This window comes from Enoplosus armatus, chromosome 1 (genome assembly GCF_043641665.1).
Source record: "Enoplosus armatus isolate fEnoArm2 chromosome 1, fEnoArm2.hap1, whole genome shotgun sequence".
Lineage (NCBI taxonomy): Eukaryota > Metazoa > Chordata > Actinopteri > Centrarchiformes > Enoplosidae > Enoplosus > Enoplosus armatus.
In genome coordinates, this window is record NC_092180.1 from 45,174 (window position 1) to 169,231 (window position 124,058).

Here is a 124,058-nt window from a genome sequence, read left to right on the forward strand (position 1 = left end):
TGTCTATTTGAGAGGGACGAAGGTTAGCATAGGAGTCCTCAGTTGTATTGAGACATGGCATTGAATTTAATGCCGATGGAATCACTTCCTTAAATTTAGCTACAGCACTATCAGATAGATATCTGGTGTAGACTTTTTTGCCTAATGGCGTGTAGTCCAGTAATAGGAATTCAAAAGTTATTAAATAATGGTCCGATAACAAAGGATTCTGTGGAAAGACAGTTAGATGTTCAATTTCAAGTCCATATGTCAGAACCAGGTCGAGGGTGTGATTAAAACAGTGAGTGGGTTTCTGTACCCTCTGACAGAAGCCAATCGAATCCAATAAAGAGGTAAATGCAGTACCAAGGCTATCCTTATCAACATCCACATGAATATTAAAATCCCCTACGATAATGACTTTGTCTGTTTTAAGGACTAAACCTGATAAAAACTCTGAGAATTCAGATAAGAATTCAGAGTATGGACCTGGAGCCCGATAGACTATAACGAATAAGACTGGCTTCAGTGTTTTCCAGGTTGGGAGTGAGAGACTCATAACGAGGCTTTCAAATGAGTTATAATCTAGTTTAGGTCTAGAGTTCATCAACAGGCTTGAGTCAAAGATGGCTGCAACTCCACCTCCTCGGCCGGTGCCTCGAGGGATGTGAGTATTAGTATGACTGGGCGGAGTGGATTCATTTAGGCTGACATACTCTTCATGACACAGCCAGGTTTCTGTCAGACACAGTAGATCAATATGATTCTCTGATATTAGCTCGTTTACTAATACAGCTTTAGATGACAGAGATCTGATATTTAACAGTCCGCACTTAATTTTCCTATTGTTTTGGCCTATAGCAGTAGTGGTCTTAATTTTTATTAAGTTTTTATTAATGACTCCTCTCCTGTTTAACTTTGGTTGAATTAATTTAAGTGGTCGGGGGGCAGACACAGTCATTATGGGGTGTTGGGTGGGTAACTGCTCTAATGGAAGCGCAGAGAAGCGTGTAGGACTGCGACTCTGCCTCCTGGTCTGGACTCTGGGTTGTCACGGTTTTGATTTCTAGATATGAGAGCCGCTCCATCCAAAGTGGGATGAATGCCGTCTCTCCTCATCAGACCAGGTCTCCTCCAGAAAGTCCGCCAATTATCTACGAAGCCCACATCGTTTGCTGGACACCACCTCGACAGCCAGCGGTTGAATGATGACATGCGGCTAAACATGTCATCACTGGTCAAATTGGGAAAGGGCCCAGAGAAAACTACGGAGTCCGACATAGTTTTTGCAAACGAACACACCGACTCCACGTTAATTTTAGTGACCTCCGATTGGCGTAACCGGGAGTCATTACCGCCGACGTGAATAACAATCTTACTGTATTTACGCTTATCCTTAGCCAGCAGTTTTAAATTTGATTCAATGTCGCCCGCTCTGGCCCCAGGAATGCATTTCACTATGGTTGCTGGTGTTGCTAACCTCACGTTTCTGACTATGGAGCTGCCAATTACCAGAATCTGCTTCTCAGCGGGTGTGTCACTGAGTGGGGAGAATCTGTTAGAAACATGAAGTGGTTGGTGGTGAGCCGTGGGCTTCTGCCGAGGGCTATGCCTCCTTCGGACAGTCACCCAGCCTCCCTGGCTTCCCGGCTGCTCGGGAGCTGCCGGGGGACGGCTAGCAGGAGCTACACTGAGTCGGTCCGCACCGGCTACTGGGGGTTGGCTGACTACAGCCGTCTCCATGGTGCGGAACCGGGCCTCTAACTCGCTGAGCCTCGCCTCCAGCACGCTAAATAAACTACATTTATTACATTTACCATTATCGCTAAAGGAGGCGGTGGAATAGCTAAACATCTGACACACCGAGCAGGACAGAGCAGGAGAGCGAGAAGGAGAGCGAGAAGGAGAGAGAGAAGCCATCGCTAGCTGCTAAACTAATGTAACAGACAGAATAGTGTGTAAACAACTGTGAGATTAGCGAAAAAGTCGCTAAAGAAGGAGAGAACTATCAGCGTTAAGCAAAACTAATGTACGTTTAAGTGGTTAGCGGCTAGTTAGCCGCTGTAATGAAATATATACCAAACAAATATAACTTGTTTGAGCTTAGAGCGGCCAAACACACACGCTACCAATGACACAGAAGCCGGAAGTGAAGCAATACGCTTACCGCAGTGATGTCGCAGCAACATGGGGGTAGTGGGTGGCTTGCAGTCATAGAAGCAAGGGATGAACCCACAACTGATATCCTGAGCTTTTCCAGCCAAGAATAAAACTGCAGAAAAAAAAAACACCACTGGAGTAGACAATCCTGCTGCCTTTACTTCACCCCTTTTCCTTTCCAGCAGCACACTTCCTTTCTTGCAGCCCAGTTTCTTTTCACCACCCCACTTGTTTTCCTGCAGCCCTGTTTCTTTTCACTACCCCACTTCTTTTCCTGCAGCCTGGTTCCTTTCCGGCAGCTCACTTCCTTTCCCACAACCTGGTTTAAAATTTCCCATCAGGACAAAGAGTGATATCTGATACCTGCAACATCCTCTGGTCTCCTTATTTTAAAAGAAGATGAACCTGCATCCCTTATTACTAATGACCAAATGATTGTTTTCAGAACATTCTGTTCTACATGAGAAAAGACTGTGAATCAAAACATATGTTGGTATTCAGTGTGTATTAGTGAAACACCTTCATTGTGCAGCATGAATCCAACACACACTCCTCTGGTTCAGATTGACCGCTGACTGATATAAATCATGGTTTTCAGAAATGTTTGGGAATGTTTGGAAAAGTACAGTGTTGGAAAGTGGGTCAGGAATTCCAGGCTTTGCTGCTTTACCAGAAACATGACCGCTGCAAATTAACTGAATTTCAACAGCGGAGGTGGAAACATTTCTGCCTGATTGACAGACGTATTTCAGCAGGAGGATGATTCTCAGCTGCAGTGAAGGCAGAAAACCAGTGGGGGAGGAAGTATTCATCTTTTACTGAAGTAAAGGTAGCACTACCACAATGTAAAAATACTCCATAATAAGTAAATGTCCTGCATTGAAAGTGTTGCTTAAATAAAAGTATATAAGTATTATTATCAAAATGTACATATAGTATCAAAAGTAAAATTACTCAATTTGAATGGCTCCTGTAAGTGTTAAACAATCATATATTATATTATTACAATGTTATTACTGACACCAAAACACTGTAAATACTATACTATACTATACACACATATAAACGTGTTGTGGTCAGTTTTACTGGTTTGGATGCTACAGAATACAATAATAGTTTAGGCCCAATGAGTAATCATTCGTCCTTCACAAAATTAATGAATTTATTTTTGAGATGTTCCTGTTTCCTTTTTTTCTTGTGAATTACTACATAATTCTACCTCTTTGGGTCTGTAAAATATTTTTTAAACTGTCTCGGGTTGATTTGGTCATAACCCATAGACATGTCCACCCATTAATGATGGGTCATAAATAGACCTTGGTTTGTTTATTATTAAGCCCCCCCACCAGTAAATGTTTCCCTTCATCACTGAGGTAAAGGGTCACAGAACAGGTTAATTCGAACACCAGAGAGTTAGAGAGGGCAAGTCACCAATCCATCCAAGAGATCAACCGTCTCTACAAGGTTCAACATCAAATCAGAAGCTCTGCAGTTTTATTCTTGGCTGGAAAAGCTCAGGATATCAGTTGTGGGTTCATCCCTTGCTTCTATGACTGCAAGCCACCCACTACCCCCATGTTGCTGCTCAACACCCGCAGCTACAATTATAATTATGATTATGTCCGCCCACCCAAAGCTTGGTTCTGCTTCTGAATTGAATTGAATTGAATAACAATCACTTTGACCAAACACTCAATACAGAGCGAGTCATAGATAAAAACGAAAGAAACGAAAAATGCCAACAGCTGGAGATGTTTATGGAGTTCCCAGGCAGCTGTAGGTTCATGTGAATGTGGTCATCCAGTTCAAGCTGATCTTAAAACAGAAACAGTGTCATATTTAGTCTGAGTCTGCTGCAGGGCGGCTAATCTAAACTGAGCTAACAGACGCCGGGGGGAGGAGAACATACCTGGGGGCAGAGTTAACCCTCACTCTGCTTTTTCCACTCAGCTCTGTAACCTCCCCACCCTCCCTGTTCTCTCTCCTTGTTTATTTTACTTCCTTTTCTTTTCTTTCCACACAGAGAAACATCTGCTGCTGCTACTGAGGTTCAGGTAGAGAAAATCCTGACAAACTGAATTACTGAACTGCAGAAACAGACTGAACAGAGCAACAGAGTGTCCAAACCAAGCAGAAGATCATCATCATCACCATCAGTCACTCAATCGGAGCAGCAGAGGGGATCAACATCAAACCACCAAACATCACAAACTGCACCACCAAACAAAACCTCACTAACCTCATCACCAAACCACCAAACCTCACTAACCTCATCACCAAACCACCAAACCTGCCTGTTTGTGATTTACTGGAAAAAGTAGAAACTCCTGAAGTGAGTCACAATAGAAACCTTTAAAACAATAAAATAAAATAAAAACAGCACAGACAGACTCTGTGCTTCAGACAGGGTTACCTAAACCCTACACACAGTCAGCGTTGGTGGGAAGAATGATAATGATGAATGATAAACAGCTGGCGACAATGAGAGTTTACAGGGTTAACAATATCTCTGATATCATGATTACACTAACATAACTCCTTATAACTTCAGATCTTTACAAAATGCATCAATGTAAATTCAGTAAACTGTTACATTATACCTGTCAACATTATGCTTCTTGTTTTCATCACCCAAAGCATGATGGGAACTGTTGTTCCAAAACTCAACATTCACATGTTTAAATCCCAAATAAAAGTAGGACTGACACAATCCATGGGCATTGTTATTCATTTCCTTTTTCATGTTGCACTATCAGTGAATAGTTTTGTATTACGAGACTCTCATCAACATGGTTCTTGTGTTCAGTGTTCATGTAATACTGACACAGCTGAATAGTAGTTTGACAAACTAATCTTAATTCAATGTCCACTTACAAGCTTTTTCAACATCTTAATAAGTTTGTGTTTGATTAAGATAATCAATAATTTAAGCAAACTTCAGGTAGGAAGTTAAATGTTTAACTGTTGGATTCAGTAGGTCACAGTTTCTGACTGTGTCGAAATCAGATATTATCCTCTGCTCGGCCTCAGGCAGCTGGAAGTCATTACACACTCCTCCCTCTACTGCCCCCTCCTCCCTCCCTCCCCCACACACAGCCTGACTGTGTTTTTACCACATTATATATCCATTCAGGACAGCCAGCAGACTCTGAGCCAACTGTGTCGACTTTAACAACCATGTTTACTGGTTAGTAGGAATAACTGAAACACACCCAGCAGAACACTGTGTAAGAACACTGAGAGAACAGTGTGATCACATTGAGAGAACATTGTGAGAACACTGTCAGAACACTGAGAGAACACAGTGAGAACACAGTGAGAACAATAAGAGAACACGGTCAGAGCACTGAGAGAACAGTGTGAGTGCACGGAGAGAACACTGAGAGAACACTGAGAGAGTACTGTAAGAACACTGACAGAACAGTGTGAGCACATTGAGAGAGCACTGAGAGAACATTGAGAGAACATTGTGAGAACACAGAGAGCACTATGAGAACACTGATAGAACACTGGGAGAACATTGAGAGAACACAGTCAGAGCACTGAGAGAACAGTGTGAGCACACTGAGAACATTGTGAGAATACTGTGAGGACACTGAGAGAGCACTGACCAGTCCAACACATAACCCCATCGTAAATGTTGATTTGTCAAATAATCAAGAAAACATATGAACAAATAAGTAAATGAAAGTTACACTGAGAGAACAGCATGAGTATATTGAAAGAACACGATCAGAGCACTGACAGAACAGTGTGGGCACACTGAAAGAACATTGTGAGAACACTGATAGAACCGTGTGACTGCCATTTCAAAACTGCATTTATAAAAAGAAAGATAGTATCAGATCGCAGGTAAATAATTTCACTGTTTAATGAAAATGAAACAATGAAAGACAAAAATCACTTAGTTAGTACTATAACAAAGTTATCACAATACTATTTATTTGTTTGATGAATAAGACACATAAGATGACTAAAATGCACAAGCTCAAACATCCACACAGCAGCACATGTCAAGAGGTGATACCAGGAGTCCTGGAAGAGGCCCCTGATTCACCTGTTCATCCAGAAACCTCTGACAGCTGCTGAGGGCCTGGAGTTTCCTGGAGTTTCCTGGAAGAAGCTGTTTGAGGTCAGTGGGGTCACCTGAGGACACAAAGGAAACCACACACATATACACACTTTCCACTGTGTGTGTGTGTGTGTGTGTGTGTGTGTGTGTGTGTGTGTTTCTGTGGTTGGCGAAAAATACAATACTTTCCTCTGAGCCTCAAACTGAAAATTCCATATTTTACAGAGTTTCACCACAGCAGGTCAGGAGGGATATCCAGGAAATCCAAGACTCCTGGACAGACTTCCAGGGGTCCTGAAGGAAGTTCCAGGGGTTATTGAGAAGAATTTTTTGTGTTTCATCTGAAACACAGATGAAACACAGATAAAAGAGACTGTACAAGTTAAATGTTACTGTAGACAATCTGATCTCTGATCAGTTTTAGTCACAGTTATTTGTCAGAGTCAAGTTTTCTGAGTGAAGCAGCAGTTCTTCATTTTGTTTTATTCTGACAAAACAAAAACTATCAAACGTAAGATCTGCTGCTCCAATGCCTCTAAAAATCTACACTCAAGACTTTTTCAGGCCTGGAGTTTAATAAAATCCGTCTTAACATACTAGAACAACAATAACAACAATAACTAAATAACTAAATAACCCCGTCCCCAAAAAACCAGGGCCCACAGGATTAAATGACTACAGACCCGTCGCCCTGACCTCTGTGGTCATGAAATCATTTGAACGCCTGGTCCTGTCCCACCTCAAATCCATCACCGACTCTCTGCTGGACCCCCTGCAGTTCGCCTACAGAGCCAACAGGTCTGTAGACGACGCCGTCAACCTGTCTCTACACTTCATCCTCCAGCACCTGGACTCCGCAGGATCCTATGCCAGGATCCTGTTTGTGGACTTCAGCTCTGCCTTCAACACGATCGTCCCGGCTCTTCTTCAGGAAAAGCTCTCCCAGCTGAACGTGCCTGACCCCACCTGCAGGTGGATCACAGATTTCCTGTCCGACAGGAAGCAGCACGTGAAGCTGGGGAAACACGTCTCAGATTCGTGGACGATCAGCACCGGCTCCCCTAAAGGCTGTGTTCTTTCTCCTCTACTCTTCTCCCTCTACACCAACAGCTGCACCTCCAGTCACCAGTCTGTCAAGCTCCTGAAGTTCGCGGACGACACCACCCTCATCGGACTCATCTCTGGAGAGGATGAGTCTGCCTACAGGTGGGAGATTGACCACCTGGTGACCTGGTGCAACAGCAACAACCTGGAGCTTAACGCTTCAAAGACAGTGGAGATGGTTGTTGACTTTAGGAAGAGCGCAGCCCCACCCGCCCCCATCACCCTGTGTGACTCTCCAGTGGACACTGTGGAGTCCTTCCGTTTCCTGGGCTCCATCATCAGCCAGGACCTCCGGTGGGAGCTGAACATCAGCTCCCTCATCAAGAAAGCCCAACAGAGGATGTACTTCCTGAGGCAGCTGAGGAAGTTTAACCTGCCACAAACAATGCTGGTTCACTTCTACACTGCCATCATAGAGTCCATCCTCACCTCCTCCATCACCGTCCGGTACACTGCTGCCTCCACCAAGGACAGACGCAGACTGCAGCGTATCATCCGCTCTGCAGAGAGGGTGATCGGCTGCAACCTTCCATCTCTTCAGGACCTGTACTCCTCCAGGACCCTGAGGAGAGCAGGGAAGATCGCTGCCGACCCCTCCCACCCCGGACACCATCTGTTCGACCCCCTCCCCTTGGTCCATCAGGACCAAAACCTCCTGCCACAAAAACAGTTTCTTCCCCTCTGCAGTCAACCTGACAAACTCTCACTGACCCCCCCCCCCCCAGAACACAAACACAAGCTATACGTTATATTAACGTACATCACCCCTGTCCCCACTGCGTTACATTAACGCACCCACCCCCTACTGGACACTTTATCTGGACACTTTACTTTATTCTGGTCACTGCGCTGTTGTTATTTATCTTATCTTATTTTTACTTTTATTCTTATTCTTATTTTAGCTTTTATATTCTACTTATTTGTTATCAAAACAATAGCACCTTCAGACCACAGCAAATTCCTTGTAATGTATGTTACTTGGCAATAAACAGTTTCTGATTCTGATTCTGATTCTGAACTATAATTATAATAATAATAGAAATATCAGCTGTAATAATAACTGAGATGGGATTAATAATAGCAATAACAGGTTTAATAGTAACAGAAGTATGAGTAATAATAACTGTAGTGATGAGAGTCAAGCGGGCTCATGGCAGCAGCAGCCAGGCGTACCAGGACCACGATCCACAGGATCATGCGAGACGAGAAAGTACAAAGAAACTCCAGGAAGATATAAAGGTAGTAACATGCATTGGAGGGACATGAATGTGTAAAGATGGAGAGGGAGAGGAGGATAGCTCAGTGCATCATGGGAAGTCCCCCAGCAGTCTAGGCCTATAGCAGCATAACTAGGGGCTGGTCCAGGCAGGCCTGAGCCAGCCCTAACTATAAGCGTTATCAAAAAGCAAAGTTTTAAGCCTACTCTTAAAAGTAGAGAGTGTGTCTGCCTCCCGGACCCAAACTGTGAGCCGATTCCACAGGAGAGGAGCTTGATAGCTGAAGGCTCTGGCTCCTGTTCTGCTTTTGGAGACTCCAGGAACCACAAGCAACCCTGCATTCTGGGAGCGCGGTTCTCTAGTGGGGTAATAGGGTACTATGAGCTCTTTAAGATATGATGGTGCCTGACCAGTAAGAGCTTTGTAGGTCAGGAGAAGGATTTTAAACTCTATTCTGGATTTTACAGGGAGCCAGTGCAGAGAAGCTAATACAGGAGAAATATGATCTCTTTTCCTGGTTCCTGTCAGTACACGTGCCGCAGCATTCTGGATCAGCTGGAGAGTCTTCAGGGACTTATTGGGACAGCCTGATGAATAAGGAATTGCAATAATCCAGCCTAGACGTGACAAATGCATGGACTAATTTTTCTGCATCTGTTTGAGACAGGATCTTCCTGATGTTTCAATGTTACGGAGGTGAAAGAAGGCAGTCCTTTTTTTAGAACACAGCGAGAACACTGACACATTAAAAGAACATTGTGAGGACACTGTGAGAACAGTGTGAGATCATGTGAGAACAGTGTGAGATTATATGAGAACATCTTGAGAACACTGAGAGAACACTTGGATAACACTGAGAGAACACTGGGAGAACACAGAGACAGTGTGAGCACATTGAGAGATCATAGAGGGAACACTGACAATACTGATAGAACAGTGAGAGCACATTGAGAGAACATTGTGAGAACAGTGTGAGCACATTGAGAGAACATTGAGAGAACACAGTCAGAGCACTGAGAGAACACTGAAAACAGTGAAAGATTGTCCTTTAGCTCTGATGTCTTAGAAACATCCTCTGGTTCTTCTGACACCAGAGCAGCAGAACCTCTTCAAACCTTCATCTCTGTCCAATCAGAGGACTGAAAACACTGCCAGGACACACACATACACACATACACACACAGAGCCTATATTTCCTGTGTAGTGTGTTCAAGAAAACTGGCAATTAAGAAGAAAATGATAAACACAGTCAATGCAGGTATGAGATAAAAGCAGATGTTGTCTTTGATCTCGATCAGACTATAATGAAACAATGCTGCTATCCAATGACAAGCACATTCAGATGTTTATTGGTCACATGTTCAGACGGTCGTGCAGTGAAGTGCTCTGTACGAGGCTGATGAACATGGCCTCTCTGGCCTCTCATGAAGCTGTAGAAACAGAAAGGAGTGAAAATGATTTCCAGGTTGGTTTCTGATGCTGAACGTGATTTTTACCTCCTGATTTAATGAGCTCAACCTCCAGCAGAGAACAAACACTGTGACGCACTGCTGCTGTTCAAACTGTCTCCTGTTAAACTCAAGTTTATACAGCAATAAAACCTATAACACTCAGACAGCTGCACACAAACAGCAGGCACAACATTAAAAACAAAGCTGCAGTCAGCCGATCTGCAGGGATAAAATATCTGTTACATGTCTGTTATACCGGTTTAAGACCAGTTTAGAGTAGGGCTGTACCTGTCAGTCGAATCGGATTTGGCTGTTCAATACAAATATTCAACTATTTGTTCCTTTTTTTCCATTTAGACCATCAAAAAACGCTCCCTTGAACTGCCAGAGTTGGTTGGGAAGTTCAGGGTGACAGGGACACCACTATAATCTGAAATGTGAAGCTGTTAGAGTCTAAATGACTGAAGGAAACTGTGTGTCAGACTGAAACCTGAAGAGTAGAAGAAGAAAATGCAAAGAGAGGTCAAACTGCTGCAGATGTTTGAGTTAAATAAAGGTTAAAATAAACAGGAAGCTCTCTGTCACTAACTAACGCTGAACATTTGATTACAGTGAATGCAGCTCTGCTGTAAACACACTGAGGCCTCAGCAGGTCAGTGAACGCCTCGTCTGCTGTTGTGTTTAAAGAAAAGTCACCCCCTCTTACTTTATTTAAGAAATATGTTCAAATGCAAAAGAACCTGATTCTCTGTTGTGTTGGTTCATCAGTGTATTTAACAGGAACATTAATGCAGGTTGTTTTTCATCTCAGATGTCAGAACAGAATACAAAAATAAAATGACATGTTATTGAGATAATTTATAAGCATGCAGATCAATGATAAAAAGAGAATATTAATGTTAGTAAAAAAAGAAAAGTAGGTTCATAGTGGTAATATCATACAGGACATAAGTATACTACATTGTGAGGTAATATTTAAAACATGCAAAACAGAGGAATATTAATGTTAATAAAAATATGGATTGAATAAAACAACATCGTTCTGCTAACTGAAACATGCAAAGTTTATATTTTTATTATTATTATTATCATTATTTTTGTCTGTTTCTCCAGGTAATTGATCAAAGAGTGTCTTAAATGTATTTCACAGTAAAATGAAATAGTTGAATTATATATAATGATATCAGAGATACATCAGAGATGGTGGCTTCAGGATGGAACAAATGTATATGTTTATATTTGTTGAATATACTTTAGTCCTAAAACATTTATGTTTAAGAACATTGTGAGAACACTGATAGAACACTGGGAGAACATTGAGAGAACACAGTCAGAGCACTGAGAGAACACTAGGAGCACACTGAGAGAGCACTGACCAGTCCAACACATAACCCCATCGTAAATGTTGATTTGTCAAATAATCAAGAAAACATATGAACAAATAAGTAAATGAAAGTTACACTGAGAGAACAGCGTGAGTATATTGAAAGAACACGATCAGAGCACTGACAGAACAGTGTGGGCACACTGAAAGAACATTGTCAGAACACTGATAGAACAGTGTGAGCACATTCAGAGAACTTTCAAATTCCCCTGTAAATCCTATGACTGCCATTTCAAAACTGCATTTATAAAAAGAAAGTACAGTATCAGATCGCAGGTAAATTATTTCACTGTTTAATGAAAATAAAACAATGAAAGACAGAAATCACTTTTTTAGTACTATAACAAAGTTATCACAATACTATTTATTTGTTTGACGAATAAGACAAATAAAATGCACAAGCTTCAAACATCCACACAGCAGCAGATGGCAAGAGGTGATACCAGGAGTCCTTGAAGAGGCCCCTGACAGCTGCTGAGGGCCTGGAGTTTCCTGGAGTTTCCTGGAGTTTCCTGGAAGAAGCTGTTTGAGGTCAGTGGGGTCACCTGAGGACACAAAGGAAACCACACACACATACACACTTTCCATTATGTGTGTGTGTTTCTGTGGTTTGTGAAAAATACAATACTTTCCTCTGAGCCTCAAACTGAAAATTCCATATTTTACAGAGTTTCGCCACAGCAGGTCAGGAGGGATATCCAGGAAATCCAAGACTCCTGGACAGACTTTCAGGGGTCCTGAAGGAAGTTCCAGGGGTCCTGGAGTTGTTTCCAGGGGTTATTGAGAAGAATTTTTACTACATCCCAAACGTCTTTGAGGTTGTTTCAGAGGTCATTGAGTGTTGCAAGTTTTAAGGATGTATCAGGACTGTTTTCGTGGGGGGGGGGGGGGGTCCAGGATCTTTGAGGAGGAGGTTCGTAAAATGAGGAACTACTTAATTTCTTAGTAAAATATGACAAAGCTTCATCACAGATTCTAAAAGGTGTCTTCTCTTATAACCATCAGATACAGACACGAGATAATCAAAGATTATATGTTCAGTGAAATCTGTTGAAGATGAATGACAGATGAAACACAGATAAAAGAGACTGTACAAGTTAAATGTTACTGTCGACAATCTGATCTCTGATCAGTTTTAGTCACAGTTATTTGTCAGTCAAGTTTTCTGAGTGAAACAGCAGTTCTTCATTTTGTTTTATTCTGACAAAACAAAAACTATCAAACGTAAGATCTGCTGCTCCGCTGCCTTCAAGACTTTTTCAGGCCTGGAGTTTAATAAAATCCTTCTTAACAAACTACAGTCTTTAGTAGATTAGATTCCACACAGACCTTACAAGGAGAACTGAGCCTGTTGTGGCTGATGATTATGAGTCAAGTCCTCTTACCATCAGTAATGGGGTGCCACAGGGGTCTATTCTTGGCCCATTACTATTTATAGTATATGTACATGTACACACACACACACACACACACACACACATAATATGAGTGGAGAAGTAGAAAGAGAGAAAACATAGCTAAATCTGCTGTTAAACAGGTTTTATTTTCAGTAGTTAATGTTGGTTTCCTGTCCATGACGTCTTTACAGTCCCCTTATGTAATCCTCTGTTTTTGTTCATTTAGTGTTGATTTGAGCTCCATTCATATCTCATCGCTACACTACAGTACAACATGTTCATCAGATTCAGGTGTTCATCTGTTTTATAAGGTGTTCTTAGACATGTGATAATTATTTCCTCCTTCTGTGTTCCTCCTGTACCAACAGGTTTTTATATTATATAGAGATGTCTTCCTCTATCATTAATGTCCCAGTATTCTCTTTGATAAGAGTGAACTTTATTTATCCTCCTAACTTACCTAATCCTTTTAACCTGTAACACAGATAAACTGACACTAAATGTTTTTAGAAATATTCATACAGACCTCAGTGAGACAAACACATCATATTAATGAAACAAACCTTCATCCTTCTATCTGCATTTCTTTATTGTATCAGTAACAAGGTTTCCACTGACTTGGGTTGGGGTTAGTCTAACCCTAATTCTAAGCAAACTTTTGAAATTTCACAAAATAAATGCAAATTAGGCCCGTTTCCATCAACTGGTTTGGAGCGAAAAAACTCGGCTAGGTGCAAAGCATAGTTTGGTCAGAGGTTGGCAGTGTTGGGTTACGCACGGCTGTAATCAGAAGTAAACAGAAGAAGATGTCAAGGCTGCGGACTGGAAACAACACAAGTCGCCTGGGCCAAATGGAGAGCGGTCCCCTGGAGTTTGTCTCTACTGGGCAGGTTTGAATTGTTCGTTCACATCAGCTGGCGTCAGCCATGTTTCATGCTGTCCGGAGACGAAGACCAATTAATGTACAACAACAACTGATTAGTCATTTGAGTGAAATGTTGGCTACATCAGAACTTATTCGGCAAAGGTGTTTCCACATCCCATTTAGTGCATCAACTCTTTTCCAACAAAAACAAAAAACACCTCAAGCGAGCGGAAACATTTTGTGCTATTGATCAAGTTTTATTGAATTTTGCAGTTTCCATACAGCTTTTCTAATGTGATATTTCAAAAAACGCATACAAATACGTTCATGGAAACATAACCTGATGTTACTGTAAATAACTCAAAACAATCCAACACACCTCATGACTTTACAGAATCTATAAACTCCCTCTATAACTATTTTGACTTGTTTTTAAAAACAACTAGTTTGAGGAACTTGAGGGAGTTGAGAGTTTAATTGAGTAAAATGAATTAAATATGTGGGGTGGTCACTTTAATCACCTAAACTATAGTTTATGTAGGTACACAGATGACATGGACCTGGGTGACCAGCAACCTCAGAGTACGTCCACATTAAACCGGTTCAGTCTCTCATTATGTTGTTCAGGTGTTTTACTGTGTTGCTCAGCATCTGCAGGACCAAGTAGAGGACTGTGAGGTCACATGATGAAGCAGGTGTGGGCGTTCATATGAACAGTGAAACAACAGTAGAGACTGAACATCAACACAAAACACACGTCTGTTAGTTTGACTCTCAGCTGAACCTTCAACCATCCTGTCTCATATCTCAGGTAATTCCTGCTGTTCACTTCCTTCAATTCATTTCCTACAGTTCATTTCCACTTAGGAAGTTCAGGGTTTAAATCTTCAGGTCAAAGACACAGAGCGGTTTTGTTTTGTCAGAGGTGTCACTCTCCACTTCACAGATTATTTATTTTAATGTTCTTTACCTCCATTTGTTTTTCTGTTAATGTTCTTCACCTCCATCTGTTTTTTTTTTATTTCCTTCACCTCCATTTGATTTTCTTTTCTTCACTTCCATGTTTTTCTTTTAATGGTCTTCACTTCCATCTGTTTTTCTTTTATTTCCTTCATCTCCATCTGATTTTCTTTTCTTCACCTCCATGTTTTTCTTTTAATGTTCTTCACCTCCATCTGTTTTCTGTTAATGTTCTTCACCTCCATCTGTTTCTCTTTTATTTTCTTCACCTCCATCTGTTATTCTCTTATTTTCTTTACCTCCATCTGTTTTTCTTTTAATGTTCTTCACCTCCATCTGTTGTTCTCTTATTTTCTTTACCTCCATCTGTTTATATTTTGTCAGGTTAGAGATAATGACCCGGGACCAGGTCTTCATACGTGGATAACTAAGTTATCCAGATCAGAATGCTGATGATTTGACATAGGTCAAGATTTTTTTGGTTTTTCAAAACGGTTTTAAAATTAATCTGGTTGTTGTTGTCACAGCAACAAATCCTTAATCTAAAGTAGAGTGTAGATTTATATAAATTAGTCTGTTGCCCCAGTGCATGCTGGGAGGTTCCCAAAACCCCTAACTCATGTACCTGCAGTCACATGATGAGCACTCAGCCAATCACATAAATGCTGATTATTGTTTCAAATATGATTGAAGAACTTTTTTGTTCAGACTTTGTGCTGTAGTTGTTTTAACCGCTCAGACGTGCTGGTGAATCAGGATTTCAGAATAGAGTCTTGTATTGGTATTGAGGATTTTGTGGATCAACATTGACTTAAATGTAATAGTTGAAAGCATTTTCTTTTTATTTAAACTTCCTGCGATTAAAATCCTGATCTTATTTCATATTTTCTTCTTTTCTTTTATGGTATTTATTGACCAAGTTACTTCCTCCTGTATCACACGTTCATACTTCTCATTTTCTTTACTTGTATGTATTTCTTTACTTTTGTTTCCTTTCATTTATTTTTGCTCACTTTGCTTTGTTTGTCCTTTGTTATCCATCCTCTCCTTTTCATTTCTTCTCTGTTCTGTTGTTTTCTGCTGTCTGTTTAATAAATGTTCTGTATAAACTGATTTGTTCTTAATCTGTTTATATTTAACCTGTTTGATAAAAGCATCTTGTTCTCTGTTAAAACTGACCTTCACTCATCAAGAAAATGTGTCACAGAAACAGATAAAGCTGAAAACATGTTGATGACCTGCAGAGATGTGATGAGTCTTCACTTCCTTTCCCAGCTGTGCAGGAACAGCAAGTCATCCAACTGTTGTCAAGGAAACCATAAATCAGAGTGTGTTTCCGTGGAGACAGGATGAGCGGCAAGCAGTGAATTTATTAATCAGAGTTTAATCTGAGAGAGGAAGCTGAACCTTCATCATCATCAGAAACTGGATGGCATTTTAACCCTGGTGAAAAGACCGGACCTGGTCTGTAAGAGACATGGACATTCAGCAGGACAAAGACAAAAGAGAAAGACAAAAGCATTATCTTTGATGTCCATCCAGAACAAACCTCCATAAATCCACTTTGAAATCAGAGGAAAAGACTCTCCTGAAGTTCTCTGAGAATCATGTTTGTAAGTTTTCTTTATTTTTGCTGTGATCCAGTGATAGTTGTCTGTACATCTATGAGTACACTGCAAACAGGAGCTGCAGGTTCCTGTGGATCGAGGTCGCAGTACGCCTGGCTGCGGTTTGCAGGCTTCCATGGATTGTTGATGTGGACCGTCTGCCGTCCTGGGCCTGGACGGCAGACGGTCGCACTGCTACAACTATTATTATTAGTCATATTTCTTTTATAATTATAGTTGTTATTGTTATTACTGGCAGGGTACACCCTTCCTTTTTTTCCTGTCCTTGTATTTGGTTTTCTTATCTTTATTTTTGGGTGTCATTACCCCCATCCGGGAGGGAGCCAGTCCACTCAGCAGAGTCACAGTGGCGTCTCAGTAGAGTCACAGCAGAATCTCAGTAGAGTCAGGGTAGAGTCACAATAAAGTCACAGTAGAGTCTCAGTAGAATCACAGGAGTCATAGTGGAGTCTCAGTAGAGACACAGTACAATCACAGTAGAGTCTCAATAGAGTCTCAGTAGAATTACAGTGGAGTATCGGTAGAATTACAGTAGAATTACAGTGGAGTATCCGTAGAATTACAGTAGAGTATCCGTAGAATTACAGTAGAGTCGAAGTAGAATCACAGTAGGGTCTCAGTAGAATCACTGAGGCCGTGTTCGTCAGGTTGACTGCAGAGGGGAAGAAACTGTTTTTGTGGCGGGAGGCTTTGGTCCTGATGGACCACAGCCTCCTGCCAGAGGGGAGGGGGTCAAACAGATAGTGTCCGGGGTGGGAGGGGTCGGCAGCGATCTTCCCTGCTCTCCTCAGGGTCCTGGAGGAGTACAGGTCCTGAAGAGATGGGAGGTTGCAGCCGATCACCCTCTCTGCAGAGCGGATGATACGCTGCAGTCTACACCTGTCCTTGGTGGAGGCAGCAGCGTACCAGACAGTGATGGAGGAGGTGAGGATGGACTCTATGATGGCAGTGTAGAAGTGAACCAGCATTTTTTGTGGCAGGTTAAACTTCCTCAGCTGCCTCAGGAAGTACATCCTCTGTTGGACTTTCTTGATGAGGGAGCTGATGTTCAGCTCCCACCGGAGGTCCAGGCTGATGATGGAGCCCAGGAAACAGAAGGACTCCACAGTGTCCACTGGAGAGTCACACAGGTTGATGGGGGCGGGTGAGGCTGCGCTCTTTCTAAAGTCTACAACCATCTCCACTGTCTTTGAAGCGTTAAGCTCCAGGTTGTTGCTGTTGCACCAGGTCACCAGATGGTCAATCTCCCACCTGTAGGCAGACTCATCCTCACCAGAGATGAGTCCGATGAGGGTGGTGTCGTCCGCGAACTTCAGGAGCTTGACGGACTGGTGACTGGAGGTGCAGCTGTTGGTGTATAGGGAGAAGAGTAGAGGAGAAAGAACGCAGCCTTGAGGGGAGCCGGTGCTGATCGTCTGTGAGTCTGAGACGTGTTCTCCTAGCTTCACGTGCTGCTTCCTGTCGGACAGGAAATTTGTGATCCACCTGCAGGTGGGGTCAGGCACGTTAAGCTGGGAGAGCTTGTCCTGAAGAAGAGCCGGGACGATCGTATTGAAGGCAGAGCTGAAGTCCACGAACAGGATCCTGGCGTAGGATCCCGCAGAGTCCAGGTGCTGGAGGATGAAGTGTAGGGCCAAGTTGACGGCGTCGTCTACAGACCTGTTGGCTCTGTAGGCGAACTGCAGGGGGTCCAGCAGAGGGTCAGTGATGGATTTGAGGTGGGACAAAACCAGGCGTTCAAATGATTTCATGACCACAGAGGTCAGGGTGACGGGTCTGTAGTCATTTAATCCTGTGGGCCCTGGTTTCTTGGGGACGGGGATGACGGTGGAGGCCTTGAAGCAGGCTGGCACGTGGCATATCTCCAGTGAGGTGTTGAAGATGTCTGTGAACACCGGAGACAGCAGATTGGCACAGCGCTTCAGGCAGGATGGAGCGATGGAGTCTGGTCCAGCAGCTTTCTGGGGGTTTTGTCTCTTGAAGAGCCTGTTCACATGTCTTTCAAGGACAGACAGAGGTGTCGATGCTGGAGGGGGGGGGGGGGGGGGGCAGCTGTGGTGGTAGGAGGTGTGAGAGTTCAGCCCCAGGTGTGATGAGGGGGTTGGGGCTGTTGGGCTGGAGCTGGTGGGTGATGGTGTGAGTCTCGGTAGAATCTCAGTAGAATCACAGTAGACTTTCAGTAGAATCACAGTAGAGTATCAGTAGAATTACAGTAGAGTCACAGCAGAGTCACATTAGAATCTCAGTAGAGTCACAGTAGAATCACAGTAGGGTCTCAGTAGTCACAATAGAATCTCAGTAGAGTCACAGTGGAGTCACAGACTGCTTGACTCTCTCTTCAGTTCATCCTGTATGATGAAACCTGAGCTCAGCTGTGTCTCTGTGTTTGATCAATCTGTTCCAGATGTTTCCACCGACAGCAGCAGATCTGAGGTCAGACTACTTTAGGAGAATTACCCATGATGCACTGGGAACTCCTCCTCCTCCATTCGTCTCCAATTTCAGTCAGAGCTGCTTCAGAGTGTCGATATACACTGACTGAGGGTCAGCTCACTCTGCAGAGAGACAACATGGTTATAAACATCCAATCAGCACACTTCAGCCTAAAAACTGACCAATCAGGAGACAGCTCAGTTTGTTTCTGTTTTAAAATTATAAACAAGTCAGCAAAAGCTTCCAACATCTGAAAATCCTCTTAATCCTGTTTTTTTTATTATTACGACGACTTGCAGAGCAACGGACTCAGTGTGTATGTGTCTTCTCCTTCTTCTTTCTTGTGTGGAACCTTACTGTGATGTGAACTTTGTTGTATATCTACCAGCTGAGTCTTAAAAGTATTCTCTGAAATCTGATGTTCAGTACAGATTCAGGTTCAGTGTGTAGTTTCAGGTTTCAGTGTGTCTCTGCTACCTCCTGCTGGTCTGAACGAGAGAGTCAGCTTTGAAGGGGGGCCGTCGCTGCATCCGATTGTGATTGGTTTAAAGAAATACAAACGAGAACGACGATGGATTGAGCCAGACCTTTCTCAGAAGTGTGAGGATAGGATAGGATCATCAGACATCATCTGGGCCCTGTTCTTCATTTGTTGTGATTATCCAGATTATAATGTTGATGAGTCAGTGATCATGATCAGTCTTAATTGTTTGGTTTTTAGGAGCGGTCTTAAAATCAGTCTGGAACTGTTGTCACTGCAGCAAGTCCTTAAACCCAAACCACAAACATTTTCAGATACAAATGGCTCCTTTCTTAGATTTAAAATGAAGTTTTTGAAATTAGTTTTGATATAAATAAGACTTTAGGTCAGAACATGCAGCTTATTGAAGGATCATTATAATCTTAAAGTTACATTTTAAAGTTACCCTCACTTATACATGATAACAAAATAAAATAAAAATAATTGGATCAGATCAGACTTAAAGGTGCTTCTCATGGCTTACCCATTCATACCTGTCTGATCGCTTTAAATGTTATATTCCGTCCTGTGCTCTCCTGTCTGCCTTCTCCGATCGTGCCCCCTACTCTGGAATAACCTCCCTGTTGGCATCAGACAGTCTGACTCTTGTCTCAATGAATCTACTAAGCGTGTACTTTTATTGTAAACTCTCTGAAAACCACTGCATCTCTTTGACCCTTTGTTTGTTTGTGTCCCACAGCTGTGTGCCTCCCCCCTCTCTCTTCTGTATTGAAGTTAGCAATATGCTCATCAGTTTTTTATTTAGTATTGATTAAGTATTTTCAGAGTAAAAGTATCTGGGCAGTCTGAGAGAAGTTGGAGGTCTGAGTCTCCTAATTTGAACAGTTAATTAACATCCAATTAGCTCATCAATACATCAAAACAATCAATAACAAAGGTGAATACAACTGGTGATGTCTCACTCTGACCACCAAGTACACTCTTAAAGAAAGTCCACCAGACATTATTAAATCTTTATGGAAATTTATTCAGGTTACAGGTCGTTTTTTCCCTTCAAACTTAAAGTTCAACTTTAGCCCCACAAAAAACAAAGATTATAAAAATAAATGTGAAAATATTTCTTCATGTCATTCTGCAGTCAAACTGTAAACACTTGATTTGTTCTTCACGAGAAACACTTTTCATTCTTCAGTTTGTAAACAGAGAAAGATCAGCAGGTTATTTTTCTTTGACAGGATGAATCATGAATTTATGGAATAAACAGTAAGATTGTCTAAAGTCAAAGTCTGAATTCTGAGTTTCATCTCAGACATTTACATTTTTTTTCTTATAGATTTTATTTGCTTCTGAGTTGCTAAAATATTAATTCACTTTTTGGATTTTCTTTCCGATCCAATTTTCTTTTGGATCTTTATGTGTTTATTTCTCTGAAGTTGAATGACAGCAAACATTCATCACCATCAACACACTGATTATTGTAAATATTTGCTTAGTGCAACATGTTTTTATGGCTTCATATTCAAACATGTGACAGTGCAACCTGCAGACAAACGGGGGCGAAAATACCCCAAACCCTCAAACTGAAGACTCGAGTCAAAACAAAAATAAAAATAAAAGAAAACTATCTAATAACTGAACATATCACCACATTTATATTAATGTATCAATATCTAGACAGATATAATGAAATTATTAGATCAGAAATTATTCAATCGGTTTTGGTTATTGTTTAAAAATATTTAGTTTTTAGTTCAAATCCTCCATCTGTCAGATTCAACATTTATTTTTCATTCTTTATCTTTTGATGTTTGTTTCAGAATATGTACTGCTGACAGATGTGGAAGTTTAAACAACAATCACATGACTCAAGCAGCCAATTGTTGAAGGGTTTTTACACAGAATGCCTCACAGCATCATGACATTCAAAATAAGAGCCTCCAGTGGAAATCAAACCCACAACCCTGCTCAGTCAGCTCTTTGGACGGGTTCACCTGAGCAGGTGTTTGTGTCGACAGGAAGAACATGAATCTGTCAGTTGTAAATATTAAAAATAATATTGAACCATGTACCTAAATTAATCAAATAATAAAACATGATTTTCCTTCTAAAAATAAAATGAAATAAAATAAAGTCTAAACTTTGTGTAAATAAAACCTGTTAACTCAGAGCTCAGTGTTTCAGGTGAGCTGTGAGGTTTGAGGTAAATCATGTGACATGTCAGTGTTGACAGCTCTTAAAGGAGCAGTCCTACATTTAAGATGCAGTTTAAGATATTTAATATAAATCAGCAGTGGACAGGAAGTGGAGGTGTTGACAGGAAGTGACCTCACTGTTTGTTGTTCAGTTTGAGGAAACGCTGTGACTTCTGTCTCGCCATGCGGTGCTGCTGCTGTGCCACCTGAGCATCTGATATGGCCACCTGCAGCTTCTGTAGGTAACCATGGTAACCAGGTGAGAGAACAGGCACACACCTCTCTATTATTATCAAACAATCAAATAACAATGGCTGTCTACATACATAAAGTTCACTTATAACGGAGGCCAACATAAATAAAGATCAGGTTTAACGGAGGTCTATATGAATAAAGTTCAGTTGTAATAGAAGTCTATGGTTTAGTGACCACTGAGACAAACAGAAGGCAAGACTGAGTGGAGACGCCACATCACATCTATTAATACATGTGTTAATACGTTTACCTGAGCAGTGTTTGAGTCTCTGAGCTGAACGCTCCTCACTGACTCCTGACTGTCTCTCTTTGGGAGCTTCAACTTCTGCTGCTCCTGAAACACACTCAGACAGACAGACATACAGTCAGTCAGACAGTCAGTCAAACACTCAATCAGTAAGTCAGACAGTCAGACAGACAGTCAGTCAGTCAGTCAGTCAGACAGACAAACATACAATCAGTCAGTCAGTAAGTCAGTCAAACAGTCAGTCAATCAGACAGACAGACAAACATACAATCAGTCAGTCAGTCAAACAGTCAGTCAATCAGACAGACAGACAAACATACAATCAGTCAGTCAGTAAGTCAGTAAAACAGTCAGTCAATCAGACAGACAGTCAGTCAGACACTCACTTATGTTCCTAAAAGGCCTAAACAGTGATAGCTAAGGTGTGAGGTGAGAGATCTTGTTACATCCCATGGTTAATTTGCATTGTTTACCTCGTTTTACCAGCGCAAGGCCCAAAGTGTCATGGAAAGGCTAAACGGAGAGGCTCAATGACTAAGCAAATCAAATAGCTAATTGATGGATTAATATTTTTTCTTGTAAATTATTTTTTATAACTCGCATTAAAACAAATAATTATCATTATAATTACTTTGTCTATTTATTTATTGATTTGTAAACAAATGTATTAATGCCTATTTTTATTGTACAATTAGTTTTCGTGACTCTTGTGGTCCTCCATAAATAACCACTCACCCCTCTGCACACATCAGACTGCTCCATTATGATTATATAATATATATCGAGGTCCACGAGCTTTAGCTTCCATGATGTCCTCCTCTGTCTGCCCACCAAAAGTCCCAATATCGAACATCAACCTGTTCCTCATTAAAGTAAAATTAACTAAACTACATTAGAATCAACACAACTTACACACGTGTGTCTGAAATTAATGTGCGTTGGTTTTTGTGTCTTTTCTGTACCTTGCAGAAGATCATCAGCTCGGATCCCGTCACAGCCGGAGGCCGGTAGAAGTTTTCAAACAAACACTCCCACTCTCTGTTGAAATGACCAACGAAGTTGATCTCCTTCACACACAAAACCCTCCTACACAGCAACAAAAACACATACAAACAATTAATGACATTGTTAACAACAGCAGATATAAACAATACTATAAAACAACACATACAAACAAAAACAATACTGTACAAACAATACAGTAAACAACAATGCATACAAATAATAAATAATACTGAAAAACAACAACAACAACAAGAGGGGGTTTCTGAGGGTTTGTACCTGTTGGTGACGATGATGTTGGTCTTTCGGTGTCCAGGATACTGACAGTGATCTCTGAACACTTCACCTTCCAGCTGTTTGATCTCTGAGCGCTGGAAACACAAACACAGGTCTTTATTTTTCCCCACATGACAATTATGCATATAATGACTGGAGGTTTTAGCAGAGTGGCACAGGTGGTGAACCCTGCATGACAATACATTTTGCATCTACAGGCAAAAGTCTTCACTGCAGTTTAAAAGAGCCTTGAAACCACTTCTTCTAACCAACTAATATTTTCCATATGGACCAACAATGATAGGGGTTAGGGTTCAATCAATATTTTCCTTTGTCATATGAGTCTAATGGCCTGTTATAAATATTGCTTGTTTTTCTTTTTTGTCATTACTTGTGTATATTGTTTCCTTTATCCGCCTGTCTTTTGAAAACTCTAAGCCATATCACGAGTGTATGTTCTTCTGTGAAATCTGTGAATGATAGAGTTTGTGCATACGAATGTATTACGAATTCATGTTTTGATGTGTGTGTGTGTGTGTGCGCGCGCGTGTGTGACTTGCGCTGCTGATGGGTGTACTATGTCTAAAATCATTGGTAGATACATAAATTGTGTATTCTTCATCACTGTAATTATTTTCAGTAATATGCTCTCTCTCCTTCACATTCCTTTGCAAATTATATACTGTATCTTTTTTTTAATTTTTGATGTGTAAATTAAGAAACTAATTGAAAATACACAAGAAATACACCCGGTTTTATTGACTGTACTATAATTAATACAAACAAACAGCAAACATACCATCATGTCGTCCATGTCATCTCTCTCTCTCTCTGTTCTTTATCCCTCACATTCACTTCTTCTTTCTCTCTCCTCTTTCATCTCTTCCTCCTCACCAGTCTGCTGCAATTTTTACTAAAAAGCTAGAGATATCTGCACTGTGTCCTTCATTGTCATTTCATATCATGAGGCCTATCCAGCTGCTCTGACCAGCAGCAGTCAGTATGTCTCCATGTTTTATATATATTTTGTAGGAGCATGTAGTCAACACAGTAAGCTACAATCAAATCAATTAATCAATAAACATAAACAACAGTGAATGATATTTGAGGGAATCCACATTAAAAGCAAGACATGAGCGCTGTGTAACAGCTACTGAAGCATCTGGTCTGGCTCAGACTCAGACTGTCTGTCTGTCAGACTGCCTGTCTGTCTTCACCAGACTGACCGCTATCAGAAATCTACTGGACAGTTTTCATGAAGGCTCCACTGGAAGAAATCAACATTGCTTTAGTTTATTGATTCATTGATTTTATTTCCTGCCTACAGTGAAACCAGAGAGCGACACTTGATCAGTCATTACAGATATCGATAACAAGTCCAGAACATATAAACAGCAGGAGATTTTGTTAAAAAAATGGAAAAATAAACAGAAGCCCTTGGAGATTATGATTCATTAAGATGACTCTGAGAGTAAAAACAACACAGGGGGGTCTCAGAATGACCACGTCTGTCTGGTGATGAACTGAAGTTTCTTCATAAACATTGAAGGACTGAATCTATCAGCTCTGCTATAACAAGCAACTTCATCCAATTATGGATTTTATCTCTATTAAAGTGACATTATTCTACAATTACACTGTTCGGTCAGTTTAGTGATGGGTGGGTGATCAAGCAATACAGAGGGGGTGGCAACTGCCCCCATTCTCCCCTTTAGGTCAGCCTCGTATGCTTCTTATTTTTGAAAATAAAAAAAAGTTTGCAGACCTAAGAAAGGAAAGGGTAAATAAGTGTAGTTTTATTAAACTTCGGGTTTGAACTCAACACAAGCGCAACTGAGTGAGAGGTCAGAGGTCATGCTGAGACACTGATGCATAATATCAGTTCAGAGTGAATTACACAAAGAATATGTCATCACAAAGACAGAAATATTCAAAAAAGAGCTGAGTGCTGAATGTAAAAATGTTTGAGGTATGAGAGAAAGATATTAGTTTTGGCATGCATAGAAACCTGAATTATCTCAGCACAATAGTTATAGATAATGTATACTGTATATAACAATATTCATAGATTTAAGTATAATTAACAATATTTATAGATAAATGTAGAAATTACAATATTTACAAGATGAGAAAATGAATCATTAAAAATTAAACTTGGAACAATGGATATTGTTTGTAGTCTTTAAAAGCACTTGAATGATAAAGTTGATCCACCCAAACCCTATTTATTCCTCATCAGGCTGCATGTGACACAAACACAAACACAAGAAGAAGAAGAAGAAGAAGAAGGAAGAGGTTAGAAGCAGAAATAAGAGGAATCCACAAAGATACTCCATAGAGACTGACCTTACAAGTCCCACATTATGCTCATTTCAGCTCTATATCTTTATTTTGGGACTCCACTAGAGTCAGGCCAGAGCACCCTCCCTCAGAGCACCTAGGGAGTGTTGGTGTTAACACCACTAGCACGCTTTGGACCGCCAGGAGGAGGAGGTTTACAGCCCCGGGTTCCGAGCACAGTTTACTAGCTAAAGGCAGTTACATTTAGCAGCAGTTAGAGATTACTTTAGCAACAAGTAAAGCCATCTGTCCATCAAGAAACTGATCAACTTTCCTTCACCACAGAAACATTTCTGCGTGACAAACTGAACAACCTCCAAACACCCGAAGAGTCGTCCTGATCAGAGAGGCAGAATAAGACAGAGTGGGTGGAAGAGCATCCCTGTACTTGGTGGGGGTGCTGTGCCTGGAGCAGATGACCTGCTGGGGGCGTGGCTGAGGGCGGTGACTATCTGTGGCATCACAAACTTACGGAAGTCCTGACGGCTCGTTTAAAGGCACCATTTGTGACTAATGTACCCTAACCCAACTGTCCTCTGAATACTGGACTCTAACTACTAGACCCTGACAATCTTTTCTGTCTGACAATGCTGCCAGTGCGTGTTGCACTTGAAAATCTATTCATAGATAGACTGTTTAAAATCTTTTCAAACAGTCTGAGTTCAAGATGTAGGCCATCGACATGCTGTGGCTGACAGCATGGAGGTGTGTTGATGACTGCAGAAACTTTAATGTTTAGAAACACTTATTTTGTGGACTTGAATATTATGTTTTAACAGCAGAATACAATGCTGCTCCAATCCTGAGTTGTATGTTTTTAAAAGTGAATGTTGTTCATTCTTTAGAGATATCTCCCTTCTCAGTGTGTACATGTGTGTGTGTTCATGTGTTTGTGGAAGACTGGAAAGTTTTAAAAGGTTCAGTGGGGACTGTAGTAGAGGATCAGCAGTCTGTGATCTGAGTCAGGACCGCTGAGGAAATACGTTTTTATTTTTACCCCAAAGATGAACACATGACCTGGTACTATTGATGTTTTTGACCTCTGGAGTGTCTCCTTTTTTGGGAAACATGGACACTGCAGTTTTATTTTCGACACCTGACTGAAGCTGAGTGTGAGAGATATCACCTGTTTCCTCTCAAGAAGTGACACCATGTTGTTGTAGAAACAGAGTCAAAGGGATCAAACCTGGAAGAGGTCAAAACCCTGCGACTCCGTCAGGTCATACGGTCGGATGATCCCATCCTCCCTGATCAGACGCACCGGCCGCAGTTTGGTCACTTCCTCTGTCGACTCCGCCACTCTGACATCACAACACACACACACAAAGTTTACAGCCCACCTCCACCTGAGTGACAGCAAATCGCTCTGATTCATCAGAAGCTGTTGTGTATCCAGCCATCATATCAAAGTCCAAATCTATTTATTTCGTATTAATGAATCATTAAAGTGAAACAGACTTATTCTGCCTCTCTGTTGAAGCTTGTTAACTTCACATGATGTGATTTAAGTTGAACTGAAACATGAAGAAGCTGTTCAGAAAGATGTGTATCTTTCTTAAAACTGTGTTTCTGGAACAAACATGGAGATCAAACCTGAAGCAGATTTATGTTCAGTGCTCTGTCAGGTATATCTCACCTTTCATGACCTCTACAGTGACAGCGTGAAACAGTAACATTCAACAGGTTATCATGAACTGACTGATGTGTCACATGACAGATGGATCCTCCATACAGAAGAGGAGGAGGAGGAGGAGGAGGATGAAGATCACTGAGGCAGCTGGGAAATGTTTTAGGGACAGAAGCAGGTTGTTGAGGCAACGACATATTTATCAAAATGTAAATGTTTAAATGTGTTTTCTGTTTGATTCAGCTCATTAAGTTTTGATTACGTCATAAGATTATTAAACTCTATCATTATTAATTATTATCAAACATTTATTAAACAGACTTCTGAATATTCAAGTTTTAACGAAAATATTATTTATATATTATAAATGTTATAAACATATTTTCATGTACTTCCAAGTATTTACTAATAATTATATGTATTATCATACATTTATGCATATGTATAAGTACTTAAACGTATTTACTAGTAATTGCAAAAATTTTGTACAACTTACATGTACCTACAAGTATTTACTAATATTTAGATTTGCATGTACTTGCTAGTTTTTACACATCTTTACAAATATTTACATACATTTTCAAGTAGTTATTAGTATTTCCAAACATTTACTGCTATTTAGAAGGACTTCCCCATATAGTAGTCTTGACTGGTATTTACACAAATAAAGTCGTATTGACTACTATTTGCATGTACTACTAGTATAATCTAGAATTTACATTTGCATGTACTTTGTACCAGAATTTACTGGTAATTGCACATATTTTCAGATATTTACATCTATTTACATATACATATATATTTCCAAGTATTTACGAGTACCTAGATGTATTTATTAAATATACTTGTATACTTGTATTTAGCAGCATTTACACGTAGTACTATATATTTTGAAGTATTTGCAAACAATTAAAAGTAGGAGTTTTCTCTCTGATGCAGCTTTAAGCAAATCTCAAACAAACAAACACTGTAGCTGTTTCCGAATCATTGTGTTGCTGAAAGTTGCCAAACTCAGCTGGCAGAACCATGTGATCATTCAGTCAGCCAATCCCTGAGGAGAGACCAGGTGATGGAGCTGCAAAGAGCAGGTTGTTACAGGTAACACAACTCCCAAATCTAAACAGACTGGTGACAACAGTTGTCGGTTGTCATAGTGTCACAGTCAGAAGTTGTCCTTTTTTGATTGGTTGCCAGTCTCAAGAGGGTGGGCCTTACCTAATATGAGTCAGTCTGAGGGCAGACTGGAGAAGAGAGAGTAGAAGAAGAAGAGAGGCGAGTGGCTGCTGTCTCGTTCACTATGAAGGGGTTCTTTGTTTTAAAAACGTGAAAACCTGAACTAGTAGCTGGTTGTTGGTTGCGGAAAACGTCACTCAGGAAGTAAAGTGGATGTTTGAATCCTGAATCATGTTTGGGATTTATTGATGATGTCAGACTTTGAGTCATCCGATCATCTCCCCTATACCTGCAGGACAGGTGACTCTCCTCAGGGGCGTGGCCTCTCGTCTCACAATGCTGCAGCAAGCTGAGACGGCAGGGCTTACGTAGGGGCGGGGCTACTAGCAGTGTTAGAGTGATGGACGATGAGCATGAATCAGTTCAGAGCACAATGGACGTTTTTAAATTTGTGACACGATGCAGCGACTTACCGTCCGTCTGCAGCAGAACAACAACAACATGCAAAAATACACAATGCTGCACGTTGAAGCTCATCTCCTTCATCTCATGTCGTTTTTAAGGTTTTATTGCATATTCAAACGGATACTGAGGAGAAATGTGTTCCTAAACCTCTGTGCTACACTAACAGGAGACTGACACAAGTTTAATTTAACTAACAGACTTTACATGAGCTGCACTGAAGGAGCTCAGCTTTAACGTGTTTAATGTGAAATACTCACACACCAAAATGACAAGAAAAAGAAAGAACAAAACTCAGAGGAAAGAACAACACGAGACAGAAAACAAAAGCAGAAAATGTAAAAATTAGTGAGCAGACAAGAAGAAGAACAGAGGAGACAGCAAACACATTATGAAGCACACAGACAACACAGGAAGTTCTTCATTGAGCAAAACACTGGAAACTACGAGTAAAGAAACTCACACAGAAGCTATCTCAGAAAATAAAAACATGTTGTGAAGGTTTACATGAGGAAAAATGAAGCACAGTGTACCTCTGGATGCCCTGGAAGGTGCTGCTGGCCATGTCCACGATGCCGCCTGTCGGCCGAGCGACTACACCCACCAAGCCTTTCCCGATGCCCTTAAAGAAACCTGCTGCTCCCTCCCTCTTCGCCCCTGCAGACACACATGCAGATGAGACCACATTAACAGGTACAGGAGACACTCGGACTTCTACTGCAGGTCTGAACCAATAAAAACACAAAGATCAGCTCATATTAACACCTGAGCTTTGGTTTCAGTGCTAAATATATGCTATTTAGTATAGAAGTTATACACGTTATTCATGTCCTGTGTTTTTATGCATTAATGAGTTCACTTCAACATAAATTGGTTAGTGCACTCTTAATAATAATGGAAGTATAACAACACATGCTTATTGTTCATACATTAATCCTACATAACGTTTAGTTTCCTGTATAGAAGCCTGACACTGATCGATAATAATAATAATAATAATAATGCCACAAACAGGTCTAAGCTTTAAGGTTTTAACTTTGACTGATGTTCAATTCGAGCATCTTATTAGGAGAATATTACAAACAAAGTCTGCTGTACCTTCATTTAAAGCTCCAATTGGACTGACACCAGCCTACACCTCCAATCTCCTCAGTCGATATTCTACATCCAGACTCCTGAGATCCAAATCCAGAGACTGACCAGTTTACCTTCTCTTTCAGGTCTTCACCATCTATCATTGGTTTTGTACATTTTTGTGACTTTATTACAGAATGCAGAGCGATGCAACAACAAGGGTCCATGGATTTTGGATTCAAACGTGAATGTTATGGTTCATGGTCCAGTCTTAGCCCCTCAACCACGAGGGCACCCATCTATCATCGCTACTGCACCTGAATCCCATTAATTATTAATGATACTTTAATTGAGTCTGTTTAAATGTGCATACATTGACTTGACATGACGATAACTACAAGTTTAAATCAGTGAAGGAGGTGGTGGACACTTACCCTCCACAGGTTTGGTGACGATGCCTGTGACTCCACCCATGACCCCCTGCGGAGACACACACTTAGTTATTGACCTTCATCAACTGACCTCACATCAGCTGATAAATTGTTGTCAGATTAACATGAACACACTGATATCAGTACGAGTCTCTCTGTACCTTCAGCAGTCCTTTTCCTCCTTTAGCCAGACTCTCTCCAAAGTCTTTGGGTGGTCGGTTCATCTCCTCTCGTCGTTTCTGTTGATACTCTTTATCCATGGTGATGGCTGCCAGACCTTTACCCACTGACCCTGTGATCCTGGAAACCATACCTGCAGCGCCACCTGCAGGACACCAGGAGGAGGAAACAGTCAGTCATTCATCCTGTCTGCCATCCGTCATGTGATCAGACCTCCACAGATTTACCATCACACTCACACAAAAAGGATATCAGATATCCTCTTTTTTTATTCCACACATTCTTCTTACTCGTCAAAACCTGGTGCCTACATTACCCAACAATGCTAATCTTTCTCTGACAGTTGTGTTATGCTAGTACTGGAGCTCTAGTTTGCAGCAGAGATGAGGAGCAGCCTACTGAAGTCTGTAAGCTCACTTCTTTCTATCTACTTATCAGACTTCACACAGCTCCCTCTGAGACACTGAAGACTTTATACTACTTTAAAACTCCCCAACACCTGGAAACACACGCTCAGGTGTAAAATCACTGGAGTTCAACTTTAAAGTTCCCACAAGTCAAAGAAAACTCTTCTGTCTTCAGAAATGTTTTGATGTGATTAAATCACCACTCGATTGAGTGAACAGATGAAGATTCAGTTTGGTGTTCTTACCGACAGTGTGACCCAGCAGGCTGCGGACTCCAATCACAAAACCTTCAGCGAACTCCTCCGGACCCTGAACAGCCCCCTGATGAACACACACAGCAGTCTGCTTTATCAAAGCAGGGCTAACATGATTTCAGATTACAGGTCTTCACAGGTCCACTCGATTCCCAGAAACTGTAACCTGAACTCGAGTCAGTCCATGACACCCTGCCAACATGTGCCCTGAAGCACATTTAGATGATGTATGTGTATGTGGTTGTATATATGTTGTGTATGATGCAAATAAAGTGTTCATTATAGAGAGTGTGTGTGTGAGAGTGTGTGAGTTTGAGCGTGTGTGTGTGTGAGTGAAAGTGTGTGTGTGTGTGTGTGTGTGTGAGAGAGTGTGTGTGTGTGTGTGAGTGTGTGTGGTGTGTTACCTGGAAAGGTTCGTAGAAGAAGGCCTCCACTCCCTCAGACAGACCTCGGATCAGTCCAAACGGGTTTCCAAGGACGTCCAGACCCAGAACCAGAACATACATCTGCTTCAGGAACTGCAGCCAGAAACAACATCATGTTCTTACATCAGGGGTTGTCAAACTTTCTGAGCCTTTAAACTGAAGCTACTCGTGAGTCACAGGTTGAGTGATGTTCCGTTGTTTCATTAGAAGAGCTTTTAGAAGCATGAAGAGGAAAACTATCCAGGATTTAATACTAAAGAAACAAAGAGTGGAGAAAGTCGTCAGTTTGTGAAGCACAATGTGCTTATTTTCTTATTTCAGATCTTATCAATCATCTCCGGTGGAGCATAAACATCTTGAGGAAGCTCAAGGTCCAATAACAAGAACAAGAAGAAATACAAAATAGTGTGAATATGTAGAAGAGAAATAGGGACGAGAGCCTAATATGGGACATCCACCAATTCTTCTGGAAAAAACGGCTTTGTTTCTCCTCTGAATCACAAACACATTCATGTCAGAGAATAACTGTGTTTTGGGAAATGGTGTGTAAAATGCTACAACAAATACTCCCTTTGAGTGGTACAGTACATTATCTCTGTAACTTCTCTGAAGAAAGTGAATGTGAAGCAACAGATGTTTGGTTAAAATATTCCAAATAAAAGATGTGTTATGAGAAACAGCACCTGCAACACAGGAAGCAACAACGGCTAATAATTGTTGAAGAAATGTAAAGACTGACAGATGTCTTGAGACTATAAGAAGCACAAAAAGGAAAGAATGGACATGACTCAAAATGGCAACATCAGAACGGCGCTGAAAATAAATCCAAACACCACATCCTCGTGTTTTTTTACACACTAAGATAGAGGCTGGTCTTCACAAACAGAGACTGTAGTTTCACCTGTTCAGAGTAGTGTCGGACCACTGCCCACATCAGCTTCTCTCTGCGGTAAAACTGGTACTTCACCTCGAAGAAGGCCAGTCTGACAGAGAGGAAGAAACAAATACAGGAAACAAAAAACAGAGATTCAACTCCACATCACACCAGAAAAGGGAATAAGCGCAATTTTTATTTTGACGGGGTCAAGTAACAAATGCTTCCTCTTCCTGTGTCTGCAGAGTTTAAACTTAATTAATTCACAGTAGGGCTGTGAGATATGGCTTATGAATAATATCTCAATATTTGTATGCTATGCTGTGATATACGATATACAGTATATCTCGATATACACATTTTCTCTAAAAGAACAAACCGTTAAGTCTCAAATAGTACAAACATATGATGATCTTGTAGAATATGATCCATTGCTATAGATTTAACTACACAACATTATATAAAGTAGATAAAGCTAATCCAAATGAGCTCGACCTGAAACATCTACAGCAGTCAAATACAACATACACAATAATGCAGCAGTAATATTAATCCAGAAACTTCAGCATCAGCTATAACATCATATATACACACACATATATATGTATATATATATATATATATATATATATATATATCTTAATAAGATAAAAGTATGTATTACAATGCAGATCGTTTACTTGTGGTGGAGTACTTTTAGAGTGGGTATTAGTATTTGGACCTGATCCTTCCTCCCCCCTCTGGTTAGCAAACCCATAGCCCTTGTGTTACTGGCCGAGCCTTCCCCTTTAAGGAAGGTGGCCTTGTGGGTAACCTGTGTGTGTGAGATGGAGTCTAGAAAGTGAGTCTTTCATGGTGTGTGAGGGTTTAGTTACATTACTTTAGTCAGCCATCTGAGCATAGCATTTTTACAGCCCAGAATGCATCTCTCTACAACAAAGACAACACTGTCTCAACAGGAAGTGTCTCACTTGAAGATGAGATCATCAACGTCGGTCAGCGTGGCTCCGATGCTTTTCAGCAGCAGGTTGAGAGACTGAACGGCCGCAGTCTCCTGAGCAGAGTCCTCACCACTGGAGCCCAGAGACAGACTGAGATGGAGCTGGAATAAATTTAAAAGAAAACAGAACAGCGTTCAGAACATGAATCATCAGCCTGGGTTCAGATTTCTTCCCATAGATATTTAACTATTCAGGCCTAATTTTTGGCTAAATAAATGAAATTGACTTGACTTAATTTTGTTGAAATGAACTGAGAAACACAAACAAATGTTTGCAGTTGTCACCCTTCAGTTCAGATTTGAACTCTTGAAACCGGTTCAACTGAGCAGTTGTAAGATTTACAAAAGAAGAAGTTAAAACACTGTACGTCTCTTCACCTTGATAGGTGAGATGTGGAAATGTTCGAAGAAGCTGAGTCCTGACGTGTCGGTGAGCGACGCCTCCATCAACTCCGCCTGCAGCAGCTGCAGATCTCTCTCTATCAGTCGCGACTGAAACACAAACACCAGCTCAAACATGTCTCATATCAACCCTCTGTGTGCCGTTTATGTGTCAGGGAGTTGAAACATCAACCTGCTGCAATGGTCTACCTTCTGTCTGTCAGCCTGGGGGTCAGCAGCAGGTGTGAACAGAGCCAAGATGGCTCCCAGGAAACCCTGATCAATCTTCACCGCCATCTCCTGAACCAGAGCCATGAAGTACCTGAAGTACACACAAACATTGACAATATATTTGAATCCATCATTCACATCACAGTTACAATATTCAAATACACAGATGTTATAAGCGTACTTTATAACTCATGTAAAGAAAACAGCTCCTGTTCCACAGACAGACCAAAACCAGCTGTCAATCAGAACAAGCTTCATCTTGGAAGAACCAGAAAGCTATCTCATATTAAAACAAAAGTATAAATGCAACCAAGAAGCATCCAGAAACTGACTGAAATGAGGGAGGAGTTTTGAGACGCATGCTGTCAGCTGAGCACCAGCTGGTGGTGAGTTGGATCAGATGGTGGGGAGGCTGCTGGACAGACCTGGTAAACTCAAACATGTAGTGAGGCCGAACTGGGAACATCTGACTCCATAAAGTCTTCCTGCATCCCGGGGAAAGCTGGAGACATGGAGTCTGTGTGGGTCAGGTTCAGGCGGCATGGTGGCGCAGTGGTTAGCACTGTAGCACTGGAGGTAGATCTGGTTAGAGCAAAGTGTCCTTGAGCAAGACACTGAACACTAAGTTGCTCCCGATGGAGACCAGCCTGCCTTGCATGGCAGCTCGGTCGCCATTGGTGAGTGAAAGGGTGAATTTGACTTAGCTGTAAAGTGCTTTGGGAACCATGAAGGTTGAAATATAAGTGAGATCATTTACCATTCAAAGTCTCTGGTCAGAAGATCGTCCCATTGGAAACTGATTTGGGCATGGAGGTCGTCCAGCTAATCATCCAACGCTTGTATGTTGGCTAGCAGGATGCTGGCAGAGAACATCGCAGCCGGGGTCATAGCTGGTGTTTATTCCCTCCACTTTTTCCTTGATGCTCACTCCGATGTTTACATTTGAAAACCTTGACTGGCCAGTGACATCACACACTCTCTCTAGACTCATTGGACAAACGACTGAAATCTGATTGTCAGTTATCAACTGCCTCGTGTGAGTCTGTTTGGATGCGTCAGTTTGTGAAGGTGGTGTGTTCAAGCTGAGGGAGGCTGGATGTCTGTATTCAGTCTGTGAGTGTGAGGGAGTCTGGATGTCTGTATTCAGTCTGGATGTCTGTATTCATCCAACGCTTGTACATTGGCTAGCAGGATGCTGGCAGAGAAGATCGCAGCCGGGATCGTAGCTGGTGTTTAATCCCTCCACTTTTTCCTTGATGCTCACTCCGATGTTTACATTTGAAAACATTGACTGGCCGGTTAGCAGAATCGGCAGGAGGAGAGTTTGCAAAGTGGTGAGTTGACCATTTTCCAGATGAGTGTCTCATTGTCATATGTTATCATTGTCCAAATTATTCACAAAAGTACACACACACACACACACACACACACACACAAAAAGTACAACTAATATTTGTAAAAGTGCAGCAGAGATAGCAGAGAGGTGATTAGAGACGTCCACGCCTTCTAGAACGGATCCTGGAGGGATCTTGGGAGTTCGTCTGTCCAGTCTTCATATGTTTTGAAGACTTATTAGAGTATGGGTTACCAGGGCCGTTACTACGAGTCATTCAGTGACCTTGTATAACCAGAGTGAGAGCTGTGTCTGTATTCTCAGCAAGAAACATCTGTGAAGCTGAAGTCGATCTGTCGAGAGTGTTGGTATGGTGACCTCACGATTGTGTCGCTGCTCTTTGCAGATGATGTGGTTCGTTTTTTAGCTCCTCCTGGGGGATTCTGAAGTGTGCCCGGAAAACTTTCAAAGGAGGGTGCTGATATCTCTAACCCTAACCCTATCTCTGAAGTTGTTACTGGCTGAGACATTCCTTGCAACTTACTGTACCCTAAACCGGTTCAAACTCACTATTAAATGGTTTACATGCACTTTAAACTGGTTCACTCTCATGTTAAACTGGTTTACTCTCATGTTAAACTGCTTGTTACTCACTTGAACTGCATTACGCTGCTGTGCTTGTTGAACCTGGTGATGACAGACATGTCGATGAATGGCTTCGGCTCTGTGGAGGTAAAGTTAAAGAGACTCAGCTCATCATGACAACAAACAGCAATCAAACTGAATCACAAAAACATATATGATAATTATTGTTAAACATTTTCTGTTTAATTTCCTTCTTTATTTCTGCCTCTAACAACAGTAAAGCCTGACGGTGCTACTCGGTCCTTTAGTGCAATCTGTCAGCTACAGTGTGAATGATCCACATTAAATACTTTTATATCTTTTGTTTTGCTCGGTTCATGTGTTGCCGTGCGCTAATTTCAATGTGTTTAGCTACTGCTGATATTTATCACTTCCTGCACGTTCTTCGCAATGAATTCATTTTGTTTTCAGTGAAGCACTGGTAGGCCTTTACTGTCAACATAAAGTGTTGACGATGTCATTTTTGGTCAGCTAAGATTGACTCAGTATTCTTCAGTATTATTCTTTTTCTGCTGATTTTCTATGTAAGTTGCATGGATGAAGTAACATGAAGTACATTTTATGACATGTTAGCGCCTCAGAAAATGACGACAAACGGTCAATTTTATCAATGATGAACTTTAGCTACTGGAGTTAAAAACACTGCAGAGGAGCTCTTTAAGGTTAGTGTAGCATGTCAGCTTTGGTTTGTGAGGAAGAAAAGAGAAAAGATGGAGCCTCTCCATGTGAACGGGTTCAATTAAAGAAGCAGGTAATTAAGATGATCCACCTGAGTCCAGAGCGATGGATTTCGGAGGTGGAACAGGATGGAAGACGATGGGAAAGATCGCACCTGGCAGCTGGTTATCCACCTGCACACAGAAACCAAGTCAGTCATACAGGTGAACAAGTGTTTCTGAGCATGTGTGTGTTTAGGTGTGTGTGTTTACCTGCAGCCAGTGCAGCTGGGCCCTCAGGCTGCGCTGATGCAGCGACTGTTTGAACTCCACCTGGATCCCAGATAGGAAGTTCCTCCTCACCTGGCAGGCAAATGGCTGACGCATCATCATGGTGGCTCCACTGAGGTTTACCTAGCGACCAGTGACATCACACACTCTCACTAGGCTCATTGGACAAACGACTGAAATCTGATCGTCAGTTATCAACTGCCTCGTGTGAGTCTGTTTAGATGCATTTTTGTCAGTTTGTGAAGGTTCAAGCTGAGGGAGGCTGGATGTCTGTATTCAGTCTGGATGTCTGTATTCAGTCTGGGTGTCTGTGTTCAGTCTATGAGTGTGGGGGAGTCTGGGTGTCTGTGTTCAGTCTGGGTGTCTGTGTTCAGTCTAGATCAGAGGTCTTCAACAGGGGGTCGAATTTTTGGGAAAATTTTGGTTGATTATACAATTTTTCACAAATTTAAATGTCTTTAAATACACATTAACATGAATCCAACATAGTGTAGCGAACGGATAAATGGAGGCAGAAGATGTTATCTTTCAGTCAGCAATGCACACATTCAGCGACACACAGGAGCTCTCTCTCAAGCTAGACCTGTCCCTCCAAGCCTCCTGTACACAAAGAGGAGGACCCGATCCTATTGCTGCTGTGCCAATCACGAGGCTGCATGTTACACGCTGGCTCTGTCAGGTTCCCCGTGATTAGCCGAGAGCCTATTCAGTCCCCAGCTGACTAAGATCCCAGACACAAGGACGCACGCTGCCATAATATTGAAAAGAAGATACATTTGTAAAAAAAAAAAAATAGAACAAATAACAAATAAAAAAAACGACGACATTTAGTTCACCCACGAATCCTTTTGCAATCATTTTTGCAAGATATTCCTGGTCTAAAACACTGCAGCTCTTATCCACAACAGCCAGTACTGAGGCCAGTATATTAATATGCCAAGTGTATGGACATTGTTATGAGCGAAAATGGATCGTTTTGTAACTCGACCAAAAAACTCCACAAGCACAAGAGAGATACCCTCCACCTCAGAAACCACCGGTGAAAATGCAAGTAACGAGGCGGCACCTGCTGCTGATGTAGCAGCTGATAAGGGTAAGCACAAACAAGAGTGCAACTGATAAGGAAGCTGAGGTTGGCAGAAGCATTTGCATTACAATTGGATGAATCAACAGATGTGTCAAAGGACGCCCAGCTTCTGGCGTTTGTGCGCTTTGTCGATCAAAAGGAAATGCAGGAGGAATTTTTGTTTTGTAAGCGGCTTCCTGAACGCACAACTAGTTCTGAAATCTTCAAAGTGATTGATGTTTTTTTCAGAGAAAATTACATTCCATGGGCAAAATGTATTGTGCTGTGCACCTACGGTGCAAGAGCCATGGCTGGTTTAAAAAGTGGACTAATCGCGCTTGTAAGGGATGTGGCTCCGCAAGTGATTTGGACGCACTGCATGCTACACAGGGAGTCACTTGTTGCCAAAGACATGAGCGCTGAATTGTCAGATGTCATGGACTCGGTCGTGAAAGTTGTCAATATAGTCAAGAAGAGTGCTTTGCAAACGCGTCTCTTCTCTAATCTCTGTGCTGCTGAGGATGAAGAGCACACTGCGCTACTGTACCATTCTGAGATTCGATGGCTTTCACGTGGAACAGTGTTGTCACGCATGTTGGAATTACGCATGTCTATTCGGTAGCACACAGAGCTGGCTGCACTTTTCAGTGACAATGTCTGGGTCACCAAACTTGCATATCTTGCTGACATTTTCGCTGAGCTGAACAAACTTAACAGTTCTATGCAAGGTCGCAATACACATGCCATTCAGCTGTATGACAGAATGGAAGGCTTTCTCAAAAAAATCAGAAGATGGAGGGATCGCGTCGGGGAGGGAATATTTTCCATGTTTCCATCAGTGGATGAGCTGGGAGATTCTGCTGTGCTCTCGCCTCCCGTAACACGCGCAATTCTTGCGCACTTGGAGGCGCTCGAGGGACAATTTAGGAACTACTTTTCTGAGGCTGATTCCTGGCGCAGGGACAAGACATGGATACAGTTTCCATTCAGAGACAACGCAGCAGACGGCACATGTCTGACAGTGACAGAGGAGGATCAGCTCATCGAACTATCCACTGACAGTACGTTCAGAAACATATATGAAACTAAACCACTCACCCAGTTCTGGATCACTTGCCAGAAAGACTTTCCACAATTGGCAGCAAAAGCAATGATGAGCCTTTTGCCCTTTGCAACAACATATCTTTGCAAAAGTGGATTTTCCTCACTCACCTACCTGAAAAACAAATACAGTTCAAGACTGCAGCCTGAGGCTGATATGACCCTCTGCCTGACAACCTCCATCTATCCAAGGTTAGATAAGTTGTGTGCTACTCATCAGGGTCAGACATCTCACTGTGGGAGTATGTGTGCCATCTACAGATGGCTTGAGGATTCACTGTCCCTTCTACATGTATGTTTAAAATAAAAACATGAATATATGAACCTGTGTATTATTTGAATAGCTTAGTATTGAATGCACAATAACAGGGTAGCTATGTTTATACATGGCACTAGGCCCAGTTTAATATAAAACACAATTTTATACAATATATATAGTAGGGGGTCCCTGCTCCATCTCTCCATCAGTTTGGGGGTCCTTGGCCTGAAAAACGTCGAAGACCCCTGGTCTGGATGTCTGTATTCAGTCTGGGTGTCTGTATTCAATCTGGGTGTCTGTATTCAATCTGGGTGTCTGTATTCAGTCTGTGAGTGTGGGGGATACGTCTGGATATGTGTTGACCTCTGACCTCCAGGTTGGTCTCCAGTTTGACCCAGTCTCGCTCGGTCTTTCCGCTCAGCTGACTCTGGTAAGTTTTCTCCAGCAGGTTGATGTTCTTCTGACTGAACGGCTTCCAACGATTCTTTGGCTTCATCTCCCAAACCACACCTGAACTGTAATACAGAAACACACCTGAGATACAAACACAAACCACACATGCGTAATCCACCTCATTGTCCTTTACCTGTGTTTACCAGAAATGTGTTAGTGCATACCTGGTAATGTGTTGGTGTTTCCTTGTGATGTGTTGGTGTTTACTTGGTGATATGTTGGTGTTTACTTGGTGATGTGTTGGTGTTTACCTGGTGACGTGTTGGTGTTTACCTGGTGACGTGTTGGTGTTTACCTGGTGATGTGTTAGTGTTTACTTGGTGACGTGTTGGTGTTTCCTGGTGACGTGTTGGTGTTTACTTGGTGATGTGTTACCTGGTGATGTGTTGGTGTTTACTTACTGATGTGTTACCTGGTGATGTGTTGCTGTTTACCTGGTGATGTGTTGGTGTTTACTTGGTGATGTGTTACCTGGTGATGTGTTGGTGTTTACCTGCTGATGTGTTACCTGGTGATGTGTTGGTGTTTACCTGCTGATGTGTTGGTGTTTACTTGGTGATGTGTTACCTGGTGATGTGTTGGTGTGTACCTGGTGATGCCAATGTAAGCAATCTCCTGCCGGCTAGTGTTGTTGATCAGTGACAGTCCGAGGACTTGCAGTGACACCTTCACTTCCTGTTGGAACTGCTCCAGCTCCTCGGCCTGCCGAGCCTTTGTTACCACAGCGACATCCTCTGTGAACAGCAGCACCCGCTGACGTCCATCCAGGAAGGAAACCCAGTGGACCTGGGACAGGCTGTCGTAGGAGAACTGACCCATCTCGTCCTGAACCAAAGACCGGGCACAGACTGACTGTCAGGGAAGGACTGTGTGATTCTGGACTTGTTTTACTATCTTTATGAGGACCCAGAAAAGGGGAAGGCAGAAAAACAAGATGCAAATACAACAGCTGACATAACAAAAACTTCTTCATTCAAGGTCCACTCAGTGGATGAAGTTTATTCATTGTCACAGCAGGTTCAGACAGCAGGCGGAAGCACTTCCTGCTTCCTTTCAGTGCCCTTGTTAACCAATTAAGCTGTTCAGACAGGTTGTAGAGCTCCGCAGCCGGCTCATGATCTGCAGTGATAGTTTTGGTGACTGATGTATTTTCTCGGTGCACCACGAGCGAATCTGGTTAGATAACACAATGATAATCTATAAACGACATAAATGATGTATGATATAAATGATTTGATTCTGATCAAATATGCATCCCATGCTGGCCAACCCTTGGTGTGAAGAGCCAGGCTACTGCTCAGGCAAGAATAAAAAAATGACATGTCCGCCTCCTGTCTGAACCTGATGTCATGCAGGAGGGTTAAAAGTAACAAAAAAGGTGAGTTAAGAATTTTTTGTTAAACAGCTGTCTCCCAGATCAAGAACTACCTTTCATGCTGCCTTAATTGATTTCTTTGGCCCCTTGGGGGCTGCAGGACAACCTGAACAAACATCTTTGTCCGTGGGTTAGAAAGGCTCAGTTTATCTGACAGTTTATCGGACCAATAGAAGAGCAGCACCACACACAATCCCATCCCCTAGAACATTTGTCCATTTAACACAATGACTGCTCACAAAAACAGAGTAATGCAAAGTAAAACTATGAATCGCAAATAAAAAATAACAAACACAAACCAAAAGACTGTCCCACTGAAGCCTAACCCTAAACCTAACCCATTTTAGATAAAAATCAAATTTCTTTGCATTTCTCATTAAAGCTCTGTCACATTTTTGGAGTGACCAGTATTGGGTTGCAGTTTTTGTTGGATGGTATGTGATTCCACTTTTCTTTGCGTTTTTATTAACGGACTAAATGAACCCCATACTGTCAGACCTTCAGCAGGTCCAGCTCTCCAGAATGTTCCATGCAGCTCCAGCTGAGCGTTCGGACGCTGGCCGGGTCGTCCCACGCAAACCGCTGAGCCTCACCAGGTTTCAGCTGGTGAACCATCTCAGAGCCGCTGAGCCAGAAAAAGAGAGAGGGTAGTTACATTTCCATTAAATTGTCCATACAGTAAATAATGGGGCCCCTGGATGTGAAAACTCAAGGGATGTGAAACGTGTATGTGTGTGTTGACCTCTGCCTGTAGCTGATGGTGACCCAGGGTGTGTGGTTGAGCAGCAGGGCCGGAGCTGCTCCTTCATAGTAATCACTGAAGCTGATGACGGTGGAAAGGTCGGAGATGTTTACGTCCACAATGATCCCACCGCCCTGAAAAAACACACACACACACACACACACACACACACACACACACACACACACACATAAAACTCCTTGAAATGCATTAAACTCTCAGGGTCAAATCAGCTTATATCACTGGTCCAACACACTGACCATGTCGAGGCTCAGCAGGGTGCCGTTGTCCTGGCGGTTAAAGAAGAAGAACTTGGAGGTGGATTCAGATCCGACCACACGGACACATAACTTCCCCGAACTGCTCTCTGGCCACAGAGGGAGGCACTGCAACACAACAGCAACAGAATACCAACTATATAACAGCACTCTTGGGACTACTTGCTGCTCTTGCCACTGAGGGGCTGCAACTTTGTAAGATTTAGTGATGACAGAAATAAACCAGAATGTTCCTGGAAAGCACAAAAATTGGCATAAACACAGGCTGGACCACGGTCCAAAATGGTCTCTTTCAAACAAAGCAGCAATCTGAATGTCTCTTTATCATTTACTTCACAAAACAGGATGCTCCACTCGGTAGTCTGAGGTGTGAATATACATAAACAGAACTGCTCCTGAAGTCAGGGTTCAGTCAGTCTCTCATCAACAAAGAGTTGATCGTAGAGTAGAGTTCTCTATCAGTATCAGATCAGAAATACTTTATTGATCCCCAGGGGTAAATTGTACAAAAATAGTAAATACTACAATACCCAAAGAATCAGCAGCTGTTACTATGGAGACGTTGTGACATCAGGATTGTATATTTAGATCTAAACTCTGCACAGAGATCAACTTCTGACTTCAGCCAGCTATCAGCCAGACAGCAACACCGTCTGAAACTGTCTGATTGTCGGTTCTCACAGCAATGCTCTCTGGGAATTGTAGTTGTCTGATACTGGCAGTCTATGTGACAAAATGAAGAGGAGTCATATTGACCTCGGTGGAGGAGATGTAGTGCCACTTGGTGGAGGTCTGGCTGATGACTTCTCCCACCTCCAGCTCATACGACGACTTGTTAACCAGAGTGTAGAAAGGACTCATGGAGACGATCCTGGTCAGGTTAAAACTGCTCATCTGGATACTAACGCCCACCTGGACACAAAAACACAAAGTATGAAGGAAAAAGTGTGAAGAGCAAAGAAGCATTTATTTTTATGAATCAATCTGGTGATTATTTTCTAAATTTGGTCTATAAAATCCATCACAATTTGACTTATTTACAGTAAATGTCTTGTTAAGACCAACAGTCCAAAAGATCTTCAGTCTCATAGAAGACTAAAACCAGCAAATATTCATATTTGTGAAGCTAAAAAAAAAGGTGTCACGGTTAGATCGTTTTGTTTTTTAAATCCAGGGATGTTAAATTGTCTCATCCAACCCTGAAGTCCAAATTTAACAACACAAAGTGACCAAAAACTTTGTTTTGAACAATGAGGAAGGTTTTTAGTTACCAGGAAGTCCATGTTGTTGGCGGGACAGCGAACGCAGCCGTAACTTCCTACAGCGTCTAGAGAGAATCCGTCAGACCAGGAGCTGGTGGAGACACACAGCTGGAGCTGCAACAACAAACACAGTGAAGTAGTGCTGTCAATAACAGACTCTCTGCTAGTGCTACAAAATTACATAGATAAATATAACATCATATGTTTTTAAAGGTTAGAGTTCATGTACAAACACAAAGATTCTGATGAAAACACAGCTCTCTCTTTCTCATTCACTCTCTATCTCTCTCGACCACCGCTCTCTCTCTCATTCACTCTCTATCTCTCTCGACCGCCGCTCTGTTTTTTCATTCACTCTATCTCTCTCGACCACCACCGCTCTCTCTCTCATTCACTTTCTATCTCTCTCGACCACCGCTCTCTCTTTCTCATTCACTCTCTAAATCTCTCGACCACCACTCAGTCTTTTTTCATTCACTCTCTCGACCACCACCGCTCTCTCTCTCTCTCATTCACTCTCTATCTCTCTAGACCACCGTTCTCTCTTTCTCATTCACTCTCTAACTCTCTCGACCACCGCTCTCTCTTTCTCATTCACTCTCTATCTCTCTCGACCACGCTCTCTCTATCTCTCGACCACCACCGCTCTCTCTCTCTCATTCACTCTCTCTCGACCACCGCTCTCTCTCATCCACTCTCTATCTCTCTCGACCACCGCTCTCTCTTTCTCATTCACTCTCTCTCGACCACCGCTCTCTCTCATTCACTCTCTATCTCTCTCGACCACCGCTCTCTCTCTCTCATTCACTCTCTATCTCTCTGGACCACCACACTCTCCCTCTCTCTCATTCACTCTCTATCTCTCTCGACCACCACCGCTCTCTCTCTCATTCACTCTCTATCTCTCTCGACCACCGCTCTCTCTTTCTCATTCACTCTCTCTCGACCACCGCTCTCTCTCATTCACTCTATCTCCCTCGACCACCGCTCTCTCTCTCTCTCTCATTCACCCTCTAGCTCTCTCAACCACCACTCTCTCTCTCTCTAGCTGTTGGTTGTTGATATGAGTGTTAACAGACAGATATATGTTGGGATCCTGGCAGCAGTCTGAAGATGTCCAGGTATTTTCTCACTTTGCTCTTGCTGAAGAGGTTCTTCTTCCTGAAAGAGAACAGGATGATGTCTCGGTAGTCGGCCGGGTGTTTGACGCTGACGTCCTCGGCTTTGTACTGCAGCACTCGAGATGTCTTGTTGATGATCCAGTATGGGCTGAAGAGCGACAGCAGCAGGCGGCTCGTCGTCCTCGTCACGTGAACGCTCACATCCAACGTCATGTTGGTGTCTGAGTCGCAGGTGAGACACACGGCCAAGAATTCGGGCATTTCCTGTTCGATACGAACGTGTCCATGCCAGTCGCGGCCCTGATACCTCATCAGCACCAACGACACGATCTCACCTGCGATGCGAGCGTTCAGGAGGTCCGACGTGCTGCCTTCCTGAAGCTCACAAGAGTCTGCTGAGCTCTGAAGAGAAAAGATGGATTCAAATAACATTAAATCTAACCAGTCCAACTCTAATTCACATGACCCTGATAAATCCATAATCTTGCTTCTATGAAAAGACCTTTTATTATTTCTGATTGTTTCAGTGGAAACGGTCGTACCTCCATCAAGTAGCGGACGGTGTAGGGCAGCAGGTTGCGTAGAGTGGCCACAGGGTGGAGGTGGATGACGTAGGCGGGGTCCCAGTCCTCCTCTCCGTGGCTGGCAATGTGTCGCAGGTCGTCAGGGACGGCCAGCGCACTGACCATCAGCGGCAGCAGGCTGCTGTCGGTTGCCGGACACTGCAGCATTGAACGCACCTCCAAGCTGCGATGCACCTGCTCCTTCCACGCCACGCAGGTGGAGGACGGACCATATTGATCGTCCAGATGTCCCGCCGGACGCACAAACAGCTGACATCTGGAGGGGAGGGGGATAAAACTACACTGTCAACATCTCCTGAACACCTGGGGCAGCACCTGGAGCTGTCCACTTGCACACCTGGTTCCAGAGGAACTACAAAGACCTATACTGACAGCACTGCAGTCTGACAGTCTGTAGAAACTCTCTCTCTAGCTCTCTCTATCACCACTGCTCTCTCTCTCTCATTCACTCTCTTTGTCTTACTCTTTTTCTTACAGCAGCAAGCAAAGCGAACATTTAACATTAATTAACAACAAGAAATGTCCAGCCCTCATCCAAATATTCATTCAGTTTAAGTTGAAGCAGCCATGGTGTCTGTGTTTGACCAATCAGCAACTGTCAGCCCTAAAAAATCCCACCCCCTACAGTCCCTGAACCTTCAGAAAGTACTATTCCCAGACTAAGGACTCTTTTCTGCTCTGGAACCATCGTACAGTGCTCAGTCACCCAGTTACAAAAATACAAACTCTGCCTTCCAGGACCTGAAGGGAGACACAAAACACAAGCAGAAGCCCAGAACAAGACTCAAACCAGCTGGCCGTGGCTGACCCAGAGGGTCCTCACAGTTCACAATGTAACCTCTGACTGGGAATTCTTCAACTGGACATAACTTTGGCATTTCATCAGACTTTCCAGTCGGTCCCCAAATAGTTTTTGGGTTTGGGCAGATGTATTTGGTTCAACAAGGCCATTAGATAGGAAACATTTCTGACACATGCTGTCAGAAATGTTTCAGTTGCCTTGTGCTCTGAGCAAGGCAGTGTGATGCTACCTGTACGTTTCTAAGGCGATGTGAAACTCTCTCTCAGGTTCGGCCTGTCCGACGCTCTGCAGGCTTCTGGATGTTGGACAGTACTTCAGGATAGTGAATGGCACTGAGAAGTGATTCTTTATCTGAGAACACAAACAGTTCAAAATTAAGCTTTCCTGCTGTTGGTTCTTCAACAACGTGTTCCGACTGTCAGAGAACTGTGCGGTGAGGTTTTTGAGCATTTGTGATTCAGACCTGCAGTGGTGAGCGGACAGTGATGACCTTGTTGCCCTCAGCAGCGTCGATCTGCAGGAGCACAGAAACAGCCTCCTGCAGCATCGGACCGCGGATGTTGTAGAGACGGCGACCAGGTTTGTCTATAGCAACGTTGGAGATCTCGCTGTATCCTGAAGGAACTGTGGGTTCAGTTACACGTCAGTCATCTTTAATGTATATTCACACACTATCAGGTTCTCCTGTTGGACAGTTCACAAATATTAACTGTCACCATCCAAAAGTCCTGGTAGACTGTGTTTCTGATGTTTAGAACACCTTCAACAAATTTGCATTAATCTGTCAGTGCTATCACTTTGGCTAATGTGTCTATTATTGAATAATATTGGAACAGTCACTCTCCTGTGAATCTATTGCTGCAAAGATATTATCTAAGTGTGTCACCAAACTCAAGTTCCTGTTTCACAGAACAAGGCTTCCCAAGTTTTCTGTTAAGAAACTTCTCGTGTCGTCACTGATCAGTGTCATGTTCTGCTTGGTAAAAATGGTTTGACAGCTAAACTTAAGAACAAACTGCAGGTGATGCAAAATAATATTATTCGGTATTTATTAAATGCATCCCCTCAAAGTCATGTTGGTAGTGAAGAATTCAAAGGGTAGGACTGCTGCCAGTGTACAGCTCAGAGTAGAACTACAGAAGCTGCATCATGTGTATAATATTATCAATGATCCTAAATACTTGTGTTCTTAGATAACAATGGTCCTATTCAGCATAACTATAATACCAGGGCCAGTGTGCATTCATGAAAAGGGCCTCAAGTAAGTAATGTAGCCAGAAGTTTTTCCCGCTACATATTGAGATTTTAAATATAAGAGGAGCTTCTAGGAGTCAAGTTAGGACTTTTTCATGGAAGAGGGTCACAGATATTATGATATTTGCAATGATATTGTTACTTTAGCTGTTTTTTGTTTGAAGATGGGAGTTTATATTTCATTTCTTAGATGGTGGCGATGTGCTTTTGGATTTAAGGATTGTGTTGTTTAATTTTTATGTGGAATGTCTTGTGTTTCTTTGTTTCTTCTTTGTCTTCTAACATCTCTGGACCATGCTGGAAATAAGTGTTCTCACTTTAACATGTTATCCTTTCTGAGAATCCATAAATAAAATCAATCAATCAATCCTAGTGGTCCAAGCTAGTTGGCATGAAGCCGGCTGCATAACAACACAATATATGCTCATGGTGTCTACACAAACACAGGTGTGTAGAATTTGAAAGCTTTATTTTTTGCTCCACTGCCTGAAAACTCTTTCTTTTACATGTTGTCAGCAAACGGTAATGTTGGTGTGAATGTTGTACGATAGATTGAGATTGAAGTGAAAGTGAAAGTGAAGCATTCTGACCGATGGTGAGGTTGAACAGGCAGCTCTCTTGCCGCTGCAGAGCCGACAGTTTGCCTCGTGATGATGGTTTGAACATGGAGTACTCCAGATCCATGGTCTGATCAACCGACAGCTCATGTAGTTTTCCCTGTGCTGGTGAACCCACTGGCCTCAGGTTGGTGCTGTGCTGCACGATGAGATGAATCCCAAGAGAGTTTCTGATGGTGAAGGGGGCCTTCTCCTTCAGAGAGTAGTCAAAAGTGGAGGCTGTGCCCTCTGAGAATGCCTGATCAAAATATAGCACTCACAAATTAGTAATGTATATCTATAATGGGCTGTTTTGCTGCTATTCATTCATTGAGTGTTCATTATTGTTTATGAATTACACATAAAAATACTTCAGGGACAGGCTGGTTGTGATACAGGCCTTTTCTTTTCTTTTTTTTACAGACTTATCGACCTGTAACCTGAGGTGTATCCACTGGTGTGGATTCTGCTTTTGTTTCAACTGTTCTACCTGTCCTGGTGTCTCCGTGCAGTGAGGTTATAGAAAATGTCACGATGTGTTGTACCATGGCAAGGTTATAGAGGATATTAGATGTTACAATGTGTTGTACCTTGGCAAGGTCATAGAAGATGTTAGATGTCAAGATGTACCTTGGCGAGGTTATAGAAGATGTTAGATGTTAAGATGTTTTGTACCTTGGTGAGGCTATAGAGGATATTAGTTCTTACAATGTGTTGTACCTTGACGAAGTTATAGAAGACGTTAGATGTTATGATGTGTTGTACCTTGGCGAGGTTATAGAAGATGTTAGATGTTACGACATGTTGTACCTTGGCAAGGTTATAGAAGATGTTAGATGTTACAATGTGTTGTACCTTGGCGAGGTTATAGAAGTTTCCATGCATTGTATCTTGGTGGGGTTATAGAAGATGTTGCGATGTGTTGTACCTTGGCAAGGTCATAGAAGATGTTAGACCTAGTACCTTGGCGAGGTTGTGCAAGACGTTGAGGCTGCACTGGGAGATGGTGATGTTCATGGTGTCTTTGGAGCAGATGTTGATGGCTGTGCGAGGTTCAGGAAGAATGACAAAGTCGTCTCCGTGAACAGGACTCTTGTCCTGGACCGGGTTGTTCTTCATCTGCAGGAACAAAGATACAAGAAAGAAAGAGTGTGTTTTCCCCCATGATTCTTAACTAATTTAACATAATCATCCATCTTTAATTCAATTTCATTTACATAGCACCAAATCACAACAGACGTTATCTCAGAGCACTTTTCTTACAGAGCAGAGGTCCAGACTGTACTCTTTATAATATTATTTAAACCTGGGTGGCACACTGGTGCACTGTCACCTCACCTCAGGTCCAGGGCTGGCTTGTTCTTTCTGTGTGGAGTTTACTAAAGACACCTGTACTTGACAGGGTGTCCTCTAGGTGCTCAGTTTCCTCCCACAGTCCAAAGACATGCAGGTGAACTGAAGACTCTAAACTGCACAGTATAAGCAAGCATAGATAATGAATGGATACATAATAAACCTGCACAATGTACACTCTACATCCAAGTTGTCCTATGATGTTACTGCACTTAGGTGCTAGTCAGGGCCTTAATACATAGGTGTTAAGTAACATAAATAACATAAGTCGGCAGTTTATAATTGTAGTTGAATCATCAGATCTGCGGCCAAATGCTTTAAACAAAGGGCAGAGCTGTCAGCTGATCACCACCTGGTGATGAGTTGGTTCAGGTGGTGGGAGAGATTCCTTGAGAGACCTGGTGAACTCAAACACATACAGTGCATCCGGAAAGTATTCACAGCGCTTCACTTTTTCCACATTTTGTTATGTTGCAGCCTTATACCAAAATGGATTAAATTCATTTTTTGCCTCAAAATTCTACACACAACACCCCATAATGACAACGTGAAAAAAGTTTGAGATTTTTGCAAATTTATTAAAAATAAAAAACCTGAGAAATCACATGTACATAAGTATTCACAGCCTTTGCTCAATACTTTGTTGATGCACCTTTGGCAGCAATTACAGCCTCAAGTCTTTTTGAATATGATGCCACAAGCTTGGCACACCTATCTTTGGGCAGTTTCACCCATTCCTCTTTGCAGCACCTCTCAAGCTCCATCAGGTTGGATGGGAAGCGTCGGTGCACAGCCATTTTCAGATCTCTCCAGAGATGTTCAATCGGATTCAAGTCTGGGCTCTGGCTGGGCCACTCAAGGACATTCACAGAGTTGTCCTGAAGCCACTCCTTTGATATCTTGGCTGTGTGCTTAGGGTCGTTGTCCTGCTGAAAGATAAACCGTCGCCCCAGTCTGAGGTCAAGAGCGCTCTGGAGCAGGTTTTCATCCAGGATGTCTCTGTACTTTGCTGCATTCATCTTTCCCTCTATCCTGACTAGTCTCCCAGTTCCTGCCGCTGAAAAACATCCCCACAGCATGATGCTGCCACCACCATGCTTCACTGTAGGGATGGTATTGGCCTGGTGATGAGCGGTGCCTGGTTTCCTCCAAACGTGACGCCTGGCATTCACACCAAAGAGTTCAATCTTTGTCTCATCAGACCAGAGAATTTTGTTTCTCATGGTCTGAGAGTCCTTCAGGTGCCTTTTGGCAAACTCCAGGCGGGCTGCTATGTGCCTTTTACTAAGGAGTGGCTTCCGTCTGGCCACTCTACCATACAGGCCTGATTGGTGGATTGCTGCAGAGATGGTTGTCCTTCTGGAAGGTTCTCCTCTCTCCACAGAGGAACTCTGGAGCTCTGACAGAGTGACCATCGGGTTCTTGGTCACCTCCCTGACTAAGGCCCTTCTCCCCCGATTACTCAGTTTAGATGGCCGGCCAGCTCTAGGAAGAGTCCTGGTGGTTCCGAACTTCTTCCACTTACGGATGATGGAGGCCACTGTGCTCATTGGGACCTTCAAAGCAGCAGAAATTTTTCTGTAACCTTCCCCAGATTTGTGCCTCGAGACAATCCTGTCTCGGAGGTCTACAGACAATTCCTTTGACTTCATGCTTGGTTTGTGCTCTGACATGCACTGTCAACTGTGGGACCTTATATAGACAGGTGTGTGCCTTTCCAAATCATGTCCAATCAACTGAATTTACCACAGGTGGACTCCAATTAAGCTGCAGAAACATCTCAAGGATGATCAGTGGAAACAGGATGCACCTGAGCTCAATTTTGAGCTTCATGGCAAAGGCTGTGAATACTTATGTACATGTGATTTCTTAGTTTTTTATTTTTAATAAATTTGCAAAAATTTCAAAAAAACTTTTTTCACATTGTCATTATGGGGTGTTGTGTGTAGAATTTTGAGGAAAAAAATTAATTTAATCCATTTTGGAATAAGGGTGTAACATAACAAAATGTGGAAAAAGTGAAGCGCCGTGAATACTTTCCGGATGCACTGTATTTAGGGTAGAAGAAATTTCCCCTGCATCTCAGGGGAGGTTGAGGTCATGGAACCCAAGGAGGCCATGTTCAAAGTTTACAGTGAGAAGGCGGCTGCTCTGATTGATGTGGAGTACAGTGGGTACTCCATTATGGCACAGCCGTGGAGTTAATGGTTTGACTCACAGTGGTGGAGATGCAGAATGCATCCTGATAAGTCAGTCGGCATGTCAGAGCCGACCTCTGCCAGAACCAAACAGTTTGTGTTTGACTGAGGTGAATTTACTGTAAATACTCTCTTTGATTATTTTTGGTAACTCATCAAAAGGGGAGGGATATTTTGGATGAACTGAAGACAGTTACTTGGGGAGAACAGAACTGTGTGAAACCTCAAACTGTTCATGGTTAAATACTATGCACTTAATTTATGAATTATTCTGCTGAACAGTCTGAAATTGTCAGATGTGATTCTGATGAGTTGCACTCCATGCCAAACCGCTGTGTGTCAGGAACAACGTCCAGTTTTAGGACAGTGGGAGGTTTATTACAATACACAAAAGACAGCAGTTTGAACAGTTCAAACAGGTTTAACATAACAGACACAAAACATCTGCAGGTAGCAGTAGTGGCAGAAACAGCGACTAACAGCTAACAGATTTACCTCTAGCTCCAGGTTCCATCTGCGTCTGCCGCTGTCAACTCGTTCGATCAGAGGCTCCCACACTGCATGGGTCTCATTAAAGTAGTTCACCTGCAGACACACAACAGGTGTCAACATTATACATCAAACATGATAAAATATCTTTATGTTGTACATGTTTGTTTGTTTTTTCCAGTCACCACAGCAGCTGCAGTAACGGCCATCACTCATCTGGGTTTTTCTTGCATAGAGGAATTTTTGGCGCCCCCCCCCCCCCAAAGAGGCTTTAACCAGCGCCAAAGGAAAATCACAATTTAACCTCAGTTTTACCGTCCAGAGTCAGTCTGTCCCGGACTCTCCCGGTGTTTTTAATAGTGGTATTTAATCTCAGTTTTACCGTCAGACTCAGACAGGGTGTCCAGTAGGGCTATACCTGACTTTGGCTGCTCAATACAAAGATTCAACTATTGGTTCCTTTTTTTTCATATAGACTATCTGGCAATCAGAAAATCCATTGGCATGAGTTTCAGTGATTACTTCCAACCACATTAACATAGACAAATGCAACAGAGTCATGGGAACATATTGAGCATTTAAAAATTAATAAAAGACAGCTGCATATGACACAAGATTTGAATTGTGGCCTATTTGAATTGCCAACATATAATGTCGGGCTACCATATGGATTTGTTGGAACAATGAGACAGGCAGCACACACGTATGTGTGTTTAAATCAGGCTAAACTCACGTTTTACCTGTGAAATTGATGTTTTAATGCATTTCTTTGTCATCGGTGATGTAAAAACATAAGATTTCCCTACAGTCAGAGAAAGTAAAAGTGTGCGCCCTGCTCATAGTTCACTTATAAAACTGCAGCGCACCATGGAGCATCTCTCCTGCAGGATGTGACCTCTGCAATTGACTGCCTTCCATCTCCCAACTGTTTTCACTGATTCTGACTACATCTACAACTAAAAGTTGTGGACATATCCAGTGCTAAGTTAGCCAAATGTTAAGTCATGTTTTCAAACAGAAAAGATCACATACAGTAAACAGTAAAGGGAAAAGCATATGGATTTAACAGGTAATCCATCAGGGAATTGATTTTAATGTTCAAGACAACTTTTCTACATTTTATTCAGGTTCAGGTGTAAAGGAAAGGTTCGGGTGTGAAGGAAAAGTTTGGGTGTAAAGAACAGGTTCTGGTTCATGTGTCAAGGACAAATTCAGATGTGACGGAAAGATTCAGGCGTGAAGGACAGGTTCGGGTTTGGGTATAAAGGATCAGGTCTCACCTCCAGTGTCATGTCGGCTCTCAGCTGCAGCAGAGACGACCAGTTCTTGGCCGATCCATTGAAGGAAGACTCAGCCAGCAGCAGAGGGACGGTCCGATGACCCAAACCGGACTCCAGAGTCACCTGGACCACCTGTAGGGCAACAACACCTCGTCAACAGGAAACAGATTTACCATGTCAAGAGGTATGGTAAAAAAAGACGTGACTGGGTGGGACTGCCTCTATATGTTAAAAAATTTCAGACCTTTCTTTTTTGCTGTCACATAATTTCTTGCAATTGAACAAAGATAAGACCGAGGTTTTAATTACACTGGGGAACAATTTGAAAAAAATGTTCTGTTGAGTTAGATTTTTATGCTGATTAAAACTAAAATTGGCATGCTGATTCCAAAATTGCAGTCAGTTTTTTTCTAGCACGTCAAGTTTTTTCTCCACAGCTTACCCTCCAGATAAGCAAAATTCCACTGCTTAGCTGTAGTAAGACTTGCCAGCTGATTACGATTGGACTCATCTACAGCTACGTGGCAACTTGTTTGTGCAGTCACAATTGAGACAGTGCGGTGAGAGGTGTGTGCAGCTCCCAATAGGTCAGTACTATCACACACATATCTGTTAAGTACAGTATTTTTCATATTTTTAAGAAAACGGGGATCCTATAGTTCAAAAACGTGACGTGATAGAGAAAAACTGAGATCAGTTTTGGATTCCGCACCCAAAAATTAGTTAAAAACAGCTGTCAGACCTAACTCAACAAAAATTGTGTTCCCCAGTGTTATCAGAGCAAAGGTCCAGAGATACTGTGCACTAACTTAAAATCCCTGGCACAAAACCTCAAGCTCCTAGCAAAGGTTTGAATCAGTAATCTCACTAAAATGGCCGTTTATCACCTTAGAAACATGTATAAAGTGCAACGGTTTCTCTCCCAGGCTCTATAAAGCTATAAATACAGATCATTGTACTGAAGTACTGAAGGAGAGCACACGACTGACCTGTTCTAAAGTCCCTTCATTGGTTGCCTATCAGTTTTAGAATAGATTTTAAGATCCTTTTATCAGTGTTCAAATCACTCAATGGATAGCGCCTGATTACTCATCAGACATGCTTTCAATGTATGCTCCTTCTAGATCACTCAGGGAAGCGGCATTTAGTGGTCCTCGTCTCTCGGAACAGCCTGCCAGAGGAGCTGGGAGCATCACAATCTGTAAACACCTTTAAAAGAAATCTTAAGACATACCCTTTTAGCTTAGCATTCCTTTAATCCATTTTATTCTACCCTCTTCTACTGTGCAACACTGGTCTCTCTGTTCTACCATGTTTCTTATTTTCTATATTAATATTTCTGTATATTACGTTTACTTTCATAGTGTTGTATTGTTGTATTTCACTGTATTGTTAAGCACCTTGTATTGCAATTTTGGAGGAAACCCTAACCCTAACCCAATAAAGATAAAGATAAAGTTTGATTTGATTTGATGATAACGTTTCAGAATCAAATCTTTAAAGAAGCTGAAATTTTATACCTTGACCTCTGCGGCAAAGCTCTCGCCCTTGTTGCGTCCATCCTGCTCTCTGAAGCTCTCGGTGACCTCGGTGGCTTGTTCCACTCCCAGGAACCAGTAGTTACAGCCATAGATGTTCATGACTGACCAGAGGTCACTGACGCCCGGCTTCGACACCTGACTCTGTTCGTCACGCTGCTTCGCCGTCATGGCGGCTGTTATCGTCATCACTGTGTTGAGGATAAACGGAGAGATCTGCAGGACAAAGGCACACTGATGATGAGTTCACTGACACTACATTGTTTCAGTTACTTATTATAATGACACAGTGACATCACTTTGAGTCCAGAGGGATGACAACACAAACAATCACACAGTTTGACCAAAAGATCCACTACTGGTCTGAAGGGGAAAACATTTAAAAATCTGATTATATTCATTGACAAATAAAAAAAACTGTGATTACTGAATATACCTTGACAATTACTTCCTCCACCATTACAGAGCCGCTCAGTGGTTGGTTGGGGTGGGTTTTGGTTTCCAAGGCAACTGAGCAGGGTCTCAACACCTATTGGACAGAGTCAGAATCAGAATCAGAATTACTTTATTGATCCCCGGGGGAAATTATACCTGACTGATGAGTCAGAGAGAAGGAGGAAAAGTGTTTCAGCTGAGGAAGAGACCTTACAGATCTTCACAGAAGATATTTCTGCTATGTCACTTGAGTATGATTTGGTAAGATTTTTATTGTACAGATGTGGTTCCAATACAGATGACAATAAATCTGAAGTAGAACTGTCCTAATAGTGAGTGAACAACCTTTTGGAGAACCTGCAGTCTGAACATGAGTCAGTTTTCAGTTCAAAGAGGAACTTCATATGGGAAACATACACTGCGTGCACAATTATTAGGCAAGTGAGTATCTTGACCTTATCGTCATTTTCATGCATATTTTCCAACTCCAAGCTATATAAACTTGAATGCTAATTGGATTTAAGCATTATCAGGTGATGTGTATTTGTGTAATGAGGGAGGGTGTGGCCTAAAGTGATCAACACCCTATATCAAGGTATGCATAATTATTAGGCAGCTTCTTTACCTCAGACAAAATGGGCCAAAAAAGAGATTTAACAGACTCTGAAAAGTCAAAAATTGTAAAATGCCTTTCAGAGGGATGCAGCACTCTTGAAGTAGCTAAGCTATTGAGGCGTGATCACCGAACAATCAAACGTTTTGTTGCAAATAGTCAACAGGGTCGCAAGAAACGTGTGGAGAAAAAAAGACTTGAGAAGAATTAAACGTGAAGCTACCAGGAACCCATTAACCTCCAGTGCTGCCATATTCCACAAATGCAACCTACCCGGAGTGTCCAGAAGTAAATGGTAAATGGTAAATGATCTCACTTATATAGCGCCTTTCAACCTTCACAGTTCCCAAAGCGCTTTACAGCTAAGTCTCATTCACCCATTCACTCACACATTCACACACCAATGGTGACCGAGCTGCCATGCAAGGTGCTGGTCTCCATCGGGAGCAACTTAGGGTTCAGTGTCTTGCTCAAGGACACTTCGACATGACGGGGGCAGCCGGGGACCGCTCTAACCAGCTTTACCTCCCGTGCGACAGTGCTAACCACTGCGCCACCATGCCGCCCATGCCCAAGCACAAGGTGTTCGGTGCTCAGAGACATGGCCCAGGTAAGGAAGACTGAAACACGACCACCACTGAACAAGACTCATAAGTTGAAACGTCAAGACTGGGCCAAGAGATATCTGAAGACAGATTTTTCAAAGGTTTTATGGACGGATGAAATGAGAGTGACTCTTGACGGACCAGATGGATGGGCCCGTGGCTGGATCACTAATGGGCACAGAGCTCCACTTCGAGTCAGACGCCAGCAAGGTGGAGGTGGGGTACTGGTATGGGTTGCTATTATTAAGGATGAGCTAGTTGGACCTTTTCGGGTTGAAGATGGACTTAAAATCAACTCCCAAACCTACTGCCAGTTTTTAGAAGATACTTTCTTCAAGCAGTGGTACAGGAAAAAGTCTACATCATTCAAGAAGGCCATGATTTTTATGCAGGACAATGCTCCATCACATGCATCCAAGTACTCCACTGCGTGGCTAGCCAGCAAAGGCCTTAAAGATGACAGAATAATGACATGGCCCCCTTCCTCACCTGACCTAAACCCTACTGAGAACTTGTGGGCCCTTCTTAAACGTGAGATTTACAGTGAGGGAAGACAATACACCTCTTTGAACAGCATTTGGGAGGCTGTGGTTGCTGCTGCACAAAAAGTTGATCATCAACAGATCAAGAAACTAACAGACTCCATGGATGGAAGGCTCATGACAGTTATTGAAAAGAAGGGTGGCCATATTGGTCACTGAATATTTGTTGAAATGTCAGAAGTGTTTATTTGTAAATTTCGAGTTGTTCATTTGTTATTCTTACTCTAATAAATGAAAATAAACAAGTGAGATGGGAAATTTTTAGTTTTTCATTTAGTTGCATAATAATTCTGCACACTAATAGTTGCCTAATAATTGTGCACGCACTGTATTTTGTTAAGCATCAAATGTGGATTAATCTGCCGCTGAAAATAGTCCCCAACAAATGCAAGACTTCCTCCTGCTTGTTTGATAAAAACTACAGTGTCCAATGTTATGGAAATGTTTGTGTTAAAATGTTCATGTGCTTGTCAGAGGAAAATGCACTGAAATATAATCTAAGTGATTGTTGTGACACATAAGTATTACCATGTAAGGGTAAAAGAAAAGAGCGTGTGTGTGTGTGTGTGTGTGTGTGTGTGTGTGTGTGTGTGTGTGTAGCATGACACTGTATGACAACCTCATGACAGGATGTAAAGGCCAAGTATCATCCACATGGACATGAGCTAGACAAAGACAAGTACTGTGTTTAAAGTATCGCATGGTATAGAACATGGTGGTGGATCTTGTGACTTGTTTGTGACCCAGAATAATGTGACAATTTCTTAGTCAGTCTCTCCCATATACGTATGTGACTCTTGCCTGCAAGCAATAAAGAATTCTTCTAGAGACTAAGACAGATATTGTGTTCTAGTATTTCATTACCATCTTACCAACACTAGCCTCAGGTTTTCTGATTTCCACGACACCAGCAGTTATTGACAGGAAATGACTGAGCTTTTTTTAAAAGTCAAACTATATAAATCTTCTGTGAGCCCACGTCATGTGACCTTACAGTGGTGATGGCCTTGTCTTCCTTGTTTCGGATGAAGGGGCAGGCGAGGACTTTCAGCTCCCTCAGGTTGGCTCTCATGTTCTGGGTACCGTCCTCCTCGGCCTGCAAGGTGAAGTCACACTGAAATGAGGCCACGAGGGCGGGGGCATCAGCCTTCATCAGGCTGGCCACAAACACCACTTCCGGGTCCACCACCACCGCCCGAAGACGAGTCCTAACCATCAAGGCTGCAGAGAGAAGACAAATAGGTGATGTCTTTAAGTTGAATATTCAGATTTTTCTTTATTGTTGTAATTAATAAAATTAATCTATTCTGGTATTTCTTAACTGCATTTGAGACATTCAATTATGATCTCCTTGTTGAAAGGTTGGAAATGTGGGTCTAAATCATGTTTACCAAACATATCAAGACATCTGTGTTTCTGTTGGGGAGTTGTTTTCAGAAACACTAAATATTTCATGGTTCAGTTCTGTTCTTTTCTGTCTGTACATGCTGCCTTTCGGTTCTAGTATCCATAAACATGGTATTTGTTGTTACGCCGATGACACACAACCCTATTTCTCTGCTTCACCTGATTATCTGAGCCCTGTCAACACTCTTTTAATTACCTTTCACAAATCAGTGATTTGACAGCTCAAACCTTTCTACAGTTGAATAAGGACAAAACTGAGATTTTGGTTAATGAGGAACAGGCCAAAAGAGAAAACCTCACATCTCAGTGCATTCCCTTGATAGTAATTTTTCTTTTGAAGCACACATTCCAGTCACTAAATGGGCCTATTACCATTTCACAAACACTGCCAAGGTCACATCACTTGTTTACCCATGTCTTGATAACTGTAATGCATTCATTTTCTTGATTGTAAGCTGAACCTTTCATAATATTTCACCACGTAAAAAAAAAAAGTAAAAAAGGAGGCAACATTTACATTAACTACTACTGTTAAATAAGCTTGACAATGAACTGAAATACTTAAAGCAAGTGAACCAAATGAAAAACTGAATCAGCACATGATATCATCTGTGTGGGATTTTTGTGTATGTAAGCGAATTTGACTTTTGAACAAAACAATAGAAACACACGCAACCAATTAGCAGACTTAATTTTCATTCATTTAACTTTAGTTTTATATTTATGTGAAAATCTGCACAGAAACTACAGTCTTCTTTTTTCGGAGTGATAAAGAATACATCTATTATTTGAGTTAATCTTACTTAGTTCATATATGAAATATGTATTTATTAAAATCAGTGTTATTTGTTTTATCAGTTTGTTAAAATAAATTCTAATTCAAGGAGTCATTTTTTTCACCTCTGTGGTTTCTGAACTTTTTGACCTATGACCCATTAAAGCTAAACTACATCTTCGTGCACCTACCAGCTGTGACCAGCTGAACCACAGAGTGATTTATGTTTTTAGTGGTAAGATTCACAGGAATTTCAAAAGCAAACAAATTCTCATTTTGTTTAGCAGAAATATGCTTTTTATACTTTGTCATTCTGTCCTGTCATCTTACAAGCCCTCATATTTATCTTAAGATCCTGTGCCGATCCCATGCCACAGTATTAATTGGTAATTATTTACTGTTCATTTTATTAATTGTTAAATCTCTTATTTGTTGTATGTTTTTTTGCCTTGTTTTTAATGTTGCTATTATTTAGATATAGGTATACCACCCCCGTCTTAGTATTCAGATCTCTCTATTCAGATTCTTGGACTTACTGGTCTTGGCGTTGGCTCGTGGCTCAGTGGTCGGTCTCAGTGGCAGTCTGTCGCTTGGTGCAGACGCAGTGGTCTGAGTCGAACCCTGTGGCAGAGCCTGCAGGAAGAAATCTGCAACGGCCATCAGAAACTCCACACTGGCACACAGGTAGAGTTTCTGCAGAACAGCCACCACCTCCCGTTCTTCAGCGCTCTGTCGATATGTCACATCGATCATCGCCTCCAAGCTCTCCTCGTCTCTGCGACCAACCATCCTGCAGCCACGAGGAAACATAACAACACAACAGGGAGATTTAAGGTGAGTTAACACGGGTTCACTGATTGATAACAGTCACATGTCATTACTACAAACCACATTTTTATATTATAGAAAACTTCCTGCTGATACAACAAAACTGGTAGTTTTTGTTCTAAATATGTCCAAAATATAATCCATATAAGGATGTAATTATAAAGAGATTTATTGGAAAAGACAAAATACAATTTTTACATGTTTTATAGTTAAGTGAGGTTTAAAACAAGCTGCTCCGTAATAAAAGTGCAGCGGTGCCATTTCCTGAAAAACTTCTGTTGGGAATTATATTATATATATTATTTTAATTAGTATACAGAAACACATGATGCTGAAGTTGAAGAACCACAAGGGGGCAACAGAGGTCTTGAGTCAATAAACATGCAACCAAACTCTGGCTGTATTCAAACCGCCTATTATACTACAGTATATACTGATTTGGCCAAAGTGTAGCACGTAGTATGCAGTATGCAAACAAAAGCTAAATATGCAGTTTGTCAAAAACACCCGGATGTCGTACTGAGTCGGAAAAACTCTCCAGTCTGCACTGGACCAGTCTACCTCACATACTGTGTCCCACAATGCAAAGCACTGGCGGAGGTTTGCCATTAACGCTATGTAAACTTATTTCACCTCAGCAGTCACCAAAACCTGTTTTTGAACAAATAAACAACCCAGTTACTGAATCTACACTCAGATCAGATCCACAAGGCCTCATTTAAAGGTTTGTTCTGACTTTCATCAGAATACCTGCAGGATTAACACTGTGCCTGGCCGGCATACTGCATAATACATCCATGACAGTTACTGCATACTACTATGAACAGCAGTATGTAGTACATACAGTATGTTGTACATACTGCATTTGCAGGAAGTCAAATTCCCAACAACAGCCTCATCAAAGTGTTCTTCTTCTTCCCTTTAAAAACTGAGATGGTTGTAACTGTCAGTGTTTAAATGTTGCTGTTCATCAAACAGTCAGAGAGAGAAACTAGACGTCATGTGACTCTTACCGTGAGGTCACCCTCTCCATGCCCGTCCTCAGGTCATCCAGCGTGCAGGCGGTGAGGACGGTGGTCACCTCCATGTTGCCGTTGGCCAGGATCTTCCCTGAAGTTTTCAGCAGGTGGAGGGCAAACTCGCCGAGTCTGAGGTTCTCCTGGCGGTGGAGGTCTGATGGCTGCAGGGAACAAGAACAACAGTGTGCTGATCCTGAACCAACGGACCCAGCTGACCCTAAACCAGCTGAGCCTGAGTCAACAGAGCCTGAATCAGCAATAATTAATAATCCAGGACCAACTGAACCTGAACCAGCTGATCCTGAACCAGCTGCACCTGTCAGCCCCATAGACCTTGATTCATTCCTGCATGTATTTTTCTACAACATGAGTGAAGTAAAGTTTAGTACTTTTAGGTTAAACTAATCCAGAAAAGTATTGATATTTACACAGTGTCAAACTAGATTTTAGGATCACGATTATTAGATACAAGATTAGAAAAGTATGCAGCTCTGGTATCTTTACCCATGTATAGAAATGTTAAGAGATTTCTTTAGGCGGAACATCTGAAGGAAACAAACACAGAACTTTCCAGAACACTAAGAGAATCTAATCCAGAAGTCTACTTAAAACCCATCAGCAGTTGTGTGCTAACTGACCTGTTTTGGGTTGTTGCTGTACAGAACCAGACCAAGAGACTCAATGTTGAAGTTAAACTTCATGGTCTCTAAAGCTTCATCCTCCTCTTCATCACTGCTTACAGTCGGCTTCCTAACATTACCTGAACTCATAAAATACAGATGACATCAACAAAACGCAACACAACATGAAACAATCAAAAATATAAAAGTAATCTCATCAGCAGAGAAACAGAAGGTAACCAACATCAGTGTGCATATTTCTACATACATGTATGAATATTTGTGAAAATAAATCTGTTCTGTTTCTGTGTGTCAGACCTGTCGGGGGGCCTCCAGCTGTTCGGAGCTGCAGACTGGCCTCGTGCCTCGGGCCGGTGGGCTCCAGACTGCCTGCCTCTCCCAGATTTTCCATCAGGATCTTCAGCAGCACCGTCAGGTCATCCTGACTCAGCTCCACCTACAGGCCGAGCACAGACACAGCACTTATAACAGGCACTATACCTTTCTTCACTAGACCGTAATCACTCACTTTAAATGCCAGTATAGCTGATCTCATCCTAGCTGCTGTCATTAAGCTGTATTTTTGTTGTAGTGATCATAAAATAATGATAATGAAAATATCTGCATCTAAACAGCTTGGAGTTCACTGCTGGTTCAGGTATTATTCATGAGCCGGGATCAAATGTCAGACTACTTTAGATATCTCATAACTGAAACAGAAAAATATGTAAATGAGAACAACTACATCAACACAGTACGGGGGGGGCAGTGGCTGTCTCCCTCCTTCTCTCTCTAATTACAAACTAACTAGCTCTACTGTATATGTGTTCAAAGGGTGACCCTGAGGCTGTAACAAATGAAATGCATAAAAACTTAAAGATGGCAGAGCGGGGAAAGAGCTGGTGGACGGACACACACACCGCTGAGGTGTGAGCAGGCAGATGAAGAATGGAGATACAGGGTTTTGTCAGGAAAACAGGTTGCATTAAATTAAGGAGCTGATGAACAGTGATCATCAGACACGCCACTCCACCTGAAACATCTCCTGTACATGCAGAGTAGGTAACAGATTTTAGATTTTGTTTTCTATAATAATTTAGTTTCTTAATATCTGCGATCATCTTATCATCATCGATAGTCGATCTGAACGCCAATCAGTACAACCCTGATGCTGATGGGAATGTCTACAGACAAATTCAATTCAGTTTTCACTGCACAGAGGAGACTAGTGCAGCTACACTTCAACACTACAGGAGAGGACTGTCATCAGAACGAACTGTACCTTTGGTGGTGCACATGTCAACTGGTTGCAAAAACAAGAACAAAGTAGTTAGAAAGTCTGCAGAAATCACAGGGTTCAGCTAAGGTGATCTCAGTGCAGTTAGCTACAAGTTAAATATGTGGCGTATGCTGTGTGAAAGTTCACCCTGAAGGTTAATGTTTTATTTTACTCTTTATGATGTGCATGGAGGTGATCTTTGTTTCAGACGAGGTGGTCTACCTTTGCTATAAAACACAGTGGGAAACCCTGAAATGGAGGTTTGTCTGTACGACTGCAGGACTCATTTTGTTTTATCAAATAATCAACTCATCACTCTGTGGTGTCTCCAATGACTGTAAAAGATATTATAGTCAGATGTTTTTATGATCTTTTAATGTTGAAAGAGTTCCAGTCACTACTCATATGTCTGGTATCAAATATAACATTCATATTTATCTACATATCTTCCTCCACCTTCTCTAACCTTCATGGGCTTCAGATCTCCATCGATCTCCACGGCGACCATCTTCTTGTACCAGGAAGCTGACAGGTTCCTCTTGATGTTCAGGTGCAGGTTTACTGGTTCCAGCAGCTCAGTGCAGGGTCGACCTGACGCCGGGTCCATGCAGGTCCTGATAGACAACAGAGAAACAGAGTTTAAATCAAGTCAAGTCTTTATATATATATATATATATATATATATATATATATATATATATATACACACACACTACTCACAAAAAGTTAGGGATATTCGACTTTCTGGTGAAATTTATGGAAAATGTAAAAGGTTCATGCTACAGTGATATTATATCATGAAAGCAGGGCATTTAATCAGAAATATTTTATTTCCCATTCAAGAGTAGAAAGTTGAAAGTAGAAAGTTGCATAATTTAGAGCTAAAAGTATGTACAAAATATAAAAATAAGAAATAGAAAATAAAAATATACACATTTACAGTATTTAAGTGAAAAATAAAGTAAAAAATAAAAACAATAACAATGAATATGTATGTGTATATATATATATATATATACATGTGTATGTATGGCACTGTTGTGTATGACTATATATGTATTGCACTGAAACATTTAAAGAATAAATAGTGAGGTAGTATATGAACAGGTGAAGTAGGTCCAGATTTCCAGTCTCTTCCTGAGTGTCTGACACTCAGAGGAAGGAGTTGAACAGTTTGATGGCCACAGACATTTCCTGTGGCGCTCTGTTGTACATTTGGGAGGAATGAGTCTCCCACTGAAGGTGCTCTTGTGTCCTACCAGGACGTCATGGAGAGGATGCGAAACATTGTCCAAGATGCCCCGCAGCTTAGACAGCATCCTCCTCTCTGACACCACCGTCAGAGAGTCCAGCTCCACCCCCACAACGTCACTGGCCTTGCGGATCAGTTTGTTTAGTCTGTTGGAGTCCGCCACCCTCAGCCTGCTGCCCCAGCATGCAACAGCATAGAGGATAGCACTGGCCACCACAGACTCATAAAACATCCTCAGCATAGTCCGGCAGATGTTGAAGGACCTCAGCTGCCTCAGAAAATAGAGACGGCTCTGGCCCTTCCTGGAGAGGGCATTAGTGTTCTTTACCCAGTCCAGTTTATTTTCTATGTGAATTCCCAGGAACTTTTAATCCTCTACAATGTCCACACTGACCCCCTGGATGGAAACAGGGGTCATCGGCGCCTTGGTCCACCACAACTGCCCCCCACAGTGCCCCCCCTCCTCCAACATCGACACCTCTGTCTGTCCTTGAAAGAGATGTGAACAGGCTCTTCAAGAGACAAAACCCCCGGAAAGCTGCTGGACCAGACTCCATCTCCCCATCCTGCCTGAAGCGCTGCGCCGATCTGCTGCCTCCGGTGTTCATGGACATCTTCAACACCTCACTGGAGACATGCCACATGCCAGCCTGCTTCAAGGCCTCCACCATCATCCCCGTCCCCAAAAAACCAGGGCCCACAGGATTAAATGACTACAGACCCGTCACCCTGACCTCTGTGGTCATGAAATCATTTGAACCCCTGGTCTTGTCCCACCTCAAATCCATCACCGACCCTCTGCTGGACCCCCCGCAGTTCGCCTACAGAGCCAACAGGTCTGTAGACGACGCCGTCAACTTGGCCCTACACTTCATCCTCCAGCACCTGAACTCCGCAGGATCCTATGCCAGGATCCTGTTTGTGGACTTCAGCTCTGCCTTCAACACGATCGTCCCGGCTCTTCTTCGGCTCTTCTTCAGCTCTCCCAGCTCAATGTGCCTGACCCCACCTGCAGGTGGATCACAGAGTTCCTGTCTGACAGAAAGCAGCACGTGAAGCTGGGATCAGCACCGGCTCCCCTCAAGGCTGTGTTCTTTCTCCTCTACTCTTCTCCCTGTACACCAACAGCTGCACCTCCAGTCACCAGTCCGTCAAGCTCCTGAAGTTCGCGGACGACACCACCCTCATCGGACTCATCTCTGGAGAAGATGAGCCTGCCTACAGGTGGGAGATTGACCATCTGGTGACCTGGTGCAACAGCAACAACCTGGAGCTTAACGCTTCAAAGACAGTGGAGATGGTTGTTGACTTCAGGAAGATCGCAGGACCCACCCGCCCCCATCACCCTGTGTGACTCTCCAGTGGACACTGTGGAGTCCTTCCGTTTCCTGGGCTCCATCATCAGCCAGGACCTCCGGTGGGAGCTGAAAATCAGCTCCCTCATCAAGAAAGCCCAACAGAGGATGTACTTCCTGAGGCAGCTGAGGAAGTTTAACCTGCCACAAAAAATGCTGGTTCACTTCTACACGGCCATCATAGAGTTCATCCTCACCTCCTCCATCACTGTCTAGTACGCTGCTGCCGCCACCAAGTACAGACGCAGACTGCAGCGTATCATCCGCTCTGCAGAGAGGGTGATCGGCTGCAACCTCCCATCTCTTCAGGACCTGTACTCCTCCAGGACCCTGAGGAGAGCAGGGAAGATCGCTGCCGACCCCTCCCACCCCGGACACCATCTGTTCGACCCCCTCCCCTCTGGCAGGAGGCTGCGGTCCATCAGGACCAAAACCTCCCGCCGCAAAAACTGTTTCTTCCCCTCTGCAGTCAACCTGACAAACTCACATTGACCCCCCCCCCCCCCCCCCTCCCAGAACACAAACACAAGTTATACGTTATATTAACGTACATCACCCCTGTCCCCCCTGCATTACATTAACGCACCCACCCCCTACTGGACACTTTATTCTGGTCACTGCACTGCTTGTTATTTATCAAATTTTTATTTTTCTTCTCATTTTACCTTTTATATTCTACTTATTTGTTATCGAAAAACAATAGCACCTTCAGACCACAGCAAATTCCTTGTAATGTATGTTACTTGGCAATAAACAGTTTCTGATTCTGATTCTGATTCTGAGATCAACAGTAAGTTCCTTTGTCTTTGTCACGTTGAGCTGCAGGTGGTTCTGCTCGCACCATGCGACAAAGTTGTCCACAGCAGCCCTGTACTCCTCCTCCTCACCCTTGCTGATACATCCAACTATTGCTGAGTCATCAAAAAACTTCTGAAGGTGGCAGGTCTCTGTGCAGTAGCTGAAGTCCGTGGTGTAGATGGTGAAGAGGAAGGGAGAGAGGACAGTCCCCTGCGGGGCCCCGGTGTTGCTGACCACTCTGTCTGACACACAGTGTTGTAAGCGCACATACTGTAGTCACGAGGGGGGCATCCACCTGCATCTCCGTCAGCTTCTCACCCAGTAGAGCACTAGAGAAGTCAAAAAACATGACGCTCGCAGTGCTCGCCGGCTTATCCAGATGGGCGTAGACGCGGTTGAGCAGGTAGATAATGACATCCTCAACTCCAAGTTGGGGCTGGTAGGCGAACTGAAGGGGGTCCATGTGTGGCTTGACCAAGGGCCTGAGCTGCTCCAGGACGAGTCTCTCCACGGTCTTCATGATGTGGGAGGTCAGTGCCACCGGTCTGTAGTCCTTGGAGCCACTGGGACACGGCGTCTTCGGCACAGGAACGAGGCAGGACGTCTTCCACAGCACAGGGACCCTCTGAAAACTCAGGCTCATGTTGAAGACATGGTGAAGTACTCCACATAGCTGGGGGGCACAGGCTTTAAGCACCCTGGGGCTGACACCATCAGGGCCTGCAGCCTTGCTTGAGTGGAGTCTCATCAGCTGTCTCCTAACATGGTCAGCAGTGAAGCACATTGTCGAGGTGACCAGCGGGGGAGGGGTGGTGTCGTCAGGTTGTAGAGTGCCGTCAGCCTGGGGACTGGGGAACGAGGTGTGAGGAAAGCTCTCTCGGGGGGGGGGGGGGGGGGGGGGGGGACTGTGAGGAGCAGGAGGGGGAGGGGGAAGTGGAATAGGTGAAGGTTGGAGGCAGACAGCAGAAGAGTCATGGGGGGGTTGAGCAGGGCCCACAGAGTCAAATCTGTTGGAAAACAGATTCAGTTCGTTGGCCCGCTCAACACTGCCTTCAGCTCCTCTGTTGTTGGTCGGCCTGTAACCCGTGATGGTCCTCATTCCACTCCAGACCTCTCTGGTGTTGTTCTGCTGGAGTTTCCACTCCAGCTTCCTCCTGTACTTGTCCTTGGCCTCCCTGATCTTTACCTTCAGTTCCCACTGGATCGTTCTCACCTCGTCCCTGTTGCCAGCTCTGAAGGACCTCTTCTTTTTATTTAGGATGGCCTTGATGTCCTTTCTCACCCATGGCCTGTTATTTGAATAACACTGGACAGTCCTTGCTGGGACAGTGGAGTCCACACAGAAATTTATGTAATCCGTGATGCACTCTGTGAGCCCATCAATGTCCTCTCCATGCAGCTCACAGAGTGCCTGCCAGTCAATCATCTCAAAACATCCCTGAAGTGTCTCATAAGCCTCCTCTGACCATTTCCTCACTGTCCTCGTGGTTGCAGACTGGCTCTTGACTGGAGGCACATAACAGGGGTTGAGGTGCACTAGATTGTGGTCTGACCTACCCAGAGGGGGGAGGGTCAGTCACAACAATGGCATGTGAGAATTCCCTGGGCAAATAATACGGCCTGAGTCCAACAGCCAACAGTTCAATGTCCGGGCAACAGACACGATCCTTGATGGTGATGTGGAAAGGATTGCACCACCTTTTGTTCACGAGAACGGCAAGCCCCCCCCCTTTACGCTTACCGCTCCCGGCGCAATCCCTGTCGGCCCGGACGGTCTGAAAGCCGTCAATTGAAACGTTGTCGTCGGGAATGTCCTGGTGCAGCCATGTCTTCGTAAAGAACATTAAACTACACTCCCGGTACTCCCCCTGATTCCTGGCCAGCGCTGTTAGCTCGTCCATCTTGTTTGCCAGCGATCTCACATTGCCCATGATGAGAGAGGGGAGACACGGCTTATGTCTCCTTTTCTCCATAAGCCTCTGCTGTCTCGACCCAACTCTCTTCCCTCCTCGCTTCGTTCCCCCTCTGCAACCTCTGCGTGTTTTTCTCCAGATTTCAGCGGGGATCTCCGATGATCTGGTCTCCAAGCCGGCCGGCTTCAGAGCGATCAGCTGATCTCTGGAGTAAACAAAGCGGCCCAGAAGTTGCTGCGCGACTGTTCAATGTTTGAATGAAAGTAATTCCAGAGTGAAAAAAAGTACCAGAACTCTCTCCACCAGCATGTTTGAAGAGGGCACAACTTCAAAAGTCAGTACTTAAAAAGTAAAAAGTTCTGAGTTAAATAAAGAAATAAGGAAAAAAAGTAAGAAAAAGAAGAAAACAAACAGGAGCGACTGTAACAGGCTGCATGCACGGTCTGCGCATGCGCACAACATATTAAGTAGAAACATGCAATGGTAATTTCTTCATCTCAAACTATTTATTGAAACAAAAGCTAACAACAGTGGTGGTGGTATCAATTACAGCTTGACACCGACGTCTCATGCTGTTCACAACTTGACTTATTGTCTGCTGAGGCATGGCATTCCACTCTTCTTGAAGGGCTGCCCTCAGGTCATTGAGGTTCTGGGGTGCGGGGTTACACACGACGACTCAGCTGATCCCATAGGTTTGCTATGGGATTCAGGTCTGGAGAAAGTGCAGGCCACTCCATTTGAGGTACCCCAGCCTCCAGCAGCCGTTCCCTGATGATGCAACCTCGATGAGCTGGGGCATTGTCGTCCATGAAGATGAAATCAGGCCTGTGTTGCTCATGCAGAGGCACAATGACTGGATTAATGATGTTATTCAGGTAGTATCGGCTTGTCACAATACCATTCACAAGGTGTAGGGCAGTTCTGTATTGACTAGACACACCTGCCCAGACTGTAACACCACCACCTCCAAAAGGCTCCGCAGGGCAGTGTTCACAATGAAGCGGTCATCAGCATGGGATGTGGCCAAAGGACGTCCACTTCTATGCCTTTCTGTGACTCTTCCAGTCTCTATGTGTCTCTGTTGCAACCTGCTGATGACTCTCTGTGACACTCTAAGCTCAGTGGCAACTTCCCTCTGAGAACATCCCGTTTGAAGCCTTGCAATGGCCAGGTACTGTTGATCGATTGTTAGGTGTCGTCTTGGTCTCATGATGCCAAAATGTGAACAGCACGATGAAGAGGACTGTTTAAATACAAATTGTCATTGTACCAGAACATTTAGTGGTCGATTCATGGATCAGACACTTGTTGTGATTTTTGCGGTTAATCACCTTGTTAGAGAACAGCATGTTATGCAATAAGTACTGAAACACTGAACAGTTGGACATGTGCATTCAAAAGTTTAGAGAAGGTCAAATTAAGTTCACCTGTAAAGGTTATAGTGCATTTTAGGTGCATTCTGAAATTTCACCCGAAAGCCGAATATCCCTAACTTTTTGTGAGTAGTGTATAGATACACTGCTCAAAAAAATTAAAGGAACACTTTGAAAACACATCTCAATGGGAAAAAAATCATGCTGGATATCTATACTGATATGGACTGTGTAATGAGTTAGGAACGAAAGGATGCCACATCGTCAAATGAAAATTATCAATCTACAGAGGGCTGAATTCAAAGACACCGTGAAAATCAAAGTGAAAAAATGATGCAGCAGGCTAGTCCATTTTGCTGAAATTCCATTGCAGCAACTCAAAATGGTACTCAGTACTGTGTATTGCCCCCACGTCCTTGTAAGCATGCCTGACAACGTCGATGGATGGTGTCCTGGGGTATCTCCTTCCAGACCTGGACCAGGGCATCACTGAGCTCCTGGACAGTCTGAGGTGCAACCTAGCGGCCTCAGATGGACTGAAACATAATGTCCCAGAGGTGTTCTATTGGATTCAGGTCAGGCGAGCGTGGGGGCCAGTCAATGGTATCAATTACTTCATCCTCCAGGAGCTGCCTGCATACTCTCGCCACATGAGGCCAGGCATTGTTGTGTACCAGGAGGAACCCAGGACCCACTGCACCAGCGTAGGGTCTGACAATGTGTCCAAGGATTTCATCCCGATACCTAATGGCAGTCAGGGTGCCGTTGTCTAGCCTGTAGAGGTCTGTGCGTCCCTCCATGGATATGCCTCCCCAGACCATCACTGAGCCACCACCAAAACGGTCATGCTGAACGATGTTACAGGCAGCATAACATTCTCCATGGCTTCTCCAGACCCTTTCACCTCTGTCACATGTGCTCAGGGTGAACCTGCTCTCATGTGTGAAAAGCACAGGGCGCCAGTGGCAGACCTGCCAATTCTGGTGTTCTATGGCAAATGCCAATCGAGCTCCACGGTGTCGGGCAGTGAGCACAGGGCCCACTAGAGGACGTCGGACCCTCAGGCCACCCTCATGAAGTCTGTTTCTGATTGATTGGTCAGAGACATTCACACCAGTGGCCTGCTGGAGGTCATTTTGTAGGGCTCTGGCAGTGCTCAACCTGTTCCTCCTTGCACGAAGGAGCAGATACCGGTCCTGCTGATGGGTTAAGGACCTTCTACGGCCCTGTCCAGCTCTCCTAGAGTAACTGCCTGTCTCCTGGAATCTCCTCCATGCTCTTGAGACTGTGCTGGGAGACAGAGCAAACCTTCTGGCAATGGCACGTATTGATGTGCCATCCTGGAGGAGTTGGACTGCAACCTCTGTAGGGTCCAGGTATTGCTTCATGCTACCAGTAGTGACACTGACCCTAGCCAAATGCAAAACTGGTGAAAAACAGTCAGAAAAGATGAGGAGGGAAAAAATGTCAGTGGTGTGATGACCCCTGAGGTCATCTTGAAGGCAGCTCTAGGTGGTCTATTTCTATTGGTTGTGTGAGTGGCTGCTTGGTGTGATCAGGGGCACCTGTGGGCCCCACTGTTCCCAGGTTACAAAAGAGCTGGCTGATTTGCAATCACTCTCTCTGCTTCCCTCCACAGGTAACACACATCCCGGTTTTGGTTATCGTGTTTTAGTTTTCCCTTTCAGGACTTGGTTGACGTTTGCAACACTTGAATTGACATGATTCACGCGTGCATCACGCCAACACCACTGACTCTACTGATGTTCATAATCCATACTATTTTTGGCTTTTATTTGATTTAAGTTAATAAAAATAAGCCTACTGTTCATACTTTGTGTGTCTCTCCTTTTGTTGTGGCCACCTTAAGCCAGGTCATAACAGTGGGCTCCACCTGGAAAACCATTCCTGTTTTGGGGGTCGTCTCATTGTTGCCCCTCTAGTGCACCTGTTGTTAATTTCATGAACACCAAAGCAGCTAAAACTGATTAACAACCCCCTCTGCTACTTAACTGACCAGATCAATATCCCAGTAGGTTAATTAACTTGATGCTATACTCTGATTAAAAAGTGTTCCTTTAATTTTTTTGAGCAGTGTGTGTATGTGTGTGTGTATATATCAGGCATAACATTATGACCACCTGCCTAATATTGTATTGCTCCCCCTTTTGCTGCCAAAACAGCCCTGACCCGTCAAGGCATGGGCCCCTAGACCCCTAAAGGTGTGCTGTGGTATCTGGCACCAAGATGTTAGCAGCAGATCCTTTAAGTCCTGTAAGTTGCGAGGTGGGGCCTCCATGGATCGGACTTGTTTGTCCAGCACATCCCACAGATGCTCAATTGGATTGAGATCTGGGGAATTTGGAGGCCAAGTCAACACCTCAAACCATTCCTGAACCATTTTTGCTTTGTGGCAAGGCGCATTATCCTGCTGAAAGAGGCCACAGCCATCAGGGAATATCGTTTCCATGAAAGGGTGTACATGGTCTGCAACAATGCTTAGGTAGGTGGTACGTGTCAAAGTAACATCCACATGGGTGGCAGGGTTAGGGTTAGGGTTAGGGTTAGGACCCAAGGTTTCCCAGCATAACATTGCCCAAAGCATCACACTGCTTCCGCCGGCTTGCCTTCTTCCCATAGTGCATCCTGGTGCCATGTGTTCCCCAGGTAAGCGACGCACACGCATCCGGCCATCCACGTGATGTAAAAGAAAACGTGATTCATCAGACCAGCCTTCGCTCCCCACGTGCATCAATGAGCCTTGGCCGCCCATGACCCTGTCGCCGGTTCACCACTGTTCCTTCCTTGGACCACTTTTGATAGATACTGACCACTGCAGACTGGGAACACCCCACAAGAGCTGCAGTTTTGGAGGTGCTCTGACCCAGTCGTCTAGCCATCACAATTTGGCCCTTGTCGCTCAAATCCTTATGCTTGCCCATTTTTCCTGCTTCTAACATATCAACTTTGAGAACAAAATGTTCATTTGTTGCCTAATATATCCCAGGTGGGGTTAACCCTAACCCTAACCCTAAGAAGAGATACTCAGTGTTATTCACTTCACCTGTCAGTGGTCGTAATGTTATGCCTGATCGGTGTATAATGAATGTTTAAGTTCTCCTTCTGTTGTTCACAACAAAGAACAGTTTCTTTTAGTTTCTTGACTTGTGAATATGTCTTGTTTTGGTGTGCAGGTGCATGCAGAAAAGAAGCGACTGGAGAAGAATATAATCTTATTCACATCTTTAGTCCTGACAAAATGCTGCTGAGTCTTTGGTTTCAGACTGTTTTTCTGCTGCTTCGGGAGGAGATCTTAGTATCTGAATCGAATAACTGACCTGGAGAGTTTGAGGTGCGTCAGCTGGACGTTCATGTGGTCGATGACAGCCGGCAGCGGGCATCCGTCGACAGGCAGCAGAGAGAAGCTGTTTCCCACCGTGATCAGACCCAGGTCCATCACAAGCGCATCGAGGGAGGTGGAGGACTGGGGGATGATAATGAGTGGAGCCTTAAGATTGATGTCCACGGACAGACGGAAACTCTTCTGGGCAAAGTCTCGAACGCTGGATGCCGCCTTTTCTGCAGCCTGAGCCGTCGCAGCGCTCAGAGCCTCTTTAGCTGTCTGAAAGTTGTTGGTGAAGCTCTGAATGAAAAGACATAAACAATGAGAAAGACTTAGCTCCTAAGTCTAAATCCATTCAAATTTTGGCTATTTTTACAAACTAACTCAAACATTGAGGTCGGAGGCCTAATGATTAAGGCACATAAGCGCATAAACTCAATGTCTATGGTCAGATTCCTGGTAGGGGGACATTTGACATTTGTTACATACCCCCCCTACCTCTTTCCATTTTTTCTGTCTGTATCTCTACTATCACTATCAACTAAGGAAAAAATACAAAACACAGATCTCTTTATTTCTTTATTAAGACTAACCCCTTGAGATGTACCACCAACCTGTGAATAACTATTAGAATAAGACTTAATGTATCGTTTGTATTTACAAAACCTGTTGCAAAGAGAAGAGTTACTTCAACAAATGACAGTAGCATTGTGGCAGTTTTAAGCTTTTGAGAGCAACTCTCATATGTTTTAGTGGATCTCCTGGTTTCTAACACTTGTTCTAACTGCCTATAATTACAAAAAACTATACCACTTATTAAAACAAAAACTAAACCAAAACACCTACACTACTCACAAAAAGTTAGGGATATTCGACTTTCGGGTGAAATTTATAGAAAATGTAAAAAGTTCATGCTACAGTGATATTATATCATGAAAGTAGGGCATTTAAGTAGAAGCATGCAATGGTAATTTCTTCATCTCAAACTATTTATTGAAACAAACAACATTGGTGGGTATACCACAACAAAAAATGTCAATGTCTCAACAACTTGTCATGTGAGCATCAATTACAGCTTGACAACGACGTCTCATGCTGTTCACAAGTCGACTTATTGTCTGCTGAGGCATGGCATTCCACTCTTCTTGAAGGGCTGCCCTCAGGTCATTGAGGTTCTGGGGTGCAGGGTTACGACCCTCTACACGACGACTCAGCTGATCCCATAGGTTTGCTATGGGATTCAGGTCTGGAGAAAGTGCAGGCCACTCCATTTGAGGTACCCCAGCCTCCAGCAGCCGTTCCCTGATAATGCGACCTTGATGAGCTGGGGCATTGTGGTCCATGAAGATGAAATCAGGCCTGTGTTGCTCATGCAGAGGCACAATGACTGGATTAATGATGTTATTCAGGTAGTATCGGCTTGTCACAGTACCATTCACAAGGTGTAGGGCAGTTCTGTATTGACTAGACACACCTGCCCAGACTGTAACACCACCACCTCCAAAGGCTCCGCAGGGCACTGTTCACAATGAAGCGGTCATCAGCATGGGATGTGGCCAAAGGACGTCCACTTCTATGCCTTTCTGTGACTCTTCCAGTCTCTCTGTGTCTCTGTGGCTGATGCATAGCGTTCTCCTTGACGTCTCCAACAGCACTGAGGCCCACTGGTTCCTCGTCCAGCGTAAATGCTCCCTGGCCCATGCAAGACGATGACGCCTGTGCCTGGTGGTGTGGTCAGGTACCCTTGCAGGTCGTCTAACACGCAGACCATGCTGATGTAAGCGGTTTTGAATGGTCTGACGTGACACTCGGGTGCCTCTCACCTCCCTTAAACGTGCCTGGAGTTGAGTGGCATTCACCATCCGGCTCAGCAGGGCAGTGTTCACAATGAAGCGGTCATCAGCATGGGATGTGGCCAAAGGACGTCCACTTCTATGCCTTTCTGTGACTCTTCCAGTCTCTCTGTGTCTCTGTTGCAACCTGCTGATGACACTCTGTGATACTCTAAGCTCAGTGGCAACTTCCCTCTGAGAACATCCCGTTTGAAGCCTCGCAATGGCCAGGTCCTGTTGATCGATTGTTAGGTGTCGTCTTGGTCTCATGATGTCAAAATGTGAACAGCATGATGAAGAGGACTGCTTAAATACAAATTGTCATTGAACCAGAATATTTAGTGGTCGATTCATGGATCAGACACTTGTTGTGATTTTTGCGGTTAATCACCTCGTTAGAGAACAGTATGTTATGCAATAAGTACTGAAACATTGAACAGTTGGACATGTGCATTCAAAAGTTTAGAGAAGGTCAAATTAAGTTCACCTGTAAAGGTTATAGTGCATTTTAGGTCCATTCTGAAATTTCATCCGAAAGCCAAATATCCCTAACTTTTTATGAGTAGTGTATATTGGAAAAACTGACAGAAAATAACACACAACTAAGATCTTAAAACTGTAATAACTCTGGTTAAGTAAAAATAATCACATTAGAATTCTTTCATCAAACAGAGAATTTAACTTAAAACCAGTCAATCTGACTCAGCTGTGTGAAACTCACCAGCAGAGACATGATGAACTTATGCAGGTAAACCACTTGGATGCAGCCCACGTTCAGCTTCACTCTGCCATCAGTTTTGGACGTGTCAGTGTAACCGCCGCCTTCTGTGGCGTTAGGAGTCAGACTCATGGTGAAGCTGAACACCTCATCACCAACGATGGAGATGGCCTGAAGGACAGAAAAATCAGAGTTCAACGCCCTTTATTCAACCTGACTGCAGCAGCAAAGAACAGAAACAAATCATTGTGAAGATTTAGGATACGGTCAGTTCCCCAGATGTTTGATGATGTTTAAGAATGGAGTTACGGTCCAAGTAGTCCATGGTAGTCTGAGAAACTCCTGGGTAGTTTGAGGTAATTCAGGGGAGTCTGAGGGAGTCCAGGGTACTATGAGGTAGTGAGACTATTTTTTATATCGTTCTGGGTGGTACCTTCAGGGCAGTCTGGAATCCTCTAGGGACTTCTGTAGTGGTGTAACATAATGTAGTTGATCAGTGATCCGTACGGACCCTCCAACGCGGTTTCAGCATGTATGTGAACCGCAGATTAATTGCGAAATTTAACCATCATAGAGTGAAATACAGTTTTACTGCCACTGTTACTTTTTAAAGTAATAATTCCTTAAATAAATCTTAAATCTTGATGCAGAGTTGCACTGAAAAGACAGACAAGACAGATGCATGCTGTGTTTTACTCTGAAGTGCAATGGTTGGGTTAGGGACGAGCGAGTGATTTAAAAGCCACCGCTCTCCGATCTGGGACATAGCCCTGGATAGTCTGGGGTATTCTAAGGTACCGTACACACCTAAGTAGTCCAGGGTTGTACCTCCTGGATAGTATCTCCAGTAGTTCATGTGAATAATCTATGGTAAACCAGAGTGACATAGGGTAGTCCAGCATAGTGTAGAGTATGTCAATGGTAGTCTGAGGTAGTCTAGGGTAGTCTGAAGGAGTCCAGGGTAGTCTGAGGGAGTCCATAGTAGCATGAGGAAGTCCAGCGTAGTCTGAGGGAGCCAGCATCTGCATAAGATTGGTCAGAGGTTGTCTAGGCAGATTTGAAGTAATATGAAGTAGTCCAGGGTAGTTTGAGGTAAATCAGACTATGTCAAAGTAGTCCTGGGTAGTACCTTCAGTAATCAGCATTAACACGGTAAGACACTGGCTGACCTTCTTGTGGATGCTTTTGGGATCAACGTTGAGGACGATGAAATCTCTCAGGCGGGCTGATATATGAGTTTGTGGTCCTTGCATCAGCAAAGAGCCATTAATACCTAAAAGACACGTCAAAATGGGTAAATTAGTATTGGTGTTAACGAATGACAGCAGACAAAAAGCTGTGATTCTGTACCTTGGATCTTTATGTCGGCCATGTTGCAGCTCTGGTCGCAAACCAGAACATTGAAGGCTCCCAGCGTCATCATCACCTTCAGGTCGATGACTTCACTATCTGCAGGCGACACCACCACCGCTGATGGGAAACACAACGTGTTAAAGACAAGTCTGACATGTTGAGTTTTAGTTCATGGCTTTGAGGAGAATGCAATGCAGTTCTTTGCTTTCTCTACACTTAAACTGAAATATGAGCTCATGTGTGAGTGTTGTACTGACTGGACTTGGTGGAAACCGTCTTGTCCTCTGTCTTCGGCCTGATCTCTCTTTCTGGAGATGGCATGCTGCTGGACAACAGCGCAGCAGACAGGAAGTTGATGGCTGACAGCAGAGCCTCAGTGTGGAGCATGAGGTCGAGAGAGGTGAAGGTCACCTGGAGAAAGGGAACGCAAAATGAGTGTAATAATAATCTGTGTGTAATAACAACTTCAGAATAATTTTCAAGGAGTCTGAAGAACTCTTTAGTACTAATTATTGGGAAAATTGGGACACAATTCAATTCAGTTCAAATTTATCAATTTCATCTCATTGCAAGTGCAACCTGGAGGCCTTAAATTCAGAAGACAGTAGCTCAGCTGAACAGGTTTAAATTGAGTTTGTCTTTCAATTTCTATTTTCCCTACAGTCAGTAACTTACAGTTCTTTCAAAGTAATTTCTCTGAGATTACTAGGAAATTATAGACCATTAAAATAAAGCATTACATATAATCACTTGGCTGCACTGCTGTCAGCTGTCCACAGTGTCAGTGTTCATCTGACCACCAGACGGAGCCAAAGAGTTACAAACATTAACTTTCTGATCCGAAAACAGCATAGGTGAAGCTTCAATAACAAACATATGAACTGATGATCAAAGAAAGAGAGAATCAAAGTGTGTGTGTGTGTGTGTGTGTGTGTGTGTGGATGAACTCACATTGATCATCTGTTCAGTGTTCTTGTAGACTGTGGAGAAGTTTGGCCCAGAGCGGTCAGCCTGTGGAAACAGAGTCAAACAGTGAGGACAGGAAGTTCAACTTGATTGAAAATGTTGAATCACAAATATTTTGTTCTGCGCTCACAAATCATCTCCTGCTCTAACAGATGACAGCACACCTGTGTATCTCAACAGGTAATCAAATAAAATGTGAGTTACTGATGTCATCACCTTGAAGTACTGCACTTTGAGCAGTTCAGGTGCAGACACCGAAGAGTTGATGAGACACAGCGGCTCCCCACTTGAGTCTGAAACAAGAAACCAAATAAATCGTCAACTCCAACATCGCTGTACATATTTATATGTTTGATCATGTGTACCAGAACACCTGCTACTTCCTGTCAAAACAGGAAGTAGTTGGGACATCATAGAAAAGACAGTATAATACACAACAGAAATGAACATAATGTAACAACATTCACAGAGGCACTATTATTATTATTACGAAACATGGTCTGCTGAGAGGCTCTGACCTTTGAACTCCAGGCACTTCATGGTGATCTTGTTGATGTACGTTGTTGCGCACATGTCATACTTCCTGACTTTGGTGTCGATGCCCAGGTGAGCAACGTGAAAGACCAGGAAAGGTGACTCCTTCTGCTCCCTGGGTTTCTTTAGGGTCAACAACACCTTTAAGAGGAAACAGAATCAGATAAATAAGACGCCTGAAGGGTGGTCGGCAGAATGCCACCATGTTGGAGGAACAATCAGAGCAAACCGCCAACAGCCTGCAAGCCCGGGATGAGGCAGATCAGAGAGGAGTTAGGAGCAAGAGTAAGAGAGAGATCTTAGGGTGTCGTCTGTGAAAGGGGTGGCGATGTCCAATGTCAACGACGTGAAACGTCGCTCCTCCAACCCCAGGTCTATTCTGTCTTAATTATTTAGTATTCATATTATTATTTCTTTTCTAAAGAATGAATTTAGGTGATTTAGTTTATCACATGTCTAATGCTTTCATGTTTAAAATGTTGCCCGACTGAAAGAAGCTGAAAGATACCAAACACTTCATATAGATATTCATAGACAGTGTTAATCCAGGTTTAAATGGCATAAATGGCAATTGTATACGACAACTGATTCAAACATATATATATATATATATATATATATCTGTATATATGTTTACATATATGCACAGCACCTTAAATGAGTGAAACACTTTGTACAAAACTTAGTAAATATCAGGGTCCATACATGTCACACACATGTCTCCTAAACAGGCACATACACTCGCGTGTGTGTGTGTTGTTAGCTCAGTTTTTGTTATGATGACACAAGACACATACACTTACCCCATGCATATAGAGCTCTACATATATGGATATGTCTATCCATATATGGGTATGGCAAATTAAATAGTACAAAAATCAGTTTGGAATATGTGTTTCTTTCATCTATCATTTTCTTCCACTATGATCAATTCACTGGTTATATGAACGCATATTAACATTTCCCGTTTCATTAACTGAATAAAAAGACCACACATCCAACCTTTAGCTCTGGATTAGTGGATACAGGTAACCAGTTCTTTAAAGTTCAGGGTTTTATTGTCCCTGCATCAGCATTTTACGACAAAACTTTTCAGACGGTTAGTTAAACATAGCATAATAATTCATATACATTTAATTCTGCATGGTAAAGTCAGTTCCTTTGTTTCCTGAATTAAGAATGTCAAATCTGAGTCAGCCAAAGTCCTGGGAGGTGGGAGAATGAGCAGTTATCAAATGGGTCCTGTTGAAAATTGACCAATAGTCACTTAACTTCACTATCGTCTGAGGTCTGGCCGGGTTTTATAGGGAGGAGTTTATCTGGGAGGGTTCATTCTTTTATCAATAAAAAAAAGTCTCAATCAAACTTCTTGCAGCATTTGTAGATTTCGTACCTCTTTGATTTCAAAGTTGAGGAGAATGTTGATGGTGTTTTCAGTCAGACCTCCGTTGCTGGTGGCCAACACACCATCACATCCTGTCACCACCTCCACCTGCTGCTGAGCAAGCTCCGCCTTCTCTGAGGAGGGAAACAGGTCTTAAAAAAAACAACACATTTCCCTGTCGTCAGATCATCTTTTAGTGTCTGACTAGTTAAATGAAGGTGATATCAACCAGGTCAGGGTACACACCAGAACCAAAAGGTTAACTAAGGTATTGTGAATAAAATATTATCGGTGTTGATGCAGGACAGCTGAAACACAATGAGTTTCTGGCAGATTTCCCATCATGCACTGAGAGTAAAGTTACCTTGAGCCACCTGTCTTTTAACATCCATGCTATGCTCTTTACTCCCCTCCCCGATGTTCTCCACCAGGATCTTCATCAGCACACAGAGGTCTTCCTCGCCCAGACTCATCTGACAAACACATGACACAGTTTCATATCTTACTCTGAAAAACAGTTAAATCACAGTTTTACAACAACAACAAACATGTGAGACGTACATTGAGAGACCGGAGGACTCCCTGGACCTGGACTCCGGGGATCTTGGTGAACCAGGAAGAAGCCAGGTTCCTGGTGATGAGCAGCTCTAAGTTGATTGGCTGGAGGATTTCAATGTCCAGCTGAGAGGAGTCTCGTTTCAGTGTGGTTCTAAAAACACATTTATTCAACAATTAATCAGCTTTGTGTTTTTATGCGTTTGGTCATCATCATGTTTCAATGGAGCTCAGATGAGGGAATGTTGTGAACACTCTTCCTGTTGGTATGTTCAAGGACACAAGAACACAAACAAACACAAACAACCAAAATTCACTTCATCCTTTTTACAGTTTCTTTGTTTAATGATGCTGTTTTTGAGTATCACAGCTAATCAATTTGTTCATACTATTTCTGCCCTGATGAAGACTGTGTAAGGTTAAAACTGGTCACCGTTTTAAACCAATATGCTCGACTAAATAAAGGCTTTTAATATAATTTTTCTCTTTTCTCTGTCTTAAGGCCCACTCACACCAGAAACAGGCAGAGTAAAGTTCATCAGCTCATCCTCACAACATATTTGGTTCTAGACTTCTCACAGGGTTAGTTGGTGAACCATTGTAGCTGGAGAGCAAGCTGGGAACAAGGCTGTTTTGTACCCCGATATTTTGTTCTCAGGATTATATATAATTTAAAATTTTCAACAGTTAACACGCTAGCTCGTCTGCAAATAGGACAAACAGTTTATTAAAAGCTGTGTTATGGCCTTGGCCATATTTCCTGATCTATGTCTAGTTTTGTTCCTCTGTTTTGTGTGGCTATGTTTGTGTGACTGGCTGGATTTGTGTGTTCGGCCTGGGGAGTGTCTACTGCTGAACATCCTACGTCTTAAAAAGCCTTTTGTAGTTGCTTTATGTGTTAGATCTGTAAGATCCTGTTAGGCCTAGTTCCCTTGTTGTTTAGCTGTAAGTACCTGTGTAAATGTTGTAATGACAAGCTATATCGATATGTTTAGTCGTAGTTCTGTTACTATTAAAGCTGCTATTATTAATCTCAGCTAGTATTACAGCTATTTCTACTGCTAGTGCTGCCATACATCTTTGCCTATCTGTCTGTCTGTCTGTCTATCTGTCTCTCCCCCTCTCTCTCTCTCTCTCTCTCTCTCTCAAACCCAACCGGTCAAAGCAGATGACCGCCCACCTAGAGTCTGGTTCTGCTCGAGGTTTCTGCCTCTTAAAAGGAAGTTTTTCCTTGCCACTGTCGCCAAAGTGCTTGCTCATGGTGGGAACTGTTGGGTCTCTGTAATAACATTATAAAGAGTCGGTCTAGACCTGCTCTATTTTGTAAGGTGTCATGAGATGACTTTGTTGTGATTTGGCGCTATATAAATAAAATTGAATTGAATTGAATTGAATTGTATATGATGTCCTACTGTCTCCTACAATAGTTTCCTCCATGCAGGATTCTCTGTCAGCACCGCTCGTCATTGGTCAACAATTCACAGTTCAAAGTTCACCAAAGTTGAACTCAACACAAAAAAACTGCATATTTCTTGTGTTTTGAGTGAATCCACTGATCACAGCGGGTCGATTGAAATTAAGTCAATTCATGGCAAAATGTTTTAAATGTTTTAAATGCTGGTGTGCCTTCAGGATGGCTAAACTACATCCTTTTCCGAACTTCCACTTCTACTGAGTTCAAGACGATGATAAATATTGATTCTCAGAGTTTATTCTGAGGGTTTGTGTTGATACCTTGAGAGTTTCAGCTGAGTCAGCTTGACGTCCATCTTCTCCACCACCGCCGGCAGAGAGAAACCTTCAGCCAGCATCAAGGAGAAGCTGTTTCCCACCGTGATCAGACCCAGATCCGCCACCACGGCATTATGGGAGGTGGAGGACTGGGGGATGATGATGAGTGGAGCCTTCAGCTTGATGTCCATAGACAGACGGAAACTCTTCTGGGCAAAGCCCCGAACTCTGGATGCCGCCTTCTCCGCCGCCTGAGCCGTCGCAGTGCTCAGAGCTTCTTTAGCCGTCTGGAAGTTATCGACGAACATCTGAAGAGCAAAATAAATCCAGAGTGTAACGACAAACAACAAAGCGTCACATGATGAAGACTTGGAGAGAAACACCAAGAAGGAGCAAAGTCAGAGGGAGCCGATGTGAGGCGTTCACTGCCTGCACTGACCGTACAGTCATTTCTGTTTCATAAACCTTCAGATGAATGATATGAACCACAGACTAATAACACCAGAGTCTTTAATCTGGTTTATTTCTTTCTAATAAAACAACTGGCTCACAAATGTTTCTGCATTTACACATCAGCTGGTTTTCTAAAAAATAATAAAAGTTTTCACTCTGTAAATGCAAAAACTGAACATATTTATGAACCAATAGTTTCATATAATCAAATTTTAAGTTTTTGAAACAAAAAGGAAGTTCAACAAGTTTTCAAGGAAGTGAGGTCACACAGGCAGAAGTCATGTTGGGGGGCGGGGGGGGAGGGGTAGTGGGGTAATGATGATGGCTGAGTGATTTGCATAGCACTTATGGAGGAAGTGAGCTCTGATAACTGTTGCAAGTCGTGCATGAAAAGCATCTCACTATCTGTGCTCAACCTGTCAGATCAAATGCAACCTACAAACATTCAGAGCGCTTGTTTTGACATTCTCACAGGTTCAGATGGGTGGAGTTTAAAGCTTTAAGGGCCAGGTGTTTTCAGGTACACTGTGGTGTATTAACCAGACTCACAAGGCTGAAGTCACGGTTTGGTAAAAAGACTCCTTGTGCATAAGAATTTAAATAACAGGAGGAAACACGTTAGAGGATTCTGTGACGGTGAGGTTGCTGTAAAATTCTCCACCTCTGAAAAACAGCGGAAACATAGTGCAGATGAGATTAATGACGAGGGTTGTGGTAAGAAAAGAAACTTTATATCTTAATCCAGAGAGTGAATTAGCTATCTAGAGATAGATAAAAAATAGACTAGTAAAATATAAGCCTATTTATAAATAATAATAATTTTACAATGAACACAATCTCAGGTTATTTTGTCACAGCTAACAGTGGAAGGGGAGACGTAGTTTGTGTTCAACTTTCTCAGGGAATCTGAGTTGTCCAGATGTGGTCACCAACAAATAAACAACACACATCTGCTGCTGCTGGAAAACTGATGGTTTTACATGTTTTAATCATAAATGTGAAAATATGAAAACTGATTTCCTTCCTCTCAGGCAGCTAATGAACTTTCAGCAGAGAGATCTTTATGTTATTTCATCATCAAGCATGATGGTGAAACTAGTTGTTGAATTTAAGGACGCTCAGACATCTGAGATTTAAGAGAGCTGCTGAAGTGTTATATTGAGCCAAGTTGGCTGATAATCAACATAACAAAACAAACAATAAACAAACATGGATGTTATGAAAAGCATAGTCTCTATAGCAAATCCTCTCCACACTTTGGAGACAGGTCTGGCTCAACCCATCGTCCTTCTGGGATAGAAGATAAAAACGTTCTGGCGTGTTTGTCTGTCTTTAAACCAATCACAATCGTCTTGGGCGGGTCTGAACACAGGTTATATACAGTTGTGCTCATGAGTTTACATACCCTGGCAGAATTTGTAAAATGTATACCATTGAAACATGAATGATCAGGCAAAATAAATAATAAATATTATAATAATATAAATAAATTTATTTTATTTTAAATGGGACTCAAACTAAACTATGAGGCATCTAAAAAAAGAACAATCATTAAATAAAGCATAACAATAGTCAAAATACTGAGATGGTCCCTGTTCAAAAGTTTGCATACCCTTAGTTCTTAACACTGTGTATTGCCCCCTTTAGCATCAATGACAGCTTGTAGTCTTTTATGATAGCTGTGGATGAGCCCCTTTATTTTCTCAGATGGTAAAGCTGCTCATTCTTCTTGGCAAAAAACTTCCAGGTCCTGTAAATTCTTGGGCTGTCTTGCATGAACTGCACATTTGCGATCTCCCCAAAGTGGCTCAATAATATTGAGGTCAGGAGACTGTGATGGCCACTCCAGAACCTTCACTCTTTTCTGCTGTAGCCAAAGACAGGTCGACTTGGCCTTGTGTTTTGGATCATTGTCATGTTGGAAAGTCCAAGTGCGTCCCATGCACAGCTTCTGGGCTGATGAGTGCAAATTGTCCTCCAGTATTTTCTGATAACATGTTGCATTCATCTTGCCATCAATTTTGACCAAATTCCCTGTGCCGCTGTAGCTCACACACCCCCAAAACATCAGAGATCCACCTCCATGCTTCACAGTAGGGATGGTGTACTTTTCATCATAGGCATTGTTGATGCCCCTCCAAACATAACGTTTATGGTTGTGACCATAAAGTTCAATCTTAGTCTCATCACTCGAAATGATTTTGTTCCAGAAGCTTTGAGGCTTGTCCAGGTGCTGTTTAGCATATTGTAAGCAGGCTGTTTTGTGGCACTGGCGTAGTAATGGCTTTCTTCTGGCAACTCGACCATGCAGCCAATTTTTCTTCAAGTGTCTCCTTATTGTGCATCTTGAAACAGCCACACCACTTTTCTGCAGAGAAGTCTGTATGTCAGCTGAAGTTATTTGTGGCTTTTTCTTTGCATCCCAAACAATTTTCCTGGCAGTTGTGGCTGAAATTTTTGTTGGTCTACCCGACCGTGGCTTGGTATCAACAGAACCCCTTATTTTCGCAGGTCCTTTGACAGTTCTTTTGCTTTCCCCATGGCTCAGAATCCAGCAAAGTCAGTGCAACACTAGAGGAAATGTGCAGGGGTCTGTCAAGAGCCCAGAGACTCACTGACTTTTTATACACAGACACTAATTACATGCAAACAGGTGACAGGTGTGGACAGTTACCCTTACTAGCCATTTAAACCTGTTTGTGTCAACTTGTGGATATTATCAGGCCAAAACTTCAAGGGTATGTATACTTTTGATCAGGGCTGTTTGGGTGATTCAACTTGTCATTATGATTTAAAAAGAGCAAATACAATTGCGTGATAATAAATAACTTCATCTGACCACTAACCCTGAATGAAAAAAAAGTTTTTCCATGATCAAACATATTTTCTGAAAAAATGGACAATATTTCACAAATTCTGTCAGGGTATTTAAACTTATGAGCACAACTGTAGTGTCAGGGGGAACTTGTTTTGGTTGAACATTTGCACGTGGGGAGGCGAGCCCTAGCATTTAAATGGTTAAATCCCCACTAAAGAAAACACCACATAAAATATTTTACAACTTTTACTGTTAAATAAGACAAACATAACTGAGGTGAAGTCCACCTACACTTTAGCTCTGGAGGAACTCACTGGACCCGTTAAAACCACAGACACAAAACAGCAGCCTACATCCGGTGAGTCAGACTATGAAAAGCATAATGTTTTTGATCAACAGCAGACTCTCAAATCTCAGATGTTGGAGTGTCTTTGAACACATCAGCTGCTGCATTACTGTATGATGCTAAAATTATTGACATGAGATGAATCAGCAGCACGTTTAGTCTCTGGATGGATCGACATCTCCATCCTGTCACATATCATTTTCTATTTTTTCAGGATTGTGTAAAACACATTTCTGCTTGGATGTTTGTAAATGTGGTATTTTTCTCCTCAATGTCAGACTGGGTTCACACTTCTAAAAACCAGACATGGACTTGAGGACGAGGATTAACCCATTGACAGAGACCATGACCTATTGATAAACTTAAACCAGATGATGTTTAAGGTGGACTGAAGGTGCAGTGGAGTTGCTGAGTGAAGCTAAGCAGAAGGTTTGATGCAGTTCAGAGCTGCATGCTGGAAGCGGTACCTCATCAGCAGACGCACAGTGAAAGCTAAAAGAAGCCTGAAAGAACAAAACACATCAACAAGACCAGAAACATGAGAGACAAGAAACTGTAGAGAAAAACATGCAACGGGAAACACAAGAGTCAGATTACATAGAGAATAACAAACACCTCAGAGATTATAGGTAATTCTAATAACAAGTACCTTTTTATTCCTTTGAACTGAAGAGAGAACCTGACTTTATCATTTGTCCCGTTTCTATTTAATATCTTAGAATATTTTAGTATCATTGTATTAATTTCTAATTCATCCTAAATAGCCAATGACAGTTCAGTATTTAGAGAAGCGTTTGTGGCGTATTATAATTAATAACAGGGTTCACCTTTTACTTAACCCTCTAGACCCAATAGCGTCCTTGAGCACCCGTTCTATATTTCAGAATTTTTATTTTTATTTGTTTTTTTAAATGTGTTGAATCAAACTTGATCTAAAAAGCTACACATGCCACATATTTGGTATCAAATTAAAGAGGAAAATGAAAACAACTTTGTCAGTTTTGTTTGTTTTTGAGATAGAGCTGTTTGTTTGGATTGAGTAGGAACATACTCATTTATGTAAGGGTTCTCAGTGAAGCTGCAGCAGCATTCGAGAACTCTACTGGGGTCTCGATGGTTAAATCTGCGACAGTTCAGCAGCTGAGCGAGCTATGTCGATGCTAAGTGCTGAGTTGTAAATGACACTTTACCTGGAATAATTGAGTGTCCTTCGGTTACTGTACCTCATTAATTATTTAAAACTCTTTTTTTTTGATCACTTCTGTTGTACTTTGATGCTTTTACTGAAGTGAAGATTTGTATCACATAAACATGATCATAAATTGTAAAAACATCTCTTCGTTCTAATGTAACAACTTTAAAGTGAACTAGTGATGAACTGACAGGTGTTTGTTCAAACCAAAACATCAGTGATGCGACTGTCTACATAATAAACACTCACAGCTGTGCTGTCACCAGTGTAACTTACGTACAGTATCAAATGTGAAGCACTGCATTGTGGGATGTCTAACACATAGCCATTATTTGAGAATTTACAATATGATGAAGGTAATAAAAGCTCATGTTTTTGCAGTCAGTGTAGTGATTTAGTGTTTAAATGATCAGACAGAGAAAGAGACAAACATGAAACACTCAGTACAAGCAAATATATAAATAATACTTTGAAATAAATATAGACTGTAAACAAAACTGATGCAACGGAGAACAGAAACCACCAAATACACACAGCCCATGTGATGTTTATATAAATATATGTTAATGTGTATTTATGTGTGTGTGTGTGTGTACATGTGTAGATGTACTGTATGTGTATATGTATATGTACATATAATAATAATATCTGACCAGTAGTGACATGAGGAACTTGTGCAGGTAGATGATCTGGATGCAGCCCAGGCGCATTGTGACCTTTCCGTCCACCTTTGACGTGTCGCTGTAACCCTCCCCCTCCGTCGCCCCCGGAAACAAGGAGAGTTTTAGGCTGAACACCTCCTCACCCATGATGGACACCGCCTGGGGGGGGGCATTAAATCATAGAGCTCATGAAAACCACAGCTGCTACTTCTATCACTCTACTGCTAAAATGAGTACTATAAGTACTGATACTAATACTTATCCTGGTACTACTCAAACTACTACTTTTGTTAAAATGAAATCAAATTTAAACTATGATTCACAAGTTTATTTGATTTATAATAAACACTTGAAATGTAATGCATTATACAGAGATAGAGCTAAAAGCAGTGTACATAGTGACAGGATGCATTTTATGATCAGTTGTGATCATTTGATTAGTTAATACAGATTCATGAGATTAAAATTAATGATTGTATTCTTGATTCTCCTTTATTCACCATTTTAGCATCATAGATCATTTTGTAGATCTTGAGGGGACACAGTCGCCCTGAGTTGAGGTCCTTGTAATTCTGCTAATGAGCTTAATGAAGTGTTTTAAAGGGGGTGGGGCCAAACTGTGGGTCATTTTATAAACTAACCATAAGTCAGAGACAAACCTGACATTTTTGAGGCTGAACAGATTGAATTTGGTAAGTATATTACTGGAGAGAAAAACTAGAGCTCACAGCTGATCAGTTTATTTTAGATTAAACATTAAAGGTTTTGTGTTCCAGACCTTTCTGTGGACGCTTTTGGGGTTGACATCTGTGACCACAATGTCTCTGAGTCGAGCGAACACCTCCGTCTCCTTCGCCTGTACCAACACCGACGCATCAATTCCTGCAGGGAGGGAGACGGTCAGGTGACACATGATCTAATGTCAGTTCATTTTAAATCATGTTTGTGTTAAACCATGTTTTCGTACCTTGGACTCTAATGTCAGCAATGCTGTGGCAATCGTCACACACCTCCACGTGGAAACAACCCAACATGGCAAACAACTTGAAACTGAACACGGCATCATCTTTGGCTCCTTTAGACACTGCAGAGAGAGCAGAAACACAACAACTCAGAGACACAGAACATTACTGACACACCTGTGAACTGATAGTCTGGACTCACCTGTCGGGCCCTGTCCGGTCTTCTCCACCGTTTTTTTGGCGTCTCGGTCGCGGGCAGTGGTGAGTCGCGGCGGCATGGCACTGTTCAGGTAGATGATGGTTGACAGCAGAGCTTTAGTGTGAAGGAGGAAGTCCAGTGAGGAAAACTCCACCTGAAACACCACCCGGTAATCAGCTGTGAGACATCTGAGAACAGCTGGCTGTCACTAACTGGCAGAAACACAAATATCATTCAAATCTACTTAAGGATTGTTTTATTTCAGCTTTATGAGCTTCAGTTTCTGAACAGCTGCAATAACATTGACAGTGAACCTGTGATTATATTTAATATTATATACTTTTTAAACATTTAGAATTTTTATGACCATTTTTAGTGGTAGTAAAGGGGCTAACTGTCTACTACCAGTTGGAAATCAGTCTTAACTGGCCAAAAGAATCTCATGAGTTTCTCTCTATCAGCTGTGTCAACTTGAAATGACTCCTGTTAGTGCTGATATTTTCCCTGCTCATGACTCCCTCCCCCCAAAATCTGTTGCTATGGAAACCTCCTCCACCCACCTTCAATGTTTGCTCAGTGTTGTTGAACAGAGTCTGGAAGCTGGGACCACTGGGATCGGCCTGTCGGACGACAGATGCACAAAAACATGTTCAGATCTGGAATCAGCATCATGTGGGTTCATGTGTATGTTTCAGTGTTTTCTGACTTCATTCAGAAAGAACAGTAGTATTACATTATTATAGTGTCCGTCACTCATTAAATGCCCCCCGTCACTCGTTAAACATAACGTCACTCATTAAACATCCCCCATCACTCATCAAACGTCCCCCGTCACTCATTAAACATAACGTCACTCATTAAATGTTTCCCGTCACTCATTAAATGTCCCCGTCACTCATTAAACATAACATCACTCATTAAATGTTTCCCATCACTCATTAAATGTTTCCCATCACTCATTAAATGTCCCCTGTCACTCATTAAACATAATGTCACTCATTAAACATGTCACTCATTATATGTTGCCCGTCACTCATTAAATGTCCCCGTCACTCATTAAACATATCGTCACTAATTAAACATATCGTCGTTCATTAAATGTCCCGTCACTCATTAAACATAATGTCACTCATTAAACATCCCCCATCACTCATCAAAAGTCCCCCGTCAATCATTAAACACAATGTCACTCATTATATGTTCCCCGTCACTCATTAAATGTCCCCTGTCACTCATTAAACATCACTCATTAAACATGATGTCACTCATTATATGTTCCCCGTCACTCATTATATGTTCCCCGTCACTCATTGAGCATAACGTCACTCATTAAATGTTCCCCATCACTCATTAAATGTTCCCCATCACTCATTAAATGTTCCCCATCACTTATCAAACATCCCCCGTCACTTATTAAACATAATGTCACTCATTAAATGTCCCCCGTCACTCATTAAACATAATGTCACTCATTATATGTTCCCCGTAACTCATTAAACATAACGTCACTCATTAAATGTTTCCTGTCACTCATTATATGTTCCCCGTAACTCATTAAACATAACGTCACTCATTAAATGTTTCCTGTCACTCATTAAATGTCCCCTGTCACTCATTAAACATAACGTCACTCATTAAATGTTTCCCATCACTCATTAAATGTTCCCCATCACTCATCAAACGTCCCGTCACTCATTAAACATAACGTCACTCATTAAATGTTCCCCGTCACTCATTAAACGTCCCCCGTCACTCATTAAACTTCACTCATTAAACATAATGTCACTCATTATATGTTCCCCCGTCACTCATTAAAAATAACATCACTCATTAAATGTTCCCTGTCACTCATTAAATGTCCCCCGTCACTCATTAAACATAATGTCACTCATTAAACATCCCCCATCACTCAAACGTCCCCCGTCACTCATTAAACATAACGTCACTCATTAAATGTTCCCCGTCACTCATTAAATGTACCACGTTCCCCATCACTCATTAAATGTCCCAAGTCCCCCGTCACTCATTAAACGTAACATCACTCATTAAACGTCCCACATTCCCCGTCACTCATTAAACGTTGCCCCGTTGGCCATGGGAGCCGAAAGCTCAATCTTCAGACTGCTCTGAACGCTCCCTTCACTTGTCGTGTCTTACTTCCTTCAGACGTATTATCCCCCCCTCAGTCTGTTTGAGTTGTTGGGCTGCTCTGCTCAGGACTGCTCTTTACTGCTACTCAGGTTGTTCAGTGTCTCACAGAAAGAGCTTTTTCTGTTGTGAATGAAAGAAGGTAGGTAGGAGGTAGTTTCTTGATGGACAGATGGCTTTACTTGTTGTTTAACTGCACATAAATCTGCACAATTTGTACATACTTTATATTTTCCATGTATATATTTATTTTTGTCCCCCATATTTTTTATATCTGTATTTATTATTTGTATATTGTTTTTCTTTTTAAAAAAATACTTCTAATTCTTATTGACACAGTGCTTGTCTGCTGTGTGTTTCTGCACCTTTTTGTCTTGCTGCTGTGACTTGTAAATTTCCCAGCTGTGGGATTAATAAAGTCTAAGTCTAGGTCTAAAGTGATCGTTAACTACTGCTAACTGTAGCTGCCATTCCCTAGTTAGCTGTGCATCTAGCGGTCCTCTTAGCCATAGATATATATCTATATCTATGCTCTTAGTTAGCTGACTCTAACCATCTGACTCTCGGAGCCTGGGACTGAAAACCTCCTCCTCCCGGCGGTCCAAAGCTCCTGTGCTGGGGGTGTAAACACCAACACTCCCCTGGTGCTCAGAGCTAACTGAGCTAACGGCAGCTACAGTTAGCAGTTACTTTCTAAAGTTCTAAACTTTCTGTAAATCACAGAGAGTTGAGGCAGAGCAGCCGGAGGACATCAGAGGGAAAACCAGAAAAAAATTTCTCCATCAAATGATGGAGTTTCACCAAAATCAGTGAATAAAGTTGTGTGTTTTTGTACAGTAATCAGTGAGGCCCAGTCCCCAGAAACACTCAGGAGCTCTGACGGCTTGTGTCAGACAGAGGGTGAACTGAGGGGCCGCATGAAGGGCCACAGTGAGATGAATCAGGACTTATTAGATCTGTGAATCATGCAAAGCTGCTCTAGTGGAGTCCCAGAATACAGATATAGAGCTGGACATAAGCAGAATACCTCCTCTATAAACGTCCCACATCCCCTGTCACTCATTAAACATTCCCCGTCACTCATTAAACACTCTATTTCGTGCGTCACTACCCAAATAACGAAGATTTAAAATTTTTCTTGAAAAATCATTATGTGATGAAACCACGTTTTTGAGCTTGATACTGATATCTATATTTGAAGTTTGTGCAAATTCAGTCAAACTGGTGATTATTCTTTTTAAGAATGGCGCTTATCTGTTTGTGTGAACTCTTCAATTGTTTAAAAGAGCTCTCATCGCTAACATGCATCAGCGCATCTTTATTTTGACACTTAACTTTCAGTTTCTTTCTAAAATCCAGTTTTCCTCTGTAATTTCACATTGATCCACCTGAGCTCCAGTTTGGTGTCTGAAGAGATCAGGTGAGTCTGCTGGAGGTGAGTGTGTCTGTGCTCACCTTGATGAACTCCACCTTCAGCAGGTCGGTGCTCTGCTGCTCTGAAGAGCTGATCAGGTGGAGAGGATGATTCCTGCCGTCTGAAGAATAAACACACATTTCAACATAGACAGCACCTGAACAGGTAGGTGTTTCAGTCAGTTTAGTTCTGGTCATGGTTCTATAGGATTGGAGCTGTTTATGTACAAATGCTCTCTACATGAATGTTTGTTTCTGTAGCTGGAGGGAATGTGTCTTATTCTGTTATTATTGAACATCTTCTAGTTTAGTGTCTGTTTTCTGAATGTCCAGAAAAGCTGTATAAATAAATTACCACAAATCAACATCACACTCTGTCAGTTTCTGGTTTGTTGACAACATCACAGTTTGTCAGGGACAGAAACAAAGAGTCATCCAAGATGGCGCCGCGGATGGCTGCCTCGGTCTGTTGGAGCGCATTGTTTTGCCTTGTTTTGTCTGTAAATAGCGTTTTCTGTTTTGGTTCACAGAGCTCTTTCACCAGAGAAGAGCTCATGAACATCAGGGGAACAACTCCAGTGGATTTGTTTCGCGAACTTCTTACACCTTTAACTGTTTTATGGGACATTCTGGTCAAAGGTGCTCTCACCTTTGCAGCTCTACGTCGACGTAGAGGGAAACGTGCCGGTGCGCTTGTGCGTCTTCGCCGGCGAGGACAACGCACACCGCTACCCGGAATATTTCTCTCTAACGTGCGCTCACTGGGGAATAAGATGGACGAACTCCAGCTGCTGATGAGGAGAAACAAGGACTTTTATTCATCTGCTGTTTTGTGCTTCACGGAGACATGGCTGGAGGAAAGAACTCCCGACGCGACGCTGCAGCTGGACGGATTCCAGCTTCTCCGAGCGGACCGCGACGCGCACCTCTCCGGTAAAACAAAGGGTGGAGGTATTTGTTTCTACATCAACAGCAGCTGGTGTAACGACGTGACAGTGATCCGACGGCATTGCTCTCCTTCCCTGGAAACTTTTTTCATAAACTGTAAACCATACTACTCCCCCCGTGAGTTCGCTTCATTCATTCTGGTCGGTGTTTACATTCCACCGGAGGCCAACGTGCAGGACGCACAGCGCGCACGGACCTGAAGGCGTGTTTGGACTGCACTGACTGGGATGTTTTCAGGACTGCTACCAACAGTCTGGATGAGTACACAGAGGCTGTGACTTCATATATCAGCTTCTGTGAGGACTGCTGCATACCAACTCAGACCAGGGTGAGTTATAACAACGACAAACCCTGGTTCACAGCAAGACTGCGACAGCTGAGGCTGGAAAAGGACGAGGCGTTTAAGAGTGGCAACAGAGCAGAGTTTAAGGAAGCCAAGTACAAGTTTAGCAAGGCAGTGAGGGAAGCTAAACGACTGTACTCAGAGAGACTACAAGACCAGTTCTCCTCCAACGACTCTGCTTCTGTGTGGAGGGGGCTCAGGCAGATCACCAACTACAAGCCAAGAGCCCCCAACTCTGCTAACGACCGACGCCTCGCCAACAGCCTCAACGACTTCTACTGTCGCTTTGAGAGACAATGGGACAGTCCTGACACCATCCCCCACACCATCACCCACCAGCTCCAGCCCAACAGCCCCAACCCCCTCATCACACCTGGGGCTGAACTCTCACACCTCTTACCACCACAGCTGCCCCCCCCTCCTCCAGCATCGACACCTCTGTCTGTCCTTGAAAGAGATGTGAACAGGCTCTTCAAGAGACAAAACCCCCGGAAAGCTGCTGGACCAGACTCCATCTCCCCATCCTGCCTGAAGTGCTGCGCCGATCAGCTGTCTCCGGTGTTCACAGACATCTTCAACACCTCACTGGAGATATGCCACGTGCCAGCCTGCTTCAAGGCCTCCACCATCATCCCCGTCCCCAAAAAACCAGGGCCCACAGGATTAAATGACTACAGACCCGTCGCCCTGACCTCTGTGGTCATGAAATCATTTGAACGCCTGGTTTTGTCCCACCTCAAATCCATCACCTACCCTCTGCTGGAACCCCGGCAGTTCGCCTACAGAGCCAACAGGTCTGTAGACGACGCCGTCAACTTGGCCCTACACTTCATCCTCCAGCACCTGGACTCCGCAGGATCCTATGCCAGGATCCTGTTTGTGGACTTCAGCTCTGCCTTCAACACCATCGTCCCGGCTCTTCTTCAGGACACGCTCTCCCAGCTCAACGTGCCTGACCCCACCTGCAGGTGGATCACAGATTTCCTGTCTGACAGGAAGCAGCACGTGAAGCTGGGGAAACACGTCTCAGACTCGCGGACGATCAGCACCGGCTCCCCTAAAGGCTGCGTTCTTTCTCCTCTACTCTTCTCCCTGTACACCAACAGCTGCACCTCCAGTCATCAGTCTGTCAAGCTCCTGAAGTTTGCGGACGACACCACCCTCATCGGACTCATCTCTGGAGAGGATGAGTCTGCCTACAGGTGGGAGACTGACCACCTGGTGACCTGGTGCAACAGCAACAGCCTGGAGCTTAACGCTTCAAAGACAGTGGAGATGGTTGTTGACTTTAGGAAGAGCGCAGCCCCACCCGCCCCCATCACCCTGTGTGACTCTCCAGCGGACATTGTGGAGTCCTTCCGTTTCCTGGGCTCCATCATCAGCCAGGACCTCCGGTGGGAGCTGAAAATCCGCTCCCTCATCAAGAAAGCCCAACAGAGGATGTACTTCCTGAGGCAGCTGAGGAAGTTTAACCTGCCACAAACAATGCTGGTTCACTTCTACACTGCCATCATAGAGTCCATCCTCACCTCCTCTATCACTGTCTGGTACGCTGCTGCCTCCACCAAGGACAGACGCAGACTGCAGTGTATCATCCGCTCTGCAGAGAGGGTGATCGGCTGCAACCTTCCATCTCTTCAGGACCTGTACTCCTCCAGGACCCTGAAGAGAGCAGGGAAGATCGCTGCCGACCCCTCCCACCCCGGACACCATCTGTTCGACCCCCTCCCCTCTGGCAGGAGGCTGCGGTCCATCAGGACCAAAACCTCCCGCCACAAAAACAGTTTCTTCCCCTCTGCAGTCAACCTGACAAACTCACACTGACACCCCCCCCCCCAGAACACAAACACAAGTTATACGTTATATTAACGTACATCACCCCTGTCCCCCCTGCGTTACATTAACGCACCCACCCCCTACTGGACACTTTATCTGGACACTTTACTTTATTCTGGTCACTGCACTGTTTGTTATTTATCTTATTTTTATCCTTATTTTACCTTTTATATTCTACTTATTTGTTATCGAAACAATAGCACCTTCAAACCACGGCAAATTCCTTGTAATGTATGTTACTTGGCAATAAACAGTTTCTGATTCTGATTCTGAATCATTTCCATCATTGTCCTTGCTGTTTTCACATTCCACCAACATTTATCAAGATGGAGACAGACATAAGATATATTAGAAAATAGCAACAAAAGAAACAAAAATATAATCATACCAACAAATAAATGATAATATCTTTTCAGGAAGCTAGCCAGATTAAAAATATTCACACTAGTCACTTCATGCATCATGTGAGGATCAGAGAGCAATCCAAGAAGGATTGAAATCTGTTTAAACTACCTCTGGAGGAGGTTTGAGGTGATGATGAAAAACAGCATATACGTGGCTTCATGTAAACAAACGTGTATTCAATCTCATCTGGATTTTATCTCCAGTCTATGTAAATAAAGTCTGATTTGATTTGATGTAAAGATGTTGACAGATCAGTCAGCTCTGCTATTAAGATTTACATGATGTCCATATGTTACCTGGTACGTCACAGTAGTCGAGTGTGACTCTGCGCAGGTATGAGGTGACACTCAGGTTGAAACTCTGCCTCTTCCCTTCAGCTCCCAGCTGACAGACTCTGAGGGACAGGACAGTCTTCTCCTGGTCCACCTGCCGGGTCAGCTCCAACAGCACCTGAACACACCACACACTTCTGTCTCACATGGACTCAATAGAACATTAAACTATGCTGTTAAAAAGACTGATGGTAAGGTGTGCCCTCACTCAGTCACCTGTTGACCTGACCTGAGACCAGAGAAACCAACAAACCTCTTTGACTTCAAACTTGAAGTGAAGGTCGGTGAGTTCCTCCAGAGCCGAGCGCTGGTGATCCTCATCTGTTGACTTCTCACTGGTGTCTTCATCGGAATCTAAAACACAGCAGCACAAATACAAATTAGAACATGATAATAAAAATGAAATAGTTTAATAGCAATAAACAGCTGGACTGTACATTTCTTAATTCTGTGTTTCGTATCAGTTATGTATCAGTTTTGATGATTCAACAATGTTTAACAGCCAATCAGTGCGGGCAGCACTGACCTGTTTCCATGGCGTCGAGGAGGGCGGGATGAAGGCAGAGCACTCGTGGTCTGGCCTCTGCCAACGAGAGCACCTGCAGCAGGAAACATGCCCAAATATGGTGACATCAGTCCAGAGCTGCAGTCCAGCCATCATTCCCCAAACTTCTCCCAACACTCCCCTAAATGTTATAATCACCCCCCCAAACCCTCTAACCTCCTCCGCCACATCTCTAATTTTCCACAAACTTCCTGTCACACCCAAACCTTCCACTGTCATTCCTCTTCACTTACAAGTACAAAACGCTCACAGTGACAGCTTTGTTTCCTGAATGATGTGTTTATTTCAGTGGGCGTGGCTACAGTAAGACCGGACTGTGCCAAGTATACCTTCTCTGTGGGGGAGGAGGGGGAGGAGCCCATGGTGGGCAGTGGGATGCTTTCCACCAGATCCAGAATGTTCTGGATCTTCTGGTCCGAGATCTTAACATGCAGAAGCGGCAGCTCCCCCGACACCTTGAACCTGAAGCACAAACACCCCAAAATTAGTGACATAACATGTACAAGTAAGTCAACAGGTGAGTCAGCAGAGAGATTGGACACCTGTCCACAGGTAAGAGTCATACCTGGGCATCCTGGCGTCCTTCTCCACCATACACTTAGCCAGCTGGACAGTGAAGTCCATTGGCTGGAGGATGTGTTGAACTGATGAACCCTGCAGCCGGGCCGACTTCCAGGCCTCACCTGGAATTCATTCAGAATCAGAATCAGAATCAGAAATACTTTATTGATCCCCGGGGGGAAATTTAAAATATGGACTTCCAGGCTACTGTGTAGTTGTTGTGTTGTTGTATATGTGTGTGTGTATTGGTTGTGTACCTGACTTGCTGTAGAGCACCTGGACTCGTCTTAGCTCCAAGTTGTATCTTTCATAGGCTCGATCCATGATTTCCTCCAAAGAGGAGAAGGAGGAAGATGAACTGGGACCAGTCTGCTCAACACTGTTCAACTACAAACACACACAAATTCAACCAAACATAACAAACCGAACACACACAGCTGTGACTGAGTTTAGACCAACATCTGGACAGAACACAAACAGGCCTGTAAAGAAATCAAATTTGTTGTGCATTACGAAAAATCAAAAGCAGACAAGGAATTTAGGTAAAAACCTCAAAATTTGGGCAAATGCAAAACTTCCGGTAAAAACACAAACATCTGGATACAAGCTAAAAATCGAAAAACAAATTTAGATAAAACTAAGACTAAATTTGACCTGCGGGTGGCGCTACAGAAGACATCATGGAGTCATTCTCTGAGAAGCGGGAAAGTTTACAGCTGCTTTCATTAAAAGTCATGATAACATTTTGGCTAGTTGTGTTTGATATTCTTCTTTAAACTTCTGTGTGAAAAATAAATTAGTATGTAATTAACTTTGTGTACTTAATATTTGTTCATTGCAGTCTGACAAGAATAACCCACAACATCCAAACAAAGATAAGAACTGACCTGTAAGCTGCCAAAGTCTATGATGATGAGGTCCGACATGTCGCTGTAGAAACCGGACTTTGGTACCAGCAGGTAGGACGGCTTCAGGTCAATCCTCAGGTCAAGGACCTTCCTGGTCTCAATGATGTGAGACAAACCTGCAGAGGCAAGAATCCATCAGAGTCCTACTGAGGACCAGATTGTCCTCTACGAGATCAACTGAAACCAGTATTCATCAAGTCAAATCTATTTTATTTATATAGCCCAATATCACAAATCACTAATTTGCCTCAGGAGGCTTTACAATATGTACAGCATACGACACCCTCTGTCCTTAGACCCTCAAAACCACTTTAACAGGGAATAAATGGAAGACACCTTAGGAAGAGCAGCAGAGGAGGGATCCCTCCTCCAGGACAGACAGACAGGAAATAGATATGTGTACAGAACAGACCAACATAATGATATTACAGTCTGGACAATCATGATGACAAGTCCTGCTGAGGACCAGACAGTCCCCTACTGGATCAACTGAAACCAGAACTTATCAAAGCTCTCTGCAGCTGGTACTGACCATCTTATGTCATCTTATGTGAGGTATAAGACCCATTGATCTGTAACAGAACCGTAGGATCAGGAGTGGACTGTGTGTTTCTGTAGTTCATTAGACCAACAGAGACTCTTCTACAGAGAAATGATCAGCTGATCTCTTCACATCAGATCAATAACTGAGCTACAGCTGAAAGAATAACTCAATTGATTAGTCAACTGAACAGAAAAAGAATTGGCAACTATCTTCTACTTCTCACTGGTGAAAATCTGTTGCTTTTGTTATGTGTGATAGTAAACAGAACTTTGTTCTGTTGGTCAGACAATAGGAACAAAAAAACTAATTGAAAGACATATTATAGTTTATTATAGACCAAACAATTAATGAATTTGTTGAGAAAATAATCAACAGATTAATCAACATACTAGCCTGATCAACGTCATGGTTGGGGATCAGGACCTTCAATATTTTGATCAAGTATCTGGCGATCAGTAAGGTGTAAAAGTCAACATTCGAAAGGATTCTGATTCAGTAAACAGTTTTGACACTGGTTTCAGACTTTGTGGAATGTTATAAAAGCCTGACCTCCATCTCAGATTCAGCTTGTGAGGCTCAGCTTCAAACAGTCGGTCTCGACTGAACTTTCATCAGACTCAGCTGTAGTTATGTTCGAGGTGATTATCTAATTCTAATTCTCTCTAATTCATCCTCTGGGGAACCTGTTAAAAACCTGTTAAATATGTGAATTAAACCCACCTGTGGCAGTTTTTTCTTTGATCTCCTCCAGTTTGGAGAGCGTGGCTGAGGTCAGGACCTCCAGATCGACACCTTTCCCTGTCTTAAAGAACTCGGCCAAAGTGTTCACCGTCAGCTGGAGGACAAACACCAAGAAACACATTTCACAGGGATAGACACCAGAAACATCCTGCACTAAAGGTGAATCTAGACAAATGTTTATTTCCAGAAGCACAGACAAACTGATAAAACACATAAAAACCAGACGTGAGAGATCTGAGATCTGATTGTGTTTACCGCATCGTAGATGATCTCGACAGGCTGAGAGTGGACTCTGAGCAGCTGGTCAGCAGCACTCTGCTCGGGGTTTAACTCAAACACAATGCTGAGCAGAGAGGAAGAGGAGTCTCCCACTGAGGCGATGAGGGAAGGTACCGCCCCCTGCTGCTGTAGACCTGTAACATACCAGTGCTCCAACGCCACCTCCACCCTGGAGGAGGACAGAGAGCTTTTATTAACACGTATTGGAGTGTTTCCTGTGTGCATGGTGTCATATGGACACAGAGCCTTCAAATAAAGTGCTGTAAGACACAACGTAGAGTTAGAGCCGCAACACAGGGATTAAACCTGTGACCTTTGGTTACAGTACACTCACCTGAAGGCCTGAGCTCCAGGTCTCTGAGATATTTTGGTGCTGAGATCGATCATCTGGACTTTGAGGATCTCTGGGACATCCGGCTGCTCTCTGACCGTCACCGAGGTCCTGAACAGCTGGAAGGTGACCACCACTGCGACATACTGAACACATACACACAAACACGTACAGTGTTTAACCTGGCTCAACTTTAACCTCCAAATCCTGGTTTTATTTACACCAGGAAACTGAACCATTCAGTCACACTTTATACAATCTTTCGTGAAGTAAATTGAAGGACTGAACAAACACCATCCTGATGATTTATCTGTTGTGAGTCTGAACAGTAGTGGAGCTCAACATGTACAGATTGTCCTGATGATGGCGCTACAGGAAAGATCATGGAATCATTAAGATGTAAAGGGTTCATCCTCTCAGGAGCAGGAAGGAGATCAGGAACATTTCATGGAAATCTGTCCAATAGATTCAAATATTTCTTGTGAAAAAAAGTTTGTCCTGATGGTGGCAGTAGAGGAAAGGTCATGAGGCTACCAAACTTCATCCTGTGGAGACCACGAACATGAAAGCATCAGGTGAGCTTACCTGTTTGGGTAAAGCCAGGTTGTGAGAGCTGCCGCTGTAGCCAATGGCAGTGTAGAGTTTTTCTTTCTCCTCAGCCGTCATGAGCTCATCCAACCCCAAACCTGAACACCAGAGGAGACAAATATCTTCAGTTCACTGACAGACACCTGAACACCTCCTAAAGTCACCTGAACATCACTTCAAGTACCTGAACACCTTCTAAAGTCACCTGAAAACTTGTCTTGAATGACATATTCAGTGAAAGGTTTCAGTGCTTGTCACGGTCGACCACAACATGTTATTAGAAAACTGGGTGGGACTTTCTGGCTAAGTGCTAAACTGGTCCTATTTGAAGGACAGGAACTACTTTGTGTCAATCCGTAATTACACTCCATTCTCAGGCAGATGACACACAGGTTTATATAATGTTAAAGTGGAGATAAAGTGGTTAAAATGATGGATCTCATTGTTTTTTTTCCAGATGAATCTGAATTACTTACTCTCTGTCTCCTTGCTCTCCTCTGGCTCCTGCTCCTCCTTCTTGGCCTTTCTACCAAAGAAGCTGCTGAAGAAACCTCCTCCTCCCTGCTTCTGCCCCCCCGTCGCTTTCTTCCCCATCACCTTCTGTCCCGACCTGATTACCTGGAGGAGGAAGAGGAGGGGGTCATGTTTGGTTAAAAAGGTCTAGAATTAAACTGGACTAAGGTCTCTCCTTGATCACAGTCATGTTTACCTCCATCTGGGCCTGCTGCCGGGCTAAAGTGATGTTGAAGACGTCCAGAACTTTCTCCAGATCCTGATGGAAACAAACATTCCAATCAGCAGGTCAAAGACAAATCCATCTCTAACTGAGCTTTGATTCAGAGGTCAGTGTATGTAACACAGATGTATCTGTGGTGTTGCAGTCAGTGTTGCGGCCTGCAGGGAAAAAAAAGTTCCTTTCAATCTGGGGCCTAGTTTCATTTTTAAACATTCAGAATTATTTACGTCAATTGTTTTGTCCAAAACCCCAAAATATTCAGTTTATTGCCATAGGGACAAAGAAAACTAGCAAATATTGACATTTAGGAACCAGAGAGTACTTGACAATAATTCTTGAAAAACGACTTCAAGGACTAATTGATTATCAGAATTCTGCTTAAAAGTATTACCCATCTAATCTTTTCAGCTCTGTTCTGAATACTACTTTTTCTTCAACAGAACAGTCAACACTTCAGAATAACATGTTGATGGATGGAGATCCTGAAGTGACCCAAACTCTTTCACAGACACAAAAGTTCATTATGTTCTTCAGATATTTTCTCTGTATCGCGTACGTGTTGAACACAGTATGTTCAGGCTCTTTTGGTCAGTCAGCAGCACCTGGATGTTTCGCTCTGTGTCCTGATTCGGCTTGTTCTGGCTCAGCAGTTTGGCCTTGTAGGCACTCTTGTAGGCCTTCAGGTTCTCTCTGTGCTTTCTGATGTTGGACCAGGACCACATGTGACTGAAGCGTCTGATGTGGACCTCCAGGATGCTATTGAAGCCATACCTCCACCTGGGAGAAGCAGACGAAAGAAGTCAAATAAAGCTTTTACCTGAAACATCTTAACAGTGTCTTTCTCATGTGATGTTTCCCATGTTCCTTTAGTAGCACTCTCAGGACAAACCTTTACATTTTTATGAGACATATCAAAATCTAATAGATTGTTAACGTCCACATCTTGTTCCTGCTCTCCAGAGGATGAACCTTTTATATTTCAATAACGTTTCCTCAGGTGCTTAAATGAGTGTTTGGATTTCTAAGTTTCATGTCTTTCTAAATTTTCATGTTGGGTTTAACTAAACTTTTAGGATATTTGATATTTCAACCCAATTCTATTAATTATTGTGGGTTTTTCCTTCAGACTGATCAAATGGTTGATGACAAAGAAGCTCAATTTCATGATCAAAGGTTGGAGGTTATTCAGAGTTTAATATAAAAAAAATAAGAACAGAGTTCATCAATGAACTCTGTAGCCTTTAGGGGCCACAAACAGGACGTCAATAGTTTTAGTTGAAGTAGTTTGTTTCCTCTCAGACATTAAGATTTGTGTTGAACTGACCAGAGTTTAGCGTTGTTGTGGACGGAGGCGTCAGGCCTGAACTTCCTGTAGGGGGTGTTCTTCACCATGCAGTCAATGGATTCCAGCAGCTCCACCATGGTCAGGTACTGCAGAGGACCACAACACATCAACAAAACCTGCACCCAGCTCAGGATGAAAAACCATCAGTGTTGTCTTTAAAGACAGAGTTACATGTAGAGCTGAAACAGCCTTGCCTCTCCTGGCTGTCTCACCTGGCTGTCTCACCTGGCTGTCTCACTTGGCTGTCTCACTTAGCTGTCTCACTTGGCTGTCTCACTTGGCTGTCTGTCCTGGCTATCTGTCCTTGTTGTCTCACCCGAATGTCTCACGTTACCTGTGGTTTGGTCATCTCTATGGCGATATTCTGAACCTCCAGGTGAAGATTTGCTTTTGGAGTTTTCAGTTCCAGCTCAGCGCTCGGGTTGATGCACATTTTAGCTGAAGCAAAGATCGGCTTGAAAACTACAAAAAAAGCAACCAATCAGTAAAGAACATCCAGCTGATAATCAAAAATATTTTCATTTCTCACTTTCTCTGCAGCTGATAGAAATCATTTAGAGAATAATTGTAGGAATGTATAAATGGTGAATATTTGGTAGGTGTAGATTCATCAGTCTTCGAAATCCGACACTATGGGTCCCTGTGAGGGAACTGTTCTGACACCAGGAAGAGAAAAACATCCACATCCTGTTTAACAGTACAGACACATTATATCTACATGCCATCAAACTATGAATGAAAATATTTGTTGACGACTTTTCACAATGAAAACAAGACTAAAACTTGATAAAAGGTTTAATACACATTAGGACAATTTTAGTCAAAGTAAAAGATAATGTGGAAAATGGACATATGAACAAATTACTGAAGTCTGAGTCAAAACTGCATTCACACACTGTAGCTCCTGATTGGTCAAACAGTTTCCTGCTTAAGCCAATAATGAATTTATCTGTTTGATCTGTTGCACTAATCAAAAACAGCTTTTATTTCAGTGACGTTTGGTTTCTGTCAGTGATGTTAAAGAAACTGAATTATATACTAAATTCTAAAGCAGCAACAAAACCACTCAAAAAATATGGAAACATGCAGGCAGTTAACATGAACATAACATTATAATATTCAGGGTTTACGTTTGTCAGTAGGACTGAGTTCAGATTAATGTTATGATTAAATCTACAGATGTTGACTAAAGAAATGCTGTCTGACAGTTAAATGTGAAGTAATGAACTCACTGTACTGATAGTGAGGAAGCTGCTGATCTTTACGGCTGATCCCACATTTCAGCTGATCCTGCAGAACAAACAGAGAAGGAGGAGGAAGAGGAGGAGGAGGATGAAGACTGAGGCTGTGTTCACCCACATACAGTTTTTAACAAGATAAAGGAACATCTCTTTAAAGATAGAATAATATAACACTAAAGAAATACAAGTTACCACCTTTAACGATTTTTACCACATTTTTAATAATACAATTCAAATAATTAAAAATGAAATGAATCCCTTACAATGCTGTCTTTTAAATCCTAAATATAACAGTTGACAGTGAAGCAGTGAACAGTGTTTGATTGTTCCTGCTGCTCTTTGTGATTCTGAACGTCACACATTTATTTATATTCAGCTGTTTGACCCTGATTCAACCTGAACCAGGCCCGTAGCCAGTAATGGGCCTGGCCGGCACTGGCCCACCCAGCCAAGTTTGATCAAAATACAATTTGTAACAATAAATGTAAAAAATATATATGGAAATAAATAAATATAAACTTCATTTATTGTTAAATGATTACAACGGAACTGTTTAAATAAGTTGTAGGAAGTCTCTGGAATGTATTTGTGCTCTGGATCTGACACGCAGACCTTCCTTAGCTGCCTTCAGTCAGGAGATGTAACGTTAACGCCACAACAATGACTGAACAAAGTGTTTATTTGAAAAAAGCCCGATCGCTTGCTCTCTGGCGGTACAGTGCTTTCTTCCGGTCAGCTTTATGCGGGTTCACTCGCAGCCGCGGGTGCTGGAGGTGCAGCAGCTCCAGGAGCAGCTCCAGGATTCACAAGGGAAATGTTACATTTGCAATTTCTTTCTTAGTTAACACTGGGTTATAATGAAATAGTTAATTAACAGTGGCTGTAGAGCCAATGCACAGCCGGCTGGATATAGCCTAAAAGACACTTTTTGTCTATACTGCACAGCCTTTACAGACTGATGCTCTGTTGGACAGGCAGTGTTTGCTGTTATCGCCTTTGTGATGCAGAATGTTGCAAAGTAATCCGGTAGCTTGTTTTTCATTTAGTTTATGTTTGTTCTTTTTTCTTTTTCTAACTTTTCATATTTTTTTCTGGGAAAAGATGGCCCACTCACTTTTGTATTTGCCCACCCAAAATACAATTTCAGCCTACGCCGCTGACCTGAACTAACACACAATCAATAAACACATAAACACACAGCAGACAAACACAACAATATGTTGACTGACATTGATTTAACATCAGTTAACTTGTTGACAGTGACTGTGTGCAGTTCAGGGTCCTGCTATTTCCTGGGAATTCTCACCACAATCTGCTGTTGTTTCTGCTACAAACACCTGCAGGATTTTCAGCTTGTGTTTGTTTCTTTGTCTGTTGAACTGAATCAACAGGAAACAGCCAAAAAAGGTTCCTCAAGCAGATCAGTGATAATGAAAGTGAGTGCAAGATTAGTCGATTCATCAATTAGCTGATTAACAGAAAATGAATCTGAGACTACTTTGATAATCAACTAATTGTTTACAGACAACATTTGCTGAAATCTGAGGATTTGTTTTTTTCTAAATAGGAAATCCTGACAAGCGGATTCTCTGTTCGCAGCAACTCCATCAGAACGAACGGATTTTACTGTTTTCAATTTTGGTGTATTTCGGCCAACACCACATAGATCATGCCCTCAGAACCAGAACCTTGGAAGACTGTGAAATCATCAAACATTTGCTCTGTCTGAGTATTTGGACATTATCTTCTCATTATGAAAAACATTTTGTTCAGGTTGCTGTTAGTTGTTTGAAACATTGTGGTGTCTCATGTAATCCCATGTGGGATGGAGGGTATGACAAGAAAGCCAAAATAAATGTGTTGGCTGGTTTGTTGGTTGGTTGTAACTCTCTGCTGACAGATGAGTTTGTTTTCGTTTAAAAAGACATCAACTTACCACAATGTCTTCCCATGATCCTTTGTAGAAGACCGGACTGTTGACGTTCCAGTAGGCACAGAGACACTCCAGACGACCAAGCTGACACAAGCAAAAAAACAAACACATAAACAAGTCACAAATGATGAAAAACAACAGTCACAAAGGCTGATTGTTTCTATGTCGCTCCATCAATTCCAGAAATCAACTCTCAAGGGTCAAGCCAGTATCTGATGAATAATCAATCACGGGGGGAACAAATCAGATTATAGAACACTGTGACACAAACATTCATCTTCAGTTTATTTGTGTGCACATCACCCAAAGAGTCTTTGCACACAAGTTAGCTAGAAAACATGACATCAGACACACACAGGCTCAAACATTCAGGTAACAAATGGATTGAGGTTAGGAAATTAAAAATGAAAAGTCCCATATTGTAGAAAGTGAGATGTATATGTCTTGTTTGGTTAGCTTTATAAATACTATGAAAGTATCAAAACACTCAGTCCACACAGAGAAATGCACACAGCCCGTATTCAAACACTGTGCCTTTAAAGGAGCCGTCAGGACTTCTCTAAGCTTGTGATGTCACAACTATACAGTCACCGCCCTCAGCCACGCCCCCAGCAGGTCACCTGCTCCAATCACAGCACGCCCACCAAGTACAGTCTGTCTGAGTTATTGAAGTGCTCTGCTATCATATGGGACCTTTAAGTTCATAGCAAAAGAATTGAAGCTACTTCTCAAGAAAGACATCAGTTGATGATGAGCTTGATGGACAAAGACCCTACCCCCAAATTTTTTATTAAAGGAACCATTAAATAAGCAGCATCAAGAGGACGTAAAGGGAAGATGGAGTATACAGAGTCATAAGCCTAGAGATGAAGGAAGGAGCCGATCTATTTAAATCTCTGCATGTCAGAAGGATTTATGTAACCAGCTCTGGTTTAAACACATCAGGTATTATATGATCAAACTTCTTTACATTGTGAGGACTTTATAAAAGCATTTACAATGATTTCAGCATCTGAACTGGATAAAATGTATTGTACATATGAAATATTAATAATTAATGTGCAGGTGAAAGAAGGCAGTTGATATGTGGCTCAAAAGTGGGGTCAAAAACTATTCCCAGACCTTTGACTGTATGGCTCTGAGAAATTATGCAGCCATCAAGCTTAATGGAAAAATACATAAAAACAAATCTGTGTCTGGAACCAACAAGCAACATTTCAGTCAAACATAGGAAGTTATTGCAGATCACTGTGGGACTTCTGACAAAGATTTTCTGATAGTTTTACAAGCTGGAGGAATCATTGACTGTTACAAGAAGAAAGATGTGTCGTTGGCATGGAAGTGATAATTTATGGTGTATTTGTTGAAAATGCGACTACGGGGCCGCAGTTACAAACAGAGTAAAAGCGGTTCAAGTACTGACTCCTGTGGAACACCGGATTTGAGCAGGACGATACAGTATTAATTGAGCTTGTTTCTAACAAAGAATCATTTTTTTTACTCGTTTATTTTATCAGTCTTTGTGTTTACATGTACCTAGGAGACCAGGTTACTCTGAGAATTCAGGTTAGACAGGAAACAGACATGTTTACCCACACTGTAAAAAAAAACCCTGGTAACTTTAAATCTGTCATGTAGCTTTGCAGTCATCAGATTCTTTTCTACCACTGAATATATTTTGGAAACATCACTTACTGATTTTAACTGTGGTGGTGATACAAGATTCTGCTTCCTGATTTGACAGAAATGAGGTTTCTCTAATCCCCTACCCCGACCATAAAAACCAGATTTGTGATTTACATGACAATATAGAAGTTAAATTAATGCAGAAAGTCAACAGTAACCCACTGACTAAAGTTAAGGTAAACAGTGTCTGTTACCTTATAGATGATCTTTGCTGCTTCATTCAAGATACACGACTTCCAGTTCTCATCAGTGGTCTGAAAAATAAAATATAACAATGGGTCAATACTCTTGTACCTTTGTGAGGACCAGTTTGAATTTTACACCCCAAAAGTGAGGACATTTTCTGCTCATCATTTCAAGGATGAACAATTAATTGAAATATTATCGAAATCACAATATGGTCGAGTGCAATATCTAAATTGATATTTTTTTTGGTAGAGGTAAAATGTCACAACATACCATTATAAATGAAGCATTGTGGTGCTACAGAGATGCCCCGGCCGACAAATAATGTTCTCCAGACGTAAGGGAACATGCTTGTTTGGTACAAATCCCAGCCAAAATCACAGCATCATCATTTTTATATTTTTTTCGGTGAAAATGAAATGCAATGCGATTAAATATTATGTGATAATAGACTGCAAAGTTTTAATTCAGACAGCTCACTACAGCTTGAATATCTAATATTTTCCTATTTTGTGTGTGTGTGTGTGTGTGTGTGTGTGTGTGTGTTACCTGCAGGCTGAGCTCTGACAGTGTTACTCCCATAGACAGGGGGCGCTGTGGGTCTGAGAGCTGAAACAAACAGTCACATGACAGAGAAGCTTACCTGCTGACACGTTTCACTTGCTGTATGATGGTACAGGTGAGACCTGAACATGAACCTGGACCTGAACCTGAACCTGGACCAATACTCACGTTGTCCTCGTAGCGCAGGTGGATGCTGCTGATCTTCACCTGCAGGTTTTTGATCACTTGAGTGGCCATTTTCTCAACAAACGTGTCCTTCTTCTCCTCCTGAGGTTTCTCTGAAATAAACAGAAAACTGTGAAGAGACGAGTCTGAGAGATGTCTGTCAGCTGATCAGTCCAGGACCTGAACAGAAACCTGAGACCAGGACTGTCAGCTAATCAGATATGGGCCTGAATAGAAACCTGAAACCAGGAAGTCTATCAGATGATCAGACCTGGACCTGAACAGATTTAAGCAGCTATCAGCTAACATTCATACTGTATAATCTATACAAATGTTATGAGCGACCACCTAACATCTGTACTCCACAGTTTGTGCAGATGTTAGCAGCTAACAGCTAGCGTCTGTGCTTTACAATCTGTGCAAATATTAGCAGCGAATGTCTGTACTCTACAGTCTGTGCAGATGTTAGCAGGTAACAGCTAACGTCTGTACTCTACAGTCTGTGCAGATGTTAGCAGCTAACAGCTAACGTCTGTACTCTACAGTCTGTACAGACTGAAAACAGAAAACAAGTCTTCATCACAAACCTTCCAGCAGGTGACACACAAATAACAAAACTTACCTGATTTGTTGTCGTGTCGTTTCAGCTTCTTTAAGCCTTTTTTTGACTTTTTAGGTTTTTTACATCCTTTTGGGACTTTAGCAGCGTTAAAGAGAGAGACGGCAGTTAGTGACAGAAAAGCCCGAAAACACAGAAAGAGACAGGAAGCACAAACACATTAATCTTCTGAGGGATTAATATTCATGTTCAGGGTCACAGTGATGATTGAAACCAGCAGCAGCTTTAAATAAATCAATCTGACTGAGTTTAAGAGTTGTGAGGAGGCAGGTGGAGGTGAGAGGAGAACAGCCGAGTCACAGCAGAGTTTAAAACTCATCCAAACAGAAGACATGAAGAAGCAGCGACTTTAAACTTTATTGTAAAGCCAGTGTGTGTTGTTCAAGCTAATTAGCTTGAAGATAAACAGTGATGCAACTTTGTCTGACACCACCGCGACAGCCAGCGGTTGAATGACGACGTGGCTAAACATGTAATCACTGATCACTGTTAGATTTGGCAGGGGCCCGGAGAAAAGTTTAATGTTGTCATGTTCAGGCCTGGCTTGGTGGGGCAGTGGTTAGCTGTTGCGTGTGATTATTTACTAAAAGCCCCACATGTGTATGAACGTGCAAGTGTGTGTGATAAGTACAACTCAGACTTTAGGGAAAAAAAACTCACACGAACGTATATACATGCGTCTCGTCCTCCGTGACCCATTTCACCCCCATAGTTAGTGTGTGTGTATATTACAGTGTGTGTGTGTATGTGTGTATATATTACAGTGTGTATGTGTGTGTGTGTGTATATATTACAGTGTGTGTGTGTGTGTGTGTGTGTTACAGTATGTGTAAATTACAGTGTGTGTGTGTGTGTGTGTGTTGCAGAGTGTATGTGGTACAGTATGTGTGTGTATATTACAGTTTGTGTGTGTATATATTACAGTGTGTGTGTGTGTGTGTGTGTGTGTGTGTGTGTGTTTGTGTGTGCTGCAGTATGTGTGTGTGTGTGTGTGTGTGTGTGTGTGTTACAGTGTGTGTGTGTGTGTGTGTGTGTGTTGCAGTTCGTGTGTGTATATTACAGTGAGTGTGTGTATATTACAGTGGGTGTGTGTGTTACAGTGTGTGTCTATATTACAGTACGTGCGTGTACATTACAGTGTGTGTGTGTGTGTGTGTGTTACAGTGTGTGTCTATATTACAGTACGTGCGTGTACATTACAGTGTGTGTGTGTGTGTGTGTGTGTGTGTGTGTGTAACAGTGTGTATGACATTGCATGTGTGTACATATTACAGTGTATGTTCATGTGTTACAGTGTGTGTATATTACAGTGTGTGTGTGTGTGTGTGTGTTAGAGTGTGTGTGTGTGTGTGTGTTAGAGTGTGTGTGTTAGAGTGTGTGTGTGTTAGAGTGTGTGTGTGTGTGTTGCAGTGTGTGTGTGTGTGTGTGTGTGTGTGTTAGAGTGTGTGTGTGTGTGTGTGTGTGTGTGTGTGTGTTGCAGTGTGTGTGTTAGAGTGTGTGTGTGTTAGAGTGTGTGTGTGTTAGAGTGTGTGTGTGTGTGTGTTGCAGTGTGTGTGTGTGTGTGTGTGTGTGTGTGTGTGTTACAGTGTGTCTATATTACAGTGCTTGTGTGTACATTACAGTGTGTATGTGTGCGTGTGTTACAGTGTGTGTGTTACAGTGTGTGTGAGTGTGTGTGCATCATTGTATGCGTGTGTGCATTACCGTTGTGAGGCTCCTTGTAAACAACACTCTCCAGACTGAACAGCAGATCTCCAGTTTGAGACGCTGACAGCAAACGCAGCATTAACAGTGCAAACAACATGTTAATACATTCATCAGTCTGTCCATCTCCTTCATGCAGTATGAACAGATGAATTACATGTTTCACTAAACCAAGTGAAGTGAATCAGTAACACCCCACTACTGAACTGAACTACAACACAAACGTCAGCTTGAGACACTCAATCTTATGCTTTTAATAAGGCTTGTGTTGTTTTAACAAATGTGTCGATGTGTGTGATGACTGCTTTGTGTTGTATATCTGCTCTCTTTCGGGTTGTCTGCAGGAAGAAAAAGTTAAAATCCCCAGAAAGCTTCAAATCAGCAGATTCAACAGCAGCATAGAACAGAGAGGAGGCAGAAAACACAAACAGCAGCAAGCAGAAGAACACAAGCCAGGTGAGTCCTCAGGTGTAACAGGATGAGTCAGAGGTCAGTCAGAGAGAGGTCAGAGGTCATCAGAGGCCAGAGATTATTCAGAAGTCAGTCAGAGGTCATTCAGAGGTCAGAGGTCAGTCAGAGGTCAGTCAGAGGTCATTCAGAGGTCAATCAGAAACAGGTCAGTCTCACCTCTGCGTGCAGCCATCTGTAGCGCCTCCTCAATGCGTTGCAGCTCTCTCTGCTTTGCTTCCTGCTGGTAACGCTCCTCTTTTGCTGCATCAAACTTCATCGCTATGAAAAAATACAAATCAAACAAAAGAGTAATGTCTGTTGAAACTGATTTTATATTCCACCAACCTGCTCTATTACGTGATGCTGCATTTACACACTGTCGGCAGAAAGTGAAAAACAGGAAAAACACCCGTTATTCTGACTCGATGGTGGTTAGCCATAGTGCTAACCTTGTAGCCACACCAGACAGCCTATATTAGTTCACGTATAGGGGTGACCCTGAGCAGTTGACTATTCAACAATTAAGGATTGATCTAACGATCTAAGGAGCCCGATTCGACTGCCAATCTCACAGTCGAATCGTCACAGTGGCTGGAAAATGTGGTTATGAAACCAAGGATCATTTCATTCAGGCTACATAGGGGGTGCTGAATGTCTGATTTTACATAGAATTGCTTGGTTTCTTGAAATAACTTATGTCATATGTGTCAAACTCAAGGCCCGCGGGCCCGCGAGAGCTTAAAAGGTCTGAGTGTCTAAAAATAAATAGGTCAAAAGAGTGCTTTGACCAAAAACTACATTTCCCACAATGCCTGTCGACTATGATACCCGCGAAGTGACGGCTCACCGCCAATGGGTGGTGGGTAATGGGTATTTATTGTGTTATTTTTCTGAGTTTTTTCAGAGTTATTTATTATGTTATTTTTCTTCATTCACTTGGATAGTTTGATCCATGATTGATGGAGTTATGTGGGTTTCATAAGCTGACAAATTAAAAGGATTTATGTTATAACAGAGCAACAAACAAACATATTTTTTCTATGCAACTGCAATGTTTGTGACTTGAATAAGTAATAAATTCAGAGTTATTTAACATTAAGGAGTAGTTACATTTATTTTACATTACATTCGATTACATTTAGTTACATTTATAAGTTACATCTGGCCCTTTGAGGACAGTCATTACGCTGATGTGGCCCTCGGTGAAAATGAGTTCGACACCCCTGACTTATGTGCTTTCAATCAATGTCCCTCATGTGCGCATAAATCACCATGGTAGACTAAGTTGCACTATTAAAATTTGCGGGACCATCACAGCAGTATCTTGGATGGGCTTTACATTTTTTTAGCTACCTAATACCTCACAATGTGTGGGGGAAAAAACTTCAAAAGTGTGGGAGCATTTTGAATAATAACCAGGATACACATGTTCCCAAAAGAGAGACGGTCATGCATGCAGTGAACACAAAATACATATCCACAAGGGCAGAGATTTCCCAGTTAATAAACAAATGTGAAGCAGTCAGTTTTACCACAGATGTCTGAAACGTGCTGCAAATGGAGGTGTATCTGACAGGTACAGCACACTTGCTGAAGAGCGACTCCTGGATCGATCAACATCTATATAAAAGCTGCTGATCTTGACCAACATTTTAAGAAGCGTTCTTTTTTCTCTGATGAGCAAAGAGATGAGGTTTATTCAGCGGTGGAAAACCCGGCTGAGAATCGAGCTGAAAGGACATTCCAGGAGGAACACGTTGACAGTGACTTGGTAGAGGAGTATGAGCCCACAGACCCTCCAAAACAGAAAGAGAAGGACCAAGTGATGGCAATGCTGTTGTCCAGTAATGAAGAACAGGAACGGTCGCATGAAGAGGGTAGTGAGATGAAGGCTTCTATAAAGGACTACACAAAAACTAATACAGGACCTCTGGAATGTTGTGCAACCGCTTAGCGTAATTGCGGTTGTTAGGCTTAGTGAAGCCAGATGATGAAAAGATATCCTGGGTATGTTGAACTTGCTTCGCAGTATAAGCCTCAGGTTTCAAATTGAGATTAACAGTGCCACATCAAGTCCTAAGTCAAGATCAACAGTCCCATGTCAAGTCTCAAGCCAAGACCAACAGTCCCACATCAGGTCCTGAGTCAAGATCAATATTATAAAGAGTACGGCCTATACCTCCTCTATATAAAAAGTGCCCTGAAATAACTGTTGTGATTTGGCACAATATAACAACCGGTCAAAGCAGATGACCGCCCACCTAGAGTCTGGTTCTGCTCAAGGTTTCTGCCTCTTAAAATGAAGTTTTTCCTTGCCACTGTCGCCAAAGTGCTTGCTCATGGTGGGTCAAGTCAAGATCAACAGTCCAACATCAAGTGTCATGTCAAGATCAACAGTCCCACATCAGGTGAAGACCCATTGCAGTTCTTTTAATTTATCAGATTCATGAATCAAATCATGCAACTCAAGGGCTGCTTAGTAGCCCTGATATTGTTAACTTTTAAGTTGTTTAAAGTTTCCAGTTCTGTCTAAAAGATAGTTGGCAAGCCTCCACCCTGTTAATGTTTGGCATTTTAGGTTAAGTGTTCCTAAAGAATCAAGATTTCAAGACAAAACTGTTCCAGTTACCAGGAAATCCTCCAAAAGCCTCCCAGACACACCCAGAATCAGACTGTAGTAACCAGGAAACCAGATTTTCCCAGATTAAAAACCAGCTACATCTACAGGAAGCCATGAAATGAAAAAGGTTCAACAGTATGAGAGGTAGACGACACAGTTGAACACAGGGCTGCACAATGTTTTACTGTTAATCCACTGAGTTTCTACATTGTAATAGGTTGTGATATCAGACATCATGAAACTGATTTCTCTCTGTTGTCTCTTTGTCAGAGACAGTTCCTCTCCTACAGTAAAATGCTGAAAAATGTTCAGATTTAGACCAAAATCTTAACATGCAAACAGTTAGCATCAATGCTAACTCAACATATGGCAGTCTGTATCACAACTGCAGCTCCTTCGCAGTAAAAGCTAGTATTGTGAAGGAGAGCTGTACATTTTTCATCAGATCACAACACAACATGTATTGTTGTTGTCATTATTATCATTATTATTATTATTATTATTATTATTATGTGGACATCGTGCAGCCTCAACAACAGGAAGCACAGAAACCGGATCAGACCTGAACTTGAACCACCACCTCTAAACCTCGGCATCTTACCATTATATGGACACATTTTCAGCTGAGATCCAGCTGGAACACACACACAACAACTGAGAACACACACTGAATACACGTCAGTCTATATGTACAAGCCACCTCCAGACCAGACCAGCCAATCAGCTGGCTCTATTTACTCGGTAGTGTAAATTATTCTCGCAGTATTCAACAACTCAGTTATTTTGAATATTTATAAAACTGGTGAGAATTTGATGAATGTTTAATTATTAAGTTACTGTTAACAGAACAAACATTCAGTTGTCTATTATGGGGAAACCACTCCTGATAGGGTCCCACATGTCAGAACTGGTCCCAGGTGAGGGACCAAACTAAGAACTATTACAACTATTACTGGACTAGGGCGATTGGACAAATATATTGGCTATCAGCGATTGGCTGAGTCCATCAGCAGTTTTTTTTTTGGGACGATTTTTGTAATTTTATTTTGATAATTTAATGGTCTGGAATGGTCGAGAATTCAACTCAGTAAATAATTAATGTGTAAAGCGCAATTCAAAGCATGTGCGAAAAGGAACTGGCTACAGGACTTGGGCCATATTATGCTCATTCTTGTTGCACTGATTTCCAATTAGTCTTTCACATAACACGGCAGTGACTAATGACAATTAAGCTGTCTTTAATGGTGGCTGTCTAATCGATGTGTGTTGTGGTGAAAAGCAACGTCAATTCATAAGTCATGTTTGAGAACTAAGGAACTTTAAGAACTCTGTCTCTCTCTCTGCTCTCTGCTGTCTTAAGGCATGACAGACGTACAATGAGGTTTAAACCGTCACTTACTGGCTCCAGGAACGACCAGCAGGTATAGACCGTCCAACGTGGCGACCACAGCATCATTGTAAAGATTCTTCCAGGGAATCTTCAACGTCAGCTTCCCTGAAAACAGACAAACAGGAAGTCCTCAACAGCTATGTGAGCTCAGTATATCAAGTTAGATTATTTGGTTAGTTTGGTTTTTGGTTTTGATGCACTTGGTCACCAAGCATTTCTGTTTTGTTTATTTTACCATAACTGTCATTTTTCAAATGTGAACTTACAAATGTAGTTACAGGGATGATAGAACACAAACAGAAAACAAAAAGGCTGTCAGTTAACAAGGTTACATAGATAGCATTTCAAAAATGTCCCAATTGTAACATCTTGGGAGCAAGTTACATGTAAGAAAAGTTAAACACCACACCCACTCATGTAGCCAGGCAGGTCAGAGTCCCTGTGAATGCAGGGTAATAAGACACTGTGTCAAGAATGGTCCCCATATTCTCTCAAATCTATTCTGTGTATTGGGTTTGTGTCGACACAGTCTTTGAATTTGTATAATAGGCAACATCTCCTTGAGCCAATGCACAAAGCTGGGTGAAGTGGTAGACTTTCAATTTTTTTTGATATCAAGTCAGATACGATGTTATCCTTAACTTGGATTTGGAATTTGAAACATTGAAATTAGTACTTAATTGAATAAATGATGCAAATTGGCCATCAATGTACATATGTAAAAAGTTCTGATACCTGTGTCTGTCTTTGGTATATGGGTGCGTGCATAGAAACAAGGAGACTTTGATGAGCCACTTTTACCATATTTAATAGTCGTAAAGAATTCTTTAAGGTAAAGTTTTGTTTAATTGACTTGCTTTGACTTACCAGGGCAGAACTGAAAAAACAAAGGAGCAGGAAGTGAAGAATTTTCAACAGCAGAGGCTTCTAGGTGTAGCCATGAAGGGTTCTTTTCACTACACATTTCCAGTGGGTACTCCACTACTAGTGTTTCAAAATCAGCAGACCAAGACCAACTTTCTTAAGTGGTTTGTGTAGATGAACCTTGGATATCCTGTGTGATTTGTAACCCCATATAAACGGACAATACACGAGAATCAAGCTTCTTAAAAAAGGATGCACTTAAAGGTTCTTTATGGAGTTTTCAGAAAGTCCTGGTAATGACACCGCTGGCCATTGAGTAAGTAATCCTGTTTGGTTCGGGTGGATGATATTTGCTATTTGCTTGCCCAGCCAATTTGCTAATACTTTTGTAATTATTTTCAGATCATAGCTTATTAGAGCAATGGGCCTTTAACTGCCAGGATCCAATTGCTCTTTTTAATAACACACAGACATTTGCTTCACTGGGAGAGAACGGGAGCCTCTTGTTTTTAAAATCTTCAGTCAATGTCGGTGCAAGGACATCTTGAAAGGCTTTATAGAACTCTTGGCCGAACCCGTTAGGTCCAGCTATCCTTCCAGTGGGAAATGCTTTCATGTCTTCCTGTAGCTTAGACAGCAAAAAATCCCAGTCAAGCTCATCAACTCAGCCGCCAGTGCACATACACTGAGAATGGACTTCACAGTGAAGTAGGCGACACCTTGGAAAGCTGAACAACATTTGCCATATAGCCACCCATAGAGCTAGAAGGAGTAGATGCCTTTTTAAGGATTTTAATCCATTCCATCCATCCATTTTCTATAACCGCTTATCCTTTGCAGCTGACATTGGGTGAGAGGCGGGGTAAGCCCTGAACAGGTCGCCGGTTTATCACAGGGCTGACACATAGACAACCATTCACATTCACAGTCACACCTACAGGCAATTAACCTGCATGTCTTTGGGTTGTGGGAGGAAGCTGTAGAACCCTGAGAGAACCCACGTAGGCACAGGGTGAACATGCAAACTAACCACTGCAACACTGTGCTGCCCAAGGATTTTAATGTGGAATTATTAGTCTGGTGGGGATCTTTAAAGCATTATCAGAATCTAGTGAGCAGAGACTTTAGTTAAACCAATGTTGTCTCTTTAGTCTTTGTTATTATGATATCAGTGATGCATCATGCTTCAGTAGTAAACACACACTGACCTCATCTATGTGTTTCTGAGTTCTGTATTTTATGTTGTATGTGAGGTCATACTGTGTGTAGATGCATGTTGTGCTTCTCTGTGTGGTTTTGTCATGTTATTGTGTAACCGTGAGATTTATATTGTCACTTTAAAAGAGAGAACCGCCATGAGGAACAAAGACAAAAAAACTGACTCATGCTTCACTTCTTCTTAAATTATTCTCCTCTGATTGATTGTCAGTCTTGTAGTTTACAGCAGTCAGAACTCACCGATCTGTCCGGCCTTCACTTTGAATGGAACATCAAACTCACTCTGAAACACAAACATATACATTGTCATTATTAAAGCTGAGAAAATTAATTAGTAACCGTTTTGATAATCATTTTATCACTTGAGTCACTTATGGATCTAAACTAGGGATGCCACAGTGAGGATATTTTCCCACCAGTTAATAAACTCGTGACAACACCGGCTGAGGAGGGAAACGCAGTCTGAGGAGGGAAACTGAGTCTGAGGCGGAAAACTGAATCTGAGGCGGGAAACTGAGGCTGAGGAGGGAAACTGAATCTGAGGCGGGAAACTGAGCCTGATGAGGGAAACTGGAATGTGTGGGCGGGGCCAATGAGGGAAACTGAGCATGTGCAGTGAGACGCACAATGTGAAATTTAGAAGCTAGAAAACTGTTTCAGTTTGTTCACTTGGTGAGCAGTTTTTATAAGTGAGTGGATGTTATCTTTGATTCTGATATGGATGATGACATCAGTGGGAGGAGGCGGACCTATCAGAAACATGACATCAGAGGAGGAGGCGGACCTATCAGAAACTCTGGATTATGACATCAGAGGGAGGAGGCGGACCTATCAGAAACACTCTGTATGATGACATCAGAGGGAGGAGGCGGAGCCACAGACTTACCAAAGCGTTTTCCTTCACTTTCAGGTTCTCAAGTACAACATTTCCTGCAGAGCCACAGAAGAGACACACAGTTAACAGAAGCTTCATAAATTATTATTATATATATAAAAAATGGCCAATCCATTTGTTTTTACATTTACTAATTCAAATGAAGTTATACATGAAATTAAAAATAAAAATGAGTCTGAAAGTCAGATGTCGGTCTCAGTTCAGTTTCAGAGTCTGTAAACAATTTTAATTTACAGGACAGACAGTTAATTTAATTAACTCTGTACAGCCTCTGTGTCCATCTGTCTTTATATTTCTGCCTCTTGACTGTCAGTAAAACGTTTTTCTCTTATTATGTTTATTGTTATACACCGAAATACCGAAGCAGATTCATTGCATGTGTGAACATACTTGGCATTTAAACCTCATTTTGATTTAACTGTTTAGTTGCTGATCTGGGATCAGAGAGATATACCTGGTCTGACCACAGCCAGGTGCAGTCAGCGTAGGCCTACTGACCAGGGAGCGGGGGGGGGGGGCTGTTTGTTTACCCGACTACTGAGGTCCTGTGACGGGGAGATTATTACGCCAAACCTCGTAAGAACACCTGGTAATTTAATGTGACTAAAGTAAAATTACAATATAAAAACAGATATTTAAGACCACAGCAGCGGGCTCGCTTCCGTTAACGTCTCGCAGTATTTTGGTGGAGATATGTCGGTGGACAGCTGGTGAAGCTTTGACTAAAATTGAAATTTCATCGGAACAAAAGCTGACTGGTGGGTTGTATGGATGCCGACTTCAAGAGTAGAACCTGATGTTTAGCATTAGGTATTCGAACATGTTCTACGGCGTGTTAATATATTTTTAGAATGCAGGGAATTTAAAAAGTGTAATATTTTCTGAACAGAGTCTGGCCTCATCGGGGTAGCTGCTAGCTAGCTGTTGAGCTCACCTCCCCAGATCCCGATTTTGAGCTGGGACTTGTCCAGGTTCTCCACGTAATCTCCGATGAACCTGTTGAGCAGGTCGCTGACCAGAGACTCGAAGACCATGACTTAAAGCTCCGGGTTGGACCCTGCTGTAGGGTCAGTGTCAGCCTTCACCTGATTTCCGGTTCTCTGGGATCGAATTCTGTGTTAGATCGATTAGTGCTGTCTGTCTGTGTGTGTGTGTGTGTGTGTGTGTGTGTGTGTGTGTGAGAGAGAGAGAGAGAGAGAGAGAGAGAGAGAGCGAGAGAGAAAGAGAGAGAGAGCATCGATCAGTCAGGTGACGGTGACTCAGGGACGGACGGAGGGCGTGTCTCGTGTCTCACACGAGAATGTAAATAACAGAATTTAGAGCACAAGGTGACATCAATAAATTATCTCCCCCATCATACACATATATTATTAATATTATTCTTTTTAATAGACTAATTGAAGGAACTGGCGGGATTGCATTTAATCGTAATTGTACCTTGTATGATGTATGCTTGCATGTGGCAAATAAATTGATTGATTGATTGTTTCAGTTGTTTTAAGGGGCGATTAATAAAGTGTATAAACACACAGAGTCACTGCTGTTGGTTTCTGTTCACAGTTTATGAAAGTGAGACAGAACAGAAGATAATTCAGTTTTTGGCAGACGGAGCAGCTGATCATGACAGAGTGTTTACAGAGACATGATGAAGACTCTGCTGTCTCTGACTCTTCATTGTCACTGGCTGACATTCAGCCGACGTTCAGCCGACAGTTTGTCCTCTGAAAGAAGAGCTGCTGTTTGGACGACAGGTTTATTAAACATAGCGACCCTGTAAGAGAATTCAAAGTGACTCATTTTATACATTAACCTATAAAAACATTTCTATGGTGCAGTGTGTTAATGTGACCACTGGGGGGCACCAGAGTCTGAATGTAACAGAGGCCATTAGGGGTTTATGTCCGGGTCCACAGGCCGGGAACAGAGCGCACATATAATCTATTGTAAGAACACGTTCAAAACCAAACTTCTTTGGTGTGCCTTTATTAGTCTGATGGTTGCTGTTCTCAGACCAGTTAAGAGTGTTGGAAGTCTCTCACTGTTAAGACATCCTCAACCCTCTGCCAGATCTCACAGACTCAGCTGTTTCAGTTTAGACACCCGGTTCACCGGCACAATGAATCGGGTACCAGGTAGCAGACAGGTGTGAACCAATACACACCACACTGAACCCACACTGATGAACACTCATCCTAACATCACCTCACAGTATCCCACAATGCACTGTTGCTCTGCATCAGTCCAGCTGTTTGAGAGTTAAACGTTAAACGTTAAAGTTAATGACAAATTAAATTTTTTAGTTAATATTAATAATCTGTTCTTCTTAATGAGGTGATGAATCCGATACTGTCAACATAAATAAAAAAATATGTTCCATCCTTAAAAAAACAGAAACCTTCTGCCTCTAAACGCTCCTGGGGAGTTTAATGTCTTCATTACAGTTTTTTACAGCTAACTCATTTTTTCAGAACTCTTCACACAGTCGACACAACAGAAGTCAGCATGGCTAAACTATGGATCACTTTTCATTTCTTTCAAAATACATTCAGTGACCACATCTTTCAAATTCTATCAACTGTTTTCTCACTCAAACTCAACCACCACCAAACCTCTGTGTATTTACACTCCATTTTACACGTGTTTACGTACTATTGCCAATATACATTCAAAACCAAACAAAACACACAAAGAATTACTATCACTATACTATTATTATGGTTTGCTACATTCTGCAACAACCACATGATGACAAAGATGATAAAGAAACCAAAACACAGAAATTCCTAATTGGAACACTGAGCAAGGAGAGGGGGCACAGGTGAGGAAAGGGGGCAGGAGGTTGTAAAGATGGATTAGGGATCAGACACCAGAGCAATCCTGACGGGGGTTAATCTGACAGCCAGAAACAAAGAGTTTAATCTAAAGTTCCCCCTGAAGGTTCCTTCTCACTGCTGTCGAACTTCAGTCTGTTTGCTGTTCATTGATCACATTTCAACACATGAGCTGCTCAGATTCTTTTCAGTGTTTAGTCACTATATGTAAAATAAAGCCAACAAATATCTTTGACCCATGGCTGCAGCCTCACAGTAACACACATTTTCATAATTTGTTCTGTTAAATAGGGAATGGTCAAAAGTACAAAAATCTCTCTTCTTGTTCCTGATTACATTAAAAAACCTGCCGCAGAACCGGTTCAGCTGAGGTTTGAGTAAAGATCTGCATCACTCTGATCTTAAGTGTGTCAGAATATGACGTTAAAGAAGCAGCAAGTTTGAGTCAACCACTCAAAACAACCAAAATGTGTCCAACCTGAAAATGTGATCATTTATTCAGAGCTTTGTGTCTGCAGACTGCAGTGGAAGGATATATGTTTAAACAGACCTCAGGGGCAGAATGAGATGTTAAAGGAGAACAGGAACACATTCTTATTTTGTAAGAATTGGCACAAATGAATGTAAAGAGTTTAGTGTCTGTATGTCGACACGACTTTTCAGTTTTTCGAGTGCAAAAGGAAAATGTAAAACATTAAAATGAGGCTTCTTTTTACGACTGAGCTCAGATCAGTTGAAGTACCTCTGAAACAGATGTGGTTTAACTGGACTCATTCTAAACTGCAGCTAAGCTAGTCTGACATTTGTAATGAAACTGATCCTGGTTCAGTTTGTTAATTCAGCTTTTCACAATAAGAGCTGCTGTGTTTGTCTTCTCCACACTGATCTCCAGTGTTCATCTGCAACAACTCGCCTGTGAAATCCTACACAGTTACCACAGTAACAGCTCTGCCTGAAACAGGAAGTGGATGACAGTTGTTGTTGAGAGTCTGATCAGGACAAACATGTTTTATTAACAATCATTTCCTGCTGATGGACCATAATCAGTCGTCTCTGGGAATTCATGTGGAAGCAGCGCTCACCTGCCGACAGTCTGATTTGTGTTGAGTGCAGGGGTGATGTCATCAGCGTGTCACAGTTCAGAGAATCGGCGCCATGTTTGTAGATGGAGGACGAGGAGGACGAAGAGTTTAATGTAGCAGTAGATTGATGATAACAGAAGAAACATGAATGAAGAAGCTGATCTAATGTCCTCCAATCAAACAAGATCATCACTGAGATGAGTCAACATGTCACAGCTCATAATAACAACAGCTGTGGATGGACACAGAGGGATGACATTTAATAAAGACAAAACAAACAGAGAACAGGAGGTCATATCTCACCTGGATGAACTCTTTAACTCTGTTATTATTATCTTTATATTATTATTTCAGAACTCGTGAAGGCTCAAATAACACAAACTTTTATTTTTCATTTTGGAGTTATTGAGTGAAATTAAGAAATGTTTAATTTCTAAAAATGTGTTTTCAACACGACACATCCTGTGGTGTCCTGATGGTCTCTGGTGGTCTCTGGTAATATGTTGACTATGAAGCAGCATCCTCCGTTGCTGTCCCCTAACCCTCTTCTTCTTCTTCTTCTTCTTCTTCTTCTTCAACATAAGGCCTGGACGGTGAGCACCTGTGACTGGGTCTCCACCTCTTGGGGTCAGGCTCGACTGTAGAGACATGGACCATCATTTAGGTGGGGGAGGAGCATCTGCAGGTGGTGTCAGTGTCTGAGTCGGTGTCTGCCTCCAGCTGAGCTTTGCTATGTTGGAGTTTTCCTTTAAGATGAAGAAGAACAAGACCAAGACCAAGAACAAGGAGAACAAGAAGAAAAACAAGATAAAGTACAACAACAAGAACAAGAAAAAGAAGAAGAAGAAGAGAACAAAAAGAAGAAGGGGGGAGAGGAAGTACAAAAAGAAGACTAGGAAGAAGAACAAGAAGAAGTACAATAAGACCAAGAACAAGACAAAGACCAGAAAGACCAAATAATCTTCCATTCAGACTCAAGTGTTTGTTGCTCTTTACATTGTATTTGAAATTCTTTGAGGCTAATTAGTCATTTGTGATTGTGGGTTATATAAATAAAGAGTGCCATTGTAATTATAATTTGATGATGTCATTTATCAGCAACCCCCATATCCTCCATCAGGGTCCATCTAATGTTTCTCCACGAGGTCACAGAGTCTTTATGATAATCCCCCCCCACCCCCCATCCCAACCTGGTCATGTGACCTCCTTCCCCACCAGGAGCCTTTAAATTGCCTGTCATCCCCTCGAGAGAGAGAGAGACAACAAAGAGTCGCAACGAAAGGTGAGTCACCCCTCTCTCTCTCTCTCTCTGTGAGTCTGGGTCTCTTGCCCACTCTCCCTCTGATACAACTACATGCTCTGTGTAGTTTTGGTTTTAAGAGTTTATTAATAATAAGTGAGTATAAATGATAATTAATTCAATATAATTCTACTTTTATTGTCATTAAACTTTGCATACATTATGTTCAACTGTGTGTTCTGATGTGAGAATGAAATATTCTGTACAGATGATGACTATTATTATTATTGATGACAATAGAAGAAATTGAACTGATTATATGTTCTCCAATCAAACAGGCTCATTACTGAGACGTACTTTACTGTTCAAGTTTGTAACTTTGTCTGTCGATGAGATGAATGATTTCATTGGTATTTGGATTTCTTCAGTATCATTAATGAACAGCACGTTTTTTTTTTGTCTTTCCTTATCTTTGGACTTATTGTTGTATTGTTTGAAAATGAGAAAAAAAGATTTTGTTTTTATTGCATTATTTTTTTTGCAGATTAACAATATTGATCCAACTAGAAACACATAGAACCACATTCTCTCTTGTAACTCTTATAGTGTTCACATCCTTTACTCAAAGAAAAGCTTCAATACCATGAGTACTAATACTCTGTTTCAAGGAAAAGTCCTGCATTAGAAATGTTATTTTAGTATCAGTACAGAAGTATTATCAGTCAAAATTTCCTTAAAGTATCAAAGTCAAAGTACTCATTATCGAGCAGAATACTCCCTTTATCTGTTGTTGCTGCATTAACATGTCAGCAGTATTTTAATGTCATAGGATGAGATGGAGCTA

The 124,058-nt window shown here is 42.4% G+C and overlaps 2 protein-coding genes across 3 annotated transcripts; both read right to left on the minus strand.

Annotated features, from left to right (window-relative positions):
- Positions 1–1,047: 1,047 nt before the first annotated feature.
- On the minus strand, positions 1,048–1,899 carry LOC139284899 (uncharacterized; the record flags this gene model as incomplete). The annotated part of the gene is made up of 1 exon (XM_070905255.1): positions 1,048–1,899. A coding segment is annotated over exon 1 (852 nt), but the record flags the coding sequence as incomplete, so codon positions are not given.
- Positions 1,900–20,284: 18,385 nt separating this feature from the next.
- On the minus strand, positions 20,285–119,128 carry vps13c (vacuolar protein sorting 13 homolog C). 2 transcript variants are annotated; one of them, XM_070907809.1, is made up of 86 exons: positions 118,996–119,128; positions 118,053–118,096; positions 117,407–117,449; positions 115,094–115,189; positions 111,252–111,353; positions 110,625–110,687; positions 108,924–108,989; positions 108,305–108,414; positions 108,122–108,181; positions 107,581–107,640; positions 105,704–105,784; positions 103,759–103,816; positions 102,861–102,988; positions 102,506–102,612; positions 101,784–101,958; positions 101,155–101,217; positions 100,922–101,063; positions 100,443–100,543; positions 99,861–100,003; positions 99,503–99,695; positions 99,227–99,341; positions 97,942–98,078; positions 97,312–97,441; positions 97,059–97,176; positions 96,823–96,955; positions 96,455–96,527; positions 96,182–96,282; positions 95,893–96,046; positions 92,107–92,186; positions 89,064–89,123; positions 88,507–88,657; positions 88,310–88,426; positions 88,121–88,224; positions 87,334–87,501; positions 81,875–82,179; positions 80,147–80,294; positions 79,950–80,058; positions 79,595–79,719; positions 78,186–78,342; positions 77,884–77,960; positions 77,653–77,712; positions 76,959–77,112; positions 76,699–76,818; positions 76,518–76,621; positions 75,352–75,519; positions 72,794–73,098; positions 63,228–63,375; positions 61,801–61,939; positions 61,501–61,622; positions 60,857–61,023; positions 59,552–59,805; positions 57,828–58,054; positions 55,075–55,167; positions 54,621–54,854; positions 53,101–53,232; positions 51,827–51,916; positions 48,744–48,899; positions 47,775–48,039; positions 46,394–46,554; positions 46,160–46,281; positions 45,087–45,384; positions 44,557–44,946; positions 43,433–43,537; positions 42,918–43,073; positions 42,144–42,269; positions 41,884–42,017; positions 41,640–41,766; positions 40,356–40,591; positions 39,684–39,828; positions 36,870–37,010; positions 36,710–36,791; positions 35,950–36,019; positions 33,942–34,053; positions 33,729–33,842; positions 33,322–33,452; positions 32,378–32,459; positions 31,456–31,569; positions 31,043–31,118; positions 30,372–30,535; positions 30,214–30,259; positions 29,239–29,362; positions 26,630–26,744; positions 23,107–23,198; positions 22,788–22,911; positions 21,829–21,912; positions 20,285–21,559 (listed from the first exon to the last, which is right to left on the minus strand). In XM_070907809.1, the coding sequence occupies exons 1-86, from the start codon at positions 119,093–119,095 to the stop codon at positions 21,458–21,460; spliced, it is 11,208 nt and encodes a 3,735-aa protein (XP_070763910.1). In that variant the 5' UTR covers positions 119,096–119,128; the 3' UTR covers positions 20,285–21,457. The 2 variants fall into 2 exon arrangements, with proteins under 2 accessions (XP_070763910.1, XP_070763918.1); XM_070907817.1 differs by lacking the exons at positions 108,924–108,989; positions 110,625–110,687.
- Positions 119,129–124,058: the final 4,930 nt, after the last annotated feature.

Excerpts from the sequence above, each read along its gene's own strand:
- vps13c (XM_070907809.1), bottom strand. The coding sequence starts at position 119,095 with ATGGTCTTCGAGTCTCTGGTCAGCGACCTGCTCAACAGGTTCATCGGA. Across the intron at positions 61,024-61,500 it reads ACAGCAACAACCCAAAACAG|CCATCAGACCTCCACCGCCA; the intron begins GTCAGTTAGCAC and ends TGTTCCCTGCAG. Across the intron at positions 46,555-47,774 it reads CCTGTTCAACCTCACCATCG|TTCCTTCAGGATACAGCGAG; the intron begins GTCAGAATGCTT and ends CTGAACCCACAG.